Genomic DNA, 114,020 nt, shown 5'->3' with positions numbered 1-114,020 from the left:
AAGTCAAGATCAGATACTTGAGGCTCTTTTAGTCTGCAGAGTCTTTACTTTTTTAGCAATTTCTTTTATTACCCAGTAGAAAATTAAATCGATGATACATACACTATTTTCACAAAACCAAAAATCAGTAAGGGGGGGGGTGGATGGTGGGTATCCATTAACGTTCTCCCCTAAGGCAGCCTAGTTGACCCCCATGCCAGACTGCAGAGTGGAAAATAACAGGTTTTTTAGAGGAAGGGCCAGCTTTCCTGCAACGCATCTCACGGGGGCCTGTTTATCACATTCAAACAAGGAAACAGACAGCAAGGATCACGAGCAGACGGAAACCCACCAGTGAACTGTGCCTGAGGATGAGGCCCAGGAGACATGGACATTGGTTTCAGAGAGGAGATTCGCTGAATTCGGAGAAGCTGCCTTAGAAGTTCAAAAGAATGGTGGGAAATGGGAAGGCAGCAGCTGCTACAAGTATCTTGTGTTTGTTAATAACACCTTGTCAAGATTCCACGGGCCAGGGGGATCTGGGTGGCTCGGTGGGTTAAGGCCTCTGCCTTCGGCTCAGGTCATGATCCCAGCGTCCTGGGGTCGAGCGCTGCATGGGGCTCTCTGCTCTGCGGGGAGCCTGCTTCCCTTCCTCTCTCTCTGCCTGATTGTGGGCTCTGTCCGTCAAATAAATAAAATCTTAAAAAAAAAAAAAAAAAGATTCCACAAACCAAAACCTATAGGTTTGATTTGTAGGACTGAAAAAATTCTAAGCAATTATAACAATTTGAAACAGAGGTGAATTTGAAGGTCCTAATGCCCTTTATACATTAGCATTAATTAGGCACCCATGTGCAAATTCTTCTGCCCAAGATATTGGATGAGCAAAGACCTTCCCTTTCAAAGTTGACTACACCCAAAGAAGTGCCAGGAATCTTCCAAAGTGAAGGCAGAATTGCACTGAAAAAATTAGACAGCAGAGATGAAAAGCAGAGCAATTATACCCATAATGTGTCTCACCAGACGATTATGAGAGGAACACATTAAGCAAGGAATTTAGGTTGGGACGCCTGAGTGGCTCACTCAGTTGAGCATCCAACTCTTGATTTCAGCTCAAGTCATGATCTTGGGGTCATGAGATGGAGCCCTGCGTGGGGCTCTGTGAAAGGTGGGGAGTTAGCGTGAGATTCTCTCCCTCTCCCTCTGCCCCTCCTCCTGCTCCAGCACAAGAGTGCTCTCTCAAATAAATACATGTTTTTAAAAAGCACAGAATCTAGGGAGTGGATGTTTGCTTACTAAGTGGTTCTGTTTTGGAAAGAATCAGTTGGAGAGTTTGCTTATTGATGACTATTTGAGGAGAGATGATGGAGTGAAGAAACGTAAAGGTAGACCCTAGCTACCTAGAGTCCAAGAAGCACCAAAAAACACCAGGTTTGTACAAAGAGATACATTCTCGAAGACTCACGGGCCAATAAAATGTAAATTGTATGGTAGGTTTGCTCTAGAAATTCTATCACTTCTACAACGCCAAATATCACCTTTTTAGGGTTTTGTTTTGTTTTTAAGAATTTATTTATTTATTTGACAGATGGAGATCACAAGCAGGCAGAGAAGCAGGCAGAGAGAGAGGAGAAAGCAGGCTCCCTGCTGAGCAGAGAGCCCGATGCAGGGCTCGTTCCCAGGACCCTGGGATCACGACCCGAGCTGAAGGCAGAGAACTCAACCCACTGAGCCACCCAGGCGCCCCGCCTTTTTAGGTTTTTAATGCCTGTGGTCAGATCTGCTTTGCTCAATAGTTAGTAACTGTCCCTTTGGTCCAGGCATGGGGCCTGAGCCAGGGAGGGCCTCTGAGCCTGGATAGTTCTGCCTCCTTCATACAAGCTGAAGTCCTAGTAGCATCAAATGTATTGCTGGATGACAAACTGCACTCTGGCTCCTCCCCTCCCTGGGCCTGGTGAATGTGTGACCAAGCCACTTCTGGCATGCTCAGAGGTGGGGGCTGCTGGAGAAGGAGCAGTGCATCTGTGCTCTTCAGAGGGGATTCTGGTGCCTTGCCTGCAGAATCCTCAAAACATATCCTAAACGTGAAAGAATGATGGTAGTGCCGTGAAGATGGAGTCCACCATGGAAACCTAGCCCGGGCCTGGCAGAGGCGAAGCCCTCCACAAAATCTGAGGAGAGAATGGAGTAAAAAGGAGTGGTACTTTTCATAAAACCAAAGTAATATGGGACCTGTCAACAGGCCACCACGGATGACAGAGACGCAGCATGGCACAGAGCCTCACGCGTTATGTTTAATATTGTTTCCATCTCTGTAATGGATCATAGCCATTCCATCGCATGAGGAGTTTATATGGCTGTTTTTAGATCCACATTAGAAATTTCAATTACTTTTCATCTGTAGTCCTTTTTGTTATTTTGGCAACTCTTACATAACAGAGACTCAAGTTGTCTCCAAATGTCCCCTCTCCACTCTTTCCTCTACTAACAGAGCTTCAGAGTATTAGCTGGGTGCAAAGCCACCTGCTAAAGGACATTTCCCAGCCTCCCTCGTAGTTAGATATGGCCAAGTGGCTAAACAAATAAAAATAATAGCCTACCCTCTTATATGTGACAGGGACCACATAATCACAGGTAGTGTTAGGAAACCGAGGTGCAAAGACTATGTGACAGAGCAAGACCACAGGGAAAGCAAGTGCTAGAGCTGGGACTACAGCCCCGAAAGTGGGGCTCCTGAGTTTGCATTCCACCCCACATTCAGCCCAGTGAAATGGGAGTGAAAATTGCAGGTCATGGCCTCAAAGGGGAAAGGCTTGCTCCTATTGCCTCCTCTCTCCTTGCTGCTAGCTGGAAATCAGCATCTTAAACTACAGGATGGAAGTCGCATGTCGAGGATGTCAGGACAAGATAGAAGGAGACTGTGTGCCCACTATCATATCAGCCTAGATTGCCCATGCTCAGTTGTTACAGAAGAAAGACTTCATCTGATTTTAACCACAGTTACTTGGGGAAGGTTGGGTAGTTAATATATCCTAACATATCCTAATAAACCAAAGTTCTACCTTTGGTAAAGAGTGAGGTCATGGAGGGAAGGAAACAGGTCTCCAAGCACCTACTATGTATCCAGTCTTCACACGCTATCTCATACACTCCCCACAAGGTTCTGCAAATAGGTGCTGTGAGCCAGTATCTGCAGTGAGCAAGCTGAGGCTCAGAGTGGTTAAGTAGTTTGCCCAAGATCACAGAGCCAGTACGTAGATCGGCTGGGATTTCAACAAACCTTCTCCAGAGGTCTCTTTTTCATTCTTCTACAGCAATGCTCTGGGGAAAGGTGACTCATTCATAAGAGGCATTTCTACAACATCTATATCATGATTCATAACCCTTCTATTAGTTACTCCTCAAAGCAATCTGATCAGATCGGTACTCTTAGTTCCATTTTGTAGAAGAGAAAACAGACAAGACAGCATTTATACCACCAAAGTCAACAGAAAGTGTAGAGTTAGTCAACACAGCTGCAGAAATTCAGGGCTGATGACTCCTCTCCAAATACAACCAATGTGAGAACCCAGAGTCCTTATTCATCAAACTTAAAGAGTGTCTTCTCATTTTCATGAATCTTAACAATGGAAGGAGGAAAGCCGATTGCTGACAGCACAGATATTCTCTGTTTAATCTGAGTTTTAGAAGGTTTTCCTGAAGGGTTGACTATGTTCCAGGTTTGTTGGTCACATTAGACCTTCCAGATTGCAGGGGATGGTTGCATAAATTCCCCTAACCTGGAAATTGGTCCTCTTCTAGAGACAAAGACAGTGGTCACTGGGGTCCTCATCTGCTCTCTCCATGTGTAGCCTCAAGATGGAAGACCTGGAACCCCCAAGCCCAAAGCACTGTTGAAGTCTTTCTTTTCCTGCAGGAGACCAACTTTCTTGGTTCCTGGTCTACTGGGGAGAAAATGTTCAAACTCCCCACCTCATGTTTCCTGGCTTAACACAGGCAGCAGACAAAGCTGGAATCTGCATTGCCTCCCTCCGGATTCCCAGGGAAGGGAATTAACAAGAGTTTAAGCCCCTTGCCTACCCCCTCATCCAATCAACAATGATAGGTGTCCTGCAACCATGTGGGTTTGGGAAGAAAACCATTCCCATAGAAGCAGTAGACCAGATGACTTAGGATGGTGGTCCTCAACTCTAGCTACACATCAGTGTCAACAGGGGAAACTTAAATCACCAAAGTCCAAGCCCTGCCCCTAGTGACTATGATTTAATTGGTCTAGATGGGATGGAACCCTGGCCTTGATGACTTGGGAAGTTCCCCAGATGATTCTTTGCAGGCCCTGCTAAGTTGCTTGCAATGCGTTTAACAGCAAAGAAGAACTTTTTCAGAAGGATTTTAAGCACAAAGTGTGTTCTGAAAGGCTGTCCCATTTGCTCTATGGCTTGTCACTTCTTACATTAAAGAACCATCTGACAATCTTGCTGCTTGAAGAGTGGTTCCCATACTGGCTCCATTAGCATCACTTGGGAACTTCCTAGAACTGCACAATCTCAGCCCCGCATCCCACTCACATCTGGGAAACTAGAATCTGCATTTTAATGAGATCAAAGGGTGCCCTGTATACACATTGGAATTTGAGAAGCTCAGCCCAAAGACCCTGGTTTTCAAACATAGTTGCACATTGGAGTCATCTGGGGAGCTTTTAAAACTACTGAGGCTAGGTCCCACTCACAGGGGATCTGATTTAATTGGTGTAGAGTCTGGATATTGGGGTTTTTAAGAACTCCCCAGATGACCGTTGTAGGCAGCAAAATTTCAGAACCATGGCCGTAATAGTCTTTCCTTCCCAAACACCCCTCTCCTCAACCAAAAAATAGATAAATAAATAATTTAGAGAAGCCAACGTTGCAAATCTCACCTCCGTCAGGCTGGTGAATCAATTATGAGAAAGTAGTTATTCCTATTTTTGATATTTGACTTAGACTTAAGGAGTCTCCAGGCAAAATATAGCCCCAAAGATTCAACTTAAATCTTTATGAGTATTGATTTGGAAAGCATATGCCTAATCCGCTAGCCCTTTCCTCCCTAGAGCTGCACCCCAGGGGTCAGCCTGGGACTCTCTCCAAGCGACTTTCTGAAGGTAGAGAAAAGGGAAGACATTTTGAAGCTCACTTCCCTGTCCACAGTCCAGAATGCCATTTTTTCTTGTTTTGATGTCTCAGCGTGAGAGTTTTCATTTTATCTAGAGCTTGGCCCTCTGGGCTGCTCAATTTATGCTTTGCCCCTGGTCTGGGCTGCTAAGCTGAAAAGCACTCCAGAGCCCATCATGCAGGCTCATATTTTTGTTTTTGTTTTGTTTTTGTTTTTTCCCTTCAGCCAGATAGCATCAGAGGGAAATAATTGAAAACTACAGTGGAACAATTGTCTTTTTATACAAGGTGACTTACTGGGAGAGAGTACCCCTTTGCTTTTTTATCCTCAAAAGTAGCCTCACAGCATAGGGTCTGTGCTCTCCCCTGAATGGCCATCATCATCCAATCCTGGGCTTTTCATTGTCGCCTTTCAGCCTTCTCAACTCCCTTTTTCCACCCTGAGGAAGAATCATGTTTCCTAAAATGGGTTGAGGCAGATACTGAAACTCAAAACCAGAGAACTTAAATCTGCGGGAGGTAGGCAGCAATCAGTGACTCCAGCCATCACTGGCTAATGAAGTATGGTGCAGCCAGAGATAGAAGATGGAATGAACCAGGAGCTTGGTCATCTCCCCAAATCTGGTTCAAATGAGCAGGCATCTGGAACTATGAAAATATGCCACGGTTCCTTATATCTTCTTGAACCAGTTCTTGAAGTTGAAGGGTAAGTACGTGTATAACAGGATGGGTCGGGTGGACATTGAGGTTACGGCTCCAACGTTTATCATATCCCCCATCATTATGGATGGCCACAGTGGGACAAAGAGTTTGATTCCGCTCATAGCCCATTGGCTGGACCCTGATTGTTTCAAGACAATTGGGAGAATCCTACTTCCCTTTGGCATCCCTTGATTTGAAGGGAAGTTGGACTGTGGGAGGAAGACTGAGCTGAAAAACAGAGAGGCAGCCCTCAGGGATGGCTCTCAGGACTCAGAGTATACATACCTCAGCTCCTGTGTCCCAGGGATGGGAGAATTTTGAGTCATATGTTGCATACCATTTCTTGGAGCTTTCTTGAGGGACTAAGCTTCAGATGCTCAGAGTCTATAACTAATTTAACAATGCCCTCTTTATTGGCTGCCATCCCTTCCCCTTATCACTTCCCAGTTCTCTTCTCATGTTCCATTCAGATGCCAAAGTAGACTATTCATGCTCAATTTCTTCTCTCAGGTCTGCTTCTGGGGGAGATCTAAACTAAGATAGTTGTGCTCAAGTTGAATTTTTAAACCAAATGCATGGTTTTCTCTTTGTGGGTACTGTGGTACTTGTTGACCCTCTAACTGGATGCCTTTGCTTCCTAGTCTCTGCCAGGCAGCTCCTATTCAGGCTTCAAGACCCTGCCCCAGGGTCTGCCCCACCCGAGAGTTAGTCATGGCCTCCCTTATGCCATCATTAGACTGTGTACCAGTCAACAATACTCTACAACAATACTGTATTGTTGGAATGACCTTGTCAGAATTAGGCGTTCACCTGGAAGTCTTTCTTCTGTACTGAGTGCCTTGAGGACAGGTATCTCTGTTCCCCTAGGGATTAACACAGACCTTGGTCATAGCTGGCACTTAGTAAATATTGGTTGAATCAATATATGAATAATCTAACTAGTGACTCATGTCTAAGTAGCATCTAACTAGAGATAGGCATTCAGCTCTCTAGAAGTTAGAAGTTAGATTTCCTGGTTATTTAAACTGTCATTCTATTTTTTAAAAAATTTTAAAATTTATTTATTTGACAGAGAGAGACACAGTGAGAGAGGGAACTTAAGTATGGGGAGTGGGAGAGGGGGAAGCAGGCTTCCCATGAGTAGGAAGCCTAATGAGGGGTTCGATCCCAGGATCCCAGGATCATGACCTGAGCAAAGGGAGATGCTTAATGACTGAGCCACCCAGGTACCCTAAACCGTCATTTTGGGGACCTGGAGCCCCCCAGAAATTATCTGCAGAATCATGCATATCTCAGCATTAATCTGCAGAGATCTTTGCTGTCATCACATTTTTCAAGAGAGTTTTTGGCTCCATTCATTCAACAACATTGGTAATAATTGTGTGCAAATTATACACCAAGAACTGTGCCAGATGCTGTGGGTAAGACAGTGAACAAAACAGACAAAATCGGGGCACCTGGATGGCTCAGTGGGTTAAGCCTCTGCCTTCAGCTCAGGTCATGATCTCAGGGTCCTGGGATCGAGTCCCACATCTGCTCAGCAGGGAGCCTGCTTCCTCCTCTCTCTCTCTCTGCTTGCCTCTCTCTGTCAGATAAATAAAATCTTAAAAACAACAACAACAACAACAACAGACAAAATCGCTACCCTCATAGAACTTACATACCGGAGTGGGAGACAGAAAATAAATTATGACTGGGGATCAGTGAGGTGTAGAAAAATAATGGAGGAAAGAGGAAAAGAAGTGCATGCTGTTCAGCTAAGGTGGCCAGAGAGGGCCTCTTGGGAATGGCAGCACCTACCTCAAAGATCTGAGATCAAAGATCATGGGACTTGTGACCACAGGAGGGTGTGGGAGAGGGAGCCCCATAGGTAGAAAGGACAGCAAGAGCAAAGGCACTAAGGAGAAGCATCTCAGGGCAGAAAGGATGCCGACAAGGCTGAAAAAGGGAAACAGAAGGAATGAAGTCCAGGTGGTGCTGGGGACAAATCCGGTCTTCTAGATCATAGTGAGGACCTTGGAATTTGTTCTGAGTGAGATGAAGAAGCCACTGCAGGGTTTCAAGCAGAGGAGGAGAACATTCAGATGTGGATTGTACAAGGGCCAGTCGTGTGAATTGATTAGAGGGGGCAGAAAGCAAGGAGACCAGTGAGGAGGTGACCCTCATAACCCAGCAGAGCGATAATGGGGGATTTGATGCTGGTGGTTGCAGTGGAAGAGGTGGGAAGTGGTTGGATTCTAGATGCATTTTCAAAATAGAGCCAACAGGGTTTGCTGTCAGTTGACTGGGGTGTGAGAAAAAGAAGGAATTATGGTGACTCCAAGATTTCAGTCTGAGCATCAGGAAGGATGGAATTGCCATCAACGGAGTGGGAAGTCAGTCTGTGGGAGGGCAATGTAGGAGAGTTCCATCCCTGCCCCCATCTGGTGGCAATAAACCTGTTGCTCTCTTCAGCTGCTTCCTGTTCTTCATGAAACCCAGGGAAGTATAAAGAATAGACACTTCTCTAAGACCTTTCCGAGGCTGAAGCCAGAGAAGCGAGTACTGGAGTCTAGCACTAGAACCATGGGGAAGAGGTATTTGTTTTTGTAACTAATAATCTTTGAACAAGCCTGGTCCAGACCAGAGCATGAGGGTGGCATCCTACAGCATCTTTAGCATTCTGCAGTTTTTAAAATCCAAATTTGTTCTCACCCTCTAGAAGCAGTGTGTGACAGTAAAGGAACAGGGATTGCTTGCTAAAAAAGATGTGGGTTATAGCCCCAGTTATTAGCTGGGCAGTGCTAGATGAGTTATTTAATGTCTCCTCCCCTGGTTTCCTAATATGGAAGCAATAGTGGTTGCCATATGGATTATGTGAAATAAAGGTATGTGTTCCTGTGACCATTGCTATGTAACAAGCTACCCCCAACACTAAGCGACTGAAAGCAACCACTACTTTTTTTTTTTTTTTTTTTTTTAACCCCAGATTCTGTGGACCATGAGGAAGACTTGGCTGGGTGATTTCTTTGATCTTTGTTGTGTCAGTTGAGTTTGCTCTGCTGGTGGATGGACTCGTCTGGAGCATCCAAGATGGCGTCCCTCACATCTGATGTCTTGGCTACGGTTGAATTTGGGTTCCACTATGGTGATGGTTTAAAAACACAGCTCCAAATTTATTGATCCTCCTATCAAGAAGAGTTTATGTCCCCTCATCTATGTCCTACCTTTGAATGTGCATGGAAGTGATAATATGTGACTTGGACAGTTAGGTCAAGAAAGGTTATGTAGTTTCCACCTTTTTCCTGAGAATATTCACTTTTGAAGCCTGGAGCTACCATGTAGGAATTTTGACTATCTTGAGACCTCCAGGTGTGAGGAAGCCTAAGCCCCACGAAGAGGCCATGTTTAGACACTCTGGACTACGTTCTAGGTGAGCCCAACCTTGAAGATACCTCAGCCCAGATGCCAGACATGTGAGTGAGAACTCTCAGGTTATTCTAGCTCCAACTGCCAAGTCTTCCCAGACATTATAGAGCAAAAACAATTTAGCTCTGTACTGTCCTGTCTGAATTCCTGATCCTTGGAATCCCGGATATGATAAAATGGTGATTATTTTCCACCATTGGCTGTTGGGATAGTTCGCTACATGGCAATAGAGAACCAGAACAGCCACTATTAACTTTTTTACCTTGTGCATGCTGCTTAAACTTTCAGGGCCTCATCTGAAAAATGGGAATAATAATGGTACTTCCTTTCTAATTGGTTTTTGGTGAGTATAGGTAAGAGACTTGCATCTGGCATGTAGCAAATACCCAAGAAATGTTTTCACTATAGCTCTCCTGGGCACGGTCAAGCATTCAGGGCTGTGACCTTGCAAGTTTTGTTTTGTTTTGTTGGTTTGTTTGGAGAAATCTCCATACTGTTTTTCATAATGGCTGTACCAATGTTTATATTCTCATCAATAGTATATAAAGGTTTCCTTTCTCTACATCGTTGCCAATACTTATAGTTTCCTGTCTCTTTTGAGAAAAGCCATCCTAACAGGTGTGAGGTTTTGGTGGTGCATTGCCCTGAGGGTGAACAATCTTGAGCACCTTTCCATGTACATGTTGGCCATCTGCATGTCTTCTTTGGAAAAATGTCTGTTCAGGCCCATTTTTTAACCGGATTATTTGTTTGTTTTGATGTTGAGTTGTATGAGTTCTTTATATATTTTAAATATTAACCCCTTATCAGATAGATGGTTTGCAAATATTTATGGATGGGCTTTTTGTGAGGGGTCAGTCAGGGAAGGGTCTACAAAGCTCCTTTCTAAAAACTGACTTGTTACTAACTCCTACTTCAAAACGTGAACATTTTTTATCTTAGTGATGCTAACTTAATAAAGCAGGTGAGTTATTCCATTAATCATGAACTTATGTATGTGGTGTTACTTGTAGAATTATCTAATAACCAATAGTGTTGTCTTTCAGCTGAGGTTCTAAGACAAATCCTTCTCCCAAAGACCCAGTGCCTCATCTGCCTCAGGTGGTGGGAATTTAGGCTGTAGGAGGCAGGAGCTTGTGGCCGCTATGCACCCACTCCCCTGCCTCTCTCTTCCCCACCCACGGCCAAGCTGGCTCATTTCAGCTACCAGCAGGAGGAACAATCTTCCAAATTCCCTTTCTCCCCACTGCAGGGACCCTGCTGAAAACTGATGGCACACTCAGATTGGGTACTTTGGGAAGAGTTAGGCAAAGGAACTATTTATTAAGTTGTGAGGAGAATGGGAAACCGCATGGGAGGGTGCAGTTCCCCAGGGTGAGGACCAGGTGGCGCTGTGACTGCTCCCGGGCCTGGGGGAGGGAGGCCAGGAGAGACTGAGTGATGGGGGTGGGGGTTTCTGTCCTAGAAAGCTGAGGCAGCCAGCCTCTGCCACCGTCAGGGCAGGGAAGACGCTGGAAGAATAACACCCTGACCTCCTCTCCACCCCCCCCTTCCCTCCTCCAGCCACCTGCGGAGGCTCCCTATTGCCTGTGCCAGAGCAGCCTGGTGCCAGAGCAGGATGGGAAAGGGGCAGGGGAGATCCAGAGGGCAACCAAAGAGAATCGTCCCCCCCGCAGTGGTATTGTCCTGATTGACTTTTTTAGTGGGAAACGAAGGCTCAGGAAAGATTAAATAACTTCCCAAAACGCAAGGAAATGGATAACTCCTGGAGGGATGGCCCAGGCATTCCTCTTTATAAATACGTCTTGAACCCCAGTTCCTTGATATTGTCAGAGCCAGGTTTTTCTTTGGTGGTGGTGGTGGTGGTGGTGGAGGGAGTGGGACATAACCTAAATATATTGCAATCTGATTTTAAAATCTATTTATGTCAAGTAATGTCACTGGGAAAGTGTTCCTCTCACCAGGCGGGGCCCTGGCCGACTAAGAGTAGGAGGGTGCGGGGGTGGTGGCGACACAACCCTGGAAGGCACCATCCTGGGAATGGGAAGACACCCCACATTTCCCCCCACCTCTTTTCTAAGGAGGTTTACAGTGTGACTTCCACTTAGTTCTCACTTCTCTCTCATGTTTCAGCTGCGACTGAAAGGGCTGCGCTGAGACACATTTGTCTCCTTTGCTGGGAGGTAGTCAATATTTGTGGTATCCAAGGTGTGTGTACCGTATGCAAATGCAAGAGGCTTGGACAGAATGGAGACATGAACAAAAGCTGGCCTATTTTCAATACTGCTGGTCGCTGGAGCTCTCTGGGCCTCATCGGCGAGAAGCATGGATTCTGAAGCCAGAATACGTGGCTTTGAATCTCAGCTCTGCCATTTCTAACCATGTGACCACTGGCAATTGATTTTACTGCTCTGTGCCTTGCATTCCTCATTGGGAAACCAAGGATCTTAATAAAAGCATTTGCCTCGGGGTGCCTGGGTGGCTCAGTGGGTTAAGTCTTGGCCTTCAACTCAGGTCATGATCCCAGGGTTCTGGGATTGAGCCCTGCATTGGGATCCCTGCTCAACAGGGAGCCTGCTTCCCCCCCACGTCCCCGCTGCCTGCCTCTCTGTCAAATACATAAATAAAATCTTTTAAAATAACAATAATACTTTTTTTAGAAAAGCACTTACCTTTTAGGGCTCATGTCAGAATTCTATTAATACCATCAAGCATGGAGAAGAGCCACCGGGCGCCAACTAACAATGACTGTGGGCCATTATGATCTCATGGCATCATGGCAAGGATCCAATAAGCTCATACATGTAAAATACTCAGCACTGTTCCTGGACATAGGGTGTTAGATAGCACATTCTCCCTTGGTTCATTTGTGCAACAAGTACTTGGCAACCACTGTGTGCGAGCCCTGGTCTGGGCGTGGCGGAGGAGTACAGGAGAGCAGAGGGGAAGATGGTAGACTAATATCCCTACCCTTCTGGAGCTTACGTTCTAAGGTTATTCATGGCACCCAGCAGAGGTAGACTCGCCATAAACATGCTTACGCTCTAAGCTCCTGAGCTGCACAGATCCTTCCAAAAGCTCTATGAGGGCCCCTGACAATGCCTTTACATTTCTTGCCGAATTTTGTATTTATCAGTGTGTATTATCTTTCTTCAAGATGGTCCACCAGATTGCAAAAGCTGGGGCACCTGGGTGGCTCAGTTGGTTAAGCAACTACCTTTGGTTCAGGTCATGATCCCGGAGTCTGGGATCAAGTCCCGCTTTGGGCTCCCCACTCATCGGGGAGTCTGCTTCTCCCTCTGACCCTCTCCCTCTCATGCTCTCTCTCACTCTTTTCAAATAAATAAATAAATAACATCTTAAAAAAAAAAAAAGGATTTGCAAAAGCTTCTGACCCCATTAGACCTGAGTTTGCCTTCTTAAAATTTATTATCAGTGGAATAATTACTATTATTTGGGTAATAATAATCATGATTATTTGTTGGGAAATGAGGCCATGCTGGGTGACTTTGGAGGTTTTATATTATTACCCTGAATCTCTGTGCTATAAGTACCCCACAGAAGGTCAACCTGCTGAACCCACAGGCGGGGGGCAGAGCCTTGTGTGTCCAGATGGGGATAACAGCATCTCCTCTTTCACCCCATCCCCCTGTCCTCTTTTTCCAATGTCCACATTGCGCCTTCTAGTAAGCCCGAAAGCCCTCCTGAAAAGAAAATGGCTCGCATAAGCTGCTCCCAGGGACATGTTTTCTCAAGGCTTTGGACTGGCCTAGGAAGGTGGGAGGGAAGCTTAGCACCCATGGAGCCCCAAACCCTCAAGTCACAGCTGCAAGAGCAGCCCAGTGGGTGAGTGCCCAGAGCTAGGACAGGAACACAGCACTCTTCCCTCTAGCAGCCTGGGTCCCGCCTCTAGGTCAGGAACAACCCACCTTTGTCCAAATATCAGGTAATACGTATCGGGGTGTTTTTCCACAATGGACCTACTGCTCGGGTATCTGCAACACACATGCAAATGTCACTTCCAGGCCGCCTGCTGGATGGCAAACTAGACTTTGCTCCCTCTGAATGCCTCTGTATACAGAGTATCTGCAGCCACCTTTCTCCTCGCAGCTGATTTGGGGAAACAAACGAATCTATTGATAGGCACAGCCATTAAAGACATACTCAGAAAAGTAACTTTACAGGGTTCCGGCTTAGTCTCTTTAGAAAACCTTTTGTTTTTTGGACTGGAAATATCCCAACAAGAAAGCTTTACAGGGTTTGATATAATAACCATAGCAAGGTGTGGTTTCGTATCCATGTCTTGTACTATTTATTGCCATTCTGGAAAAATAAAATAGAATTGCCTCTCATATCGATCTTTGGAGGGAATTACGTTCAAAATAAATTTACTCCTTAAACCAGAGAAGCATAGATAATTGTCTGCTGTGCCTGGGGTTGCGGTTTTTAAAGAATGCTGGGAACAGCAACAGGTGAAAAAGGGATTTGGATGGGAGCTTTCAAATAATTACTCCATTAGAGTTGGTTTATTAACTTTTGGTATGAAATGAATAGATCTATGGCATACTTGTTCCAAGGAAGAAATTATCTTTAACCTTCTCGATATAACCAAAGGCCCATACAACTTTCAAGAATGACGCTGGGCAGCCTTGCTTTTAAAATGCCTTTCATTCTCCCTCTGGCTCTGCCTGCCTCTCTGTCTGCCTGTGCTCACTCTCTCTGACAAATAAATAAATAAAATCTTAAAAAAAAAAAAAAAAAGGGATGCCTGGGTGGCTCAGTTGGTTAAGCAGCTGCCTTCGGCTCAGGTCATGATCCCAGCATCCTGGGATCGAGTCCCACATCGGGCTCCTTGCTCGGCAGGGAGCCTGCTTCTCCCTCTGCCTCTGCCTGCCTCTCTGTCGGCCTGTGCTCACTCTCTCTGACAAATATAGAAATAAAATCTTTAAAAAAAAAATAAAATAAAATGCCTTTCATACAACAGTCATTTGAATGAAGTCTTTACAAGTTAAATAACCTAGCTGACGTGATTGTTCAGAGCACAGCTTTACAGTGCTGGGGGATCCGACATGGGTGGTGATTTTTATTCCAGTCTGATTTTTCAGCTCCTTCCTTCCTTTTCATATTTTTCTAACATGTTGTACAAAATTCCATTAGAACCAGGGACAGTCTGAATCTACGTGTCTTGCCTGGATGCTATATTATTTGTGTCCCCTCTGACTCTCAACGCTGTCTTGGAGGATATATTCCCTAGTCTCCCCAATTACTGTGAGGGCCACACTGGGTTCTGGTGTCTCCCTGTGGAGATCCCCATCCTTTTATTTCCATCCTTGTTTCCTCAATGCCTACAAGGGGCTCTGACACATGGTAGGTACTCAGAAAATGTTTACTGAAGTATAGAGAACCAGTCACTAAAGGATCACTATTTCTTTTTTTTTTTTTTTAAGATTTTATTTATTTATTTGACAGAGAGAGATCACAAGTAGGCAGAGAGGAAGGCAGAGAGAGAGAGAGGAGGAAGCGGGCTCCCTGCTGAGCAGAGAGCCCGATGCAGGATTCAATCCCAGGACCCTGAGATCATGACCCGAGCCTAAGGCAGAGGCTTTAACCCACTGAGCCACCCAGGCGCCCGTGGATCACTATTTCTTATCGAGATACATTGATTAAGCCCAGTCTTAGCGATTTCATTCTATTTACTGAATTATGCTTGAGACTATCAGCTAATCAGCAATTGGCCATTATTATGGTGGGGAAAGAAAAAGTGCATGATAGAGTTACAATAACTTACTAGGCAGAAGGAAACGAAGAATGATCAAAAGCCAGGGAGTGTTCCAAATACAGCAGTGATTCCAGAATCTTTTTGTTTAACAAGATCAGCCACTCCAAGACCAGTTTGGGAAAATGCAATATTCCATGCAGTCAAAAATTATTAAGATCTTTCAATATTTACTGTGCTATCATATGCTGGAAAGATAATATTATTTATGGTGTACGGCTTGCCTGTGGCTGTATTTGATATATTTTGATCTTTAAAATATAAAAATGTTACTTTATGAAATTATAATGACTGTCTAATCCTTCATGAAGAGATCCAGAATACTTAGGGAAATGCAGGCTAAGATTCAGCTTTAATTTAGTAGTTTACTTTTACTTCGCAGTGGCAGAAGTAGTACTTTACATGTTTAAAATCTATTCCCTTGCTGAAATTATTGCCAAAACATTACTCTCAGAAGCACTGAAAATGGAGTAAAATTTCCTTCTGATAATGAAGAATATTCAGGAACATTTTCTTAACTCAATAACTCTTGTCTTGAGTTATTTGAGTCTTGTTGCTGTTTAAGGAAATGTCCACTGTAAGCACTCCATGCCCCCAAATTATAAAAGCAATAAAACTTTATGTATAACATTCCATCATTAAAGAGGTGCAAAAAATGAAAATTATTTCTTTCCCAGGTCACCCCCCCTGCCGAGAAGTAACCTTCACTTTCATTTTCAGTGTAAGCAGGACTTTTAAAAAGAGATCTTTGATGGGCACCTGGGTGGCTCAGTCTGTTAAACCTCCGTCTCTTGATTTCAGCTTATATCATGATCTCAGGGCTTTGGGATCGAGCCCAGCACTGGGCTCTGTGCTGAGCATGGAACCTGCTTAAGATTCTTTCCCTCTCCCCTCTCCCTTTTTCCTTCCCCGTTTGCACCTGTGTTCTCTCCAAAGAAAGAAAGGAAAAAAGAAAGAAAAAAAGAATAAGTCTTCACAATTATAAATAGATATGCTAACATCAATGCAGGGGTACTTTTACCCAGAGGGCACTATCTCTTTACTTTTTAAATGGTGTATAAATCATTTTCCAGCCATAAGATCTACCAATCCAAAAGATCATTTTTTAAAAAAAAGTCTTATTTTGAGATGCTGATAGTCTTGTTATGGACTGAATATTTGTGCTCCTCTCCCAAAATTCATAAGTTGCAGCCCAAATCCCCAAGGTAATGGTATCTGGAGACGATCAAGGTCATAAGAATAGAACCCGCATGACCAGGATTAGTGCCCTGTGAGAAGAGGTCAGCAAGCCAGCTTGCTCTCTTTCCAGCTTGTAAGGTTACAGCCTAGAGGATGGCTCTTACCAGATCCTGACCATTCCAGCACCCTGATCTTGGACTTGCAGCCTCCAGAATTGTGAGAAATCATTTCTCTTGTTTATAAGCCAACTACTCTATGGTACTTTGTTATAGCAGCCCACACTGACTAAGAAAAGTCTCAGAAGTTGTAAAATCAGTAGAGCGGTCCCAGGTGCCCTTCACCCAGCTTCCCCTAATGGTTACATCTGATAACTATAGTATACTAGCTAAGCCAGGAAACTGACAAGGTCATTTCTTTTTGAAACATCCAAGTATTTTGAGAAAGTTCTGCTGTTTATATTATAAGAGGCCCCTAGGATTATTTATACCCCAATAAAATTATTCTACAAAGTATCTATATCATGGAACACATTTTATCATTACATGTAATCTGATGTCAAGTCACAGACTGGACAGATGTCAATACAGAATAGGTAATGGGCTTTGGTGGACTATATGTCGGTTTAAATTCTGTGCCATCCTAGTTTCAAGAACCTGAGTTGAAAATCATAAATGACATTAGTGGGTCAACATGTGTATACCTAGCGGTAATTTTGGAAGTAAGTTTTTCTTTACAACACACCAGTGTCTTAGCTGTAACATAAAACCCGTCTCTAAGGCTGCACTGAACATTAGTTTCTCAAAAGCTCTGGGTTTTAATTTATTTGAGAAACACCTACACTGAATGCCTCATTTCCTTCACTCTTTTTTTTTAAATTAAATTAAATTTATTTATTTGTCAGAGAGAGAGAGAGAGAGGGAGAACACAAGCAGGCAGAGCGGCAGGCAGAGGCAGAGAGAGAAGCAGGCTCCCGAATGAACAAAAAGCCTGACTTGGGACTTGATCCCAGGATCCTGGGATCATGACCTGAGCCAAAGGCAGTGGCTTAACCAACTGAGCTACCCAGGCATCCCTCCTTCACTCTTGAGATTGCATTTAGCAAAGTCCAATGAAATGGATGATAGGGTCATGTGGTATCGCCACAATGCACTTTTGTAGTTGTGAAGCAGGTGGTTCGAAGCTTGGAAAACATGAAAGTGTATTTTTATAGGCCAGAACTACTGAACAGAGGAAAATAGTGGATCAAAGGAATCTTTAAAATAAAAAAAAAAAAATCTATTTATTCAAGAAATACTTACTAAAGATCACCTGGTCGGCAGGTACAGGCCTGAGCACTGGGTACATAATGCTGCATTAGACTTGTTTTTCTTCACGTTTTGACATCTCAGATATAGAAAGGTAACTAATGGCTAATAGTGCCTAATGGATGAGACTTTTTTTTCATATTTGATGTCTCAGAAATAGACGGCTTAAAAATCACTGTTGGCCATATGACAGTTGTGATGAACTTGTCACTGCCTACACGTTTGTGAATGTAGCTATAATTCCTGGGTGTAAAACTGGTGGATGGCCACCCTTCAGAGTGGGTGTTTTTTCAGTTTTTTCACTCAAAAACTCATCTAGGAGGCATTTGAAGAAGGTCTATGAGTCCTAGCTGTTGTCTGAAAATCTTCCATTGACCCTTCTAGTAAGATTTAGAAAGCACCAATACCAAAGCTTGAAAAATACCAAAGCAAGCTCAGGGCATTGGAAAAAAGTCCTGGAGACAGTAGAGGAATACTCTCTTGAGAGAGCCTGAATATATACTTGATATCTTAGAGGACAGTATCAGATATAAATATCATTTACATGATAACTCTAGGTTGAAAAGTGATTCAGAAGAATAAGGCTATATTTGAATTTATCACAACTATGTTAGTATGCACACATTATGCATGTGTGTACTATGTATCATATAATACATTATATTTAAAAAAATATATGTATGAACAGATATATTTTCCTTCTGCCTATATGTAAGAGAGACAAATTATAAAAATCTGTGTCTCTATAAGTTTATAAAAAGCCAAAGCAATCCAATAGGGAAGGAAATTTTTTCAACAAATGGTGCTGGAATAATGGATGTCTGTAAAAAAAAGAAGAAAAAAAATCCCAGCCCCTACTTCACACCATGCATAAAAATTAATTTGGAACCTTAAGGTGTAGATATATGGGTATAAAATTGTTTTACTTTTATCATTGAAAAGTTTCAAAATAAAATCATGAAAAAATAAAAATTAAGTAAATTTAAAAGAGTCTACTGATAAAATAAAAATTCTAGGGGTGCCTGGGTGGCTCAGTGGGTTAAAGCCTCTGCCTTCGGTTCAGGTCATGGTCCCAGGGTCCTGGGATCGAGCCCCGCATCGGGCTCTCTGCTCTGCGGGGAACCTGCTTCTCCTCTCTCTCTGCCTGCCTCTCTGCCTCCTTGTGATCTCTGTCTGTCAAACAAATAAATAAATAATCTTAAAAAAAAAAAATCTAAATCATGAGTCATTATCTCCTAGTTTAGCTGACAGAGTTGTTTTTTCTTTCTTCCTTCCTTCCTTCCTCCCTTCCTTCCTTCCTTCCTTCCTTTTTAAAGATTTTTATTTTTTTAAAGTGCTTTCTACACCCAACACAGGGCTAAACTCACAACCCCAAGATCAAGAGTCCCATGCAAAATTTTTTATAAAAGTGGAACCATCGGTTCCAATGAATGAATGAATGAATGAGTCCGTAAAGAAACTGGGGCCCAAAAAGATTAATTATCCAGGATTAGCCAGCTAGTAAGGGCGCAGTCTAAGACTTGGGTCTTCCAACAATGCTTCTTTCTAAACCGTTTATCTTTGGTTGGGATCCCCAGAAGCAGAGTGGAGCCAAGGATTCTCGCTGTGCAAGTGATTTTTTGTCCATAATCACTGTGCAAGTGATTTTTTGAGGTTATTATCTCAGAAAAATCCTGTAAGGATGAAGGGAGGCAGGATAGAGCCAGGGATTAAAGCAACGGGAAGACGTGAGTTCAGCCCGAGTCCAGCCTCAACCTTGATCTCAAAGGAACCCTGCAGAGGGAGTTCCCCACCCTAGTCTAAGAGGACTGGGCTTATGTACTCCTACATCAGTCTATCAATGGCTTTATGTACCCCCACCTTCTCCTTCAGGGGGTAGGCATCTCTGAGCAAAGTGGCTCTGAGGTCAGTCCTCTGGAGAAGGTGAGCTGGGACCTGTTAGCGATCAACACTCAACAGTGGCTTAGGGCATGGGTGCCCTAGCCAGGTAAAGGGTGGGACAGTATTGGCCTGCACTACACCATCGCTGTTCTCAATATTATCAGCATCATGGCCTAACACACTTTGTCAGGTGCAGCGCATTGAGATATTGAGTTCCCTGGCTAATGTGTTCCCTGTGAGATATTGCAAGCCAGTAGCATTTAGCTGCAAGGATTGTTCCCATGTTAGACAAAGTTTACTGCAAAACACAGTTAAAGAGATATTCCAAGGACTGCTTTATCCACATACTACAGAGTTCATGAACTGGTAATCAATGGGTGCCTCCATTTTTTCATGAGTGAGAAAAGTTATTATATCTCATAGTTATGGGAGTGATCATATTATAACTGGTGTTATAATAGTACTCTCTCATGGGGCTGTTGGGATAATGAAGTGAAATCAAGTAGATAAAGAGCTTGGCACAGTGCCGAGAACGTAGTGATAGATCAGTAAATGTCACCACTATGATTATTAGAAAGGAATGCGAGGCATGAGAGGGGAACTGACGAGAGGCCCTAACCCAGGACGGATTCGGAAGGGGTTGGGGGAGACAGATAATCCAGGGAGCTTCACTGTGGGGGATCCTCCTGCTCAGCTTTGCAGATGTCCTTCGAGTTAACCAGATGTTGCCCAGCTCAACTGAGAGGGAAAAGGACTGGAATGGGGTGGAGAGTGGAAGGGTGTTTAGGAAGAAGGAATAGCCTGTGCAAAGGATGAAGGGCATGAGTCAACAGGACATGTTCTGGGGCACTGCCCTCCAGCTCATTTGCCTGGAGAATCTCAGAAGTGGCAGGAAATGAGCCTGGCAAAGTACTTGAGGGTCATATTTATGCAGAATGTTAGGAAAAAGTATAGAAAACCTATACATCAGGCCAAGTAGATTACTGCACATGCTTTCAATGTCCTACTGAAGCCACAAGTAAGAGGTCCACCCAAGGATCACGCAGTTGTCCAGGTGACTATAGTGTTGTGTGATCTGGCTACATACTATTATTAACTATTAATTAAGGACTCAGACTTCAGGAAGTTCCATGAAAATTAGTAGATTTGTGTCTAGCAGAGATGCAAATAAGTTCTGTCTGCTAGAAAAGATCATCTCAAAGGTTGCATTTTATTGCTTGTAGGACCCTGGGATCATGACCTGAGCCAAAGGCAGGTACTTAACCTACTAAGCCACCCAGGCACCCCTCCTCAGATGTTTCTTAAACCAGATTTATTTTCTTACTGGATTCCTCATTAATGAAGTCAACAAATTGTAGCATTTTTCTGTATTTTTAAGTTTTAAAAATTATGCTGAGAGTTACAGATTTTAACCTGAAACAAGTAGGAAAAAATTAAAGGATTTTATGCAGGAGAATGATGTATTTATAGCAGTGCCGTGGAAAAGTTCGGTTTTACAGCAGTGTGGCAAGGAACAAGTCACTTATGTGAAATTTAAGTTTGGAAGCCAGTGGACTTTTGGTGAAAGTAATGTCAAGAATTTCCAAATGTCCTGGGGGCAGGTAGTAAAGTCTGTATGGAAATCTTATCATGTATAGAACCAAAGAGGAATGATATTCACATTGCAATTTAGAAGGATGTCCTGTGGGGGGCCTGGGTGGCTTAGTGGGTTGAGGCCTCTGCCTTCGGCTCTGGTAGTGATCCCAGGGTCCTGAGATGGAGCCCTGCATCCAGGCTTTCTGCTCAGCAGGGAGCCTGTTTCCCTTCCTCTCTCTTTGCCTGCCTCTCTGCCTACCTGTGATCTGTGTCTGTCAAATAAATAAAATCTTAAAAAAAAAAAGAAGGATGCCCTGTATATTAATATGTGTTAACAATACTATGGTAATGAGTGATCATAAATATTTCAAATAGATAAAAGAAGTTGTGCCTTAGGGTTCCTGTTGGAAGCACATTAGCCACGTTCCCTTGGACATGCAGGGAGAAGAACAAGTTGTAGCTTGCCTGCAACTGGAAGGAAAGCCAGCTTATCTGATCTGAAGCTGTCTCTGACACTTCTTTCCTCTCCCCGTATTCTCCAAACACAGGAGGTGAAGTGATACCAGAAAACATGTTGGGAAGCACACATTCTCTGAGAACACTGCCCCTAGTGGGAGCTATTAGGGCTGGAAGAAGATATATTATTCCCGCCCTTGGAATTTTGAACCATTGGGATATACAGGTTACTGTGCGTACTGCTGTACCAGTTGTGCACTGCACAAAGGAATCTTTATCTGGAGAGGCACCATTTACATGGTAGGTATTTTCGATCTGGATAAATGTCCTGGCGATTGGCATTAAAGTGCCTTGGATCAGGAGTGTCCTTATTTATTTATTTGACAGAGAGAGATCACAAGTAGGCAGAGCAGCAGGCAGAGAAGAGGGAAGCGACTCCCCGCCTAGCAGAGAGCCTGATGTCGGCTTGATCCCAGGACCCTGAGATCATGACCTGAGCCAAAGGCAGAGGCTTAACCCACTGAGCCACCCAGGAGCCCCAGGAGTGACCTTTTTGTACAGAGGCACCAAATTAACTGGGGTGACCTTGTGAATGACTTATATTTTTCAGTGTATATAAAACATGTTGATATATTAGATTCCTAGGATTTTCAGGGCTGGCATTCTGAAGTGTTTTTCTCATATTGTACATTACTATTCTAGTTTTTCTTCCCTAAGATATATCCGTTTCTTCAAAGTTCTGGAAGTTGAGCTGAAGCCACAGATTCTTTGCTTTACTGTTTTATTTTCACCATGTGTCTACAGATGACACTTGCCATCTTTAAAAACTGCTCAGCATAAGGGATGTAGAACAATGCTTGATGTTGGGTTTGTGAATTTAAGCCCCCCATTGGGTTTACAGATTACTTTTTTAAAAAAATCTTAAATATTGGGGCACCTGGGTGGCTCAGTGGGTTAAGCCGCTGCCTTCGGTTCAGGTCATGATCTCAGGGTTCTGGGATCGAGTCCCGCATCGGGCTCTCCCCTCCCTTCCTCTCTCTCTGCCTGCCTCTCTGCTTACTTGTGATCTCTCTCTGTCAAATGAATAAATAAAAATCTTTTAAAAAATCTTTTAAAAAATCTTAAATATTAATTAATTAATTAATTAATTAAAAATACTCAGCATCTATTTCTTCCTTAAAACATTATCCTGGATTTCCCATAGGAAACTATTTCTTTTTCTCAGCTACATGATTAGATGGGATTGATCCTACCCTCGGTTCTAGGGCTGGGCCCTGATTGGCTTAAATCACCATGTTGACTGGCTTAGGAAAAGGAATATAACCTGATCAGAACTAGTGAGAGAAGACGTTTACTGGGGCCATTTTGCGGCCATAGAGAGGAGGGCCTAAAGCTGCTGGAGGAAGGGCAATTGGTATGAGAATAAATCTAAAAACATAGAAGGAAATAATTTTCCATGGTGACATCATTTGGGCCCTGAATCACACTGCTCCTGAAGCTAGGTTTCCTTTGGGTATTTTCCTTATATGAGCCAACACAATCCATTTACTGTTAAGGCAATTTGAGGTTTGGGAGGTATTGAGGGGGAGGTTGGTTTTGTTTCATTTTGATTTTTGTCATATGAAACACACAGATCCTTACCTGATATAATCTATTTCTAATGTGATTTAGATTTATCCGTTTTCAAACCAATGGTTGAAAGGATGAATCTGGGCTCCAATAAGTCATTTTTAAAAACAACTGTTTGCTCCTAAAAACACTTAACACAAACTGCTGGCAAGAGAGCTTCATATTATTTGAAAATTGAAGTTACACCTTTTTTGACCCTTAATCAGAACTGAGTACTCTGACGGCTCTTTCTTGATATTTTCCTTTTGTAAAAATGAACTTCACTTCATGCATATAGCCGTATGGGTCCAACCAGAAGAGAGAAAAATACAGTAGATTGACTAGAGGAAGTTTTACATAAAGGAGAATTTCACTAAGATAAAAGAGTAACTGTAAGATAAAAGGAAATTATATGGTACCCTAATGCCGAGGGAGCATACCCAAGGAAGACCAAACCTGGAAGATGTTTAGATCTCGTTGGGGAAGGTATGGTTCAACCCACTGGACAGCACAGAATTTCTGGTTCTGCCAGGCCAAAGTTGGTCTGCAGCTGCTGGGAAGCTATAAGCCACCTTCTGGAATGCAGCCCAGTGAGAGGTGGGGATGGGCAGGCAGTGGGAGTCTGCCCAGGGGCAGGAGCCTTTTGGGACATGCCAGCCACAGGGCAGTTTTGGTTTCCATGTCAAGTGGACCATGGAAAGGTTATTGCCAGGCCACAGCTACAATGTCACGGAGGGACTGTTTTCCAGACCCATGGCTGGGGCAGGCTCCATCAGACGTCCTCAAACCCATACAACCAACCAGGTTGACTCCAGAATAGGCAGCCAGAGCCTCTTCCTCCTGCAGCATCCTGGAAGGATGAAGGCTTGATTATCACTGTGCCCGGCTCACAGGAAAGATGCTTCAAAGAATTCTGAATTGATAATCAACACTGTGTCTTTCAAAGAACACGGCTCTATCCAAGTCAACAGGCACTATGGTGTGGGGGAGGGAGGTGCGCGGAGAAGTGGGTGGATGTCACTCACCCCAACTCTGTGATGGGTTAAGGGTTTTCTGGAAGCTTTGAACTCAGCGGAGGGAAGTCCCTACAAGAGTGTTCTGTGCACGAGTATGAATCAGAAAAAAACATGGAATGTGCCTTGCTAAGCAAAGGTACACAATTTATTTGCCATCAGGCACCTTCAGTGTGCTCACATATAATGAATTTCCCCCAAATTACTGGAATTTTTATCCTTTCCCCTTCAGGGCTGGCTACCTAGAAGGATACCTGTAGCAGATCAATTTTTCTCAAAATGCCCACAAGAATTTCCTTCTCCTTTTCTTCTTCTTCCTCTTCTCTTTCTCCTTTTCCTTGTGAACTAGTAGGGACCCAGAGCTAGGCACAACCATGGAATGAGGTCGTCAGTATGCCAAGACCCCCTAGTTGGAACAGTCAGTGTTGCATGTCATCCTGGGTTTCTCCATCACTCTAAGCACATGAGCCCCCAGCCACCACCCGGTGTCTTTGTCCTAGAGTGGCCCTCAGGCTGCCAGAAGCCTTGTTGCAAATACCCGGCGGTTTCCAAGCACCCTAACAAGTCCTTAACTCCCATGGAAGTGAGCCAGAATGAGCCCCAGTAGGATGTGACCTGCTTTGCACTTTGGCTTGACCCTCTCCCCCTGCCTGTCCCATCTTCCCCTCCTCCGGATCTATCCTGGGAATCCTTCCTGCTATGCCACTTTCTTTTCTTTTCTTTTTTTTTTTTTTTTTGCCCCCAGTAAATCAATATCAGTTCATTTATTTTCCTAAGTTAAATGTTGTTAGTTAACATACAGTGCACTATTGGTTTCTGGCACAGAATTCAGTGATTCATCACTTGCATACAACACTCAGTGCACATCACAAGTGCCCTCCTTAATGCCCATCCCCCCATCTAGCCCATCCCCCACCTAGCCCATCCCCCACCCACCTCCCTCAATCAATCTTCAGTTTATTCCCCGTCCTAAAGAGTCACTTATGGCTTATTTGCCTCTTTCCTTTTTTTCTTTACCCCTCCCCATATGTTGATCTCTTTTCTTTCTTAAATACCAGGTATGTCACTTTCAGGAGAATCCTAGTCTCGGGTTCTGTTTCTGGGAAATTCAAACTAAGACATTCCTATCTAGCAGTCAGGGGAAATTGAGGTGTAAATTACCTAAGCTCTAAATAAATAAGTAAATAGATGATGGATAGAGAGAAAGAAAGAAAATAGATAAAATATAAATAAAGTGGTTGACACTTTAAACCTGGCTTCCTTCTGATTCTCCAGTCTGCATACCTGGCCATAATATTCAATACTGCTTCATGAAACAAGGTCATCTATTAACATGTAAGTCTGTCTGGAGAAGGACCACTCTGGAAACACCACGGCTAGGTAGGGACAGTCATACGGAGGCAGTCCCCTCTAGATCCCCAATGCTGGGGTACTTTAAAGTGAGTTTTCTGAGGGCAGACTGTGCTATGTGGAACTTGGCTTCCCCTTCCCAGTGGTACCTAGCACACTTTCCAGTCTCCAAGCATCGGGGACTGATACGCGGCTATGATAAACTTTGCACTGTGCCATAGTGAATGAGAGGGGGGGAAAAAGCGTCGGTATGGTATGACACCAAATACTGACACCATCAGTATTTGCATGACACCAAATGTATTCAATTTAAAAGACTCTTCTTTATTCTGAGATTCTGTCCTTCCTATGTTTTTAAATATTCTTTTTTATATAAGACAATAATAGTAAAAGTAGATAGTAGTTGACTTTTTAAAATAATGGTCCGATGCAACAAAATGAAAGTTGGCAAACCCGACATTACAGATTTTTTTGAAGGCAGGGGTGGGGGTTGTGGGGCAATTTTGTTCATCTTAGAATTCAGTAGTCTAGAATTGAGTGTTCTAGGAGGGACAGAACTTGCGGGTGTCAGACATCCTTCTTATCTGAGCAGAACCCATCCTTAATCATGACCACCATATTAATCAGGATTGTTCTGACAGCAAGGGACAGAAATCCAATGATTTTAGACAAAGGTGATTTTGCAAGGTTCTCATTACATCGAGAAGGTGCTGGTAGGCCTCACAGACGATGGAACTAAGTGCTCGAAGTCACCACTGTCACTCTCCATCTTCCCCAGTGTACCAGTTATGTATTGCTACGTAACAAACCGCTCCAAACCTTAGGAGTTAAAATGATGACAATCATTTATTATGATCATGAATCTGAGATTTGGACAAGATTTGGCTTGGAAGGGAAGGCTCATCTCTGCTTCCTGTGGTATCAACTGATAACTTCAACTAAGGGCTGGGGAATCTGCTTCTAAGAGTTCAGTCAGACTAGCAAGTCAGTGCTGTCACCTGGGAGGTCACCTAGGGCTAGGGCTCCAGATGTCTTTCTCTGTGGGTCTGTCCATGTGGATGCTTACAGTGTGGGAGCTAGATGTCAAGGACAGGCCTCCGAGAGAGAGCCAGGAGGAAGCCATGCTGCCTCTGTGAGCTGGCCTCAGAGTCAGATAGTATCGCTCTGCCTTCGTCTAGCAGGGTGGCAGTCACAGAGGCACACTCGTCTCATAGACTGGGGACAGTCATAAACTCCACCTCTTGATAGGGAGTAGCCAGATTCTAGAAAAGCATGTGGGCTGAGAAATATTTCTGTGGCCATTTTTTATAAATTGTAAATTTACATTGTAAAAACAATTGTAAAAACTTCTTTTTTTTTTACACAATTTACAAAAACAACTGTAGAAACAATCTGCCCTATTGTCTTTATTCCCTGTAGTGGGTTTCTGCCAGCTCTGGACAACGTGGCCATTCATGATTTTTAGGCTCCAATCTTTAGCCCCTCTTGCCTTTGGCCCAGTTTGAGCTGGATCTTTGTGGCAGTTATGGTGGTAAGAGATGGAATAATGTGGTTTGGCTTATTTTGAGTCAGGGGCCTACCACTCCACCCATCACTGTGGCCCAAGGGAGCATGGGATTAGGGATAAGATAGGGACAAGGCACAGAGCCAAAAGAGGGAAGGAGCCCTATCATGAGCTGACAGAGCGATAGCTGTGCACCACAGGCAAGATGTCCTGACCTTAAGGTTTGCTCTCTTGGAGGACTTGCTGTAAAGGCTGCCCTTCCCGTGCTCCACTGAGTGACAAAGGCTTGCGGCCAGGGGCCTAATAAATGGGCTCCTAGTTACAGCCCTAGGAGAAGACTTGTCGGACTTTATAGACCCAATTCTGAGACTAAAACTACAGCTTTGGGTGGAAGTTGTAGAGATTTATGTTTCAAGAAACAAATCCAGCCAGCTTAGCGATAAATGGGATTCATTTCTTTCTGGAAGTTTCCACCCTGAGAAGGGATGGAGTTTCAAGCTATATAATCCTTGGTGAGAAAGGATTATATAGCTTTCTTGATGCAAGAAACCCACATATGTTTCTCAAAACAACTTCTTTGGTTCAACACTTCGGCTTTTGAATGCCAGCGTTGGCCCTAAAAAAAAAAAAAACAAACAAGAAGCCACTGGAAACCGTCAAAATAGAATCTAGCTATTTGGGGGCTGGATATTCAAGGCCTTCCACAACCTTGCTCCAGTTAAACAACTACCATTTCCACTACAGTTTAAACTGGAACAAGTAGAATTTAAAATAGCATTTTAAATGCCTTTCCATCATTTTCCTTTTCACCTGTGGTAGTTTCCAAAGGAGGTGACTTAAGGGCCATTTTTGTGTGCTTCTTCATGTTTCCGTGTATTTCAGGGAACCTAATAAGTACTATTTGGGGGGAAATAAAATTCTTCCTTCAATAGAGGGATCCTCTCAAACCTGTCAAGGGAGGCTGGAACTCTCCAATGGGAAAGAACTTACTGCCAGGTAAGGCTGTCCATCTTCCGTCGCCAGACGGTTTTCGCCCTGAGAAGGTTATTACATTAAACCTGAACCTGCCTCTCTCTTACCCAGGAGTGCACTTCTGGGCTCTGGACCAAGGCACACAATTCTGCTGTTTCCCCCGACTGCCCTCTGGATATTCTAAGATCCCTATCAAATCATCCCACACAATCTGTCCTGCCTCTTTGTCACCAATTAATCCTACCCCGGATTCACCATCTTGGTTTTCCTCAGGATGGACCTTAATTTTCAGTGTTCCCCCTGACAGTGGAATGCCTGTGTTCAGTTCAGTATGTCTTAATTCCTTCACCAAGTGTGCACTGGGCACCAACTGCCAGCCAGGCTCCGGGATCCAATTAAGGGCAGGGAGGACCTGATCCCTACCTCACCCTCATGGGGACTGTGAGAGTACCAGGGGCTGCTATTTATCAGGATCGTGACTCCTTTTTCTCATAAAAGTTTTCTGCTAAAACTGTGTCATTTCACTTGGTTTCTGCCACAACCCTTTTTCACAGGGATGGGGACAATGCCAGGCGCTTGGTGTCCCGTACCTGTGTGGGCTTCTTCATTCTATACTTAAATACAGGGGCAGTTTCCATTTTATCTTGCAGGTTTCAGCTCAGCCTTCTGACCTGAAATCATTTAAATATGCATCATGCAATTTTTTATTTTGCCCATTCTCCCAGTTTGGGGTCATTGGCCAAGTTGATAAGTGTGACTTTTAAGATTTGTGTTTTTAAATCAATAGTTCATTTTACAAAATGTGGACAAAGCAATAAACAGTACCCCCACGAAATACCACATCAATTCAAAGACCCTCATATATACTTGAATGAATATTTATGTACTTTCTCTGACATTTGATAAAACTTTCCTTTCTAAAGTCTCTTTACTTGCTGTTTTCCAAATCAACGGACTATTTTTTCCAGAGAGTCCGAGCAGTTCAGTGTAGCTAGACTGGTCGTGGCATCTCAAACATAATTCAGGACAGAACTGAATTATAAAGAACCATAATAACCGTACATCAACACAAATATCTGTTGTCTGGAGGATTGCCCAAATTATCACACCTCCACTAACCCTCCCTACCCACCCCTTACTCCTTTAGAAAGGAAGATTGTGTCATTTGAATATCATGCCCAGTTTAACTTCAATTTTAAGTATCAAAAAGGGATGTGCTTTAGAAGAATAGCTAAGGTCAACAAAGGCATCTGCTAAAGAATTTTTTTTCCAACTTATTTATTTTCAGAAAAACAGTATTCATTATTTTTTCACCACACCCAGTGCTCCATGCAAGCCGTGCCCTCTATAATACCCACCACCTGGTATCCCAACCTCCCACCCCCCCGCCACTTCAAACCCCTCAGACTGTTTTTCAGAGTCCATAGTCTCTCATGGTTCACCTCCCCTTCCAATTTACCCAAAAGCACATACCCTCCCCAATGTCCATAACCCTACCCCCCTTCTCCCAACCCCCCTCCCCCAAGCAACCCACAGTTTGCTAAAGAATTTTGTGGGTAATTTTAAAGGCACAGACTACTATGAAGGTTCTATTTTTATGGTTGTTGTTGAGAACATCAGGTATCAACAGGAAAGCAAATCCGGCTGAGTGAGATCAGATAATCAAGAGAATGGGTTGTCCCAAGCTTCTGACTGAGCTTTCGAGAGAGTTCCGGGTCTCCCTCCAACCCTGGAGCAATTTCTGGTCCCATGGGCTTCACACAGCAGTGATCAGAGGCAGATCCTGAATCATTCCCTGGTCTGTGTGGGGAGCTCACATTCAGGGAAGACAAGGACATCAAAATGGTTTCTGCTTGTGCTGGTGCAGTTCCATGCCTCAGGGCTGGGGGCAGGCGGGTGGGTGTGTGCGTGGGTGTGCATTCCTGCGTGTGGACTCCTTGCCAGCCTAGACCTATCTCTGCCCAGTGCTTTTGGAGTGTGCAGTGTCGGTCAGGTAAAATTTCGAAACCAAGTGTTGTTTTTCATCTTGCTGTTTACAGGGACTGACAGATTTCTTTGATTATCTATTTATTTGACAGACAGAGATCACAAGTAGGCAGAGAGGCAGGCAGGGAGGCAGGCAGAGAGAGGGAGAAGCAGACTCCCTGCCGAGCAGAGAGCCCGATGTGGGGCTTGATCCCAGGACCCTGAGATCATGACCTGAGCGAAGGCAGAGGGTTCAACCCACTGAGCCACCTCAGTGGTGCCCCCGATTATCGAAATTAAAAATGCTTTATATACAAACGTAGTGATCCGAAAGGGCACGTGCACCCAAATGTTTATAGCAGCAATGTGCATAATAGCCAAACTATGGAAAGAACCTAGATGTCCATCAACAGATGAATGGATAAAGAAGATGTGGTATATATATGTGTGTGTGTATATATATATATATTCCATTGTGTGTGTATATACATATATACATACACATACACACACAATGGAATACTATGCGACCCTCAAAAACCGAAATCTTGCCATTTGCGACAATGTGAATGGAACTAGAGGGTACTATGCTTAGTGAAATAAGTCAGTCGGAGAAAGACAACTATCATATGATCTCCCTGATATGAGGAAGTGGAGATGCAGTGGGGGGGGCGTTTTGGGGGGTAGGAAAAGAATAAATGAAACAAGATGGGATCGGGAGAGAGACAAACCATAAGAGACTCTTAATATCACAAAACAAACTGAGGGTGGCCAGGGGGAGAAGGGTAGGGAGAGGGTGGTGGTGTTATGGACATTGGGGAGGGTATGTGACTATGGTGAGTGCTGTGAAGTGTGTAAACCTGGCGATTCACAGACCTCTACCCCTGGGGCTAATAATACATTATATGTTTATTAAAAAATTTTAAAAAAATTTTTTAATGTTTTATGCCTTCCAAGAAGTTTATGGACTCTTCACCTATGGGAGTGAGCCTGGTTTGATCATCTTGGAAAGCAACAGTCTGGAAGTACTTAGAAAAATTAGGGGTACTGCTAGTCCTGCGTTCCCCAACCCTGGAAAGCAGCCTCAGAGAAACTCATTCCTACATCCACAAGGACACAAGGGAACATTCATTGCAGCATCCTAGGTGTGAAAGAGGGTGATGGTGTCCATCACTAGGAGAGTGGAAGAGTAAGCTGTTGAGGAGAGGAAGGCCATGGAGTTCTTGGATCAGTCAGAATGAATGAACTGAAGGCACATACAATAATACAGACAGATCTTGAGAATAAAAGGTTGAATGATTAAACTTTAAAAACAGAGGGAGATCTAAACTAGTGCTATTCAAAGTATGGCCCACTGCCCAGTAGCCTCAGCATCCCGCTGTTATGAATGTAGGCTCTCCAGCCCCACAGAGATCTGCAGAATCCGTATCTGGGGTGGCGTCCAGGAATCTGGGTCTTTCTCCGGGTAATTCTGATGCCACTAAAGTCAGGTTACCATTTACGTGCATTTCAAATGCATACACACATTGCACAAGTTTCTGGACTTTTCTAAGGTAAGGTCATGTCCAAGGAAATAGTACACATTGCAGTGTATGCTTGTGGGGAGAATCCAGTGAAATGAATACAAGAGGGAGACGTGGCTCAGAGAGATGATAGTAAGTGATAAGCTGACGAATACAAGTAACATAATTTTGTAATTGAGGCTAAAAATATTCATCTGGTTCAGAAAACCCCAACAGACAACTGGAGAAAGAGGGAGGCCATCAGACAGAGGGAATCTCTTTTGCCCCAAGTTTTGAGCCTACTGACTCCCTCCAGCAAAGGGAGATGCAGTGAGTTGAGCTGTTTGGGCCTGTGTATGAATAGAAAATCAGTTCTTCCCACTCCTGCTAAGCAAATATTTAAAGAGCGTCACTTTGAGGGAATTCCAAATCATGAGCCTACCCAAAATATCCACATATTTTATTCTGGCCCTGGGTGGGTTATCTTGTTCTAAGACACCTGTAAAGCAGGTGAGAGACCCATGCATGTTCTCCAGGAGCCATTTAGCTGGCAGATCACATAGAAACTGACCAGAAAACTGGGTCTCAGGAACCCTTGGCCCAACGAGAGAAGCTAAAATGATCACAGAATGGCCAGTCTCTCCTGTTTTGTTTTGTTTTATTTGAGAATCTTACTTATGACTGCTGGGGAAAGCAGAGTGGCAGTTTTGGCTGAGTCCTTAAGCATTAGCTAAGGAAGGTGCCAGAGGATCAGAGGTACCTCCGAAGTATGGCCTTGAACAGGCTGGCACTACCCCAATGAAGGGCCCTGGGAGTTGATGGCAGAAGGTCTGCAGGCTGCCAATGGACATGGCTGGATTTCCACTGGATTCTGAGAGTGAGAATCACGTACGGATATTCAAGGGACCTGGAATAGCCAAAACAATAAAAAAGAAAGAACCATGCTAGAGGACTTACACTTCTCTGTTTCTAAAGTTACTCTAAAGCTAAAGACAGTGTTGGCATGGGCATAAGGATAGACATAGGTCAATGACATAGAACTGAGAGTCTAGAGGGTGCCAAGCTGGCTCAGTGGTAGAGCATGCGACTCTTGACCGCAGGGTCATAAGTTGAAGCCCCATGGGTATGGAACCTACTTTAAAAAAATGTTTTTAATTTTAAAAAGAAGGAAGGAAGGAGGGAAAGCAAGAATTGAGAGTCTAGAAAGAAACCCATTTATCTGTGGTTAGTTTGTTTTTGACAAAGGTGCTAACCCATTCAATGGGGCAAGAAGTCTTTTTAATTAATCGTGCTAATACAACTGGAGAGCCACATGCAAAAGAATGAAGTAAGCCCTTACATCATGCCGTATACAAAAATGAGCTCAAAGTGAATTAAATACCTAAAAGCAAGAGCTAAAACTACAAAACTCTTGGAAGAACATACAGGCTTAAATCTTCCCAACTCTGGAGAGGTAATGGTTTCTTAGGTATGACACCGAAAGTACGAGCAAGAAGAGAAAAAGTAGGCAAATAGGGCTTAGTCAAAATTTAAAATATTTCATGCTGTGAGGATGCAATCAAGAAAATGAAAAGGGGATGCCTGGCTGGCTCAGTTAAGTGTCTGCCTTTGACTGAGGTCATGATCCTGGGGTCCTGGGATGGAGTCCCACATTGGGCTCCCTGCTCACTAGGGAGCCTACTTCTCCTTCTGCCCCTCCCCCCTACTCATGGTGCCTCACTCTCTCTCAAAAATAAAATAAATAAAATCTTATAAAAAAGAAAATCCACTGGACGGCAGGAAATATTTGCAAATCATGTGTTTGATAAGGGACTTGTAACTAGAATATGTAAGGAATTCTTAAACTCAATTTTAATAACACAGTCAACTTAAAAATGAGTGAACTGGTGGTGGGGTGCCTGGGTGGCTCAACATCTGACTCTTGATTTCAGCTCAGGTCATGATCGTGGGGTCATGGGATCAAGCCCTGTATTGGGCTCCATGCTGGGCATGGAGCCTGCTTAAGATTCTCTCTCTCTCTGGCCCCCATCTCTCCAAAAAAATAAAAAACAAACAAAGGCTCTGAATACACGTATCCCTAAGAAGATATACAAATGGCTAATAAGTCCATGAAAAGATGTTTAACATCATTAGTCATCAGGAAAATGCAAATCAAAACCTTAATGAGATACCACTCATATCCACCAGGATGGCTATAATTAAAAAGACAGATAATAACAGATGTTGGTAAGTATGTGGAAAACTTGGCACAACTATTGCATTGTTGGTGGGATTGCAAAATAGCATAGCCGCTGTGGAAAACAATATGGCCGTTCCTCAAAATGTTAAATGTAAAGATACCATATGACCCAGCAATTCCGGTCCTCAGAGAATACCCAAAAGAGTTAAAAACGCACATCCACACAAAAACCTTTCCATGTGTGATCATAGCAGCATTTTTCATAATAGCTAATCATGGAAATGACCCACATGTCCATGAACCCATGAATATGCCATTTCATGTCATGGAATATTCAGTCATAAAAAGAAATGAGGTACTGATCCGAGCTATGTGAATGATCCTTAAACACGTTATCCTGAGTGAAATAAGCCAGACACAACAGACCACACATTGTAGGCTGCCATGTATATGAGATGTCTAAACAGGCATTTCCATACAGACAGAAAGTAGCTATTAAGTGGCTGCCGGCAGCTGAGGGCAGGGGACAATGGGCAGTGACTGCTAATGGGGATAGAGTTTCCATATAGGGTGACCAACCTTCTCGGTTTGCCCGGGACTGGGAGATTTCCCTGGGGACGCAGTAGGACTTTCTGTATTAAAGATGGGACAGTCCCAGGCCAACCAGGGTGAACTGATTACTCTATTCTGTATCTAAATGAATGTGTCATATTTGGTTGTCTCTAGGTTGCTTTCTAGGTCACAAATTCGTTGAGATTTTATTTGTAAAAAACAAAGAAACACACAGGTACTCAAAGACGAAAAACAAGAAAAACCTGTTTTTCTTTCCCTGTGTGGTAGACGATACTCCCTGGTCAAGCTGGGGTCACACCTTTGTCATTCCCAGAGTATCACAGCCAGGTTGCGGGAGAAGCATGGGTTCCATGTATCTAAAAATACCTGTGGTCAGTCCCTCACCCCAAACTAATTAAATCAGAACATCCTCCGGATGGGACCCAAGTCAAGAGTATATATATATATATATATATATATATATTTTTTTTTTTTTTTAAAAGATTTTATTTATTTATTTGAGAGAAAGTGAGAGTGGGAGATCACAGAGGGAGAGGAAGAAGGAGAAGCCGACTTCCTGCCGAGCAGGGAGCCCAATGTGGGGCTCCATCCTAGGACCTCGAGATCATGATCTGAGTGGAAAGCAGATGTTTAACTGACTGAGCCACCCAGGCGCCCCCATGAGTTTTGTTGTTGTTGCTGTTGTAGTTTGAAAGCTGCCCAGGTGATTCAAGGGTACAGCCTGGTGTTCGGACCAATGGCATTGTGATCTGACAGCTGCCCGGCCCCTTTTCCCTTTACTTCCAACTGGCCCCAACCTCTCCATGATTGGATTACAGTTTGGGGAGGAATAGAGCTGAGCCAATCAGAGTCGCTCTTGGGAATTTGAACGAAGACATTTTGGGGGAAGCTTCAGAAAGGCTGGAGAGGCCATATGTCACAGGGGGAGAATGGGGGTGGGGGGTTGAAGGAAGAGCAGGGGCCAAAGAAAATTGAGGAAGACCGAGGAAAAGACAGGGAGCCAGACAGGGACCTAAGCAGATATGCAGGAGGTCACAGACCGGCTGTGTTTGTTCTGCCCTTCTTCCATTCCAGGGTTTTCCTAATTCTAGTCCACTGTGTTTTTCTAGCAGCAGGGTATACTGTGTTGTCTGTAGACAGCTACAACAATATCTCCATCCCACATTCTCTCATCGGTATGACCTAGCCACTCCCCCATTGGGAGATGGCTTGTAATCCCTCTCTCCTTGACCTTGTACTGGAGTTGACAGAATGCAGTGTGGGGTGCCTGAGTGGCTCAGTCGGTTCAGCACTGACTCTTAATTTCGACTCAGGTCATGATCTCAGGGTCCTGGGAGGGAGCCCTGCAACAGGTTCTGGGCTCAGTGGGGAGTCTGCCCGAGGATTCTCTCCTGCCCTCTCCCTCTGCCCCTCCCCACTCTCTCAAATAAATAAATAAATCTTTAAAAAGTAAAAGAATTCAGTGTAAGTAACACTGTGTGACTTTCAGGGCTAGGTCAGAAAAGCCATACAGCTTCCAACCTGTTCTCTTGGGACCTTCACTCAGGGGGTCTGAGGCACCATGGAAGAAATCTGACAACCCTGAGACCGCAAGGTTGAGTAGGGCATGTGTGGGCTGTCCGGTTCACAGGCCCAGTTGAAGCCAGCCCCCCAGCTATCCTTTATCAAGGCACCATATTGGACCCAGACCAACCTATCCCCTAGCTGAGTACCAGTGAGTGATCTCAGTCAACACCATGAGAACCGCTTATGTGGTTGACCATGAGCCCTGCCCACATTGCCGACTCACAGAATCCATGAGAGAATAAAATGGCTGTTGCTTAATCAACAAAGTTTGGTGACAATTGTCACACAGCAACAGTACTTGGAACAGGTACCCTAAGAAAATCTGTATTCCTTATCCTCAAAAGAGCGTAACAAACCCACCCAACTCTATCTCTCAGGCTCTGTCCCTGTTCATAACTCACCTTAATTTAGTTTTCACCAGGTCTCCAGCCCCCAGCCACCAACCTCCCACTACCAACAGGTGAACCTGAATTGTGGATAGGAATTGTTGATGATTTTCAGTCAAAATCATTCCTAAAAACCCATGGCACAATTAGAACCCCACAGCCTATTAAAAGTAATTTGAGAAAATATAAGCAATGTGATTTTTTTTTTTTAAGAGGGAGAAAGCACACGCAAGTCGGGGTGGGGTGCAGAGGGAGAGGGAGAGAGAGAATCTCAGGCAGGCTCCACACCCATCGTGGAGCCAGACACGGGGCTCGATCTCACAACCCTGACATCCTGACCTGACCCGAAACCAAGAATCAGACACTTCTCCAACGGAGTCACCCAAGCGCCCTGCAATGTATTTTTCAAATTGGGGTAAAATATACATAACATGAAACTTCACCATTCTCACCGTTTTTATGGGTACATTTCAGTACTATTATGTGTGTTCATGTTGCTGTACAACCACATCATCCATCTCCAGAACTTTTTCATCCTGTAACCCTGAAACCCTATATCCATTAAACAACTCTCCATTTTTCCCCCCTCAGCCCCTGGCAACCACCGTTCTCCTCTTCATCTCTAACTTTGACTACTCGAGGTACCTCACGTGAAAACAGATGGCATTTGCCCTTTTAGGTGAGGCTTATTTCACACAGCATAATGTCTTCAAGGTTCATCTTTTGAATGTTGTGAATAATGCCACTATGAACATGGGTGTGCAAATATGTTTGAGTTCCTGCTTTCAATTTGTTTATCTGAGAGAGGGAGAGAAGGGGCAAAGGGAGAAGGAAAGAGAGAATCCCAAGCAGACTCCGCACCGAGGGCAGAGTTCCACACAGGGCTTGATCTCACAACCCTGAGATCATGGCCTGAACCAAAACCGAGAATCTGACGCTTAACTGACTGAGCCATCCGAGCTCCCCCTGTTTTCAACTTTTGAGGAAGTGGAATTGTTAGATCCTGTGGTAATTGTATTTTTTTTTTTTTAACCAAGGAATCACTGTATTGTTTTCAAAAGCAGTTGCACCGTCTTACATTCTCAGTAGCCATGCACAAATCCTCCAATTTGTGCACATCATTACGAACACCTGTTGTCACTTGCTTTCTTTTTCTTTTCTTTCCTTTTCTTTCTTTCTTTCTTTCTTTCTTTCTTTCTCTCTCTCTTTTCTTCCTCCCTCCCTCCTTTCTTTCCTTCCTTCATTTTCTCTTTCTTCAGTAAATTGGGCAAAAGACAGAAATATGCAGTTACAAAAGAAGACACGATCTTTTTTGCATATCCTTTATACACATATTGCCTCCATTAAGTCCCATGGTTAAGGGACAATAAATACTTTTAACCCTAACTTCAGCCCCCCATGTACATGAACAGGCCCAAGCATTTCCTGTAAGTTGCTGACTGCTTAATGCAAACAACTTTATCCCTGACTTTTGCAATGCTGCAGTCTGAAGACTGGCCACAATTTTTGCAGAAATGATAGCCCTGTAAGAAAATTGCTGGTTTTTGGTCATGAACATGCCAACTGTAAATTCAGTCCCGTTGCTAATTTTGTGGTGTTTGGCTTTAATGACCCGTTGTGTTTTTTATTTGATGAGCAGGTCCTTCTGCGTGTCTCGTATTTTTTGCAAGTAAACGTCCTTTCTTTTCTAAATGCTATTATCTCTGAGTCTTCACTGGTCATCCATGAAATGCATATTAAAATATCAAGATGCTGTTCTCACTTATTAGATGACAAAGTTGTCTTCTTCCAAGATACTGCTCAGTGCCAGCTAGACGGGCCCACCTGCAGGACCGCATGGCAAATGTTTTGCTGAGAGCTTTTAAAATATGCCCTTGAAACTCTATAATTCTAGCACTGGCAATTCAACCAATGGATATAATTAAGTTGTATATCCTAAAATTAAAAAAAAACAAACACTAAAATGCCATCAGCTTACAGATAGTCAAATACACTTTCTAAGAATGCTTAATGACACAGGGAAACGCTCTTGATTTAATGTAAAATGAGAGAGGTGGGATCCTATAGGGCGACTGAAATTTTGACAATAAAACCATATATATGGCATTAAGATTTTTGAGGAAAAAAAAGAAAGCATTTTTGTTACCACCCCTTCCCCCTCTTCAATGGAAAAGAGGAAATTATTCTATTTTGCTGCCATTTAATAAGAGAATACTAAAGTGTATAAAGTTCAATTAATTTGGAATTATATGTAATGTTCTGTATTAAGGTCAGTTAAGGTGGTTGGAACTGGATGTGGTAGTTAGAAATGAAGAAGTGAAGCAGGAGGGGGGAGGAGAGAAAGTATCATGTAGGGGAGGCAGCAGGAGAGACAGAAAGACCTCGACATTTAGGGAGAATGAACAAATGAAATCATGGGACAATGTTCTGTTTTTTCTCTATATCTCTGTCTGTCTCTCTCACACACACACATTGTTCAGGTTGTTGTTTGAGAAGGTTCTAGAATAGAAACTACCAAAGAAGTCAGCCCTCTGAACTGACAAGAACACAGACTCTTCTGCAGATACAAGCACCAAAGTGAAAAAAAGACGGTGTTCACATAAAATCCTTGTCAGCACAGCACACGCGGCTGGAGTGTGCAAAGGACATCAGAGACTTCTCAGAAGTTGTGGTATGTTGTTCTGAAGGGAAGACAAATCATGCTGCAAATTGCTCAACACCCTTCAGTGGAAATCACTGGCAAATACCATGCACGAGCTCCTACCTCCAGGGAGCAGGAACATGAGGCTTACATTACTGAGTTATTTACTGGCATTCTAATTAAAAAAAAAAAATGAGAAGGGCAGGATAGGGGAGTAAGTAGGGACTGGCAGAAAGAAAAGCACAAGCTGCCATTTATAAAGGACACACACACACACACACACACACGGGTGCAGACCTGTAATGTAATCAGAGAGGCAGTGTACCAGCAAATGAAGTAAGTCTTCGGCAAGGATCAAAACACGAGTAATTGCAGGCCCCAGGTCCCACACCACTGGGCAGGGTTGCTGGTTCCTGTGGAAACAGAGAGCTGGCCCCGTGGAGGGAGCTTTGAAATGCTGGGTCGGACAAGCTCTGTCCTCTCGGAGACTGAGACTTATGCCTTGAATGGCCCCGGTTCGAGAACTCTCTAGGGGATTAAAAACCTCCAAGGAGTCTGCTGCAAGGAATAGGGCGATGTCCTGGAGCTGGAATTGGGAAAAGTATCACAAACAAGGGAGGTGTAATGCTGGGTGTGTGGAAAATAAAGCAGGGTTCCTTGGGCCGGTATGAGAGGATGGATGAAATGAACAGCTTGGCAGTAGAGAACCCGAGAAGCTATGCGACACCTGTGAGCGTCCAGCGTGGTGTGGATGTCAGGAACCTCAGGGCCTCTGATTCGTGCAGTCATTCCTTTCAGTAAGTTCAGGCGGCGTAGCGCTGAGGTGGCTGAAACCGGTGTAGATGGAAAATTCAGAGGACCTTGCACGTGTGTCTGGGACTCGGCTAATGGCAGGATGTACTGGACAAACATACCTTCCTTCCCCTCCCTCCTGTTTCCTTTAACTGGGAAAAGTGGCCTCGGCCAAGGAGCTGGGGCGTTATGGGGACGTTCGGTGACACAGAGGTAAGACAGGATTATAAATAGCCAGGAGGCGTAGACAAACCCCCAGCGATGTGGTGAAACCTTTTATGGAAATGCAAGGTGGGGTATCGTCGCTATCGCCAAAAGATCCCCATGACGCGACAGGGACAGAGACACACATTAGGAAGCCAGTGCGTGGGAGCAAATCCCCAGGGAGAGGAGTTGGGTGGGGGGAGGGAGACTCAGTCTGCTTGTTGCTTGTAGCTGCCACAGCTTCCTTAGCGGAGATAAAATCAGGACTGGGTTTATTTAAAAAGAGATAAATCCGGGTGTCCACCCAAGATGTTTGTTCTTCCTGTATTTAATCTGTTGGCAGGAGCAAGGGAGACGCCATTTTTGGGTAAACACCGCTTAAAGGAGTAGCCGTTCCTTGCAGAGCAAGTTTGTAAACTGGATACTGAAAATGAACCAAGAACAACAAGTGCATCCTTGGCAGCGCGCCCTTCGCAGGGGTTTCAGCTGTGTTTGCTTTGAAACACAGACCATCTTTGTCAGCAGAGCTCTGAACACCCACTCAGAGATGGAGGTCAGAGGGCAGAAGCTGGACTGGCCATCACACTCCAATTCCTTAGAAAAGGGGCATGGGGACCCTTTCCAGAGAGCCATCAGGTCAGTTTTGCTAAACAGAATTGCCCGGGTGCCTGGATGGCTCAGTTGGTTAAGAGTCTGCCTTCGGTTCAGGTCATGATCTCAAGGGTCCTGGGATCGGGTCCCTCAAGCTTCCTGGGATCGGGTCCCTCAAGCTTCCTGCTCACTGCTGTATCTGCTTCCCCCTCTCTCTCTGTCCCTCCCCACCGTTCATCCTCTCTGTCAAGTAAATAAAATCTTTTTAAAAAAATAGGCACAATTGCCATCTTGATGGCTTAAAGCATGTAGAATAAATATTCCTAAATTAAAGTGATCTACAGAAAAAAGTTGGGATTGCTCCTAAAAGATATGTGTAGTCAGAGCTTTGCAGGCCTGGCTGCTCAATGGAATCAGCCCAGGGTTCAGGACCCACTCTACAGTGAAATCTGAACCTCTGAAAAGTGGGCAGGTCGCTGGCACTGATCTAGAAGCCTCCCAGGTGGTTTCAACATGGACGCCGGGGAAGACATAGTGGTATAGAGCAGCCCTTCTCAAACTTGAATGGGCAAATGAGTCACCTGGTCTCCTTGAACTTCAGAGTTTCATTCAGGCAGGTCTGGAAAGGGCCTGATTGCTACTAAGCTTCAGGGGACGCAATGCTGTCATCCATGGGCCACACTTAGGATAACTAGGGTTTCTAGAACTTCTCTCTATGGGGATCGGACCAAGGATTCTCACCAGTAAAGTGCAATTCCAAGTCAGTGATAAACCTTTTCATCATCTTGGTCAAAAGAACTTTTCCTATAAGGAGGGCACGTGATGTGATGAGCACTGGGTGTTATACGCAGATAATGAATCACTGAACATCGTATCAAAAACAAATGATGCACTGTATGTTGGCTAACTGAATTTAAATAATAAAAAAACATTTTTCTTGTCATGTGTGGGAGGAGGATGGGGGAGTAAAAATCAGATCAGATATGCAGAAATCAGAACAATTTTTGTAATCAGTAATGGTTTTCAGTAGACATTACTTCAACTGTTGAATCAGTAAACAAAAGTGTTTTGGAATATTATTTGGCCATAAAAAGGAATGAAGTTCTGACCTACATGGATCTTAAAAACAGGCTAACTGAATGAAGTCAGTTATAAAAGGCCATGGGTTATACATATGCTATTTCCAGGAAATGTCCAAAATTGGCATTTTTACAGAGATAAAAAGTAGATTAGTGGTGGCTTAGGGCTGGAGAGTTGGGGAAATAAGGGCACAGGGTTCTTTCCGAGGTCACGAAAATGTTCCCAAACTGACTACTGAAAAAAACATTGAATTACACAGTGTAGATGTGTGAATTGTATGATATGTGAACTATACGTCAATCAACTTGTTAAGTAATTACTGAGATAAGATCTTTGCAGTTCATATAAACAATGAAACATATAAAGAATATGCAATATTATTTATGTATTATATACACTATATATTATATTCTTTATATTTTATCTTTATGTTATATAGGTATATGTTATGTATAGAATATATAACATATAAAGATTATATACAAACTCATAGGAGCAAGTCTATTTAAAAAGGAAAAAAAAAAAAAGGCAAACAACCCAACAGGAAAATAGAGGATATGTACAGATGATTCAAAAAAGAGGAAACCAGGAGGGCCAATATACACATGGAAAGAGGCTCCTCCTCTTTGGAAATCAGGGAAACAAACATTTAAATATTAACCAGATACCATTTCAGACCCATCAGGTTGGCAAAGAAACTACAAACATTAGGATGACAACGCTAATGCTAAATGGGGAGCTGTGGGCATTCTCATGGATTGCTGGTGGGAGAATAGATTGATTCAAAATATTCGGTAAAAATTCAAATATTTGTTAAATATTTGCAATATTTAACAGTATTTCAGCAAATTTGAAATGTGTATACCACCTGACTTACTAGTATATACACTTGAGAAAGTCTTACCGATGTATACAGGAGGCATGCATAGGAACATTTTCTCATGATTTCCTGTATTAGTTAAAAAACTCCAAATGATCCACATGCCATTAGTAGGGAAAAGGATAACTCTACTGGGGTTTATTCATATAACAGAAAATTAGACTGCAGTTAAAATAAATGAATTTGAGCTATTTTGTGTAATAAAAGTATTTTAAAATATGATTCATATTACCTCCCAGAAATGAGACTAAAGAGAGCCAAGGTCCAGGAGAAAGCCAATTTTACAAGTAAATATATTGCTTGACCCTGGCACACTACTTTGCCACGTGGCATTGGTAAACAAGTCACAAGGCCAAGCGCTGATTCAAGTGAAGGGGAAATAGACGCCATCTGTAAAGCCTCATGGCTAAGGGCATTCAGGGGGGCGTGCAGAACTGGGGCCATGACGACAATCTATACATTACCGCGACCTTGTGCCATGCTGTCAACATTATCGTTAGAAACCAAGGGGGATAACATGCCCCCTAGACATCAGCTCTGGGCTAGATACTAGACACACTTGAGGTATCCGCAGAACCTTCTGGCTCAGGGACATACTGTCTAATCGGGAAGACAGAAAACATACACAAAAAGATCAGTAACATTCAACCTAAGGAGACAATTGACCTATGCACTGAGGGAAAAGCAGGACTCTGGGGCCAGTGGAGTAGGGGATGTACTGGGAAGGAGAGGAGGCTGGAGCCAAGGTGGGTGGTAGCCATGTCCCTTGCCTTTGTAAAGGAGATTTCATGCCATGTGCCCTGAGATGAAGTAACTTATGGGAAAGTGACTGGCACATAGTCGATTCTGAATAAATGTTAACAGACTCTAGAAATTTAGCTCCAGCCCTGATCTCCCTCCACATCGCACTCCTCTCTCAGCTCCTACCTTACTCTCTGTTTGTCTCTCACTCACTCGGTTCTCCGCCATCACAGGGTCTTAGCACCTGCTGTTCCCTTTATTAAGAACACTCCTCCCTCCCCTCTTCAATTCTACTGCATCCTGACATGTGGTTTAAGTGTCTCCTCCTTAGGAAAGCCTTCCCTGACTTCCCAGGGTTAGCCAATGCCCTACCAACAAGCTCCCTTAGCACATTACGTGCCCTCGTGCCCTAGGTAAATGTGTGTTGATTCAGGGATTTGGGCTGAATAACCCTTGTGCGGTACTGCCCTCAAGTGCTTCCTCTGGGCATTCGCAACAATTCATTTTAAATAGACTCCCAACAGCTTCCTTACTTTGACTGCGGAATCAAATGGGGACAAGACCCAAGGCGTGCTCGAAAAGGTGCTCAATGTTCCTAATTATCGGGGGAATGCAAATCAAACCCATAACGAGATAGCACCTCTCACATACTAGTGGGGCTATCTGTTATGAAAGAGAAAAGAGGTGTTGGCAAGATTGTGAAGGAAAGGTTGTGCCCTGTTGCTGGGAAGGTACAGCTGCTATGGAAAACAGCATGGGGATCCTCAAAAAATTAAAAATAGAACTGCTGTAGGATCCAGCAATCCCACTTCTTGGTATATACCTGAAGGAAATGTAATCCGTATCCTGAAGAGACACCTGTCCCCCCATGTTCACTGCAACGTTATCCACAATGGTGAAGATAAGGAAACAAACTAAGGGTCTGTTAGAAGATGAATGGATAAGAGGATGTGGTACACACACACACACACACACACACACACGTGCCTGGATATTATTCATCCACAAAAAGAAGGAAATCTTGCCATTTGCAACAGCATGGATAAACCTGGAGGACATTATGCCTAGGGAAATCAGCCAAATAGAAAGGCGATTACTCTATGATCTCACTTATACGTGGAATCTGAAAAAGTTGAATTCGTAGAAGCCAACAGTAGTGTGGTGGTTGTCAGGGACTGGGGGTGAGGGGAAATGGGGATATGTTGGTCAAAGGGTACCAATTACAATCGGTAATAAGAAGATTAAGTTCTGGGGACTGTGGTTAATAATACTGTATTGTATAGCTCAAATTTCCTAAGAGAGTTGATCTTACGTTTTTTCCTCACCACTACTTTGGTAAAAAGGTAACTATATGAAGTAATGAATAAGCTAACTAGCTTGATTGTGGTAATCATTTCACAATATATATGTAAATGGAATCATCATGTTTGCACCCAAAATATATACAATCATTGTTTGTCAGTTATACCACAATAAAGCTAAAAAGAAAATGAGAATGAGTCCCTGAATGAGTAAATCCTGAAGAACAGGGTGGGAGATCTATAAATTCCTTGAAGAAATGAAATGTGAACTTCTGTCCAGGTCTTCTACTGGACACGTCAGTTTTATCTTATATAAAATAGCTGCTGGGGCGCCTGGGTGGCTCAGTCGGTTAAGTGTCTGCCTTTGGCTGGGGACATGATCCCAAGGTCCTGGGATTGAGTCCCATGTGGGGCTCCCTGCTCAGTGGGGAGACTGCTTCTCCCTTTCCTGCTCCCCTTGCTTGTGCTCATTCTTTCTGTCAAATAAATAAAAACAATATTTTTAAAAAAATTAAAACAAATAAAATAGCTGCCTCTGGGTGCTGGATTTCCCCTTCCCTCCATACCTCACAGATACCTCCTTCATTCTACTCTGACTTTGTAAGTGCCTTACCCTTTTGATCTGTAGTCTAGAATGTTCTCTTGCCCCCAGACATCTCCCTCCAGAAGGCCCTAAGCGATTCAAACCAAATATGGATTTGTCTTTTCTCCCCACATTCTTTTCCTCTTAAAGTTCCTTAATGTGTTCAGGGAACTGTGAAAAGCAAAGTACATATTTTCTGACTTCTCAAAAAACCCAACACGATTTAGAGATAAGAAAATCGAAGGCCAGGGGGTGAAGTAACTTGCCCAAAGTCACACAGATCCAGAAATTGAATCTCCACCTGACTCCAAAGTCTCAAAACTTGACATGGACTCATTTTACGGGGCCCGCAGCTCTCACAACTTGGGGGCAGGTGGTGATCTCTCTTTAAGAAAAAGAACACAAATTTAAGAAAACAAAGGTACGGGGTGCCTGGGTGGCTCAGAGGGTTAAAGCCTCTGCCTTCGGCTCAGGTCATGGTCCCAGGGTCCTGGGATCGAGCCCCACATCGGGCTCTCTGCTCAGCAGGGAACCTGCTTCCTCCTCTCAGAGAAGGAACCTGCTTCCTTCTCTCTCTCTCTCTCTCTCTCTCTGCCTACCTGTGATCTCTATCTGTCAAACAAATAAATAAAAAAATCTTAAAAAAAAAAAAAAAAGAAAACAAAGGTACAGGGCCATAGAAGGGACTCGCACAATGAAGGGTCCTTGAAGCTTAAATTTCATTAGCTTCCTAAAGAAATGGTCTCTAGGGACGCCTGGGTGGCTCAGTTGGTTAGACGACTGCCTTCGGCTCAGGGCGTGATCCTGGAGTCCCGGGATCGAGTCCCGCATCGGGCTCCCAGCTCCATGGGGAGTCTGCTTCGCACTCTGACCTTCTCCTTGCTCGTGCTCTCTCTCACTGTCTCTCTCTCTCAAATAAATAAATAAAATCTTTAAAAAAAAAAAAAAGAAATGGTCTCTAAATGGAAATTATACCACCAAAGGCAAACTAGAGGGAAACTCTTTCATTATCTACCTCCCTCCTTGCTGAAACTTCTTTAAAGCATGGAAGAGCCGTTCTCCAGAAGTGTTTCCCCCAGTATGTTGCTGGGGTCTTTCCTGAAAAGAAAAAGCAGGAAGCAGGTATTTTTGCTTTTGTGGAATGCCAACGTCCCATCAAATAGACGTGTAAGTGGATACAGGCCAGGGTATAAGTAAAACAACCGTGCACCAAAATATGTGGTCAGTCTTGAGTTAAAAAGTTGAAACAAAGACAATGGACAAATGCCTAGCACAGACTCAGCTGTCACATTCATAAGAAATGTATGACCTTCTTTTTTTTTTTTTTAAAGATTTTATTTATTTTATTTGACAGATAGAGGTCACAAGTAGGCAGAGAGGCAAGCAGAGAGAGAGGGAGGAGGAAGCAGGCTCCCTGCTGAGCAGAAAGCCCAATGCGGGGCTCAATCCCAGGACCCTGGGATCATGACCTGAGCCGAAGGCAGAGGCTTTAACCCACTGAGCCACCCAGGCGCCCGGAAATGTATGACCTTCTTTTTTTTTTTTTTTTTTTTTTTTTTTAAGTCACTACTCCATGCATTTATCGGAAATGTATGACCTTCTAAACTCTTGACCAAAAATCCCAGGAACAAGGAGCAATGCCATTTTTTGCAGGAGGCCAACAACAGCCTGGGGAAAAGTCCTTCCCAAAGAGTGACCTCTAGTGGACAGGGGTGTCATAGCTCACTGGAAGCCAGAATTTTCTCATGGGCGCATCTTCTAACTACCCTTTCAGCTTTTTTGTTTGTTTTTGTTTCTTGTGGGGTTTTTTTTGTTGTTGTTGTTTGTTTGTTTTATAAGAACCTTCTGGGGTTTGGCTTGAACAGTGAATGTGTGGTGTTTATTAACGTTTCTTCTCTCAACATCCCTTGTAAGTGGCTAACTTAATGACCCATTCTGTGCGTATATAAACCTTTGGAACCACAACTATTACAACTGTTAGTTAAGCTGGCTACTTGAACACAATTGTTGTTTTGAACAACAAAATTTTACGTTTTCCTGTGAAACAGGAGATTTCTAAGTTCTTGCTGAACGCAGAATTGCAGTTTTTGGATTTATTGGTTCACTTCAGGTCTCTATTATAAAGGAATTCCTGATGGAGGTTATGGTAGTAATTAGGAGAGAAAGTGAGGTCAGAGGCATGAATTGAAGCCATCCTTTTGAAGGTTAATTTGGCACTGCCTGTTAAAATATCAAACACACGTACCTCTGAGCCAGCAGTCCCACTTCTAGGGCTTTATCCGTTATATTTCCTCATGTAAGTGAGCAGAGAGCCATGTGCAAGGGTATTTACTGCAGCAATTATTGTAATAAGAGAAATGGAGAAAACAATTTAAATATTCATCTGTCATAAATTATGGAATAGTCATAAATAAAATATGATGCAGATATTTAAAGGATATGGGAGATTCATATTCTTCAATATTAAGACTATCAAAGAAAGCTGTAGGGGGGCCTGGCTGGCTCAGTGTCTCCTGATCTCAGGGTTGCAAGTTTGAGACCCACATTAAGAAAGTATTTAAAAATAAAAAAGTCTTTTGGGAAGCCTGGGTGGCTCAGTGGGTTAAGGCCTCTGCCTTCGGCTCAAGTCATGGTCCCAGGGTCCTGGGATGGAGCCCTGCATGGGGCTCTCTGCTCAGCGGGGAACCTGCTTCCTCCTCTCTCTCTGCCTACTTGTGGTCTCTGTCAAATAAATAAATAAAATCTTAAAAAAAAAATGAAAAGAACATTTAAAAAATAAATAGAAAGTCTTTTTTAAAAAATGAAAGTTTTAGAACTATTTTAAAATCTTACACGTGCACGAACATAGGACCTGTGGGCAAACTGGCAGAAAGAGTTCTTGGATTTTGCTAACCTGTGAACAGCCATTCCTCTGAGCCTGTAAGCTAGGAATGCAAACTCTTAAGCCGAACTGCTTGAGTTTGAGTCCCGCCTTTTCCAATGATGATCTCTGATTTTTGTCAAGTTCCTTGGCTTTTGTATCTGTTTCCTCTTCTGTATCAGGGGATGGCACATTTTGAGGATTAAATAAATTCATATATATAAAGCACTAGAAAAGTGATAAAGGAGCTCTACTACTATTTTTTTTTTCGTCTTATGCTTTCAAAAACTAAGTGCTGATATCTGCAGGAAAGTTAGGTGAAGGGGACATGAAATCTCTCTGTACTACCCTTGCAGCTCCTGTGAGCCTGTAATTATTTCAAAATAGGAAGTTTTTAAAATGCAGTTTAAAACAAGCCACTGAGTCAGACTGTCAAGGGATGCCTGGATGGCTCAGTCAGTTAAGCTTCTGCCTTCAGCTCTTGATCCCCGGGGGTCCTGGGATTAATACGCCACCTGTCCCACCCCACCGCCCCTACGTAGGGCTCCCTGCTCCGCGGGCAGTCTGGTCTCCCTCTCCCTCCGCCCCTCCCCCATTCCCGTTCTCCCCTGCTGTCTCTCTCAAATAAATATGTAAAATCCTAAGAAAAAAGACAGTCAAGGGGTGCCTGGGTGGTTCAGTCCTTAAAGCATCTGCCTTCAGCTCAGGTCATGATCCCTGTGTCCTAGGACCAAGCCCCATACCCGGCTCCCGGCTCCAGCAGGAAGCCTGCTTCTTCCTCTCCCACTCCCCTTGCTTGTGTTTCAGCTCTCAGCTGTGTCTCTGTGTGTCAAATAAATAAATAAAATCTAAAAAAACCAAAAAACAAAAAACAAAAAAAAAACGAACGTCAAGACAGAATACTATGTGAAAAAAGCAAGGTCCAGAACAATGTCTCTAGTAATCTCTAATTTTGTGTAGAAAAATGGGAAAGGGAGTAAGAATATAGATTTGCATATATAAAATGAAATTGGAAGGGCACCTGACTGGCTCCCTCGGGAGAGAGTGCAACTCTTGATCTCGACTCTGTGGGTTCAAGACCCACCCTGGGTGTAGAGATTACTTAAAAATAGTCTTCTAAAAATAAACAAATAAAATGAAATTCTAGCAGGGCACAAGAGAAACTAGTAACAGTGGCTAGTTGGGAAATGGACCATAGACTTTATTTTTGTACGAGTGACTGTGATAGCCATTCAAAAATATTTTAAAATAAGTAAGCAGGAGTATAAATCCTGGACCTTCTTGGCATTAATTCTGGAAAAAGAGGGACCATTATGAACACAGAGTCTGGACTGAACTAGTTAGTTCTGGGAAGGAGAGGAACCAACATAGCCACAGGCTTACCCACCCACATTCCACAGCCTCTTGGTCCAAACCGAAGATGCCCAAGCGGATACTAACCATGATGCTGTAATGACAGGTGGATATTCTCCCACATCTCTTGGTATTTCTGCAAGCCCCAGCCCTTAACTACTAACATCTTTTTTAAGCATCTTCGGTTAAGTTTTGCTAGTGCCATTAACAACAGCTCCCAGCTCTTGGGGGTGTAAATGGCAGTTTTTATTTTTGTACCTATTACAGTACAATGTGGACCGAGGCGTGTGTGTGGTGGGGGGGAGGGATCTTCTCTACCCAGTCCTGTAGGAATCCAGGCTGAAAGAGGATCCATCCACTATCTTCGACAGATAGCTTCCAAGTCATTCTTGAAATTGATAAATCCAATCAGCACACCCAAGAGCAAAGAATCCAACAAGGGCCGTTTCTTTCTTGCCTGTGCCATTGGCCAGAACGCCTCACCTAACTGTTGGGTTGCGGAGAAATACAATTTAACTGTGTATCTCACACAAAAAAAATTAATTTGATGAACATGCAGAATGGCATCTGTTCCAAGCAGCTATTGATAGGATCATGTGGGTTTTCTCCTTGAATGTTGGTAAGCTTTCCTGCTTTTCACTGACCATTGCAAGTAATTCTGTGAGCTAGACTGCATACCATTCCCACTTGCCCCATTACTAACCTCCCCTCCAAACCAAGGGTAATGTGGCTTGCTTCAGTAACTTGAGTCACTTATTTTTTTAAGATTTCTTTATTTGAGGGGCACCTGGGTGGCTCAGTGGGTTGAGTCTCTGCCTTTGGCTCAGGGATCAAGCCCCACATGGGCCTTCTGCTCAGCGGGGAGCCTGCTTCCCCCTCCCTCACCGCCTGCTGCTCTGCCTACTTGTGATCTCTGTTAAAAAAAAAAAAAAAAAAAAAGATTTGAGAGAGAGAACATGAGTGGGGGTAGGGGCAGAGAGAGGGAGACAGACTCCCCAGGATCCCAAGATCATGACCTGAGCCAAAATCGAGTTAGCCACTCAACTGACTGAGCCTCCCAGGCACCCCAAGGGTGCATTTCTTTTCAAATTAGTGTTTTCATTTTGGGGGGTAAATACCCAGTAAGGAAATTACTGGAACATATGGTAACTCTAATTTTAGTGTTTTGAGGAAACTCTGTATTCCTCAAAAGCCATTCACAGTGACTGTACCAACTTACATTCCCACCAACACTGCATCAGGATTCCCTGTTCTCAGCACCCCGGCCAGCCCTTGTTTGTATTTTCTGAACTTTAAAGGGCATGTTCAGTGGGACCTTATTCATAGGAGGCCTGTGCAGCGTGGATCCAGAGTGCGTCTCTGCACTGGTTTTTTGTTTGCTTCTCCCAGTTCTTTACTGGCATTACTAGGCCATGGTCTTTTTCTTTTTTTGCTTTTTGCTTGTGATCTCCTGGATATCAAAATTCAAACCCAAAACCTGTTTGTGGCGTTGGACTCAAAATTACAAGTTTTTAGCAGAGACCTTTTTCTCCACCTGGAACCCCTTCCTTGGTTGTGCCTATCCTTGGGTTTTCTTGGCGCATTTCTTCCCCTGCAGGTTCTAGTTCTAGCATTAACCTTTACAGCCCAAACCCTCAGACAATGTAGAGTACTCCCACTCACTCTTGAAGCCAGAGAGCCACCCTGGGGCTTTTCAGATCTGGTTGTCAATCCCTAATTATTTCAGCCTCCAGGGGATTTCCTTCACATTCTTTTGAGATCAGCCCTGCATATAAAAGGGATGCTGGTTGTTATCTTCCTAGCTTTTCTAGGTATTTGAGGTGGTGGTGGTGTGGATTTCAAACTTATTACTCCAGGGATGCCTGGGTGACTCGGTGGGTTAGACCTCTGCCTTCGGCTCAGGTCATGATCCCAGGGTCCTGGGATCAAGCCTCACGTCGGGCTCTGCTCAGCGGGGAGCCTGCTTCCTCCTCTCTCTCTGCCTGCCTCTCTGCCTACTTGTGATCTCTGTCTGTCAAATAAATAAAATATTTTTTAAAAAATTACTTTTCTATTACCGTTAATGCAACACAATTCAGGCAAAAAAGCAGCTGACCTAGATAAATAAAGCTCTTAACTAAGCCAGAAAAAAAGAGCCAGTACAGGTTTTGGGGCATTAGAGGTTTATTAAATCAAGATTTTAAATTATATCCACCTACAGTCTGTAAACAGATACAGTACACATGTGAGTAAAAGGCTCTTAGATTGGAAGTGGTGGAAAAACGAAAGATCCCTTCGTACACGGGAACCTCATCACTCTGTGGGCCAATGCCATGGGGCCAGGTTTTAAGAGTTAAATGAAAAACCAGAAGGAGCTTAGCTCAACTCCACCTGCTAGGATGGATGTCAAGACAGATACTTGTTCCACATTATAGTAGGCTGGATTATAGCAAGGCAACAGTGAAGTTTTTACATTCACAGATTGGCTGAACTAGTACAAATTAAGCTTTTCCTCTAGATGTTTCCCTTCCTTTTATCATAATTAGTAAGAAATAAGAATTAAAATCAAACGATGGACCACAGGTGGTTACAAAAATAGATAACTCAGAGAATAATAAATATCTACAGTCAGCAGAGCACAAACTCATAAAATTTGGCATTTTCCATTAATGTGCAGAATATCAGAAGTTACGTTCAAGAGGTACAGTCGGCAGACTTCAGATCAGCAAGAGAACACTCATGAAGAAAAAACAAGTAGGAAACCTAGAGCAGGAAGCTGAATGCAGATGAGAACGTATGTAAAACAAAATCCTAATTCCTCACATCTAGTTACCCTACTTAATAGACACAATTAGCTTACAGCCCTTTAAGTATCTTAAAAAGTAACACTTTATTATCTATGTACAAATTTTTAAAAAGATTAATCATGAGATAAGCAAAAATTGATTAACTTAAGAGTGGCATGAAAGATCAGTGAAATTTGTACATTTTGTGTGCTTTCATAGACTTCAGTGTATGAGGATTTAAATTACCCCCGAATGTTCTGGATTGAGTTTTTAAAATTCCCACAAAAATCTTTTCTATAATCATTTCAGGTATAGAAGGAAAAAAAAAAGTCCCAACTGGAAAACTAAAAAAAAAAAAGTCAAAATCTCACAAAGTGACTGAAAATCCATGAATATGTAAGTGACATTCATACGTTCCCTTAACACTTTCCAAGTGCTATGTAAGATAACTATAATGCTATCCTGAAATCAATCTCATTTAAGAAGATACAGTAATTCCCATTCTAATTGTAGAATTAAAAGCACTTATTCGACATAATGTGCGTTTCAGCGAGGCTGACCTCCACTTGGTTGTATTTGACTGTGTCACCTTAAAGCTTCATCGAAGATTCATTGCAGGCCTGAACTGTGCAAGTTCAGAGCTAACAATGCCACAGGTGGGTATTCACTCATCCTCACTTCTGCAGGGAGTGAAGGGTATACCTGGGCCGCCCTCAGGTCACCGCGGCCTAGAGCAGTGTTCCCTTAAAGACTCGGCAAGATTCTCAAAGAAACCTTGGTCGTCTACAGTGTTTGGAACTTGCCAGATAGTTCTACGGACATACTAACACACATTCTAAGCCTTCAAGAGGGGTGTGCAGAGGCAGCTTTTCCCAAATGGACTTGATCTTGCCGGAGAACACCGCGACCACCGTGGGATCCCAGGACACTAATGTCCTATGGGACATGGCTTGAGAAATGCCAATCTGAGCAGACTTTCTAAAGTAGTGGTTCTCAAGTTGTAGTGACCATCAGAAACACATGGAAGGCATATTAAAGTATAGACAGATACCTCACCCCAGTTGAGAAGCCTGGGATGGGACCTGGAAATCTGCATTTCTGAGACTCTAAGGGAAGCTGATGGAGTGAGGACCACACTAAGCGGCAGCCATCTAGACAATGGCCCACGCCAGTCTCAGTGGCATGAAGCCCTGTTTGAGTCTCGGGAAAGGCTGCACATGGCATCTCCCATGACCCATCAGCTGGAGGTCGGATCAGCGTGGTGATGCCTGAGGTCTGGGCACCGCGGTGGGGTGGAGGAACACTGGACTTGACTCTCAGCTCTCCCCCTACTTGCCAGGTGACCAGGTACCATGACTGCAACTCGAAAGAGGAATCATGGGAGTCCCATCTCAGTGGATCTGTGAGGCTCAGAGGAAATGTTTGCACAAAAGGACTACCCAAGAAAAAGCATCACACAAGGGTCATTAATCAGTAGAATGGGTCAGTCACAGCAGGAAAAGCCTAGATGCGTTTTCTGCCTTCTGCCACTGCTGAGCCTCTATACGAAAGCACATTCTGGCAGCGAATGAGAAAAGAGGCTAAAAATGCAGAAAACTGTGAAGAGGAAGATACATAAGTGGATCACCCAATTAAAAATCTCTAATTGTTAAAAAAAAGATCAACCCACAATCAAAGTAGTTAATTATGCTGGCTTTGAGATAGAGTTTAAGTTACAGTATGTTGATCTTTGAACACACTCACTCCTCCATTCTACCATGGAAACACTGGTTCAGTTTTAACTTCAAGAGAATGAGAAAAAAATAAAATCCCTTCACTCAAATGCATATGGATTGGACATAAAAAATTTAGCTGAGATTATTCCCATCTTCTAAGCTACCATGGTGGGAAAATTCAAAAAGTAATTTTTTAAAAAGGACCTTTAATTTTGGTTCATAGAAATATCCACAGCATGAGAAATGAACACAGACTCACACATTCATACATGTGTCTATTTGTTGCCTACCACATCTCAGCCAGTGAACTGCGTCTTGCAATTCAAAAATGAACTGGTAAAAATTCATCCTCACCCATGATGGGATTATGGTCAAGCAAACATCGTGTTGCCCAGTCCCAGTTTCCATCTGAATGAAAAAGACTGATCAGGAAGGCAACACATTCCCCACAACGCTGCACCATCCACTTTAGACGTGCTCTGGGTGGCTCTGGAGACAGGACAGCATCTCCTGAACGGGTTTGCCTTCATAGCAGATCTGATACACTGCCGTAAACAACGGGAACCTGGTTGGGAGAAAATGTAACAAAGGCAAGTTGAGCCATCTGGTTTACCTCACAGAACAAATGAGCCTTCCTCTCCTCCCTAACAGATTACAGATCCGTGTGCTACTTTGGACAACAAAGTGAACGCCATCTATTATATTCCTCTATCATTTGGTGGGCAGAGAGGCCCTGCATGGTGGTTGTAAGATGTTGCTATGACCCAGACCATCCTCTGCCTACGTGTTTGGTGTAGAGAATCTCCAAACAAGTCCCACGGTAATCCTTGCAGGGCCATCTGCGGCCATTCACATGAAGAGCTGTAGCTCGGGCTCTTGGGCAAGTCTGGAAGGAGTCCAAGCTTCTGTCAATAATTTAAGAGACTGGAGAATAAATTTCAAATTGCAAGGAGGTATCGTTCTCCCTCCTCCAAAAGGGATCATCCAAGGATAAAGAATGAGGCGGCCCACGGATCACCATAAATAGTTCCGGTCTGGAACATTCCTCCAAGAATCAATTTTATTTCAGAACTTCTACTAGGGTTTTTTAAATCCATAAGTATTACATGAGGTTTTTTTAATTTTATTTTATTCATGAGTTTTTATTTTTCTTGAAATATGTCAGAGATACAACTGTGTAACTTTAGGGGGTACATGTTAATTTAGTGTACTTATATACTAGAATGCGCTTGCCATTGTAGGAATTATACCTCTATCACATCACATGTTTCATTTCTTTTCTTTTTCTTTTTTGTGGCGACAATTAAGTCTTTTAGCAAGTTTGATGATTATAATACAATATTATTGTCTATATTTACTTTCATGTGTATAAGAAATCCAGATTTACATGTCTACTAGTCATAAGTTTGTACCCTTAATATTTCTGTGGGCACCCACAATTAGCAAAGCACTGATCTCAAGATGGAAGCTGGGTTTATTTTGCCTTTTCTTCCAGGCTGTGAACATGGATATAAATGAAAAGTTTGAAATGGCTGAGGGTACAAAGATGTGAGCCAATAATCCACCGTGAGAAAGGACTTATTATCCCAGGGTCCAGCTGGTTCAGCAAGTATTTTAAACAGCAGGTATCACTAAGGAAATAACAAAGTTAATTTCAATCAGGCTTCTAAACACACACACACACACGTGCGCGCGCGCGTGCAAGCCCAAAGTAAGCTTGACAAGATCAATAGAGTCTTCTAAAGGCCATTCTGAAAATTAACTAGCTGGAATCCTATAATGACAACCTAACTTATGAATGGCAAACAGCCCTGTTAGGTCATATGTCTATCACTGTGGGTTTTATAAGGTACAGAATGTTTTTGTTTTTTTTGTTTTTTGGGAGTCAGGCAGGCAGTCAAATCCACAGTCTGTCTGCTCTGGGCAATTTTCACAACCGCTCTGTAAAATTGGGCATGACATGTTGTGTTAACGCCTACTGTATGAAGTGACTTACAGGTAACCTGCAGAGTAGAACACTTGTCATGTGGCAAGTGTGCAGTTAAGTGACAGTTTATACACACAGCCACAAAACAGCCCCTAGGTCCTAGCAAGGTCTTGGGAGGTCAGGGCCCCAAGTGTTTTATTCACTTCTGCATCCTTGGGACCTGGCACAGTGCACAGACTGAGAGCAGGTGCTCAGCGAATACTGTTGAATGAACACTGGGAATGGGAGTTCAAGCCCACAGATTTTAGCCCCTTCATCTTTCCATGGCTTAGTTTTCCTGATCCCATGATCAGAACAATTTGTGTCTTCCCAGAGCAGGGTGGCAGGGAATGGCCACCCGAAGCCGTTCCCAAATCCCTTCACTCTTTACCAACACTGCAAACAGCCTAACGCTCCATTTCCCAGCCTTACTTTCTCCTAGAATTAGCCAAGGAAGCAAATTCTAGAGAGTAAGACCCAACACTTCTGCTGCAGAAAATACTCTTCTCCTTGAGAGGCCCTGGAGGAAAATTCTGCTTCCCCAGACTGCACCTGCTCCATGTCACTGAGTGAAGCTGTGTATGTGATGCACGGAGCTGCAGCCATCTTGAGGTTTTGAGGGAAGACTGACAGGATTACTGAGAGGCACTGCATCAACACCAATAATGTCCACCTCCAGAATCCTTGTTCCATGAAAAAAATAACCCTATTGTTTGAGGCTTTTTAAACTGGGCATTGCTCTTGCAGCCAGAAATGCTCCCAACTTTCAAAGTGCGTAGATGGGATGCTAACAAGAGATTTGGAGTATGTGTGTGTGTATGGGGGGGAATTCTTACGGACAAGTTACTTGTTTATTTTTCACAACCACCCTGTGAGATAGATAACACTATCCCCATTTCATAGATAAGGAAACTGAGGCACAGTTTCTAACTCTCAAGCCAAGATTCAACCACTAGCCTATACTGCCCATCTAAATGTTATTTTATATAACATAAAATGCTGTAAGGACAGTTAAATCAGTTTGGGGAACTCTCTAAATGAGGTTAGAGGTGAAAGGAGGGCAAAAGACAATTATTTCATTGAAAAATATTGGCACGAGCCAGTCAATTAGCCATCCCACTAATGGATACCGAGGACTTCAGATGTGTCAGTCTTCAACCAGGTGCAGGATGTGGAGTATTATCAGCAAGGTCCCAGCCCTCAGGAAGGTTACAACATGGTTCTGGGCTGAGGAGTGCCCCCAAATCCCGATTCATCCAATGAAGTCCTAATCCCCAGGACTTGTATTTGGACCTAGGGCCCTTAAAAAGGTAATTACGTTAAAAGGGGTTCATAAAGTGTGGGCCCCAAACCAATATGGCTGGCGTCCTTATGAGGCAAGGAGATTAGGACTCACATGGGACAGAGAAAGACCACATGAAGACCCAGGGGAAAGACGGCCATTAACAAGCCAAGAAGAGAGCCTCATGAGAAGGCACGTGCTGACCCTTTGATCTTAGCCTCCCAGGCTCTAGAACTTTGAGAAGGAAATTTCTGCCGTGTAAGCCTCTTGGTCTGTGGTATTTTGTTGTGGTTGCCCCCGAGAACGAATGCAAACACCCGATACTCACACATGCCTCTAAAGACGCATGCACAAGGAAATGTAATAAAGCAAATTTTCAAACAGCAGAGAAGCCCAGACGACATGCCTATCTATTAGGAGGAGACTGTGGTTCTCCCACACTGTGGAATGTTCTGCAGCCATTACGTCAGAGATCTGCTGGTGCCGATGTGGCACATTCTTCAAACCCTACCCTCCAACAAAGGAAAGCAGAGCGGAATGTGGAGCACAGCACCCATCCCCTAAATGGAAGGATACGCTAAAAACTCAGAAAGCTGCCTGCACTGAAGGTGGGGCTCCAGAGTTAACCTTTCACTGGGTGCCTTTTACTAAGATTCGAATTTTTTTTTTTTTTTTAAGATTTTATTCATTTATTTGACAGAGAGAGAGAGATCACAAGTAGGCAGAGAGGCAGGCAGAGAGAGAGAGAAGCAGGCTTCCCGATGAGCAGAGAGCCCGATGCGGGACTCGATCCCAGAAACCTGAGATCATGACCTGAGCCAAAGACAGAGGCTTTAACCCACTGAGCCACTCAGGAGCCCCTCGAATTTCTTTTTTTTCAACCAGGAGCATGGGCCCCTCTCCCCCAACGCCTGCCCAAATCTAGCAGACTTTAAGTAAATTGCACATTTACGTAAGAAGCCCACAGCTCCTGAGCAAGCCACAGCTTAAGAAGCCAACCTGGCCTGTGGCCTGTTCTGCGCTGCCTGCAAGCTAAGGACAATTCTTGTATGTTTCAAGGGCCATATAAGGGAGAAAAAAAAAAAAAGAATATACACCAGAGAGCTGTATGTGGGCTGCAAAGACGAAATATTTATTATGCAGTTCTTTACAGAAGTTTGCCAACCACTCCTGTAAACAGGATGTTCAAAGCTGGGAGAGTTATCTGCATCTGGAGGAGGTGGATGAAGGGGGGTCTGAGGACAGACCCAGTCACCTCAAGGGTGGTCAGGGCTGACACGCCTATTAAGAGGGGCCATCTAGGCAGGCCAAACAGCAGGAGGGCAGACATGCACAAAAGCCTCTGAGAAGAGGGTACTGGGGCAAGGGAGGTCTGCTTCAGCTGAAGGAGGGTTGTAGGGCGTCCCAGGACAGTGTCAGAAAGTTCCAGGGGCACAGAACTGAGAGGCACTATCCCACATGCCAACCTAGGGACCCATTCCGGATGAGCAGGAGTGAATCAGAAGAGTCGAGGTAGAAGGCAATCATCAGGTGTGCTGGTTTGATTTGGTGGGTAGAGAAAAAACTAGGGCACAGATAAAAATATGACCTGACCCAGACCACATGGCTAGGAAGCCCCCAGGTGGCTGGAACATTGCCCTCCGGTTCACTGTGCTTTCCATGGTCATGGGGGTGGGGTGGGAAGAGAGGAGATCGGAGTATTAGGGTGACAAAGGGAAAAAGAGCAAGGGAGAATGGCAGAACCTGGCTAAGCAGCTCTAGGAGGTGAGTGCAGGGGGAGAGCTCCCCAGAACTCTGCACCCCAGCCTGTGGGAAGTGAGGTGTTCCCTCCAACTCGGCAGTGACCTCATTAAGCACAGGCACAGCCTGTTCCATTTCTAATCAGGATAAAGAAAATGGGACGTGATGGAGGAGGGGCATCTGCTCAGAGCCGAGGTTCACCTGCTTGATTACACCTGCTTTTCTAAAACAGGCACAGGTACTGATTCCAGAACACCAGTTCCAATCTATAGCCTCCCCAAGTTCCACGATGGAGACAGACTCGTCCATTATCAAATACGCCCCATGGCAGCAGACAGATGGCACTTGAAAACTGTGGTTAGGAGATCATCAGCATCCACAAACACCCAAATGTTTTCTTAAGACTTTAGAAAACTGATAAATATTTAAGGTTCGGTAAAGTCGCCCCACCACAGACAAGCACTCCGCTGTTTTCCCTGAAGTATGGAAGGAACACCAGGCCCATCAGAGGTGTTCTCCTTTTAGCCACGATTTACAGGTAATTCTCCTCCTCTGGAGGCCTGTTTATGCCTTCCATCTCTGCCTGGCTGGTTTTGAAAACTATTTCAGAAAAATAAAGTGCAAATTAAAGAAGGGAGACAAATGTCCTTTCCTCCCTCCTTTTCAACTTTCTATAGGGAACTCTACAGCTCACCAGTGTGTACTCATGCAGAGGAAAGCTGGGTATAGGGGAGGTAAAGGTGGGTGGTCGGGATCAGCAGACATCTGGACTGAGCTGAAGAGGAGGAAGGAGACACACCAGAGAACCAGCAGCCACGTCTCTAACCATCACTGGCTCAGGGGCAAGTGCGTGCCCCGGACTGACCACACCTGGCAGCTTCCACGCAGCCGCCCAGCCCCCTCCTCTCCCAGGCAAGCAAACCTCTCCCTCCCTCCTGAAAAGAGGAGGATACGCAGAATATGCTGCGTAGGCAGTTACTAGATGGTGTCGCCGGCCTCGTGGTTATGGAAGGCGGCTCAGCAAAAATCAGCAAGATAAAGGGCCACAGGACAGCTGCAGAGAGGCTGGGGGGCTTGGCGGGGCGACAGGGTTTACTCCCTCAATCGGGCAGCTGATCAGGCTGTCCCAGGCCTACCTTTAGCAAATGACCATCCCGGGCAGTGGAGGCTAGAGGCACCTGTTCATCCACGGGACACAGACACTGCCAAGTTCCTGGGCAAACCTGAATGCAGGTCGCTTCTAGTGGGAGCATTCTGGGCTACTTTGCACGTTTCTTCTTTTTCTGAACTGTCTGACCTTTTATTAACAAGACTGTATCTTTTTATAACAAACAACAAGGTCATCTTCTGTTCTGAGTTCAAGACTTATGACATGCAGTTCTTACCGAACACTCTGCAGGATAAACCAGAACCTCAACCTTCGTGTTTTGTAACCTGCTTTACAAGACTAAGTTCTTCTTGGGGAACCTGGGCGGCTCCGTCAGTTAAGTGTCCAACTCTTGGTTTCAGCTCAGGTCCTGATCTCAGGGTGGTGGGACTGAGCCCTGTGTCAGGCTCTGCACTGGGTATGGGGCCCACTTATGATTCTTTCTCTCCCCCTTCCCTGCCCCCCCATTCCCCTACCCCCTGCGTGCTCTCATAAGTGCGTGTGCTTTCTCTCTCTCAAAAAAAAAGGGGAACTGAGTTCCTCTCCCCAAAGCTGAGGCTGGTTCTGTGTCAATACTCATTTTCAGGGCAGGAAGAGGTTTCCTGCCACAGATGTTCACATCACACAAAGGCGGAACTATCTGAGTGGAGTTCTGCACACAGCTGTGCCCATGTGCACTGACTGGGACGGTGGTCATGAGGGAAGCAGGAGGTGGCCACCCTCTAGTCACAGGGACAGCGGGTGCGGGGCAGGGGGGACTTACTTGTCAACCAGCCCCTTCTGTTTCAGGATCCGGTATACTTCAGCGGACGTCTGCGGTCCTTGGAGCTTCTGTCCGTTCAGCATCTCCTTCTCCAATTCTTCGATGGTCTTAAAATCAAGCAGAAATCGCTACTGTAAAGACTAGAGAGTCTGGTGCCTGGGTGGTGCAGTCAGTTCTGTGTCGGGCTCTTGGTTCCGGCTCAGGTCATGATCTCCGGGTCATGAGATGGAGTCCCCATGTTGGGCTCCGTGCTGAGGGCAGAGTGTGCTTGCCTTTCTCCCCCCACCTCACCATGCACACATGTGCACATGCTCTCTCCATCTCACAAATAAATAAGTCTTCAGGAAAAAAAAAGACCAGAGAATCTCTTATTTCAAGAGGAGCGCTGCAGAGGGGAGCTGGCATCCTCCCTCCGCACAAGCCATGGAGAGACATGCAAGCTGAAGGACTCAGGCAAAGGTTACTTTAAAGCCAAAGCAGACTACTGGCAGTGGGATACGCCCAGCAAACGACAAACACCTGCCTCTGCCTCCAGGGGTCTCAGCCCCAGCCCAGGGGTCTCAGTGAGGGTGCACGTGCCAGGGGAGTACAAGCCAGGGGCTACCTTCCCGGTTTTGGCAAACGCCTCAGCCACCCTGCGGTTCCGGCCTCCGTAGCAGGTGGTGATGAGGTCAGCCACGCCGCAGCTCTCCAGGAAGGTGGCCGTGGACACCTGGCCCTTGCAGAAGATCCTGGCGAAGGCGATCATTTCCATGAGCCCCAGGCGGATGACGGCAGCTTTGGTGTTGTCCCCGCTGTGAAGGCCGTCACAGAACCCAGCTCCCACTGCTACAATGTTCTGTGAAGGAGACAGGGAAGCCCCAGGACACCTGTCACATGCCTGCCACAGATCTAGGCTGCCAGAAGGTGGGGGAGAGCAGGGGGGACACACAGGGCCGCCTGGCCCCCCCTCAGAACGCTCCACCGGTTCCCACGCAGCCCCAGCTTCTACCCTTGCGCCCTGATGGCCAGAGGCAAAAGAAGGCACCAGGCTTCAACGCTCCTGTTTATAGGACCAAGGGCCCAGGTCTGGGGTTAGCAGGAAGCAGGAGCTGGGGAGCATCAGCCAGAGGATTAAAATGGCTGGCTGAAGGCTCTGCTAGATACTGTTTGGACAAACTGCCTTTTTTTTTCCCCCCCTTAAACCGAATGCCTCATTGAATTATACCATTCACATGGAAATGTATGCAGGTCCTAAGTGTACCGCCAACGGAACACACCCTTGGAACCAGCACCCTGACTGAGAAACAGAACGTAACCAGTGCCCCAGAAGCCCCTCCCAGTCCCCACCCTCACCAAGGTACTCACAACCCAGATTTGCTTCACCTGTCTTTCCATTCGAGCCATGAACAGGCTCGTATGCAATCCTATGTCTATCTTTTTCTCAATTCAACATCGTGTTTGTGAGGCTGAGCTGTATTTCTACCTAGAGCACCTTTATTTTCACTGCTGCATTCGTTTTTATATTTTATCTTACTGAAACAATTAACTAACATATAGCGCAGTATTGGTTTCAGAGGTAGAGTTCAGGGACCCATGAGCTGCGTAGCACACCCCGCGCTCAGGGCATATGAATACAGCACCCTTTTTTCCAGTTGTTCTGCGGATTGGCAAGGGGATTGTTCCTGTCTGAGGCTACCGCAAATGCTGCTGCTGGGGCCAGGCCAGTGCGTGGCTCTGCGTGACCACACGCAGTCATTTCTGTTGGGGGTGTGCCTGGGAGTGGAGTTGCTGGGTCAGTCATCTGCAAATGTGCTGCTCAAGCTTCAGCCTTTTGTTTCACTGAATTATCCCTATATAAGCATTCCCAGTCCCCGAGCTCCCACTCTCACATGGCCCCTGCCACACACAAGGCAGATAAGACCGAGACCTGCCTCTTCAGAAGCTGACAATCTGGTTTGGGGATCAGCACATTAAGGGTGAACTGCCTGTTTCTGTGAATGTCCTAGAGGCCAGGCACCCCCTGCTTGTTTGCACACCATCTGCGGCTGCCTGGGTGCCTTTTTTTTTTTTTTTTTTTTAAGATTTTATTTATTTATTTGACAGAGATCACAAATAGGCAGAGAGAGGCAGGCAGAGAGAGAGAGAGGAGGAAGCAGGCTCCCTGCTGAGCAGAGAGCCCGATGTGGGACTCGATCCCGGGACCCTGGACCCCGAGATCATGACCTGAGCCGAAGGCAGCGGCTTAACCCACTGAGCCACCCAGGCGCCCCCCCCCTTTTTTTAAAAAGATTTTTATTTATTTGACAGAGAGAGAGAGATCACAAGTATGCAGAGAGGCAGGTGGCGGGGGTTGTGGGGAGCAGGCTCCCCACTGAGCAGAGAGCCCGATGTGGGGCTCAATCCCAAGACTCTGGGATCATGACCTGAGGCAAAGGCAGAGGCTTTAACCCACTGAGCCACCCAGGTGACCTTGCCTGGGGGCTCCTAACAGCAGATTTCAGTACTTGCTACGGACACAAACCATATGGGCCACAGAGCCCACAGCGTTTCCTACGCAGCCCTCGCAGAGAAAGTTTGCCAACCTCTGACCTAACAGGAAAATAAAACGGATGCACGTACCTCTAACCTGGGCAGAAAGTGGTAACCCGCAAGAAGCGCTAAAAATATGATTGTCATTTCAACCTATGTGTACCAAGCATGCCCTGCAGGCTGTGGGAAGCTCTACGCAGGGCCCAGAGAGCAGTGCTGGGGGACGTGGGGGCTGAGGGTGCCCCCAGGGAGGAGTTGCCAAGACAGAATGGGACACAGAGCTTGTCCCCAATGAGCTGATGAAGAGAGCTGGCATATAATGAACAACGAAGTGCATCCAGGACGAGAGCGTGTGGAGTGGTGGGAGAAGCCACAAGCTTCATTTCAAAGCAGGGAAGGCGGAACCGGGGTGGGGGCCTCTCAACTGGGCCTCACAGCCTGTGTAAAACCAAACCACCATATATGACAAGTCGTATCTCCATGTGCCCACTCAGTAAGGACTTCGGTCAAGTCGCCAGGTTCCTAGCCCTGTCCACATTACTAGCTCCTGCACTGAGCACACACACTCGATGTCTAACCACACTAGCATTTTTCCATACTACCTGATGACTACTTAGGAATTTGTGCCTGGAGGGATCTTAAAATATGAAGCCAACTGGTAATGAACAGGAAACGAAATAAGCACATCTTTTCCTCCCCCCCCAAAAGTGTTTTTTATTAATGAAAGAGCATCTCTCAAAACATCAGGCCTATAAAATTTGAGGGAAGAGGTTAGAAGCAGAACAAACCGGGGAGGAAAAATGTCTTCTCTGGTTGATATGCCATTTCTAATAAAATACATCAAACCCAGTACTGATGTGGCCAGGCTCACCTGGAGAAACAGAGTGGCCATCTGAGCACAGCTATCACTCTCCAGGAGACCAAAGACACAAAGCCACTGCAGATGAAAAAGGGAAAAAAAAAAAAATGCCAAACCACTGAGCCCTGCTGAAGCTTTTGTCTACTTCCAATACACCAATAAAACAGCACCCTTGGGCGCCTGGGTGGCTCAGTGGGTAAAGCCACTGCCTTCGGCTCAGGTCATGATCTCAGGATCCTGGGATCGAGTCCCGCATCGGGCTCTCCACTCAGCGGGGAGCCTGCTTCCCTCTCTCTCTCTATCTGCCTTCCTCTCTGCCTACTTGTGATCTTTCTCTGTCAAATAAATAAATAAAATCTAAAAAAAAAAAACAAAACAAAACAAGAAAAAAACCAGCACCCTTTCTCCCAAGTTTCGAGGGCAGAATGAAGAGGGCTAGAACAGGGGAGGGGGTAGAGGGGCCCACAATCTATCTTGTTCTCTTCCTCGGGAATAATCCCAGGGCTTACTCTGGATGCTGGCTCGTCTTCTAGTGGCTACTGACATGGAAAGGGAAGAATAAAAAAAATTCTTTAAAAAATGATCAGAAAGCTGGCATGAGCACATGCAGATTTTAGATGAATTCCTTCTCCTTCTGTGCTCTAGAGGGTCTCCTAGTGAGGTTATGAGCTGTTCTAACAGACCAACAGAGCAGCTTTCAGGTGGATCACTCTCTCCCCCCCACAAAGGCTGGACTCCAGGGAGACCCAACTTCCCACAGCTGTGGGTAGAGCTGACGAGGAACTGCGTCTTTTGCATTCGGAGCCCGAGACAGCCCATCTGGCCTCTGTTTTCCTATGGTACTAACTTCTGTCTGTACCCGCAAAAGCCTCCCAGCTCCTTCCTGCCCACACAAGCAATGGACACGGTGGGTTTCATCAGCCACCGACAGCATCCGTCTTTCCCTCTCCAAGTACCTGCTGTGCGCGCTCAGTGACACAGGAAGCAGGCAGCTCCTGGGTTGGCACACTCTTAGGCTCCAACAGCCTCCCATGAAGAGAGGGAAAGGGAGAGGCAGCAGGAAAGGAGCCAAGATGTGGAGGGGTGAAACAATCCCCTAACCTTCCAGGCAGAGCACAATGCAAAGATGAGGGGAGATGGCAGGAACACCCAAGGGCTGGCTCCAAACAGACCCAGACACCCCTCCTGGCAGAAAAGCCAGACTAAGGAAACCAGGGGAGACACTAGAAGCACAAGCTCGGAAACCCAGATGGCCTCCAGCGTCTGGTTCTCCCTTCATCTCACTGCTGTGTGACCTTGGAGAATGACTCCACCTCTCTGATCATTCTGTGCCTTGGGGATAAAATTCAGGGCTTGGACAGACTCTTTCAAGGCCCGTCAGATGGTGACATTCCTCCAGGAAAGCTGGTGCAGCTGTGGGCCTACTCACAGCTGGTGAGTGGGACGACTCCGAGGCCACAAAGAGATACCTGGGCACGGGGGTACTTAGCCCAGAGGCCATGAGGCCAATTGTTGGATGAGCCTGCTGAATGGCTAAACTGAAGTTACCATGGCAACATGCCAAGGCCTAGGATCCAAAGGGTGAGACTGTTGAAATGGCTCTCTGCTGTCTCCTGGACTGTCCTGTGCCCCCTTCACCACAACGTAACCCATTCTGGAGGTTATTTGACCAACCAACCTCAGTGCATGTCTACGGAATGAAATGAGAGATACGACGACTTCCTTCCAACAAGGGGCTCCTAGACACAGAGGAGGAGAGAGGGATTATTTACGAATGCCTATGGAGCGCCCACCATGCACACGGTCTCCTCTAGATTCTCCAGACAGCCCTGGCTCGCGTGTCCCTTGCCTCCTGGCCCGCTCATAAAGGTTCTGTGGCTTACTGAGAACACCTCGCTGGTTAGTGACGCCGTCCCAGGACCTGGCTCCCTGGGCCCACTCTGTTCCCCGTGCCTTGCCCCTTCCATGGTACAGCAAACTTGGCCCAGCCACTCCCAGACGCCACAGGGTCGGAGACCTTCCTGAACCCTCTGCAATCAGATGTCAAAGGGGAGTGCCTCTCTGGCCTGCATGTGGGTTTGGGAGGTAAAAAGGGTAGGGTTAGGAGAAGAACCGATTGGTGGGGGAGGGGGATAATAAAAATGACAGTTGACCTTGAACTGCTCTAAGTGCTTCCAGTATTATTAACTGGTTTAATCTTCACAACATTCTTACAAGGCAGGCACAGTGATTCTGCTCAGGGAGAGGGGAGGAAACTCCCACACACAGGGTTAAGTAGCTGGTCCAAGGTCACACAGTGGGACCTTTAGCACCAGGCTGCCTGGCTTCAGAGTTGGGGGGGGGTGGAGCAGAGGGGAAGGTCATCACAGGGTGGTGCTCTAGGTCAGTGAATGAAAGGCACAGAGGGGCCACCTCAGATTTGAGGTAAGAACTTCCTAACAGGAAGAGCTGACCTCACCCAACCAAAGGACTTGGAGGTGAAGGAGTGAGCTCGCAGCCACTGGAAGCATCCAAGCAGGAGCTGTGTGGACGAGCTCTGAGCTGCAGACCAAGCTCTGAGCTGGGACCGCAGCAGCTCTCTTGGCCCTTCTGTGACCCCCTCACCAAAGGGCACACAGATGAGGACTACCTCAGTTTCCCCTAGATGGCTGACCTCCCCATGGTGGGGGCAGGGGTGTTAGAGAGGAGCAGGAAGCCACTGCAGGGTAAATGCCTGCCTTCCAAAAGGACCCTGGGCACTGATCCAGTTTAATCGCCTTATGATGGATCTTGAAACCCTCTCTCTCTCCCTCTACCACTTATCACTGTCAAAAGAAAAATAAACACACTGAGCCAGTCAGATCGTGTTTGAATAGCATCCGAGCAGATGTCCTCTGAGATCGCTCAGCTGTGAAAGTTATCATTATCCACTGTGCATTTAAATCTGCTTTAAACTATTCTGGAGCTAAAAATACCATGATTTTCAGAAGACAGACATGCTTAAGCCCTTCCCCATTTCCTGGGTTATGGCAATACTCAGAGGCAATCATTCGCCCTCAAGTGCCGTCTTTGCAATTCTGAACGTCTGTCCTTGCAATTCTGAACCCAGGCGGGTTGGATAGGACGCCACTCCTTCCACTCCTAGCTTCCAGAAAGAACACAGAAGTCGAGAAGCCTCCCGGTGCAGGGCCCAGGCTACCTGCGCCTTAGGCAAACACTCTCACCACATGGGAGGCAGGGCTCCAGTGAAACCTGGGCATTAGTCCCTACTGCCTGTACCGGCAGCACACCATCTGATTCTACCCTAGGCCAGCTCCCAGGGCTGTGGGCCTAAGGGAGAACTCTGACTGTAGAGTGTAGGCTGACCCCGGGCCAGGCACTGTGTCAGAGCTTACAGGTCAGGCTGAGGTTCAAGCCCACACTGAGCCCACCAGGCTGAGCACCCTACAGCAGTGATGTGCAACAGAAGTTTCTGCAATGATGTAAATGTTTTCTGTCTGCTCATCCAACAGAGTCGGTAGCCACGGAGACTCCCCAAAGACTCATGTGGCGACCGAGTCTTTGAAATGGGGGGACTGTGGCTCCAAAACGGAACTCTTGATTTTTTTTAAGTTTTAATTAATTTGGATGTAAATGCAATTGGCCACATATGGCTAGTGGGATCCAGCAGTGTGGCCCTGGCTAGACACTAGGCCTGAGGCTGTGCTTCACTGTGGCCTTTATCTCAGCCAAAGCACTGGGAGAAACTTAGATGCCCAGGTATCAGGGGTGCTTAACCTCACTATTGAACATCCCTGCTAGGGAATGTCCTGTGGCTGTGACACAGGTTATGGGGTTATCCCCCAATCTACTCTCCTCCTCCTTAGTCAGACAGTCCCTGACTTTCACACAAGTGTATGGCTAACCAAGAGAGAAAAAAACAAAAAACAAAAAACCATTTCCCAACATCTCTTGCAGCTAGGTACCGTTATAGGATTAAGTACTGCCCACTGAGATGAAGCCGATCATTACGTTATGACTCCCCAGAACCTGCCTTAAAAGACAGCTACCACGTGCCCTTTATCTTTTCTTTTTTTCCACCCTACTGACTGGAAGGCAGACGTGATGACTACAACTCTCATCTTGGAACATGAGGATAAGCATCTACCCTTGTGAGCAGGAAGGACTGGGTCCCTGAGATTCTGTGGAATGGAGCTATCACATGGATTCAGGACTTTTATATAAGAAAGAAATCAAGTTCTACTGTGTTCAGCCACTATTATTTTGGGTCACTGTTAATGAAACCTAATCCCGATAAAGCATCTGTTAAAAATGATAACACAAGTTGAGCTGTACAGTTATGATTTTTGTGCTTTGCTGTAAGGACTGCCACTTAAAATTTACATTAAAACAAACAAAAATACACCCTCAGTGAAAGAAGCCACATGCAGAAGAGTCTACACTGGACAACTCCATTATGAACGTTCTAGAAAATGCCAACTCCAGTGTACAAAGGCAGATCAGTGGCTGCCTGGCTGGGATAGGTAGGAACTGAAAAGGGACATAAGGAATCCCTTAAGGATGATGGAATTGTTCTGTATTATGGAGGTGATTTTCAGGGTATATGCACACAGCTGTTCAACCCCACTACATTAGGGGACACCTGGGTGGCTCAGTTGGTTGGGCATCTGCCTTCAGCTCAGGTCATGATCCCAGGGTCCTGGGATTCTGGGATTAAGTCTAGCATCTGCCTCCTTGCTCAGTGGGGAGCCTGCTTCTCCCGCTGCCTGCCACTTCCCTGCTTGTATTCTCTCGCTCTCTCTGACAAACAGATAAATGAAATTTTTGGAACAAAACAAAACAAGAAACCCCACTCTACTAGGCACTTTAAATGGATGCAGTTTAATGTATGTGATTTAGGATTAAATAAAGTTGATATTTAAAAAAGATATTCCCTTACTGGAGATTAACACAGGTCAGAGGTAAAGGAGATTCTGAAGGCAGTAACACCCACTACAGCAAAATGATTTTGCATAAAGTTTTTACATTTTCTTTTTGGTTTTATCCTTGTAGTGAGCTGTTTGCTTTTTTTTTTTTTTTGTAACTCAAATGCCCTCATGGTTTTGAGCACCAAAAGGAGAGTGTACATTTCTTTGATTCCTAGAATGGAGATTACCAAAGACTGTTAATTTAAGGCGAAAGAGTAAAACATGTCAAACTATTTGAATAGTTAAGATCCAGTTTTCTGTTTTTAAAAGGGGCCATATACATTCCTATACTCGCTAAAAAGACTGCAATGGTATAGGAAAAAAGAAAAAAAACCACCAGTGGTGATCTTAGGATGTACGGAGTCTTGGTGACTTTAACTTTCTTTGCATCCTTCTGTTGTGTGAAACACAATGAATGTGCACTACTTTTATAATCAGAAAAAAACAACAAACTATTATGTAATAAAAGAGACGACGTCCCATTCGTCCTTGGTTGGCAGCCTCTGACAAGCGAGGACTTCATTTTATTCAACTGGACATAAATCAAAATAGTTTGGCTGTACACAGGAACCAAAGAACACCAAACTAAGATTCTTGGAACCCGCCTTCACACTCCAACTGTGCCAGTATTTGCTACATTCAGTGATTTAATCTCTCTGGATCTCTGTCTCCCTATCTGTATGACGGAATGGTTAGACTCAGTTACTGCCAAAAATGCTAGTTTCTCAGTTTTTAAAAATCTCAGCTCTGATGCAAGCCAACAGGCATGATGGTAACTGATCCTGTTTCAAAGGATAGCCAGAGGAAGGATGATAAATGGTCCTCAACCCCCATCTGTCTCTGCGCCCCCCCCCCAAACCCTCCACGAACCAGGCTCTGCTCCGGTAGCAGGATCCACTTAAAGGTCTCCTGCCAACAAAAATGAAAAGCCAATCTACGTTCAGACACAAAACCAGCATAAGGTCCCATTAGCTGAAGCTTTTCCAAAATTCTCCATCTAGAATCTCTCTTGTCCCCCAAGCCCTCTTTGTTCTGGGCAGGATCTCACAAGCTTCCCCATCCACCACCAGAAATATCCAGTCACTTAACCACTGTTTTGGACCAACACAGGCTGGTGCTGAACAATTAGGCATTCATGATGCCCCTGCTGTCAGGTGGTTATTAGCTTAATGAAGGACTATTAAAAACACATGAAAATCTCAACCTAAAAAAAAAAAGAAAGAAAGAAAAGAAAAACCACACAATGCAGCCAAAGCCAGTGTCTTAACTGTGTATGCAGCCTGCCCAGAACGTGAAAAATGCCCCATACAAACTTTCAGAAACAGGGCCTGTGCTGCCCCAGGGAGCCTGAGCCTTTCACGGACTCTCCTTCTTAAAATCCTCGTTGTACAGGCACACGTGACCACACAAACATGAGATAGGAATTCCACGAAGTGGTTTTAAACTCTGGCGAGAAAAAAAGGACGTATGTACAATCAAAAGAAAGAGCAGGAAGGCATTCGTTGGATTCTCGTCTTCTCAGCATACTTTCTATCTCCGCAATTTTTACCTGACAAAGACTAAACCCAAGCCAGATTGCCCGACTTCCTTCCTGAGGTGCTCAAATTCCTGAAAAGCAGCTTTCCTACAAAAGACAAGACTCAAAAGTGCCTCAAAGCAGGGTATTCATTCACACTGAGGCTTTTTTTTTTTTTTTTTGAGAAGGCAGCTGATTCCACTGGGAAGAGGATCAGAAAGTGCAGCCCAGCTCCCACTGGCTGTTTCCCAGCATCAGGCCAGAGAGGGCCCCACCACCAAGACTTCCACAGGCCGACTGGAACAGGTCAGGAGCCCACGTGGAAACGCTTCCCTCTAACCTCCCAAGCTGCTGGCCTCAAGAAGCTGCTTCTTTCATTGGCCCATTTCCCTTTGTGGACAAAGATAAAACTATCCTTAGTGCAGCCTTTGTCAGCAGACTACTTTCCCTTTAGAAAGAACCAATCAAGCCATCGAACTGAAGGAGTAGTGTAATAGAGAGAGAGGTAAGTCCCTTCCCCACTCAAAGACCGTGTGTAAGAGAAATGTATGAATTCACAGGGGGGATAAAACACCCAACAATGCTAGACTCCCCTGGAAACTCTACAATCAAGGTACTCTCCATGCTTTTTAAATATTAATGCTGCTAATTTTCCAAAAGACAAAACACCACACTCCACCCCCCCCCCCACAATTTACAAATGAAAGCCAAGTGGAGTCTAAGAGGGAAGTCCAACCACCCAGGACAGGCAGGGGTAAAACAGGAAGTGATATACAAGGCTCTCAATTCACTATTCTTCCCTCAAGTAGGCACACAGAACACAGAGCCCACTTTTCAGGATTAGATTTGATAATGCACCGCGGCTGATTAGCTCCTCTCCTCGAGCAGAAATAACAAGGCCGACTTTACCTTAAGAGCACCACAGAGTTCGACAGTGTCTGCGTCGTCTACCACAGTAATTCGAAAATTTGGAGTCTGCAGAAGTTCTTTGAAGAGAAGGCCATTCTCCATTATTTTGCTGCCTGTTGACAGGGTAGGAAAAAAGGGAGTTAGTAAGAATGCCCACGCTTACAGTTTCGAGTGTTTTTCGTATTACCATAAATAATGTATATTCATCACAGAAAATGCAGAAAATTCAGGAGTAGAAATAAAAAACAAAAATATTCCGTAATTCTACCACAGATGATCATTAGCAATTTGGCACGCATCTTTAACCTACTGAAATATGAATATACATAGTTCTTCTCAGAACTGGGAACTAACATTTCATAATCTGCTTTTCCCCATTTTGCAGCACAAGTAATGTTCAGTGACATTTGCTACATCATTTTAAATATCCGCTTTGTATTTCATTGTGTATGTGTGTTCTATGCTACCTAAGTATCTTTTCTATGTTTAACAACTAAAACTGTTGCAACTTTCTGCTACCATCAACATTCACGAAGGCAACGTCCATGGTTTACATCTGTAATAGATTCCCGTTCAAAACCACCCCCTGTCCTTTCCCCTGGGAAAGAGCGCATTCCCTTCCACTCATGTTAGGCTCGACCCCATGAAGTGCTTGGACTCAAAGCAAATGGGGCATATTTCCCTACCCCTTAACCTTGGGCTCGGTCATGTGCTTTGGTCAACAGGACAGGAGCAGGATGACGCGGGGATTTTCCCAGCCCACTCATGCAGAAGTGGGGCTGGTGTCCTTCTACCTCTGCCTTCAATGTGTCCCCAACATTCCGCGGCTCCCCCTTTGGGCCAGGCAGGAAGATGAGACACACATGGACAGAGCCACCCAGCCCAGCAGCCCTGGCTGAGAGCATCCTGTCCCCAGAGGACCACAGGTGTTAGCTGTGCTTACTTCGTGTGCACTGCGCTTCTGTGATCCATACTTAGTATCACTATGGCAATAGAGAACTGACACAAACATCAGTAGCTACGTTCATGGACCGAAGGAATAGATGGAAGGAAATGCATTCAAAGAGTACTGCTACCTCCTCTCCCCTGGGACGGCACCTGGAATGGGATGGAGGCTCTGGAGTTTTTCCTTGGTCTCGTTTTGTTTTGTTTAGGGATTTGGGATTAAAACTAAAACAAACACAAATAAAACTTTACACATAAAGCCTGGTGTGAAACACTCTGATCGGTGAGGGTGTAAGGGTGGGGCTGGCTCTGGAAACCAGAGGATTAACGTTCCCAGCCACATCTAGGCTCCCAAGTCAAGTGGCCACACAGAAAGGGCAGAAGGCTCACTGAGGGCTACAGTACTGGGGCTCTGCCTGCCTCCAGGTTCCCAAGCCTGTTCCCACACGTGTCTCTGCGCATTACAATCACCTGGGGATCTTTAACTACACCAACACCCGCCACATCCCCGGCCAATTAAATCAGTCTCCCGTGGTGGAACGCGCATCAGTGGCTTTTCGAGCTCCCCAGCTGACTCCCGAGGACAAGTTTGCAAACTGATTTCACCCACTGCGGGTTCAGCTTCCTCAGGAGTGAAACACTATAGCACCCTCAGGACTGTTGTGGGGTTAAGTAAGAAGCAGGTGTGAAAGAGCCTATTAGAGTGCACAGAGGTCCCACAGAATAATGATGGGGAGAGCTGACACATGCTCATGACTGAGGTTCGCCATTTGCAGACCTAGGGGGCCCCAGAGAGGTTTACCGACGTGCCCAGGATCAACCCACTCATAGGAGGCAGAGCCCAATTCTAACCCAGGTGCTTATGATTGGTAATAACACAGTGAGTGCTTTCCACTGGGTTCCGGAGCCCATGTTCTGTCTCTCTACGCTATGCTTCCTCCTGGGGGTGGGGCAGAGGAGCAGCAAGAGAAACCAGCAAAACCCAAATAAACTCACACAGCTGCATTCTTCCAGTGAAGACGACAAAGATAACTGTCCACCGCTACGATTCCATCCCTAAGTAATATAATGTGAAAATAATCCAGGGGAGAGCCGGAGATGGATGACCATTCTGGGGCTCACGACCCTGTTCCACCTCTCCTTCTGCTTTCTTTAAAGAAACTGTCCATAATAAAATGTTTCAAATCTCTACACCCAATCCTTAGAAACACATTTCCTATTCTATAAGCACTGCTTGTAGTAGTACTCCTATTCTATAAGCACTGCTTATTTAGTAGAGTTCTCCAAACATTGTAACTGTGTCCGTTTGAGCCAACTGTCCTCTTCCTTTTTCAAACAGTCCGCCAGACCATGTGGGTGCCTCTGTGCAACCCTGTTTCATCACCGGGGTTGGGTAAACCAGCCCCCAGCCTTCACATCATGACATCATTACTGTCCTTCTCCTCCATCCCTCACCACGGGTCAGTGCTCAGTGCCTCCAACACAAAGGACGACCCGACCTCCACAGACAAGCCCCTCGCTGTGGTCACTAACCCAGCTGTCTGCGGCTAGGCTGGGGCTGCTGCTGTGAGCGGACAGGCAACACAGGCAGGAAGAAGGGCACTCTCCATCTGCCACCGAGACAGGTGGGGTCGGTCTCCCAGGTCCTCTGCGGCTGCAAATTACACAGTGTCCCTGAGAGAGGTGGGCTTGATTGACAGCGATCTCACTTTTTCTCATTTGTACTTTAAAAAAATGGTTATTTTAAGTCACAGCAAGGAAAGGACTCACTGTATTATTACCAATCACAAGTAGTGAGGAGGGAAGCAGGGACCCAGACCATCTGGTCCAGAACGGGTAATGCCCAAAAGCCACGGGGAAAGGCTGCCCCACACCCAATATGAACCAAACAGGGACTGTCTCTTCTGTTTCATGCCAAGTTTTAGAGATAATCAACCTATGTAATATGACACCTTCGAACCTTCCATTGTGTGTGTGTGTGATTCCACACCTGTTTGTGTGCTCGGAAGCTCCACAGGGAGCTTACGTATCCTTGACACTTAGCAGATGCTGGCTGGATATGTAACAGGCTTTGAAAAGTATTTGTGGGGTGACAGTGAAAAGTCTCCAGTTCTTGCAGTCAGTCCCAAGAATAAAGGGAACTCTCACCGCAAGGGGGCACCACAGTTCACCATGCCAGTTAAGAGTTTTTATAAGTGTCTGAAAAACAAGGCTGTTTTTTCTTCTCCCTCCACAAAAGACTCCAGTGGGCTGAAACTCCTGAACCTACCTAAGAATGAGTTGGTTGCTAATGTCATCAAGGAAGGAGATCTGGATTAACCACAGCGCCATTATCGAATGCAGGAAATTTAATGTTGGTACAATTATCTAATATACAATTCACATTCCAATCTTTCCTATTAGTACAATGCTGTCTTTCATGGCAACCTTCCCTCCCCCAACCCAGGATCCTACTGCATTTGGCAGGCACGTCTCTGGAGTCTTCTTTAATCTGGGACACTCCTTAACCTTTCTCTGTCTTTCATGACATTGGCATTTTTTAAGACGGCAAGCCAGTTGTTTTATAACATTATTTATGTTATTTCCTCATGGTTAAGTTCAGGTTCTATAAAACAATTTAGAAAATATCACCTTTGGGTTTTAGTTTCCTTTCAATATTTTACTTAATTTAATTCAGGTCACTGTTGCCAAGAGTGACCTGTTGCCAACAGACGTCGCCAATCTACAGAGAAGGCAGTGGACTCACTGGATAAACAGAAGCCAGAGGGAAAGAGAAATAATTTCTGTGCATTTGTCTGTCTTTACAAAACAAAAGAGCCTAATATGCCCCACTAAATGTTTCCCGACAATGAACATAGCTTACAGGTACATAAAAATTCTAGCAGATTCTATGGGTAGACACAAGTTTCAATCAAGGATTAGAAATGGGATCTCAGCCCTACAGAATGATTAGGGCAACCAGCCATTTCCAACCGACTGCCAAAACTGATTGCCAATTTATTATTGGCAAAATAGGACTGAGTTGGAACTAGTTAATTTTTTTTTAACAAAAGTGATTATGTAATTTCACAGGCTACATTAGAATCACAGGTGGCTAAAAGAATTAACTGTGAGAGAATAAAACCTATATATAGGCAGGTATACATACAATTTCTCCCCCCCTGGGAGAATACTTAGAAACTGCTAACAGGGATTCCTTTTGGGAAGAGAAATTACAGTTTCTTTTTCTTTTTCTTTTTTTTTTTAAAGGATGCTATTGCAATTATGTAGGAACACTATGTTTTCAGTCTGGGGAATGGATGTGGAAATTTGATGTGTTTTCCTCTTTTTTATAGAACAATTCCTGTGACAAGAACAGATCACATTTTCCCTTACTTCTTACTGTTCAAAATGTTGGCATAGAAAATGAGTTAAGAAATTTAATGCTTCTTTATGATAAGAGGGGCTGGCCATTTAATTGAGGCTTAAGGGTTTTTTGGTGTTTTTTTTTTTTTTTTAAAGATTTTCTTTATTTGACAGATCACAAGCAGGCAGAGCAGCAGGCAGAGAGAGGGGGAAGCAGGCTACCTGCGGAGCAGAGAGCCCCATGATGCTGCTGCTGCCTGCCGGACTCCATCCCAGGACCCTGAGATCATGACCTGAGCTGAAGAGGCTTAACCCACTGAGCCACCCAGGTGCCCCAAGGCTGGAGGATATTTGCACAACAGACCTATCCTTGTCTACTTTATACTGTGGCAGAGGCTTAAACCACTGAACCACCCAGGTGCCCCAAGGCTGAAGGATGTTTACACAACAGACCTATTCTTGGCTATTTTGTACTGTGTCAGACTATATCTGTTTCAAAGTGACTAATCTCCTGATTTTATATAAATGGCTCCAATCTGCTAAACAATTTGCTGAATAAATGAGATCAGCGAGCAAAGTTCACAATGTCTTCAGTAAGGCAGGGTTAGGTGGAGAGCAGACCCAAGACCATTCCCTTCTGCCTCTGTGATCTTTTTATTTTTTAAAGATTTTGTTTATTTATCTGACAGAGAGAGATCACAAGTAGGCAGAGAGGCAGGCAGAGAGAGAGAAAGGGAAGCAGGCTCCCCGCTGAGCAGAGAGCCCTATGCGGGGCTCAATCCCAGGACCCTGAGATCATGACCTGAGCCAAAGGCAGAGGCTTACCCCACTGAGCCACCCAGGCACCCCTGGCTGTGTGATCTTGTGAAGTAACTCATTCTTCATCTGTTAAGCAACGGATGGTCTGGGGTGATACCAGAGGTTCCTTTCTGCTCTGTTGGTCTGTGATTTTCTGAAATCCCTATGATCTCTATGTGAACAAAATGAGCCTCCTTCCATGCTGAGGAGCTCCAGAGGTGGGACCTGAACCTGGGTAAGCCCTTGTTCCTTTATCTCCACACGAATGTACCCAAGTCAACATCGAGTTAGGAACCAACTGAAAAGGACACTAGTATATGGTACCTAGAGAGCAAGAGCTTGAAGTCAGTCCTGATCCAAGTCTTGACTCCACCAATAGCTAGCTGCAGAATCTTGGGTAAATCACTATTAACACCCTGAATCTCGAGTTTCTTAGTAGACACTTTAAGATTTTCTGTGGGTTTTTGTTTTTAACTTTTTAAACAGTTTTAGGTTAAGGTATCTTAGTGGATACCTTAAGATTTGCTGTGGAGGGCGCCTGGGTGGCTCAGTGTGTTGAGCCACTGCCTTCGGCTCGGGTCTTATCTCAGGGTCCGGGGATCGAGTCCCGCATCAGGCTCTCTGCTCGGCAGGGAGCCTGCTTCCTCCTCTCTCTCTCTGCGCCTGCCTCTCTGCCTACTTGTCATCTCTGTCAAATAAATAAATAAAATCTTTAAAAAAAAAAAGATATGCTGTGGATTTTTGTTTTTAACTTTTTAAGTTTTTTTTTTTTTTAAAGATTTTATTTATTTATTTAACAGGGAGAGATCACAAGCAGGCAGAAAGGCAGGCAGAGAGAGAGAGGAGGAAGCAGGCTCCCTGCTGAGCAGAGAGCCCGACGCGGGACTCGATCCCAGGACCCTGAGATCATGACCTGAGTCGAAGGCAGCGGCTTAACCCACTGAGCCACCCAGGCGCCCCTAACTTTTTAAGTTTTAATTCCAGTTAGTTAACATAGTTTTATATTTAGTTTCATGTGTACAATAAAGTGATTCAACACTTCTATACATCACCCTGTGCTCATCACAAGTACTCTCCTTACTCTCTATCACCTATTTACCCATACCCCCACCCCACACCTCTCCTTTGGTAACCATCAGTTTGTCCTCTATAAAGAGTCTGATTCTTGATTTCTCTCTTATTTTTTCCCTTTGCTTGTTTTTTGTTTCTTAAATTGCAGATGAGTGAAATCATATGGTCTTGTCCTCCTCTTACTTCACTTAGCATTATACTTTCTAGCTCCCTCCATCCATGTTGTTGTAAATGGCAAGAGTTTGTTCTTTTTTATGGCTGAGTAATATTCTACTATACATATGCACCACATCTTTGTCCATTCATCAATCAATGGACACTTGGGTTGCTTCCCTATCTTGCCTATTATAAATAGTGCTGCCATAAACATACGGGTGCATGTATACCTTTGAATTAGTGTTCTTATATTCCGGGGGTAAATACCCAGGCGTGTGATTGCTGGATTATAGGGTAGTTCTATTTTTAACTTCTTTTTTAAAATTTATTTTAGAGAGGAGGGTAAGGAGTAGAGGGGGAAAGAATCTCAAGCAGATCCCACCAGCTCAGCATGGAGCCAAATGGGGGGCTCACTCTTACAACCCTGAAACTGTAACCTCAGCTGGAAAAAAAAGCCAGGCGTTTGACTGAGCCACCCAGGCACCCGGTATTTTTAACTTTTTGAGAAACCTCCATACTTTTCCACAGTGGCTGAACTGGTTTTCATTCCCACCAACAATGCAAGGCGTTTCCCCTTTCTCCACATACTTGCCAACACCAGTTGTTTCTTGTGTTGTTAATTTTAGCCGTCCTGACAGGTGTGAGGTGGTATCTCATTGCAGTTTTTATTTGCATTTCCCTGATAAGTGATATTGGGCATCTTTTCATGGGTCTGTCGGCCATCTGGATGTCTTCTTTGGAGACATGTCTGTTCAAGTCTTCTGCCCATTTTCTCATTGGATTATTTGGGTTTTGGATGTTGAGTCCCGTAAGTTCTTTATGTATTTTGCATACTAGCCCTTTACCTGATATGTCATCTGCAAATATCTTCTCCCATTCTGTAGGCTGTCTTTTTGTTTAGCTGACTATTCCCCTCGCTGTGCAGAAGGTTTTTATTTTGATGTAGTCCCAATAGTTTATTTTTTCCTTTTGTTTTCCCTACCTCAGGAGACAAATCTAGGAAGAAGTTACTGTCTGTGCTCTCTTCTAGGATTTTTATGGTTCTATGTCTCACATTTAGGTCTTTAACTCATCTGAATTGATTTCTGGAAAGTGGTCCAGCTTCATTCTTTTGCAGGTTGCTCTCAAATTTTCCCAGAGCTTTTTGCTGAAGAGACTTCCCTCCTGCTTTGTTAAAGATTACTTGGCCATGTAATGGTGGGCTTATTTTGGGATTTTCTATTCTATGGCACTGATCTATGTGCCTACTTTTTTATTAATACCATCCTGTTTTGATTATTACTGCTCTGTAATATAACTTGGAAGTCTGGAATTGTGATGCCTCCAGCTTTGCCTTTCTTTTTTAAGATTGTTTCAACTGTTAAGAATCTTCTGTGGTTCCGTACAAATTTTAGGACTGTTTGTTCTAGTTCTGTGAAAAATGCTGTTGGTGTTTTGATAGAGACCCCATTAAACATGTAGATTGCTTTAGGTAGTATAGGCATTTTAACAGTATTTGCTCATCTAATCTCTGAGCATAGAACGCTTTTCCATTTCTTTGTGTCATCTTCAATTTCTTTCACCAGTGTCATAATAGTTTTCAGAATATAGGTTTTTCACCTCTCTGGTTAGGTTTACTCATAGGTATCTTATTTTTAGTGCAACTACAAAGGGGATTGCTTTCTTCATTTCTCTACTATTTCATTATTCATGTATAGAAATGCAACAGATTTCTGTACACTGATACTGTATTCTCCAACTTTACTGAGTTTATTTACGAGTTCTAGCAGTTTTTTGGTGAAGTTTTTCAGTTAGTTTCTTTTAAGATTTTATCTATTTATTTGAGAGATTGACAGTGAGAGAGAGCATGGGGCGGGGGGAAGGTCAGAGGGAGAAGCAGACTCCCTGCAGAGCTGGGAGCCAGGATTCGGGACTTGTTCCCATGACCTAAGCTGAAGGCAGCCGCCCAACTAACTGAGCCTTTTTTAGGTTTTCTATAGACAGTATCATGTCGTCTGCAAATTGTCAAAGTTTTACTTCTTCTTTACCAATTTGGATTCCTTTTATTCTTTTTGTTGTCTGCTGTGGCTAGGACTTCCAATACTCTGTTGAACAACAGTGGTGAGTTCTCTTATTGGTATGATCACATTGATTGATTTGCAAAAACTGAACCACCCTTGCAACCCAGGAATAAATCCCACCTGATCATGATGAGTAATTTGTTTAATGTACTACTGAATTTGGTTTGCTAGTATTTTGTTGGGAATTTTTGGTCTGTGTTCATCAGGGATTCTGGCCTGTAGTTCTCTTCTTTAGTGGTATCTTTGTTTGGTTTTGGTATCAGGGTAGTACCAGCCTCATAGAATGAATCTGGAAAATTTCCTTCCTCTTTTATTTATTTGGAATAGGTTGAGAAGACTATGTATGAACTCGTCTTTTTTAAAAAATTAATTAATTAATTAATTTGATAGAGAGCACAAGTACGTAGAGAGCCAGGCAGAGAGAGAGGGGATGCAGGCTCCCCACTGAGCAGAGGGCCAGATGTGAGGCTTGATCCCAGGACCCTGCGATCATGACCCACGCCGAAGGCAGAGGCTTTAACTGAGCCACCCAGGTGCCTCTGTATCAACTCGTCTTTAAATGAAGCCATCTCAGGGGTGCCTGGGTGGCTCAGGCAGTTAAGTGTCTGCCTTTAGCTCAGGTCATAACCCCAGGGTCCTGGGATCCAGTCCCATTATCAGGCTTCCTGCTGAGCAGGGAGTCTGCTTCTCTGTCTGCCTCTGCTCATCCCCCTGCTTGTGTGCTCCCTCTCAAAGAAAAAAGTAAAATTTTTAAAATAAATTAAAAAAAAAAGTAGTAATAATTTAAAAAATAAATGAAGCCATCTTGTCCTGAACTTTTGTTTGGACTTTTTTGATTACCATTTCTTTCTTTGCTGGTTATGGGTCTGTTCACATTTTCTCCTTATTCCTATTTCAGTTTTGATAGTTTATAGGTTTCTAGGAATTTATCCATTTCGTCCAGGTTGTTGGCCTGTAGTTTTTCGTAATATTCTCTCCAAATTGTTTGCATTTCTGTGCTGCTGTGGCCGTTATTTTTCCTCCCTCATTTAAGATTTTGTGTCCTTTTTTCTTGGTAAGTCTGGCTAGAGGTTTATCAATTTTGTCCCCCCCCCCAAAGAAATAGCTTCTGGTTTCATTGATCTGTCCTATCATTTTGGTTTCTGTATCATTTATATCTGCTCTAATCTTTATTATTTCCTTTGTTCTGCTGTTTTAAGGATTTGTTGGTTTTTCTTTTTCTAGCTCCTTTAGGTGTTAAATTTAGGTTGTTTATTTAGAGACTTTTCTTGCTTCATTTGATAGGCCTGTATTGCTATTTACTTCCCTCTTCTTCTTTTTGCTGCATCCCAAAGGTTTTAAACCTTTATGTTCTCATTTTCATTTGTTTCCATTTATCTTTTTATTTCTTATTTGATTTCATGGTGGACCATTCATTATTTAGTAGCATGTTATTTAACCTCTATGTATTTTTGGTCTTTCCATATTTTTTCTTGTGGTTGATTCCCAGTTTCTTAAGGTTGTGGTCAGAAAAGATACATGGTTATGACTTCAATCTTACTCTATTTGTTGAGGCCTGTTCTGTGGGCTAATAATATGTGATCTATTCTGGAGAATGTTCCATGTGTACTTGAAAAGAACGTGTATTTTGCTGTTTTAGGATGGAAATGTTTTCAATATACCTGTTAAATCCATCTGTTCCACTGTGTCACTCAAAGCCACTGTTTCCTTGTTGCTTTTCTGTTTAGATGATCTGTCCACTGATGTAAGTGGTGTGTTACAGTCCCCTACTATTACTGTATCATTACTAATCAGTTCCTTTGTGATTGTTATTAACTGTTTTATTATATATTTGGGTGCGTAAATAATTACAATTGTTACATCTTCTTGTTGGATGGTCCCCTTTAAGATTATATAGTATCCTTTGTCTGTTACACTCTTTTGTTTTCAAGTCTACTTTGTCTGATATTAAGTACTGTTACTCCAGCTTTCTTTTGACAACCATTTGCAGGATACATGATTCTCCATCCCCTCACTTTCAATATGCAGGTGTCTTTAAGTATAAAATGAGTGTTTTGGGGGCGTCTGGGTGGCTCAGTGGGTTAAGCCGCTGCCTTCGGCTCAGGTCATGATCTCAGGGTCCTAGGATCGAGTCCCGCATTGGGTTCTCTGCTCAGCAGGGAGCCTGCTTCCCTCTCTCTCTCTCTCTCTCTCTCTCTCTCTCTCTCTCTCTGCCTGCCTCTCCATCTACTGTCAAATAAATAAATAAAATCTTTTTAAAAAATTAATTAAATAAATAAATAAAAATAAAATGAGTCTTTTGGAGGCAGCATATAGATGGTTCTTTTTTTAAATCTATTCTGATACCTGTGACTTTTGACTGGAGCATTTAGTCCATTTACATTTAAAGTAATTATAGTTATGTATTTTTACCATTTTATTACTAGTTTTGTGGTTATACATGAAGCTTTTCTCTGATCCTTTATTGTCTTTCTCTTTCATATTTTTGCTGATTTTCCTTAGTGATATATTTAGATTTCTTTCTCTTTATTTTTTGCGTATTAGTGGTTTTTGATATATGGTTATCATTAGGTTTGTATATAGCCTCTTCTGCATATAGTAGTCTATATTCGGTTGATAGTTGTTTTAAGTTTGAATACATTCTTTTCTCCTCTTCTCCCTGTTTTAGGAATATGTTATATTTTGTATCCTTTCTTTTCTTGAGTTGCTCGACTGATTTTTTTTTTTTTTACAGAAATACTCATTTTTCCAGCATTTCTGTTTCCTACTTTATACGGTCACCTTTGGTCTCTCTTTTCTACTCAAAGGGTCCCCTTTAAAATTTCTTGCAGAGCTGGTTTAGTGATCATGAACTCCTTTAGTTTTAGTTTTGTCTGTCTGGGAAACTGTTTCTCTCTCCTTCTATTCCTAATGACAGCCTTGCTGGATAGAGTATTCTTGGCCTCAGATTTTTCCTATTCAGCACTTTGAATATATCATGCTACTCCCTTCTGGCTTGCCAAGTTTCTGTTGAAGAGTTTTCTGTTAGCCTTATGGGTTTTCCCTTTTAAGTGTCATCTTTTCTTCTTCTTCGTCTTCTTTTTTTTTTTTTTTTTTAAGATTTTATTTATTTAAGACAGTGAGAGAGAACATGAGACAGGAGGAGGTCAGAGGGAGAAGCAGACTCCCCACATAGCTGGGAGCCTGATGCAGGATTCAATCCCAGGACTTCAGGATCATGACCTGAGCTGAAGGCAGTTGCTTAACCAACTGAGCCACCCAGGTGCCCAAGTTCTTTTACCTTGCTGCTTTTAAGATTTCTTTTTACCACTTTATTTTGCAATTTTAATTGCAATGTTTTGGTGTGGGTCTGCTTTTGTTGAGTTTTAAAGGTTTTTTTGTTTGTTTGTTTGTTTTTTTGCCACAGAGAGAGAGAGATCACAAGTAGGCAGAGAGGCAGGCAGAGAGGGAGGGGGAATCAGGCTCCCCACCAAGCAGAGAGCCCTATGTGGGCCTTGATCCCAGGACCTTAAGACTGTGACCTGAGCCGAAGGCAGAGGCTTTCACCCACTGAGCCACCCAGGCACCCCTGCTTTTGTTGATTTAAAAAAAAAAAAGATTTATTTAGAGAGAGAGGAGAGCAAGCAGGCGGGGGTAGGGGCACAGGGAAAAGGAGAGAGAGAATCTCAAGCAGATTGCACACTGAGTACAGAACAAGATGCAGGGCTTGATCTCATGACCCTGAGATCATAACCTGAGCCAAAACCAAGGGTCAGACACTTAACTGACCACCACCCACGGGCCCCTGCTTTTGTTGATTTCGATGGAGTTTTCAGTGCCTCCTGGAGCTGGACATGTTTCCTTCCCCAGATAAGGAAGTTTTTAGCTATTATTTCTTCAAATAAATTTTCTGCCCCCTCTTCTCTTCTTCTGAGACTCCTATAATACAAATGTTACTACATTTGATGGAGTCCCTGAGTTCCTTCAGTCTATTCTCATTTTGCAGAATTCTTCTCTCTCTCTTTTGTTAAGCTTGAACACTTTCCATTTCTCCGTCTTCCAGGTCACTAATTCCTTCCTCTGTTTCTTCCATCCCACTGCTCATTCCATTAGGCATGTTTCTCATTTCATTTCTTGAGCCCTTCATCTCTGCTCCATTATTCCTTATCACTGCATTAAGCATCTCCCTCACATCTTCCACTCTTCTCAAGTCCAGTGAGTATCCTTATGATCACTGCTTTAAATTCTCTATCAGGCAAGTTACTTGTACTATTTTGCTTAGATCTCTGGCTGTGCCTTGTCCTGTTCTTTCATTTGGGATAAATTTCTGTCTCCTCATGTCATGTCATGTCTGTCTCCTGCTGTCATGTCTGAATCACTTTTCCTTCCAGTGTGGACACTGGCACGGATTCCCTGCCTGCTGTGGGCTGTGCTCTCTGTGGTGTTCATGGGACGCAGGCAGATCTGCTCTGAGAGGACGTACCCACTGGGGAACTTGGGAGCGAAGTGGTGGTGTTAAAAAAATGTGTGTTGGAACTCTAGTCCTATGCTGGATCTCTTGAAGTGCCACTGTGGCTGGAAAGCTGCGTGGCTAGGGTCACGAGGCTGGGCAAAATGTGCAATGGTGGCTGGGTGCTATGCAAGGAGACAGGTATGCACCCAGTGACTGGGCAGGGCATGCACACAGCTTTAATAAAATTTGCCCTGAACGCTGGGCGGAGGCTACAAATGTTTGTGCAGCCCTGCCTTCCAAAGGTGGCTCTATATTTATGTTGGGGGATGGAGGTGGAAAATGGCGCCTGGCAGTTCCCTCATTTTCAGAGAAGTCTGCCAACATGGTCCAAAATCAGTATGAACAGATCTGTCTCCCACTGGTCCTCAACACTGTGTAAACTGCTATTTTTATGTTGCCTCTCTGCTCAGGCTGCTCTTTAAGGGTAGCAACCCTGCCATCACTCGCCCTCCAGGCTCGCTCAGTACTGAGTCCGCTGACCTCCAAAGCTCCAGGTTCCAATTCCCACTTATTGTACAGACTCATGGAATTCAGCCCCTCTCGTTCTTAAAGCCAATGTTTGGGGATTAGTGTTCCCATGGGAGCTCCCTTGTACAACAGCTCATTTCTCTGCCCTCTCCATGCACACAGCTCTCTCCCTCCTGTGGGCAGCCTCCCTCCACCTTTCTGACCTTCCTCACTTGTCAGATGCAACTTCTTCTCTGTATTAGCCGCAAAGTTCGTTCTGCCTATCTCTGGATCCCTCTCTGGTTTATTGACTTGGATGTGGATGATACCTGTTTGTACCTGTGAGATGGGGTGAGCTCACGTTCCTCCTGCTCTGCCGTCTTCCCAAGCTCCAGAAATACACAATCTTAATTCTAACGACACACTTTCTCATACTGTTTGAATTTTCTTACCTCTGTCTATATATGTCATTTTTATAAGTATCAACCTGGATTGACTATAGTCCATTTTGTTTTCTTCATTGTATTATTAGCAATACCTCTGTTCTCCATAAGATAGCAGTTCTCAAAAAAGAAAGAAGTTTTAAGTGCACAGATATATGGGATTATTGATGGAATACTATCCAGCTGCGAAAATGTATGTAAATTATGTTATATATTAAACAAATAGAACAATTATAAAGCAGTACATTGCTTAACTATAAACATAAATTAATAGTTTACAGACACAAGAACAATGGAAATTAAATTTAAGAAATGGTTTTTTTTTGATCATACCTATATTCCACACATCAATGCCAATTAAAAGTAAAAAGAAATAAGCAAGGGGCGCCTGGGTGGCTCAGTGGGTTAGGCCACTGCCTTCAGCTCAGGTCATGATCCTGGAGTCCCAGGATCGACTCCCCCATGGGGCTCCTAGCTCTGCAGGGAGTCTACTTCTCCCCTGGACCTTCTCCCCTCCCTCTCATCCCTCTCTCTCAAATAAATAAATAAAATCTTTTAAAAAAAGAGAGAGAGAGAGAAATAAGCAAAGGAAGTAAAACCGTCCTAACTTGCAGGCATTTAGAAAAATCCAGAGCTACCAGGCTCTTAACGCCCAATCAATTAAGCATCTATCTGCCTTTGGCTCAGGTCATGATCTCAGGATCCTGGGATCCAGCCCTGTGTTGGGCTCCCTGCTCAGCAGGGAGTCTCCTTCTCCCTCTGCACTCCCTCATTCTCTCTCAAATAAATAAAAAAAAAAAAGGAGCTACTTTTTCCCATGCATTCTATCTTACTCAAAAGTGCCTGACCTCTCTCAGGGCCTCCCTTTACAAAGCTGCAGGGAGAAATCATTCACATTGCTGGTATGTTTGACAAAGGTAGAAGGAAGTTCTGGAGTGGTAAATAAACTCAAATCTTTCTAAGCATCTGCAAATATAGCAATATTACTTTTCTATCAGTCTTTTCTTTCTTTTTTTTTTTTTTTTTGATTTTATTTATTTATTTGACAGACAGAGATCACAAGTAGGCAGAGAGCAGGCAGGGAGAGAAGGAATCAGGCTCCCTGCTGAGCAGAGAGCCAGATGCGGGGCTTGATCCCAGGACCCTGGGATCATGACCTGAGCTGAAGGCAGAGGCTTAACCCACTGAGCCACCCAGGTGCCCCTCTATCAGTCTTTTCATATGGTACATGGGCACACGAGAATTCCACAACCCTTTTTAAAAGAAGCAGAAATTTTCACAACACCAATGTTGTGTAAGAGTAGAAAGAGCTTTCTAATTTAGGAAACAAGATGGCCAAGTTCATGCCTGGGTTCTAAACTAGCTATGTGACCTTGGGGCAGGTAACTTGTTCACAGAGTTTTAGATAACTCACCTGAAACAGGGCTCATTCCCATCAATTTTTATCGTTACAATTTTTAGTATATGTGCTGCCAAAGCTTTCAATGGCACTGGAATCCAGTGAGGATCAGATACTGGCATTTGTGAGTAAAAAAAAAAAAAGAGAGAGCGAGCTCTGGGTTTTCTAAGGCCAGGGGAGCCCCTCCATGGATGTTATCACCCGCTTCTCAGTATAAGCAACTCTGCATTTTTGTGTTTGATAATTCACTATGTGATCAGGGGAGGTCCAAATGGTCTCCTGGCCTTTACTTTCATTCTGGAAGCTGTTGAAACACTTCAGTTCCACAGAATGACCTCCTTTACATTAAATCCCTGTACCACTGAATATCCACATGAGGAAGAGTCCAGTACAGAAAATACCAGAAATCGCAAATGTACATTTTGAAACACCGTATCCAGGCTCCCCAGGCCTCCCCACCCAGGTAACCTCACCAATGGTGGTCTCACAAAACTTCTCTGAAGCCACCTCACTGGCAATGTTGGCTCCCATGAGCACACTGACGTCAATGCCCATCTTCTCCCGGATGATGTCGGAAATGAGCTTCAGCCCCTCAGGACCCTCGTCTATGCCCTGTAAGGATGTCGACAAGTTTGAGGAAAACAAACCAAATGAAAACTCATGACATGGTTGCTCTGTTACTAATGCAGATACAGGCACCCAGCGGGGATACACAACTTGAAAAATAGCTCTTCCAAGGTAACATACATACAGTGTCTGCCTAACAACAAAAGGGGGAAGAAAATGAACTTGTGACCACCCAGAACACAGCCTGTACCACTGAAGTCCCGTATATTCCTCCCCTAGTCCGTACTCCTCCTCACCACTGGTCCCCACCTTGACCAGGGTGAACCACTACCCAAGGCTGTATGAACTGTTCCCTTCTCTTCTTGACCAAGTTTTGCCACATAAGGCTATATTCCTAATAGTCTGTTATACCATACTGCCAGTTTCTGAAAGTCTGTAAGTGCAACTGTACTGTTCACCCATGAGGTACCACTTGGTGCTCCACTATCATTTTAGAGACTCACCTATATGGCTACATGAACATTCTGGTGTGTTCCTATTTACCACCATGTAGTATTCCAAAACAAAAGTCCAGTCTACGGCCATACCACCCTGAAGGCGCCCGATCTCGTCTGATCTTGGAAGCTAAGCAGGGTCGGGCCTGGTTAGTACTTGCATGGGAGACCAAAACAAAAGTCCACCATTTATTTATCCATTGTATTTATAACTGACATGTGAGTTGTTCAAGTCTGCTTCCAGAAATATTCATCTGTGAACCGCTTTAGAGAACAAAATCTCTCCACAGGGTTCTTAACCTTTTTTATGATGTGGCCTTCACCTCTGGCAGTCTGGTGAAGTTTTATGGACTCACTCTCAGAATTTCATATGCATAAAGCAAAATGCACGAGATGACCCAGGAAGCCAATTATACTGAAACAGTTATAAAACATTTTTAAAAAAGGAAATCACACAAATCTATGACAAGTCATAAATGCGCTGTTTTATTAATGCAATTAGAGAAAGAGGATTTGGCAGGTTTACCAATGACCACAGTTTCAAGGTCATGATCAGCGTAAATACTACCTTGAGATACCTAGAGGCGTTATAAAGTGGAAGGAAAACACCTGGGATTTCTGTCAACAACAGAGCCACGGGTCCTGCTAACGTTATAGTTATTTCAAGTCTGGCCTGTGGCTGGCATCTGAAAATGCTCATTTCAGTTAGAAGTTAAAACGAACAAAAATGTAATTTTTCTCCCCCACATTTAAGCCAGGAACTTCCTGAATTCTGTCTAGGGACGTGTGGGGGTAGTCTATGAACTTCTGGTTAAAAACTCCCTTTTGAGGATGTACCCAGAGTGGAAACGAACGAGGATGCATTTCCCGGCACCACACACCACCGGTGATTCCCAGGATGCAGGCTGAGACCCGTGTCCTGGATAGGTTCTTTCTGGCAGCAAGGCTCACCCGGAGAAGCCCATCCTCACATCACTGCCAAGGCTAAAACCCTCTGTGATAGAAAGCAGCCCTCGCCTGAAGCTGAGCTCAGGGAAGCTCCAGGGATGTGTCATCGATTATCTTCTAGGAACCTTTAAAAAAAAAACAACCAGAAAACAAAAAAGTGCCATAGCCTCCCTTTCAACAAACGGGAGTGAGAGGAAATACAATTTCCCTGTAACTGAAGTCCAGCAATGCTTTTTCTGCCTGAGGTCAGGGGGCCAGTTACCTTGATGAGGGTGATGCCCAGTGCTTCCTTGGGCACTCTCCCGGTGATCTCGTCACAGATTCTGTGAATGAACTGGTGGGGAATGACAAACACTAGCAGGTCTGCGTCCTGCACCGCCTCGCTGAGGTTTGGGACAGCGACCTGCGAGACAAGGAAAAGGAAACGGTTACTTGTATGTCCACATATGCCTCTCCGGATGATTTCAATCACTGACCATTTATAGATGCCTACTCTGTGCAGAGCACTGGGCAGCGGACAGGAAAGGCAAGTGTGCCGTGTGCTCAGCCTTCCCCTTCAGGACACATCTGAAGCTAAGAGGGTCCTGTCTGTTGCTTCCCAGCTGGGAAAGTGACTTAGCTTCTCCATGCCTCAGTTTCCCTACTTGGAAAAAGGAATCGTTAATACTGTGTGGGTTGTTCTGTGCTGCTCTCCCAAACCCCCAATCCACTTTCTGCCCTTCTCCCTGCTGTGTTCCCCGGGGAGCTGCTTTCCTGGACAGTTTTCCCTAGGGGCCCTTTCTCTCTAAAGCCTGCCAGCTGGGACTCAGCCGAAGTGGGACACTGCTAGGAGATCCAGGGTGGGAGGGGAGACAGGTCAGGGTATTTATCACCCTCCAGGGGTCATTCTGGCCCAGGCTCACAGGGGTGCTGGCTCGGCTCCGTTCCACGGTTATAACCTCCTGACAGGCAGCCTTTCTTCCAGGCCTCTCAGCTCTGGTCAGGCTGCTTTGGTGACACAGGTCTGTCCTCTTGCCCTTTCAGGGAGGTTAAGATCTCCGCTGTCGCTAAACTCTGGGCACTCCAGGAAGTCCTTCTGGCTCCCACCACTCTGCCCACACCTAAACTCTGCTGGGTAACGCCCTGGGAGAGCGCGCTCATGAAAGTAAGTGATACAGATCATGTTTCGCACCTGGTATGCACTTAAAACATCGGTGCTGATGGCGGTTTCTTTCCTTCAGATAAATATGAAAATGGGTTTTAGAATTTAGCACGGGCAGAGAAATGCACACACATCTGCAGGCAGAGGTGTGGGGGGCACGTGGTCTCTCACAGAGACTGTTTATTGTTGTCCAATGTCCAGAGTAATCTTCTTCCTCCTTCGCACAAGTGGCCCCAGTGTGGAGCTCCTAAACTCCTGGAAGGAAGGCTAGTTCCTCAGCCCCCTTGCAGCTAGGTGCCTCAAATGATTAAGCTCTGACCAGCAGGGTGTCCTTGGAAGTGCTGTGTGTGACTCCCGGGAAATGCCCTCTGAGGCCTTTCCTCTTCCTTTTGCCGGAGAAAACTGAACAATGTCTGGAGTTCAGACAGTCATCTTGGACTATGAGGAGGAACCAAATGCTGAGATGACAGAAGAGTAGGATAAAGAGAGTCCCTGACACCATTAACACATCACTTATACCATAAACGTCTTTTACAGGCGAGAAAAAAAAGCAAAGGTCACTGCTATGACAGATTTTCTGTCATATATACCTGAACCGAACTAACTGAACTCCTTTGAAAGCCTTCCTGGTTCCCCAAATGAAGGAACTAGAGGAAGATTCTTTCCTGAGGAGGTGTTGCTATGTGCCACAGGAACATCATTCAGGATGGCTAAGCCTCTTAGGAAAGCTAGTTTGGGCATTTGATGGTGTTGGGTCCCCAGTGTTGGATCCCCCAATAACGGGTCCATGATTAAAGGAGCGAGACTGATACAAAGCTAAGGTCAAGCAAAGCTTTATTTCGCACCAAGCATCGAGAATCAAACCGACCAGTCAGGGCCTCGCCTCTTACAGAGAGCACGACCCCTCCCTGCCTCACAGACTAACTTTTATAGAGCAAAGGCCAGTGGTTGGGCCTGGCCACACCCAGGCAAGGAAGGAGATTGTAACACACAGAGAAAGCTGCACAGTCCTGCTAGGTCACACATAAGTGACCAACTGAATTACAATTTACCCTATAGTAGACATTTGAACTAGCCTATCACCTTGGTCAGAATTGGCGCCCAAAAGGCGGGGCCCATACTCCTTGGTAGCTAGGGAGACAGTATGCGGCTTTACTGACTGGATGTCTCCACCTGACCCGACTCATCCCTGCATTCAGGCTGTGATCTCCACCTGACCTGACCCACCCATGTATTTGGGCTTTGTTACCTGGACTGGTTTCCCGGACTTGCTTTTAAGTAAGTTCCCCTGGTGGGGAGGGGATAGGGTCAATTTACGTTTTACTGCATAAACAGCAAAATGGCAGTTCAATCCGGGTGTGGGCGCTTTGGCTGAATAGGCCCTTACAATGGAGACTGCCCACTCCTCACCAAAATTCCTTCTTGCCGTCTTCTATAATCACAGAGCTGAAGGCCAGTCACTGGTCACCTGCTAGGGACCGCATTTCCTAGCGGCCCCTGCAGTGACACAGGCCATGGACCAAGTTCTCATCAACACAGCGTGAGGGGGAGGTGCAGAGCACGCATGGCACAGAACCCCTAAAACAGACAGCTGCTTCCTCTACACTTTCCCCACTTTGTTGTTGAAACCGGTGACAACCCAGACCTAAGAGAGGACACAGGACACAAAGAAGAAAGATGGGATCAAGAGTTAACAGTGTGAAGCAACACCCTCGACCACTATTATGTGAGAGGGAATGAAATCCTTTTGTTCTTTAAGTCAAGCAATTATTATGTCTCTCCTTTTATCTTAAGTCTATTCTCTTAATACATGTGCTATTATTAAGCATTACTCCCTCCCTCAAAGAATCGCCCAGGGAAATCTATCTGGAATTATTTCATCCCCTTATCTCTTTGGTTGGTATGGAAGACTTCTATAATTTACCCAGCTTGGATTCTCCTTTCTGGCAAAAGTGCCCCGAAATTTCATTTCAGAAGTTACTGCTTCCCCATTTTAACCATGCAATGTGCGTGGAGTTGGGCCCTCCCCTACTCCAAGGATGGTCTTTCCATCCAAGGCTGTGGGCACATAAAACAACGAGAGCCAAGAAGATGTTTGCTTCCTTAGTCTTCTCCAATAGCTACAAGGATCTTTCCTTGAACAGGATGGGATGACACTGTGAGGTCTGAACAGCTGCAACCCTTTTACAAATGTGAGGGGGAGAACCTAGTCCCGTCAAGGGGCTCCCTTGTGAAATGAAGCCAACTTTGGGGAAGGCAGAGCAGAGAAACTGAGGAAAACACAGGGCCTTGTGAACCTCATTTAAGCCATTAGTTCAGGCTGGGCCTGAACCCAGCTCTAACTGTATTTTTAATTCTCTGAACCAAATCATCCCTTATTTTAGATTAAGTTGGTTTGAATGGCAGCACAGTCATCCCCCAAACAGCAGATCATAACCCAAAGTTTACTGGCACTTCTCTTAGTCACATTCCCCAGAGCAGGGGAGAAGCTGTCTTCCTCTTCAGAGGGGCTTCTCTGGATTAGTCATCTAGGCTGAGTCACCAAACAATCTATCTTCCTATTAGTTCCCTCACATTTGGAGATTCTATATCCCCAGAAGAGCAATTTCTTATCCTATTCCATTAGCCTCCTGACTTTAATCCCCGGCTGCTTTGTCCTTTACTAGCAAAGCCCTCTATGCTCTTAGGGTATCTGCCTGTGGTCCCATCCAATCCCCTCCCAGCCTTTGTAAAAACTGACCCTCACTCCACCATGGGCAACTAGCCCTACATAGGTGGGGATCTCTGCTCTGTACACTCTGACACAGAGCCAAATGGCCTGAATTTTAGTTAAAGTATTTTTTCTTCTCTAGACCTCTTGTTCCTTTTCCTCACCATCCATCCCCAACACACATGCACACACGCAGGCATCTTCCCTTTCCGCCCTTCTGGGACATTTCCCAACATGGTGAAATAGGAAAGACACCAGAACTGAAGAGCAAATATGGAAAAGATGTATGTTTGAGTCCTGTATCTGCAAATGACCAGCTGTGTGACCTTGGACAAAAAAAGACGTATCTTCACTGACCTCACTTACCCCATGTACAAAGGGGTATAAATGTAATTTTCCTACCCAGCTACATCACAGAGCACTTTCAGATCAAGCAAAATCCATGAGAGTGCTTCAAAATGATACAAAACAAATGAAAGAGATCACACATCAGAAAAATCTACTTGCTTTCTATAAATTCTTACCATTTAAGGAGTCTGCCCATCCCTTAGTCCTGTTTTTTAAAAAACACACAAGGAAGCTGCCCTCTGGTCTCCATTTCCTCCTGTCCCTTCCATTTCCTTCTTCAACAAATCAAAGAACCTGCCGTTGGTTGGGAACGTGACGGCTCTCCAGGAGGGGATGAGCGGGGGCTCACGGTACACAGAGATGTCCTTCCGCTCTCCTTGGTGGAGTGCTGAGGGTTTAACCCACAGAACCAAGTGCGACAAATGAGCTGCATTTCTACTGTGCGCATGGTCCATTCACAGAACACTATTCCTCTCACAGAGTAACAACCCTCCACAGCTAAGCCAGTAACTGGATACCCTGTTTCAGAAGAGAACGTTTAATTAAGTCTTTGCTTATCTTTTACTCTGAACAAAATCCAGACACTGCTTTACAAATGCTGACCTATTTCACACACTTCCTGTGAAAATCTTTCTGAGGGTGTCCATCATGAAAGAACCAGAAATACGCTGGGAAAGACAAATGGGACAAAAGGGCTTGCCTTTCATAGGCAAGGACAATGAAAAATGGAGTCAGAACCAAGGCACCATGGTTGGTTCTCTTCATGTTCAGACTTCCAGGACTCCAGGGCTCTTGGTCCACGTCTATATATCTATACACACACACACACACACACATACACACACACACACACACACAGAAAATAATTTAAAACAGAGCTGGAAAATCTATGTGGAGAAGCCAAAGGTTCTTTCCCATCCCCCCAGCTCAAGTTATCACTGGAGACTATCTGCACACCTTAGCCTTGCTCTATCACCAGTTAGCTAACTGGACACCTACAGGCCACTCTCCTACATTCTCCAAGAATTAGTATTTAGATGAAAGACAATGGCATGTGAGGAACACACACAGCAAAGCAGAGGTTCAAAAATAATATGGTGCCCTCCTGATCTTCTGATCTCAGTATCAGCCAAGAGCATAGGTGAAATATATATCCTTTGGTTCCATATTCAGAAAAATGATCCTCAGGCACAGACCATCTTATCTGAGGAGTCTTCTGTAAACATGCCAGCAGTGAGGTTGCTGGGAGAGAAACACAGCTGTCTGCCACCCGGAGCCCCTGAAACTACACCAGTAATACAGATTGATGAGGTAGACCAGTGGACCCAAAGTGTGGTTCATGAACAACAGCATCACCATCACCTGGGGAACCTGTTAAAGATGCCCATGTATGGGCCTCATCTGAGACCTGGTGAGTTTTAGAAACCCTCGGATGAACACAGCAATCCCTGTTAAGCTCTCCAAGCGCTTCCGAGGAACATTTACATTGGAGAAGCAATGGCGACAAAGACTCCTCTAACAAAAACCAAAAAGCTATACCCAGGGAGGAAGGAGTTAATACTGAGGCTCCCACTGACCTGATATTCTCATTCTGAAAAAGGCTGCAGCCAAAATTAATAGTTGTTATCACAACCCTATTACCCAAAAGGAAGGGGCCATTTTTTTTTAATTGTCTCAGCCTAACCTTATATCGCATAGGATATCACTTAAAGCACAGAAACGAAACTCTTCACCCTGCTTTGTTCTTCCTCACCATGCCCACTGTCCCTGGCACTCCCCTCAGACGCCCCAAAATCCAGTCACTATCCTAGGTGTGGAGGAAACATCAGCCAATGCAGGCCTGTGCAAGAAACCAAATCCGAAGAGTTAGTAAGAAAGGAAAATATACAAATTCTACTTCAAACTTAGGAGCCTCCCTGCTTCAAAGGATTAACATTAAGAAAGCAAAAACTTGGAAGAAAAGCAGAAAACACTTCTGAATTCTTTACCTGGGAAAATGGACTTGTATCTAATATATATTAAGAATTCTTTTTTTTTTTAAAGATTTTTATTTATTTGACAGAGAGAGATCACAAGTAGGCAGAGGCAGGCAGAGAGAGAGGAAGGGAAGCAGGCTCCCTGCTGAGCAGAGAGCCCGATGTGGGACTCGATCCCAGGACCCCGGGGTCATGACCTGAGCCGAAGGCAGGGGCTTAACCCACTGAGCCACCCAGGCGCCCCAAGAATTCTTTCTTTTTTTTTTTTTTTTAAGATTCTTATTTATTTATTTGACAGAGATCACAAGTGAGCAGAGAGGCAGGCAGGGGGTGGTGCGAGCAGAGAGCCTGACACGGGGCTTGATCCCATGACCCTGGAATCATGACCTGAGCAGATGCTTTAGCCCACTGAGCCACCCAGGCACCCCTGTATTAAAAATTCTAGGGGCGCCTGACTGGCTCAATAGGAATAGTATATGACTCTTATCTCGGGGTCATGGGTTAAGGCCCTATGCTGAGCGTAGAGATTACTTAAAAATAAAATTTCTGAGAAAGAAAAAAAGAATTCTTACCACTCATTAATAAAAAGACAACCCAATTTTTTTTTAAAAGATTTTATTTATTTATTTGTCAGAGAGAGAGGGAGAGAGAGCGAGCACAGGCAGACAGAGAGGCAGGCAGAGGCAGAGGGAGAAGCAGGCTCCCTGCCGAGCAAGGAGCCCAACGCGGGACTCGATCCCAGGACGCCGGGATCATGACCTGAGCCGAAGGCAGCTGCTTAGCCAACTAAGCCACCCAGGCGTCCCAAAGACAACCCAATTTTTTAAATGGACAAATACTGTGAATACAGATTTCTCTGAGGAAGATATACAAAGGCCCAATAAGCAGATGAAAAGATGCTCAACATGGTTAGCCATGAAGCACATGAAAACCAAAATCACAAATACCACTTCCTACCCACTAGGATGGGTAGGATCAAAAAGCTGCATAATGACAAAGGTGTTTGTAAGGCTATGGAGCATGTTGGAATCCCCACACACTGCTGGAGCAGTGTGGTGCAGTCACCTTGTAAAATACCCTGGTAGTTCCTCAAAGAGTTCAACAGTTATCACATGATCCAGCAATTGGTACTCCTAGGTACCTGCTCAAAAGAACTGAAAACACGTTTGCACAGAACACTATACAAGTGTTCACAGCTGTATTAATCCCAAGAGCCGAAAAGCACACAAACCACCCAGATGTCCACCAATGGACAAGTGGATAAAATACAGTGTGGTACATCCATAAAACAGAATCTTACTCAGCCATGGAAGGGAATGCAGTACTGACACAGGCTACAACACGGATGGAACCTTGAAACACAATCTTAAATCAAAGAAGCCAGACACAGAAAACTATTGGATGGTGCGATTTATATGAAATGTCCGGAACAGGCAAGTCTGTTGAAACAGAAAGACCAGCGGTTACTTGGGACTGGGGCAGGGGATAGGAGGAAACAGGGAGTGACACCTACATGGGGTAGGGTTTCTTTTTGGGCTGATGAAAATATTCTAAAATTGATGGTGGTCATGTCTGCACAACTCTGAATATACTCAAAACCACTGACCTGTATACCTGAATGGGCAAACTGTATGATCTGTGAATCATACCTCAGTGAAGTTATTTTTTAAAAAGGTACGGCTAAGGCTTAGAAACAAGATGAGAAGCAATGACAACAGTACTTCACAGAAGATGCTGTCATCGTAAATCCTGGTGCCAGAGGGCAAAGGAGCGCTCTACCTGGATGAGACTGAGGACAGGATCCACAATTTTATATCCGACAGTGCCAAGAAACAGGAAGCGTTCTTTCCACTCAGTTTCAGAAAAAAACTGCAAACCCAGACTGTCCCAGCTTTTAGCAAACAGGTGAGGACATGGTGACAAGAGGTCACTTGTTACAAGAGGTTGGGGGTGAGAGTGGGGAGGGTCGTGTGATGAGGATGGGCCTGAAGGCCAGTGGGAAACAGTGTGGGGACCCCCAAGCAAGGAGGACTCCCAGTCTCACATCAGCGCATGGTAAGGGTCTTACCTAACACTAGTTGATTTTTTTAAAGGATCAAATGAGATAGCTGAGAAACTGAAATAAACATATGAAACAAAACACAAAAGGGGCGCCTGGGTGGCTCAGTGGGTTAAAACCTCTGCCTTCAGCTCAGGTCATAATCCTGGGGTCCTAGAATCGAGCCCTGCATCAGACTCTCAGCAGAGAGCCCGATGCAGGGCTACTACTACTTCCTCCTCTCTTTCTCTCTGCCTGCCTCTGCCTACTTGTGATCTCTGTCAAATAAATAAAAAAATAAATAAAATCTTAAAACAAAAACAAAACCCCAACTTAAAAAAAAAAAATGTGCTTCACAGCAAACTAACTATGTGGAACACCGCATTCACAAAATGCCTAAGGGTAATACAGCATAAGGAACAACCCATCCCTCTGATCCAGGCACTGACTCCGCCACCAGACATCCCCCACCACTACACTTCACCATCACTCCGCTTTATTATGTAAGTGCCATTAGAAACTATAAAAAGTATAGAGGGAAAAAACCACCTGTGTACCTTCCACCAGGCTTAAGAAATAGAACTTTCTAACACCCTGGGTGTCTCCAGCCAAGCACTGGCAAGCATGTGGAACAATGTGACCCCTCAGTCGAGCTGGGAAAACGGAGACTGGTAGGACCACTTTGGAATCCAGCGTTATGATGTAGTGACACTACGGCTGTGCACTCCCGGTGACTCTGCAATTCCACCCCCTGGGAACATGGTCCACAATGACAAACAGCTGGAAACTGCACAAATGTCCACTCCAGAGAATGGACACATTCACTTTAGTGAACCTACAAGGCTTCAGGCATCAACAGGGTCCCAGGAGTCGATGGTTACTCCTCTTTCTCTTCCTTCTGTCCACATCCGTGGGCAGGGGCTTACAATCAGTCACTGTGGGGACTGGGCTCTGAGTTGCAATGGCTGTTGGCTCCTCTAGGTCAGTTCTTTCCCTGCCTCCTTCCCTCCTGGATTCCTTGCTCCCGGCACAAGCTTCAGCTTCACAGAACCACTTGGCAGGTTCCCCTCCCCCCACTTGCCTTAAGCACTGCACCAGGAGCCATGGAAGAACCAAAAACCAGAAAGTCAGGTTCACACTATTGGGGCAGGTGGGGCCGAACATCTAGGTACATAAGGAACTGGTACAAAGCAGAGCGGAAGGAACGTACTAACAAAGCATGTGGTTTATGGAAGGGAAGCAGCTCGATTCCAGCAACAATGAGAAGTGAAATGCAGGAATTTCCTACTCCAAGCATGGGTCAGAGATGACCCCCAGAAGCCTCCCACTGCGCTGGAACAGCCACTCCCTTTGTTCTACCCCTCTGATATTTGGACAACTCAACTTCTAAGCTCAGAACCATAGGGATCCTTTCTCTCCCCACCAACAATGCCGAGAATGACTGTGCAGAAATGCTGCCTGACCCGCAGTGTAGGGACACAAGAGGAGAAAGTGATCATTGTCTAGAAGACAATGGATTCCATGGGATGAGTCTACCAGGAATCAAATTTAAAGCCTAGCCTCTAGCTATGTGACCCTGCGCCAAGTCCATTAACTTCTCTTGAGTATCCTTCCCTCCACATCCTTCCTTCCTAAGCATCCTTCCCTACAAAATCAGAACCACCCTCCTAACAGGAAAACCAGCAGTATCCACCTAAGAGGGTTACTGAGAGCATTACCCGAGATATGATATGCGAGCTACTTAGCACAGCGCTTGACACTAATGAACACTAACCAAAAACCAAAGAGCAACCTCCAGCAAGCAAGGTCTTTGCACATCCAGACTTCCTGGCATTTGTCAGTTTACAAATCCATTTCTCCTGCTGGCCTCCTTGAAGGAAGCGACGTCATCCTATTCCTCTTCTTGTTTCTGGCAACAGCGAGCTTTGCATGCACTGTACATGCTCACAAAGGCTAGTGAGTGAATATATGCAGAGATGACTACTTCATGAACAAAGAAGAGGAGCTTGTCTGGTTAACCAGGGCATCAGACCACAATGATCTGATCTTCAGACCATTACAGAAAGCCAGCAAGGGGTGAAATCTGGCAATAGAAGTTCAAATTCCACTGAGACAAACAGGCATGGTCACTCTTGTTGTTCTTGCCCATTTCTCCCCCCACCCACCTCCCTCAAGTCACCGGAATGAGGCCAGGCAATTACCTGTACTTTTCCCTCTCAGACCTAATAGGCCCAAATTTTAAACTGTCAGTCTTCTGGCCTTCTATTCTCTTCAATCTCCTTCTGTTATTTAGGCCTTGATTCTGATTTTAAATCACAGACCAGTGCATTAGCTGTCCTCATGTGCAGACCAAAGTCCATGCACTTAGAAAGGGACTATTAGGACTGGGGGGGTCTCAAGCAGCTGAAGGCAAGGTTGTGAGTTCCAGCTCTGTTGGGACCAGCACCTTGAATGCCAAGAAAGTTGCATGCTGTGGGCGAACTGTGTGCCGCCCGCCCCCCACTCCAAATTTATAAGCTGATATCCTAACCCTAGTACCTTGGAATAAGACCGTTATTTGGAGACAGGGTCTTTACTGAGATAACTGCATTAAAATGAGGACATCAGGGTGGGCCCTAATTCAACAGGATTCCTGTCATAAGAGCCGACTGGGGCATCTGGGTGGCTCAGTCAGTTAAGCATCTGCCTTCAGCACAGGTCATCATTTCTGTGTAATGGGACCGAGCCCCAAGCCTGGCTTCCTGCTCAGTGGGGAGTCTACTTCTCCTTCTGCCCCTCCCCCAGCTCCTACATGCACCGTCTCTCTCAAATGAATAAATAAATAAATAAATATATATATATATATATATATATATGTATATGTATTTTTTTTAAAGAAAGAGTAGGGCACACAGAGGAAAGGCACAGGAGTGTGAGGACACAGGAACAAGATAGCCATCTACAAGAGAGAACCTCAAAAGAAACCAAACCTGTCGACAACCTCATCTTGGACCTGAAGCTTCCAGCACTGTGAGAAAACAAATCTCTGTTGTTTAAGCCACCTATTCTATCATACTTAGTTATGGAAGCCCTACCAAAATAATACAAAGCCCATTTTCAGAGTCAGGAAAACCAAAACCAACCAAGCAAACTAGTTGGTAGCAGAAAGGGACAAAGAAGAGGGAAGTAGCTTTCCCATTTCCCCAAGCCCCATGTGCTAACTCAGCCAAGCGTTAACTTTCAGAATTAACCAGAAGTACTTTCCATCCCAAAGTCTTACCACATTTTCTGGCAGCTTGTGTCCAGGGAGATATTTTACATTTTCATGGTCATTATTTATGATGTCTGTCAGTTTTCTCCCATTAACTGTTTCTTCAAAGACCCACATCTTAACGGTGGAGGCAAACTTCTTAAGTTTCTTGACATTATTACCAATTATTTTTGCAACTGCTGAACCCCTACGAAAGAAACAACGGAGAAGAAGAAAAAAATTAAACTCACTTGGGCAGAAGAGAAAAGCATTCGACTCTAATTCAGAAGAAACAAGTGCTGATTCTGATTCAAGCACTGGGCTTACAATTCAGATGGGACACCGTATCAGCCACAGGCCATTTGAAAGCTCAGTTGTTTTCACCTGGAAAGAACACCCTCCCCCCACCCTGCTGTGATCAGGATTTTGGTACAAGGTCAAAAACACCACCTCTTGAAACTAGTAATCATCAACCTATCCTGGAAGAGAGTACCCCAGGCAGAAAAGAAATCCACCTAAGAGATATAAAACAAGAAAGTAATACCTGGCGGGTCCTCTTAAGACTTCGAGGCAACCAGGCTATATTTCAAATCCATCAGAGAGTTAAAATGTAGTTACCATAGGATAAACTGTGTTCCAGTGAACTGCAACAGAGCTGCATTCGTAATGGGAAGACAAGACTCCGAGTTCCAGAAAAGGAGCAGAGCAAGGGTGACAGGGTTCGGCTGTCTGGGTATTTGGTGTGACCCAGCTGTGTGACCCAGCTGGCCTCTAGCCTCCCACAGGCTCCGTTTCTCTCATATCTCTGTTCACCAGACACATTCTGGTAACTAATCAGTGTCCCATAGGCTTTGCTACAGGGCAAGATCATGCACTCCAACTAGTTAATGTCAGTCCCCTGGACAAGGGCAGCTGGGCTGGGGCCAGGGCCGGGGCCACCATAGTAGACACGTTCCAGGGCCACAGGCCGTTAACTGGGCCCGGGGTGACTCTGAACAAGGAAACAGTTTGTTTTTTATACAACTGGGAAGCAATTCCTCTTACCTCCTTCACCTCCCTGAGAGGTGGTAAGCTTTGGAGTGCAAAGAACGCACTGCCTTTGCTCTTCTGGCTCACCGGAACGGCATCTAGTCCAATGCATTGGGCCCAATGGGTGCGTGGCAAGTATGTGATAACGGGAGATAACTGAGCAAATGGGTGATTGAATGAAGTTCCTAGTGAAACCAGGGAAGAGGCAGAGCCAGACCCTGATGACCTGACATGTATTGTAATGGAGTTTCCCCCCATTATTTGGGTCATGTCATTTTCTGCACCAGTGAATCCCAAAGGATACACAGCATGGTCTGATGGGCTTAATGTTTAACAGTTCTAATATTCATCTGAATTTCCTGAACTAGCTCATTTCAACACATGCTACAGGTTTGCCTTTGGTTGCAGATGCTTGGCTTCCCCCGTAAGAAGGCTTTGTAAACAAGAGAAGCAAGTATGTTCTGGTAAGATCCCGGGGGAAGGATCTGGTGGTTCTGGCTTATTTTCCTGCTTGATTTACTAGATTTGGATTCCTAGTGCCTAGTGGCTTCCCCCCGCCCCCCACTTTGCTCAGCTCCCCAGAATCACACTTGCTCTCTGTGACCTTGTGTGAGTTGGGTTACTCAATGCCAAGAACACTGTGAGCCTGAGCTGTTACCTCCCTGGGAGTCTGTGAGCAGCTGTTTCCCAGATTACAATTAAGGTGATAGTGATCTTGAGAAGAACACTGGCCTCTCCTTTTTTTTTTCCCCCTTAAAGAATTTATGTATTTGAGAGAGAGCACAAACTAGGGGTGGGGAAGGGAGGAGCAGAAAAGAGAGCAGAAGACTCCTAGCCAAGCATGGAGCCCAATGTGGGGCTCAATCCCAGGACCCAGAGATCTTGACCTGAGCAGACACTTACCCCACTGAGCCACCCAGGCACCCTCTTGGCCTCTTCTCTACAATTCTCAGGAGGAGAACTGGATAAATAATATGTATTTAGCTACAAACTGTCTTGCTGGCATAGAGTAAGAATTTCACAGGTAAAACCACAGAGCTTTGATATGTGCAATAGTTTATGCTATTCTTGTGAGGGAGGACGGCACCGGAAAGTTCTGGACAGCTGTACAGAGCACCTGTTCTCAATGCTGTCGGTCTCTGGGGCGCTTTAGCAACTACCTACGCTGGGGGCGCCTGGGTGGCTCAGTGGGTTAAAGACTCTGCCTTCAGCTCAGGGTTGTGACCTCAGGGTCCTGGGATCGAGCCACGCATCAGGCTCTCTGCTTGGTAGGGAGCCTACTTCCTCCTCTCTCTCTGCCTGCCTCTCTGCCTACTTGTGATCTCTGTCTGTCAAATTTAAAAAAAAAAAAAAATCGAAAAAAAAAAGAACCTACCTACACTGGATCCTACTCCAGGGGCATAGGTATCATTGGTTTGCGGGGTGGCCTGGGACTCAGGACTCTCAATGCTTCCAAGTAGTCTAATTTATAGCCAAAGTTGAGACGCACAAGCTTAGTCTATCCATCCATAAGGTGATAAGGGAAGGTGATCAGAAGAAAGGAGGATGGAATTTAAGGTTTTTTGTTTTTTTTTTTTTTTTTAAGATTTTATTTATTTGAGAGAGAGAGTACGAGCAGGGGGAGAGGGAGAGGGAGAAACAGACTCCCTGCTGAGCAGGGAGGCCAAGGGACCTGGGGCTTGATCCCAAGACCCCATGACCTGAGCCAAAGGCAGATCCTTATAACCAACTGAGCTGCCCAGGCACTCTGAGAAGCATGGAATTTAATTCAAGGACAAAACTAGCAAGGACAAAAACAAAAAGATTCTAGTGCCTTCGAGGCCTTGTCCTGTTCTTTTTAAATAATTTACATCGTAATCTGTTTTTGTTTTGGGGGATCTGGACTTAAAACAATATTTTTATAATCTCTTTGACAATCTAGTAAAATCTTCAAGCCGAACCAAATATTTTGGTTATTGTTTGGTACAATCTTCATGTTGAACCAAACATTTTCCTTACTGCCCGCCTTTTTTCCGAGGTTGTTTATAAAACCTCTGAAAGTATAATCCACATCAACGTAACAAAGGCCACAAATGACAAGCCCACAGCTGATAGGACACTGAGTGTTACTGCCACCAAAAATGGGGGGGAGGGCAGGGGCGCCAGGCAGAACTTTCTATTTAAGAAATAAATGTTTATTTTCTTGTTGTTTTATTAACTTCCTTATTTTTTATTTTTGTTTTTAATCAAAGATTTTTAAAAAGATTTTATTTATTTATTTGACAGATCACAAGTAGGCAGAGCAGCAGGCAGAGAGAGAGGGGGGAAACAGGCTCCCTGCTGAGCAGAGAGCCCAATGCGGGGGCTTGATCCCAGGACCCTTAAACCACTAAGCCACCCAGGCGCCCCTTTATCAAAGATTTTTATCACCTTGATTTGTAGTGGTTTCATGGGTATACTCTTATCTCCATGCCCATCAAATTATATACATTAAGTAGGTCCAGTGGGTTTTGTATATTAATTATGTTTCAAAAAAAGCTGGGTTTTTTTGGTTTGTTTTTCCCAATAAGTCTATAATCCACACCCAGATTCCTTTTTGGCTCTGAAATGGCACCAGCTGTGCTCATGACACATGTTACCACTTCTGACTGACACGAAGGAACAGAATCCGAGCAAACCAAGTGTTCTGGAGGAACCTGAGTGTTTCTGAAGGGCTGGAGGCTACTGGTAAGTGACAAACCCTGTATTGTTTTGTTTTGTTTTTGTTTTAAAAAGGGCCCTGCTGAGAGCCAGTCCAAAAACACTCACAGATATCAGACTGAGCTTAAAATAAAAGTACTGGCTACAGTCCATGCAGGCGGTTTCTACATGGTCTGGTCATGGTTGGGGCTGGGGTCCCAGGCCCCACTGGTGGAGCCCTCCACATTTCAGGGGCTTTTTTGCCACTGCCCAAGCAGATCCTGGCATGGATCTTTCACTGTCAGGGTCAAGGGCATGGACAGCCATTTCCACACCTGGCCCAGCTCATTCATCTACTAAATGACAGGTGGGGCAATGTTCTTTAATGTCCATTTCAGGTCTAGGATCCAGGCCAGTGTTTTCTAAGTGAGGAATGGGTGCCAAGGGTAACCCCCCATGTCTAAGTGCCAACCCTCCCCCCCCACAGCACCAAAGGACACTGACTCACTTGTGCCCTTTTTTTTTTTTTTAAAGATTTTATTTATTTACTTGATAGCTAGAGATCGTAAGTAGGCAGAGAAACAGGCAGAGAGAGAGCAGGGAAGCAGGCTCACTGCTGGGCAGAGAGCCTGATGCGGGGCTCGATCCCAGGATCCTGGGATCATGACCTGAGCCGAAGGCAGAGGGTTAACCCACTGAGTCACCCAAGCACCCCTCACTTGTGCCCCTTCAACTCCATGGCCTTCGAGAGAGCGCAGAATGTCTCCTGGGCGTGCTACTATGTTGTTACCATCTCTCAAGCATGTGTTCATTTCCCTTCTTCCCGAACAAACCTCTAAATGCTTCAGACACTGAGCCTCGGGGCAGGTAGCAGGATTTGGCAAGACTTCCATTAACACTGTTTTGTTTTCCTTCTCCTGGTTGTTGTTACCTCCAACATATGGTATTGACAGTAGTGACAGAAAGTTTTCTTTTAAAGTCAACTTTTACACAAAGGGTAATAAGCAAATAATAACACAGTATGAAGCAGAGCCAAAAGCAGTTAAGGGCAGAGCCTGCAAAACAGAGGTTTTAACTGTGTCCAAACTTATGACCTTCCACATTAAGACATGGAGAATTGACCTCACTCTGACCTTGTGTCACACAACCAGGTAGTAGCTGAACTGGGCGAGGGGCTCAGGGCTGCTCAGGACCAGTCCTGAGTCTTCACACAGGAGTATAAAATCACACTTCCCATGAAATCATGTAGACTGATTTCCCAACTTCTACAAGCCATCCAAATGGAAGTTCAGAAGTTCACACAGATAGGAAGTCCTGTTCAAGGGCCAGCTGTGTACCGGGACTGGATTGAAGATCTCCTTCCATCTTTACAGCAGCCCCAAAAGAGGTGCTCATTATCCCCTTTAACTTTACCGACGAAGAAGTTGAGGCTCAAAGAGGGTCACTCACAAGTCACGCTACCCACCTAGTCACCAGCAGTTCTGACCCAGGTCTGTTTCCAAAGCCCACACTTCCTGCTCCTTTAAATTTGCCCTGGTACAGAGTAGCATCACGTGTTGAAAATGCATGCGGAACACCTATCAGGTGTAAACGCTGCTGGGCACCGGGGATACAGGGAGTAAGGCATAGGAGTCCACACCCTCATGGACCTTGGAGATGGGGAAATGGAGACAGAATGAAGCTGTTCCAGCAAGCTCACAAAGAAAGAAACCACACACGGTGACCAAAGTGGCTAAGCAGATGACACTAAGGTCAGGGAGAGCTGAGAGCAAGTGCAGCTGGGCTGAACTCTGAACTCCAAGGGCTGAGAGGCCCTCACCTATGGGAGGGACTGGGGAGCCTTCAAGGCCCTGGAGCAAAGGTGCAGAACAGGTGGGGCCGGGAGATTATCTTCTGCTCAAACCTGGAGCCAACATTGCCATGGGGAGAAGGGGATGGGAGAAGGGGATGGGAGGCCGGGAGGGGAGAGGTCAAGAAGGAAAAGGGAGTGACAGGGAAGACAGAGGGAGGGAGGGAGGGAGCAGGGTAGAGGAAGAAGAGAATGGGATGGCAGGGCAGGGTGGGGAAAACAGAAGAGGGGAGGGCCGTGCCTGAAAGGGGTAGGCCTGTTGGGCTGTCAGGGCCAGGTTTTTGTGCTGTTTCTACTGAAATATAATTGACATATAACATTGTGTAAGTTTAAGATGTACACCCTATTGATTTGATACATTTACATGCCTCAGTATGATTACATCCACACACACTACTTTCAATATCTTACCGATGTTAACTAGATGTTTCATGGCTCGCCAACCCTTTGAGGCAGATTTTATTATTACTATCGTTATTTATATATATTATATATACTAAGTATATTATAATATCCATCTATTACCCTCTTTTTTAAGAGGCAGAGAAAGAAAAAGGAGGGGGGCAAAGGGAGAGAGAGGGATAGAGTTGTTTTTTTTTTTAAGGAGGGAGAGAAAGAGAAGAGGGAGCAAGAGGAGAGGAAGGGGAGAGGGAGAGAGAGAGAGAGAGAGAGAGAGAATCTTAAGCAGGCTCCAAGCCCAGCATGGAGCCTGATAGGAGGGAGGCTTGATCTCACTACCCCAAGCTCATCACCTGAGCTGAAATCAAGAGTCAGATGTTGAATCAACTTACCAGGTGCCTCTATCTCCATTTTTTACGTGAAGAACCTGAAGCCCAGAGAGCACAGAGGTGGTTGGTGGAAGACAGAGTCACACCCCAGCCTGTAGGTCTTCAACACTCTGCTCTCCCTTCATGTGTCCCAGCTGGAGGGACACTCACCTGCTGGAGGTCCTAACCTCCAGCTTGACATACCTCCACACCCCAGCCCTCCCTGGGCATTCCCATCAAGCCAGCCACAAACCCGATGGAATTCTGGCACTCCATACTCCTCCTCCACAGAACGCAGAACCTTCCTGGGCCAGAAGGAACCCAAGAGAAGTAATTCCTTCTTTTTATGGAGTAGACAAGTCCCAGTGAGGGAAATCAGCAAGGGTTCAGCCAGATTTTCTACATTCCATGCCCCAATCTCTTCCAGCGCTCATCCGACTACGGAACCAAGGGAAGAGGGTGGTCAATTCTGTTTTAAATAACATCTATTTTTTTACTCAAACAAGAAATACAAGAATGATGAAAAGACAATTATGAATAATCTCACCACCCAGAGAGAACCGCTGTTAGCATTTTGTGTACTTCTTTGCGCTAAAGGGCTTTTAAAGTACAATCAAATGCCAAAGTCTTAGATGCAAATGTGAAAAATGAAGTATTTTAAATACAGATTCCACTCAGTGAATGTTTATTTGATCTTGGGATCGGGAAGCTTCCTCAGCTTAAAATCAAAGGAAGAAACCACAGAGGGGGAAAAGATCAATGTGTACAACTTCACAGAGAAAAGGATGGGGAGAAGTTGAAAAAAGCCTTTCCACCTATCAGAATTCAAAGGGCAGAAGACAAAGCTGGTGATAGAATGTTACATTTAACAAAAAACAGGACGCAAAACTGTACATGGCACATTAACAGGCAATTAATAAAAGACATATACCACCTCCCACCCCTTAGGATGGTAACTACAGGGAAAAAAACAAAACAAAATGAAAAACCCAAACAAAACTGGAAAATAGTGAGTGTCAGTGAGGCTGTGCAGAAATTGGACCCCTTGGGCATTGCTGGAGGGCACAGAACATGGTGCAGCTGTCATGGAAAGCAATACAGTGGCTGGCCAAAAAAACTAAATTTAGAATTACCGTAGGATCTGATGATTCCACTTCAGGGTATGGACCCTCAAGAAGGGAAAGCAGGGGCTCAGATCAGTCAGAGCAGCATTACAGAAGTCACCCCTTGTCTTCCTTTTCCGGTTGCCATGTTTTCCCTTATCACTACCCCTCCCCCTCAAATGCCATGTCCCAACTCCTCTGCCAGTCACCTCATTTCACCTCATGATGTGGGCAGCTGAGTATCTCACATCATCACAAGAAAGGGGAGTATAGTACAATTAGGTATTTTGAGAGTGATGGAGCATACTGCCGTAACCTTTAATATAGCATATTGTTACAACTGTTTAGTTATTATTCATCTCTTAGTTTGCTTAATCAAACTTTATCACATGTATGTATGTATAGGAAAAAACAGAGTATGAGGTTTCCCATACTATCCGCAATTACAGGCATCCACTGGGCATTCTGGAATGTATCCCCAGTGGGCAAGGGGGACCATTGTATTCACAACAGACAAAAGGTGGAAGAAACCCAAGTGTCCATTAAAGGATGAATAAATAAACAAAATGTACTACATAAACACAATGAAATATTGTTCAGCCTTAAAAGGGAAGGACATTCTGACACAAGCTAGCTACACCGTGGATGAACCTTGAGGACATTATGCAAGTCAAGTGAGCCAGCTACAAGACAAATACTGTGACTCTACTCATAGGAGGTACTTCTATGTGCTCTCTCTTGTTGTTATGGGAATCCAGCCACCAAATGGAGAAGTCCAAATAGCCTGCAGACGAATGAGACACACACCCCCAGTCCTCTCAGATCACTCCTCTCAGACTGGCAGAAGCCTGCCCACTGCCAGACACACAGAAGATGTCGTCTAGGACCAAGAGTCCAGCCAACCCATTACCGGACCTCAGCCTTATGAGTAGCCCAGGCTAGACCAGCAGAAGACCCTCCCAGCTTTGTTTAGACTGCTGATCCCCAGAATCATGAACTAGTAAGTGACTACTATTTAAGGCCATTAAGTTTTGGTATCACTAAGCATGGAGGTGAGGGATGAAGGGAAGAGAAGGGAGACCTGGCTGGTGTGGACCCCCAAAACAACTTTCCACCAGCAACCACTGAGAGACCTAGAGACACTACTTGGCTTGCCACAGAGAAGACAGAGCAGACATGAGACTTCTCTAGCCAATGGGGTGTCTCAGAATAGAGTGGGCTCACCCAGGCAGCACAGAGATTAAAGGGTGGAAGTTGGACTGAGATTTTTCACTTAGATATAAGGTTTTTCTAACAATTAATCTGCTAGATTAATTTTAGGAAGATCAGTTGCCTTAAAAATAGTAAACTAGGATCATCTGCCATGTGTAGAGGAGGAGGGATGCCTGTTCCAGAGCGAAGTGACAATTTTCAAGACATTTCAATGTGATCTTTTTTCTTTCTCTCTCTCTTTTTAAGGTTTTTATGTCATTTCTACGCCCAATATAGGGCTTGAACTCACAACCCAAGATCAAGAGTCACATGTTCCACCAACTGAGCAAGCCAGGCACCCCTCAATCTGATTTTTCTTAAGGGAAATATTGTTATACTAAACTTTTGTTGGGAGGGTAAGACACAAGATATTCAAATATTTCTGTGACGATAAGATTTGTCCGCAGGTCTAAGTATGCTTCCCAATGAAAATGACAAGAATTTATAGAAACAAGGCCCTTGGAGATAGAAGGATCTGGGCTTCCACGCCAAGGATTAATCACGGACCTTGAAATGTTTTCCCTCCATCTCCCTCTTGTCATGCAAAGTGGGATGAACAATAGTACTGCCACAGGCACGTTAGGAGGCTTCAATGAAGTAATGCACATACCTGACACTCAAAAAAAAAAAAAAAAAAAAAAAAAGACACCCTTCCCCCCCTCCCCCAGGGAAGGAAGACAGGTTCGAGAATGATAATGACAGTGATGAACTGGGAGTGAAGAACTGGGAGCTGCTGACTCACCCCTACAAAAGCAGCCATGGTTGGTATACAGACCTTCCTCAGCTTATGATGGGGTTATATCCCATATGACCCATCATTAAGTTTCAAATATCCTAAAATGCATTTAGTTCCCCTCACCTCCTGAACACTGTGGCTTAGCCTAGCTTCACTGCAACTTGCCCAGAACACTTACATAAGCCTACAATCACGCAAAATCATTGGACACAAAGCCTATTTCTCATCCAAGTGTTGATGAGCTCAGGTAATTGACTGAATATTGCACTGAAAGTGACCAGCACACTGGCTGTCCCTGTACCACCTGTTCGCCCCAGTGATCGGTGTCTGACCAGATGCTGCAGCCCCAGCAGGGCATCAGGATGGAGGATCCACTCCATAGTCCCCAGCCCAGAAGAAGAGCCTGATTCACAATTCAGATTATGGTTCACACTCTCACCATCATTTTTTGCACCATCATAAAGTCAAAAAGGTGTATGTCAAACCACTGTAAAGTTGGGGACCTTCTGTACTGAACAGAGGGCAGAGGTGATGGAAAGAGGCGCAAGTATCAGGGCTTCTTCTGGGTTTTAGTTGTACAAACTCTCACTCTGGTTCACATGGGACTCGGGATCTTTGCCCAGTTCAGTTCCCACCCAACCCTATCATTCAGTTCTCCCTCCAGCTCCCAAAGCAGGGACACCTGCAGCCACAGAAGGGATTATTTCTGAATCCTTTCCTGACGGCGGAGGAACTCATTTACAGGGGCTCAGAATGCTTCTGAGCACTGCCTGTGGGTATGCAGCCAGCAGTACCATGGAAACTGAGGAGCACAAAAGGGTGACAGAGCTGTCTAAGTGCCGCAACGCTGCGTTCAGAGCAAAAGCAAAAGAAGATGGGAGTCACCCACATGCAGCTCCAGGCATCAGTGTCAAGTAGGCCACAGGTCTCCCCGCCCATCCGTACAGCTGTGGGGTGATGGTGAAAACGGGGGCCAGAGAGAAACAACTCCCCCAACTCCCCCAACTCCTCCAGCTGCCTATCAGTTATACTCTTTCACCTTCTCTCCCTCCTCTGTCTCTGCTTCCTGGTCAGACTCCATCTGGATCCACTGGGTGGCTTAATGACAGTGCTGGTCAAGGTTGATCAAATAAATACAACAGCAGTAGCTGAGGTCTACTGAGTGCTGATCACTCTGTACTCTCCCCAACACATGTCATTTCATCCTAACCAAAATCTGAGACAGCAGGTACCAGTATCATAACCAATGATTCTTGAAGGAGCAGTTTGCTCAAGGCCTTATGAAACAGAGGACCGGGACTGAAACCCAAACAGTGGGAACCCCCAGCCCCTCCTGCACTACCCCGCCTCCAAACGCATTCCGGGGCTTGGACATATGCTCCCTACCACAGGGGTTTGGTTGTAAACACAGCCCTGAGGCTTCAGTGCTAGAACTGGATCTTTCCCTGTGTCTGGGTCACTTTCCCAAAGTTTGGGTAACGAAACTTTGTTTCATATCTGGAGGAACTTCGGAAGATTTATTTTTGTTTTTTCTTGTTTTCCTGAGTTCCCAGGGCCATGAAAAGCCAGGCAGGCCAGGAAGCATCTCCCTGTACCCCAGGAGGGGGCAGCATCGTGGGACTTGGCAGGATGCATGAGGGGCCCCTCTTGGCCTCTTCTCTGACTTGTCCATAGGAAAGGAAGTGCCAAAGAGCATGACAAGGGCATGACAACTTGACTTTAACCCCCATGTCATTCCAGGCTGAAAATCCTGGCCAGGTCAGCTAGATTCATTATCTATACTGCAAATATTAAGCATTTACATGGGGGAGGGCACTCAAATGAGAGCACAAGGCCACCTTTTAGTTTTGGGTTAAATGCGACAACACCTTTATTGACACAGCCACGCTCAGCTACTTCAGAGTCTCAAGATTAAACATTGCTTAAGCAACTTCACATTCTTGATTGAATGAAGGACCAAATCTGGAAGGGCAGGTTCATCTCTAGACAGTATTTCAAAATTAGCAGAAGGCCAACGTCCTGTAAGGACAAATCTGTCCCACCTTCAGGGAGTATGAGTCAGCAAGTGTAGCCTCAGTAGTCATTCTGATGCAGGTGGTCTCTGGACCACATTTTAAGCAACACTAAAAGGTAACATCTAACTAACCTTGTGACAGGTATTTCGTTCCACTTTCCTTTTCTTCTGAAGCTATCTCCCATTTCATCTCAGCCCTGAAGGTAAATTCCTTATAGGCAGGGATTCTGTACCATTGTGCCTAGATTGGGGAAATGACTGCTGACCAGAGCTGAACACCCCCCAAGCCCTAGGAAGCCTCTCCATGCTGTTTTCATTTCCCAAACTTCTGAAATCTCTCTGGGAAGGTCGTGATCCTCTCTCTAGGACTTGAGTGCGAGCAACAATGTTCCTGTCTGCTCCCATAATTAATGGAGCCGGGCAGGCAGCCCAAACCATCAGGATGGCACATTTCTCAATTGCTGGGCTCTAAGGTCATTAGCCAAGCTCTACTCCATTTCCTTGGGCTGGAGTGGACCAAGAAAACCCAGTCAAGTACATCAGAGTGAAGTCGTGGGAAGGCAGCCAAATCCCATGGTGGGGGGGGGGGCAGGAGTTTACTTCACTACTCCTGCTCCTGGCCTAAATCCAGCATGGCAACACCGTGCTCCTTCTGCACCTTGCAAATTAGGAAAAGGCTCTGTCATCTATGTCCCCTTACAGAAAAGAAAACTAATGTTAAAAAAAACACGTGCTACAGGAGTACTTTTCCAGTCCCATGGCCAAAAGTAATCTCATTCAAGTGACCTTGGGATCAAAATTGGCAAAGCCAACCTGGAAGTCCACATGAAGCTTTGCAGCAGATATGTACCAACTTCACTATATGTGTAGAATGTTCTGTGGCTGACAAAGAAAAGAAGTTTACAGAAAAGTACGTAATATTCTAGTATTTGCAGGGCAGAGAGGGAAAGCAATATATGTAAGCATTGGAATTCCTTAAGAAAGGCCAGAAGAAACTAATTACTGGTTTTCCTCCAGGAGATATCCCGCACAGCAAGTGTGAGTGTCAGGTATTTCATTGCTTTATGAAAAGGGGGGGGGTATCTTCTGGGTTTTTAATGTGATTACCTAATCGAATTACATTTTTTTAAGATCAATTTTCAAACATTCATTTTAATTTTTATTTAGCAATATGCCAGGCCCTAGGGTAGTTGGTTGTTCTTAAGAACTGGATAGAGAGGAGTGGAACAGATAATGAGGTAAATCATTACCTTGCCTGCTGGGGGTGGGGGTGTGGTACAGGGAGAGGCCAGTGACCTTGCTGGGATGGAAAAGTGTAGAGCCAAGTAAGATTTAAACAGATTAAGATTTGCTCCAGGAACTTTTTGGGCCATGTCAAAGAATAAGACAAAGTAAGACAAGTCATTAGGCCCATTCCTAGTGGGGCAGCTCTCCACGAAGCCTGAACTGTGATGAGTGTCCGGCCACAGAAAAACACAAGCTAAAAGAACACAACTCTGAACTATTCTATACCAATCCTTCGGATGTGCGAAAAAAGTGCACAATGGGGAAATGACCGAAAATATCAGAGGCTATTATTATATTCCACTTCCTCCCACCCACCTGGCCCCACTTTCCTCTACACTCACCCAACACACCAGAGTAGCAAAGTTTGATAAAGGGCACTAAAAGGGCTGACATTTACAAAGTGCTCAGAAGAGCGCCTGTCACAAAGCGCTTGTATAAATGTCAGAAGTCAAATAAAGCCCAGCGGAGACGCGAAGCCTCCCAACAGCCCTCCAGAGAATTCCCAACGCCCCTGGACTACTCCGTGAGTCGGAACCTGTTGGAACTTGGATTTCTTATCTACATTATCTTCCTGCGAAACCCGCACTTGGAAGGACAGCACCGGTCCCGTACACCACCTGGGTGGCAAGAGCCCTTTAGCCCTTCTTTGCTTCGGTTTCCCCAACACCGAAACGACGGCAAAAATGCTCGAGTCTCCACCGATTCCTAGACCCAGGAGATCCGCCCAGGACTGAGAACGCTCTTAGAATGGTGCGCAAAACACCCGGGCGTGGCGAGCAGGTGGCCTCCGTGCGCCCGCCGCGCGCTGAGAGCGCAGACAGGTGCCCGCGGACGCGCAGTACCCTCTCGCCTTGCTGCCCTCCGCGGGCACGCGGGCCCAGGGCCTCCCGGGCCAGTGTCTCCGCGCGGCCTCCCCGGGTGCGCGGTGCCCAGCCCAGCCGCGAGGCCACCCGCCCCGCCTCCCTGCGCGCGGTGCCCGGTACCCACGCTGCGGAGGGGACGCGCGGCCCTAGCCCGCCCGGGAGAGGGGCTTCCTGGAGGCGGAGCCCGCGCCGCCGGCCCGCCGCCGCTCACCAGTTCCCCGAGCCCACGATGCACACTTTCAGCGGTGCCGCTGCCATGGCCAGGATGGAACGCAACAGCCCGACCCGTGCCTCCCCAGCCGGCAGCCTGCCTGCCTCCGCGCGCACGGCTTTGCCCACAGCGGCTCGCGGGGGCCCCGCCCCTCCCGCCTCTCCGCCAATGGCCGCGACCACCGCCGCCCGGACGCCCCGGGCCCCAGCTGACAGCCTGGGAGGACCCGCCCCGCCACTCCCGAGAACCACTGCGCACGCCTGAGCCTGGCTGGTCCCCGGGCCCGGCTCCTGCGCCGGCCCGCCCCCTCCTGAGGCATGCCGGGACTTGTAGTCCGCGCCCCCGCCACCCCCGCCGCCGCGCGCCCCTGAATAGCTGCTGCGGCCGCGCCACGTGCACCCGCGGGTGGCTGTGCAGCTGCTCTCTCTTGGCGCCCGCGGCTGCACCGCTGTCCCCGCGGAATAGGCCTGCTCCG

At 45.0% G+C, this 114,020-nt stretch overlaps 1 protein-coding gene across 1 annotated transcript; it reads right to left on the bottom strand.

Annotated features, from left to right (window-relative positions):
- Positions 1-51,196: 51,196 nt before the first annotated feature.
- GPD1L (glycerol-3-phosphate dehydrogenase 1 like) lies at positions 51,197-113,679 on the bottom strand. Its single transcript, XM_044252623.1, has 8 exons — positions 113,546-113,679; positions 99,808-99,985; positions 88,598-88,738; positions 86,800-86,938; positions 71,171-71,283; positions 61,034-61,267; positions 60,430-60,536; positions 51,197-54,096 (listed from the first exon to the last, which is right to left on the bottom strand). The coding sequence occupies exons 1-8, from the start codon at positions 113,590-113,592 to the stop codon at positions 54,000-54,002; spliced, it is 1,056 nt and encodes a 351-aa protein (XP_044108558.1). The 5' UTR covers positions 113,593-113,679; the 3' UTR covers positions 51,197-53,999.
- Between the last annotated feature and the right edge of the window lie 341 nt (positions 113,680-114,020).

This window comes from Neovison vison, chromosome 6, assembly GCF_020171115.1.
Source record: "Neovison vison isolate M4711 chromosome 6, ASM_NN_V1, whole genome shotgun sequence".
Lineage (NCBI taxonomy): Eukaryota > Metazoa > Chordata > Mammalia > Carnivora > Mustelidae > Neogale > Neogale vison.
This window is presented reverse-complemented; position numbering and strand designations above follow the sequence as displayed.

Excerpts from the sequence above, each read along its gene's own strand:
- GPD1L (XM_044252623.1), bottom strand. The coding sequence starts at position 113,592 with ATGGCAGCGGCACCGCTGAAAGTGTGCATCGTGGGCTCGGGGAACTG. Across the intron at positions 71,284-86,799 it reads GTTTTGTGAGACCACCATTG|GCAGCAAAATAATGGAGAAT; the intron begins GTGAGGTTACCT and ends CCCTGTCAACAG. Across the intron at positions 54,097-60,429 it reads CAGAAGGGGCTGGTTGACAA|GTTCCCGTTGTTTACGGCAG; the intron begins GTAAGTCCCCCC and ends TCTCCCAACCAG.